The 142,204-nt window shown below is 30.9% G+C and overlaps 13 protein-coding genes, 1 long non-coding RNA gene and 6 pseudogenes across 43 annotated transcripts in view; 13 read left to right on the top strand and 7 right to left on the bottom strand.

Moving 5' to 3' along the window:
* The window catches only part of LOC111307716 (uncharacterized), a 4,663-nt gene extending 1,384 nt beyond the window's left edge, over positions 1-3,279 (bottom strand). The window contains exons 1-4 of one of the 9 annotated variants that reach the window (XR_016331927.1): positions 2,684-3,279; positions 558-757; positions 321-470; positions 1-61 (exon numbers count right to left, since the gene is read on the bottom strand). The exon at positions 1-61 is cut by the window's left edge and continues 1,384 nt beyond it. Coding sequence is in view for 3 of the 9 variants with exons in the window: in XM_022905833.2 (XP_022761568.2) it covers positions 514-557; positions 2,684-3,206 (567 nt within the window). In the remaining 6 variants the exon portion in view is untranslated. Of the gene's footprint in view, positions 68-204; positions 853-2,579 lie in introns of those variants that run through there. The other 8 variants (XR_016331926.1, XR_016331931.1, XR_016331933.1 and 5 more) reach the window with 8 other exon arrangements.
* LOC149512479 (uncharacterized) lies at positions 859-2,165 on the top strand. Its single transcript, XM_089751522.1, has 4 exons — positions 859-1,022; positions 1,169-1,300; positions 1,381-1,941; positions 2,027-2,165. The coding sequence occupies exons 1-3, from the start codon at positions 870-872 to the stop codon at positions 1,639-1,641; spliced, it is 546 nt and encodes a 181-aa protein (XP_089607648.1). The 5' UTR covers positions 859-869; the 3' UTR covers positions 1,642-1,941; positions 2,027-2,165.
* An 8,723-nt stretch (positions 3,280-12,002) lies between the features above and the next one.
* Positions 12,003-20,701, top strand: LOC111307718 (uncharacterized). The gene is made up of 12 exons (XM_089751452.1): positions 12,003-13,634; positions 14,281-14,339; positions 15,545-16,270; positions 16,365-16,523; positions 17,010-18,924; positions 19,057-19,091; positions 19,181-19,262; positions 19,348-19,444; positions 19,640-19,757; positions 19,868-19,951; positions 20,065-20,288; positions 20,373-20,701. The coding sequence occupies exons 1-12, from the start codon at positions 12,572-12,574 to the stop codon at positions 20,518-20,520; spliced, it is 4,710 nt and encodes a 1,569-aa protein (XP_089607578.1). The 5' UTR covers positions 12,003-12,571; the 3' UTR covers positions 20,521-20,701.
* Positions 20,702-20,840: 139 nt separating this feature from the next.
* LOC111307016 (GTPase-activating protein gyp1-like) lies at positions 20,841-26,108 on the bottom strand. Its single transcript, XM_089751526.1, has 7 exons — positions 25,467-26,108; positions 25,292-25,383; positions 23,737-24,008; positions 23,237-23,322; positions 22,989-23,090; positions 21,981-22,102; positions 20,841-21,027 (listed from the first exon to the last, which is right to left on the bottom strand). Exons 1-7 carry the CDS (start codon positions 25,476-25,478, stop codon positions 21,009-21,011), a joined length of 705 nt encoding a protein of 234 aa, XP_089607652.1. The 5' UTR covers positions 25,479-26,108; the 3' UTR covers positions 20,841-21,008.
* Positions 25,811-29,779, bottom strand: LOC149512480 (putative disease resistance protein RGA3; annotated as a pseudogene).
* On the bottom strand, positions 27,631-28,430 carry LOC149512481 (putative disease resistance protein RGA4). The gene is made up of 2 exons (XM_089751453.1): positions 28,121-28,430; positions 27,631-27,908 (listed from the first exon to the last, which is right to left on the bottom strand). The coding sequence occupies exons 1-2, from the start codon at positions 28,428-28,430 to the stop codon at positions 27,631-27,633; spliced, it is 588 nt and encodes a 195-aa protein (XP_089607579.1).
* A 6,901-nt stretch (positions 29,780-36,680) lies between the features above and the next one.
* Positions 36,681-45,697, top strand: LOC111307719 (uncharacterized). Of its 10 annotated transcripts, none has more exons than XM_022905839.2 (15): positions 36,681-37,075; positions 37,475-38,728; positions 39,220-39,278; positions 39,727-40,452; positions 40,547-40,705; positions 41,196-43,116; positions 43,254-43,288; positions 43,378-43,459; positions 43,545-43,690; positions 44,039-44,121; positions 44,202-44,313; positions 44,546-44,638; positions 44,749-44,832; positions 44,950-45,176; positions 45,261-45,697. In XM_022905839.2, exons 2-15 carry the CDS (start codon positions 37,651-37,653, stop codon positions 45,406-45,408), a joined length of 4,953 nt encoding a protein of 1,650 aa, XP_022761574.2. In that variant the 5' UTR covers positions 36,681-37,075; positions 37,475-37,650; the 3' UTR covers positions 45,409-45,697. The 10 variants fall into 10 exon arrangements, 6 of the variants coding, with proteins under 6 accessions (XP_022761574.2, XP_022761575.2, XP_089607649.1 ...); XM_022905840.2 differs by having other exon boundaries at positions 37,486-38,728; XR_016331935.1 differs by having other exon boundaries at positions 36,681-38,728; positions 44,073-44,121.
* A 644-nt stretch (positions 45,698-46,341) lies between these two features.
* On the bottom strand, positions 46,342-53,209 carry LOC111307720 (GTPase-activating protein gyp1-like). The gene is made up of 10 exons (XM_089751527.1): positions 52,966-53,209; positions 51,828-51,996; positions 51,517-51,685; positions 50,713-50,783; positions 49,996-50,133; positions 49,816-49,908; positions 48,419-48,689; positions 47,905-47,992; positions 47,663-47,762; positions 46,342-46,786 (listed from the first exon to the last, which is right to left on the bottom strand). The coding sequence occupies exons 1-10, from the start codon at positions 53,052-53,054 to the stop codon at positions 46,625-46,627; spliced, it is 1,350 nt and encodes a 449-aa protein (XP_089607653.1). The 5' UTR covers positions 53,055-53,209; the 3' UTR covers positions 46,342-46,624.
* A 583-nt stretch (positions 53,210-53,792) lies between these two features.
* Positions 53,793-57,661, top strand: LOC111307722 (uncharacterized). Its single transcript, XM_089751273.1, has 6 exons — positions 53,793-54,076; positions 55,353-55,472; positions 56,089-56,174; positions 56,300-56,360; positions 57,058-57,144; positions 57,438-57,661. The coding sequence occupies exons 2-6, from the start codon at positions 55,392-55,394 to the stop codon at positions 57,528-57,530; spliced, it is 408 nt and encodes a 135-aa protein (XP_089607399.1). The 5' UTR covers positions 53,793-54,076; positions 55,353-55,391; the 3' UTR covers positions 57,531-57,661.
* Positions 57,662-58,807: 1,146 nt separating this feature from the next.
* Positions 58,808-64,461, top strand: LOC111307721 (putative GPI-anchored protein At1g61900). Of its 4 annotated transcripts, none has more exons than XM_022905851.2 (8): positions 58,820-59,108; positions 60,412-60,543; positions 61,266-62,129; positions 62,752-62,997; positions 63,127-63,141; positions 63,468-63,608; positions 63,745-63,795; positions 64,237-64,461. In XM_022905851.2, the coding sequence occupies exons 2-8, from the start codon at positions 60,477-60,479 to the stop codon at positions 64,308-64,310; spliced, it is 1,458 nt and encodes a 485-aa protein (XP_022761586.1). In that variant the 5' UTR covers positions 58,820-59,108; positions 60,412-60,476; the 3' UTR covers positions 64,311-64,461. The 4 variants fall into 4 exon arrangements, with proteins under 4 accessions (XP_022761588.1, XP_022761586.1, XP_022761587.1 ...); XM_022905852.2 differs by having other exon boundaries at positions 59,107-59,369; XM_089751272.1 differs by lacking the exon at positions 58,820-59,108 and having other exon boundaries at positions 60,462-60,543; positions 63,748-63,795.
* A 1,349-nt stretch (positions 64,462-65,810) lies between these two features.
* Positions 65,811-69,531, top strand: LOC111307723 (DNA double-strand break repair protein). The gene is given in 6 exon segments (XM_022905857.2): positions 65,811-66,077; positions 66,452-66,523; positions 66,640-66,673; positions 66,792-68,255; positions 68,257-68,445; positions 69,396-69,531. Coding segments are annotated over 5 exon segments (1,737 nt in total). The 5' UTR covers positions 65,811-65,994; the 3' UTR covers positions 68,341-68,445; positions 69,396-69,531.
* A 751-nt stretch (positions 69,532-70,282) lies between these two features.
* LOC149512482 (uncharacterized) lies at positions 70,283-71,309 on the bottom strand. Of its 2 annotated transcripts, none has more exons than XR_016331842.1 (2): positions 70,927-71,309; positions 70,283-70,715 (listed from the first exon to the last, which is right to left on the bottom strand). It is a non-coding gene; the product is annotated as an uncharacterized LOC149512482 (long non-coding RNA). The 2 variants fall into 2 exon arrangements; XR_016331843.1 differs by having other exon boundaries at positions 70,283-70,813.
* A 1,598-nt stretch (positions 71,310-72,907) lies between these two features.
* On the top strand, positions 72,908-83,709 carry LOC111307724 (rab GTPase-activating protein 22-like). Of its 5 annotated transcripts, none has more exons than XM_089751507.1 (12): positions 72,990-73,425; positions 74,266-74,364; positions 75,640-75,743; positions 76,760-77,568; positions 77,691-77,813; positions 77,959-78,047; positions 78,128-78,328; positions 79,190-79,576; positions 80,602-80,685; positions 81,601-81,642; positions 81,771-81,838; positions 83,408-83,709. In XM_089751507.1, the coding sequence occupies exons 1-10, from the start codon at positions 73,300-73,302 to the stop codon at positions 81,640-81,642; spliced, it is 2,064 nt and encodes a 687-aa protein (XP_089607633.1). In that variant the 5' UTR covers positions 72,990-73,299; the 3' UTR covers positions 81,771-81,838; positions 83,408-83,709. The 5 variants fall into 5 exon arrangements, with proteins under 5 accessions (XP_089607636.1, XP_089607635.1, XP_089607633.1 ...); XM_089751506.1 differs by having other exon boundaries at positions 73,155-73,425; positions 74,251-74,364; positions 83,408-83,628; XM_089751510.1 differs by having other exon boundaries at positions 72,908-73,438; positions 81,601-81,838.
* On the bottom strand, positions 83,704-84,442 carry LOC111307017 (putative peroxidase 26 pseudogene; annotated as a pseudogene).
* A 2,759-nt stretch (positions 84,443-87,201) lies between these two features.
* Positions 87,202-95,678, top strand: LOC111307725 (uncharacterized). 3 transcript variants are annotated; one of them, XR_002692179.2, is made up of 8 exons: positions 87,202-87,875; positions 90,848-90,947; positions 91,273-91,338; positions 92,077-92,191; positions 93,072-93,169; positions 93,273-93,353; positions 94,061-94,122; positions 95,260-95,335. XR_002692179.2 is itself a non-coding variant. In XM_089751721.1 (7 exons), the coding sequence occupies exons 1-6, from the start codon at positions 87,691-87,693 to the stop codon at positions 94,124-94,126; spliced, it is 630 nt and encodes a 209-aa protein (XP_089607847.1). In that variant the 5' UTR covers positions 87,202-87,690; the 3' UTR covers positions 94,127-94,144; positions 95,260-95,678. The 3 variants fall into 3 exon arrangements, 2 of the variants coding, with proteins under 2 accessions (XP_089607847.1, XP_022761595.2); XM_089751721.1 differs by lacking the exon at positions 93,273-93,353 and having other exon boundaries at positions 94,061-94,144; positions 95,260-95,678; XM_022905860.2 differs by lacking the exon at positions 93,273-93,353 and having other exon boundaries at positions 95,260-95,678.
* A 3,930-nt stretch (positions 95,679-99,608) lies between these two features.
* Positions 99,609-109,078, top strand: LOC111307726 (uncharacterized). 3 transcript variants are annotated; one of them, XM_022905861.2, is made up of 11 exons: positions 99,609-100,316; positions 101,356-101,474; positions 101,946-102,070; positions 102,232-102,428; positions 102,546-102,827; positions 102,941-102,999; positions 103,106-103,142; positions 103,340-103,411; positions 103,525-103,675; positions 103,992-104,135; positions 104,221-104,964. In XM_022905861.2, the coding sequence occupies exons 2-11, from the start codon at positions 101,363-101,365 to the stop codon at positions 104,644-104,646; spliced, it is 1,605 nt and encodes a 534-aa protein (XP_022761596.2). In that variant the 5' UTR covers positions 99,609-100,316; positions 101,356-101,362; the 3' UTR covers positions 104,647-104,964. The 3 variants fall into 3 exon arrangements, with proteins under 3 accessions (XP_022761596.2, XP_089607762.1, XP_022761597.2); XM_089751636.1 differs by lacking the exons at positions 103,340-103,411; positions 103,525-103,675; positions 103,992-104,135; positions 104,221-104,964 and adding exons at positions 107,454-107,525; positions 107,639-107,789; positions 108,106-108,249; positions 108,335-109,078 and having other exon boundaries at positions 99,670-100,316; XM_022905862.2 differs by lacking the exon at positions 99,609-100,316 and adding an exon at positions 100,606-100,896.
* Positions 109,079-128,998: 19,920 nt separating this feature from the next.
* Positions 128,999-130,355, top strand: LOC111307018 (coumaroyl-CoA:anthocyanidin 3-O-glucoside-6''-O-coumaroyltransferase 1 pseudogene; annotated as a pseudogene).
* Positions 130,356-131,180: 825 nt separating this feature from the next.
* Positions 131,181-132,722, top strand: LOC111307019 (coumaroyl-CoA:anthocyanidin 3-O-glucoside-6''-O-coumaroyltransferase 1-like; annotated as a pseudogene).
* A 3,500-nt stretch (positions 132,723-136,222) lies between these two features.
* LOC111307020 (coumaroyl-CoA:anthocyanidin 3-O-glucoside-6''-O-coumaroyltransferase 1 pseudogene) lies at positions 136,223-137,555 on the top strand (annotated as a pseudogene).
* An 826-nt stretch (positions 137,556-138,381) lies between these two features.
* Positions 138,382-139,966, top strand: LOC111307237 (coumaroyl-CoA:anthocyanidin 3-O-glucoside-6''-O-coumaroyltransferase 1 pseudogene; annotated as a pseudogene).
* The last annotated feature ends 2,238 nt before the right edge of the window (positions 139,967-142,204 follow it).

Raw genomic sequence — 142,204 nt, forward strand, 5'->3', positions numbered from 1 at the left:
GACATCATTTGATGATGAATAGTTGAGAAACTGAAGTGTACAGGACGCCATTTGAGCCATCCTGTCCCTAAACCATTGGTTTAGAACATTTTAAACGTCTTGAAAGGGAGAAAAAAAAAACACGCATTTTCCTTTATCACCCTGCTTGAATATGGTTAGGCAGAATCTGAACGCATAGACAAGAAATTGCCGGGAAAAAGCTTAAAAAACCAACTAAGCTTTCATTAATCTTTGAAGGGATAAAATTGAAACAAACAGACGCGGTAAGTGGGATTCACCAAAGAATTTTACACAGCTAAGTAGCAAGGAAGCAATCTCACCTTCACCGTGCTATAAATATGATCTTGTTGCTCTCCTATCAAACTGAATTCAATACTCTTCACTTCTTTCTAGTTGATATAGATTTTGATGAAATGAGCAATATAAGGGGATATGGATTCCGACCATCTGATGAAGAACTCATCGGATATCTACAAGATATAATATGTGATCTTGATTCTCTTGTCCAATATATCACTGAACTCGAAGACATCTGTGAGTTGAGCCTTGGGAATTACCTGGTAAGTACTTGGATCGTGATTAAACTTGTCTGTTAATTGACACAGTATATACCCATGTGTTTGTGAGAGTGTGTGTAAACATGTTTCCCAGGGCTTTCAGTGCTGCAGCCAGGCTGTAAGGTTTGGTATTTCATCTACACGTTGAATTACAAGTACCACAATGCTAAACTGATGAACAGAGTCACCAAGGAAGGATACTGGAAGGCAACACGCAGGCATCATAAGGTAATGGCTAGTGACACCAAGGCAGAGATTGGCGGCAAGAAGTATTTAGTTTTCCATAAAGGTCGTCCTGCTAAGGACAAAAGCATGAAAAAAAGCAAGACCAAATGCGACAACAATAAAAACAAGACCAAGCATGAAAAAAATAGAGACAAGACCAAGCATGGAAGCTACAAGAGAAACAAGGCTGCCTGGGTCATGCATGAGTACCAACTCAATACTGCTACTCCCCCTAACCAGGCATGTTTTTATATGCTTCCATATATATTATAACATTTATTTACTATTTCAAGCTCTTTCATCGGACTTCCTGAAAATTTGACAACATGGACTCTTTCACTGCACAGTGGTACAAAATAATGCTACAGCTTTGTTGTTTTGTGCAGAAGACATTGTTTCTTGGTAAATTAATGAAACAATCTGAAGAAGCTAACATTTCAAACAACAAAGGCGAATCATGTCACCATTGGCCTACTAACTTAGGAAATCAAGTTGAAAAGGAAGCTACAACTCCTGAGGTTAGATGCCTTGTAGGAAATTCTTTCATCACTTTCTATGATGCTTGTCCCAAACTAATGTCTATTTATAAATGATTCAGGACCAATTGGACTCCAATAAACCATTATCGAAGGTGGAAGTGTCTAATGACTCTGGTGGAGTACAAAATCAGTCTAGCATCATTGAACTAGTTGATGATGCTCAGAATGATGAGACCTACCCTCATGAAAGAAGCAATCAACATAATTTTGTTGATATGAATGAAGTCTCCAACCTAACCTCGAATTTGGGAAAATATGCTGCATTCGATGCAATTTCAAGAGCAAGATACCTTAAAGGAAATTTTCTAATCATTTACTAATGGAAGTGTCTAAAAAAAAAAATACCAGAAACTAAGGTTCATGTATCTATCATTCAGGACTGGGTAGACACCAGTGTGTTGCTAAGAACAGAGCTGGAATCACCAAATGGTAGTGCCGTGGTTAAAAATCAATTTAGCACCAGTGAAAATCGTAATCCCACCCAGAATTTAAATGTTTTCGACAACAACAATACCTACCTTGAAGAAAGAAGCAATCAACATAACATAGTTGCCTAGAATGAGAGCTCCAACTTGCTAGCTAGTTTCGAAAATGATGATGCAGATAATTTCTATCCAATGGTAACAGCTGCGTGAAACTTGCTGATTATTTATCCATACAGATAACAATAAACAATGGAAACTAACATATGGTTGCCTATGACAGGACCTGTCTGACTATGATCTTTGCAATGTTGATGAGCTATTAACATTGTTAGAAACACCTGATAACTGTAATGTTCTTCAAAATCAATCTAGCACCCATGAACAAGATGCTGAGACCAGGAATTCCCTACCCTAAAGAAAGAAGCAAATTATCCACTGAGATTGTGCATACCGACTTGCCTTCTTAGGCACAATTAAATCATCCAGCCCAATGGAGTCCAATAGGATACGATCACCCATTGAAAATGGGGGATTAAGCAATGACATGGAAATTGAAGCAGCACAAGTTGATTAACAGTCATAAGAGCAATTATTCCATAGAATGAGTTATTTACTATTTACTTTATGTTTTTGTCTCTGTAGTCCTCGAACCTTAAAATATCAGGTTCAAATAGTACCATATGTGAGTTTGTTAATTGATATTTTCTACTGAATGTAATATTTATGTGTCATATTATGTTAAGGTTTGTCTAAGTTGATCCTACTTGTCCATTTAATCTCATGATCTACAGCTAAACTCTACCATTATGCTTCTCTTACAAAAGAGGCCGCAATTGACAACACAGAATCTATAGCACACAATACAAAATATGGCATCAACTTTCTTCCATTTTATACAAAATAGTTAAGAGAAAAATCCCAAATGTAGGTAACTAACCAGACAAGCTAAGGTAAATTGAAGTAGCGACACCAAGGGCGTACACCCCAATTGCGGCCCCAACAACCTCCTTTCCAGACCTCGCCGCCGCTCCAATCCCCACAATACCCAGAACCCCAACCGGCACTCGTTTCAAAACTGCCTTGCCGGCGTTTCCCACCACGGCATCGGCGAATAACACCACTGCCCATTCCCTGAACTGGGTCGCGCCGAGGACCAGCTGTTCTTCATCGTTCCGGGGATTACGTTGATGGCTAGTTATGACTCGTAAGGCTGAGTCGACTTGGGAGCGAGTGGGAGGATCAGGGACCCAGCGGAGGATGAGAGGGTGGGGATGGAGGGAAGTGAGGGTTTGGTGGAGGTGGGTGGCGGCTGTAAAGAGCTGGTAAGGAAGGACTCCAGGGAAAGCTTGCTCCGTTAGGGAGAGGCAGTGGGTGTAGGCTGAGTCGCATGCTGAGTTGAACTCAGACGAGTTGGTTAACGTGGTAGCCACCCGCTTTGATGCTGATTGTGAAATCCCCATCTCTCAGTTTCAGTTTGCTTTTGTCTCTGTGACGTTCGGAATATTTCGTTAAGATGTTAATTTACCTTTATTATTTTATTAATTTATTATGTTAAAAATATCGAAATTAAGGATAAAATAAGAGTATAATAGTAGGAAAATAAAAATATTTTACAAAACATTTTGTTTTGACACCCTTTATGTTTAATCCCTTTTTCAAATTTTTTGCGTTATTTGTTTCGTGTCACCTGTTTTAAATTTTTTAAATAATAGATTTAAGGTCAAGATTTCAAGATTTTTAAAAATTCTTTATTATTTATATATGAATATATATATATATTTGTATTAAATAAATTTAAATTATAATTTTTTTAATTAAAAAATTAAATTAATATCTATTTATTTATTTTATCTATTAATATAAACACTTAAATTGATTTATAACAAATATTAATCATAATTTTTGTGAATTTAAAAAAATTCTAATTTAACTTTTTAAATTTTAGTTTGTGTAAGAAAAATTAAATTTGAAATTCCAATTAAAACATTTTTAACGTAATATGCCTAATGATGTAAAATATCAAAATTTATCTTATTTATAACAATTATGTGTTGTTTTGACCAAAAATAATAATAAAATATATTATCTCATTAATATATTGACAAATTTTATTTTAATCTTTTAGTATTTATAACAACTGGTGAGCTGAGCCAACACTTTAAGTTATAAAAATCATCAAAATAAAATTATAAAATAAGATGAAAAGTAAATTATTTTGTAAATAACGTAGTTGTTAACGTAAAAAAAAAGATTTAATTCAATTTCAATTGTTAAATATTTTATTTTTAAAAAAATGATATTGCTTATAATTTTAAATTAAATTATTTATTTTCCATATTTATTTTCTTATATTTTGTTTTGAATTAATAAATTTTAAATTTTATAACTTTGCTATTTTTTAATATATTATTTACATATATATATATTTTATATTAATAAAATATAATAATATAATTCGAACAAAAATATATATAATTTTAAATTTTTAATTAGCCCTCAAAATCAAACGTCGTTGGCAACAGATAAGGTATATCCAGCTAAGATAGAAAGAGAAGGTGTGGTTGCGTGTTCCTTGCCTCGAGGAGTTGATTATTTCGGGCTATCACGTGTCAAAAAGTGCTCCAATTCGGAGAAATCTTTCATTTCTTCAGGCACTACGAGTTTCCTATTCTTTAGAGGATAATTGTTTATTACTATGGTATTTATGAACACCTATTAAAAAAAATTTTAAAGAAAATTTTTTTTCATTAAACCCTCTAAATTTTTACCTTTTCATTAATAAAATTAATTTATTATATATAATTTATACATATATTATAAATAAACATTTTAAAAATAAATTTTAATTTGCAATTAACTATGCTTCATAAAAGTCTAAGAGAATTGTATTCTCTTATATTTTTATGGATAACATCTTATAAGAAGTTAACTCGCTTTTCAAGAGAAATCTTAGGTTGCCTCGTCAGGATGAATACATTGTATATTGCAAGAGTTCTCATATCTTAATCAATCATCTCTGTATATATCCCTCGAATATTTGAAATTATATGGATGAAAAAATCTAAAATCTCTATAATATCAGCTTCAACACTTTGCTTCCCTCAAAGGCTTTTGAAATGTGCTTTAATGGAGTAGAAGCGTTTCCGGAATAATTCGAAAATGTCACCTCTCTTCAATGACTTTAAATTTGAAATTGTAACAATTTGATGCATTTGTCATCTATGGAAGCTATACATATGCTTTCCAAATTACAGAAGCTTGAAATTAACAAGTTTTTCCAACTAAAGAAAAATTACACTAAGGCGAGTAGTGCTCAAAGGCCTAAGATTACTCACATTCTAATGTTAGATATTCCTATTTATCTTAATTTATAATACCAAAAATATTATGTTTTCCTAATATGCATGGAGACATACTATTATGAAATAATTTTATACGTACTTATGTTCCATTTTCTATCTCTAATACTCACGTTAGGCTTACAATTGATAAAAAATCAATTGAAATTCCTTTATTACAAGAACATAAGCATATTTGTGATAAAAACTTTCAACCTGCAAGATTATCAAATACTATAAAAGCAATCAATGAAACACATTGGCTTTATTAGATATTGCAAGAAAACTTCAGTGAACAACCATTGAAGCTTTGACAAAGAAGTCCAAGATATTGTGAGCTCACTCTTTACACTCTAAAAGAGATTATAAAAGTAAAGCCCATCATCTATACCAAACAGGATATAAATGAATTTGAGATTCAGATCTCAAAACTGTTGGACAAAGGCTTTATAAAACCAACTACCAGTGCACATTCTAGTATAGCATTCATGGTAAGAAACCATTTAGAGATCAAAAGAGGTAAACCCCATATGGTTATCAATTATAAAAAATTGAATCAAAATATTGTATTTGAAGGCTATTTTATTCCTCGTAAAAATGTGTTGATAAATTTAGCAAAAAATGCTAAATATTTTTCTAAATTTGATTGTAAGTCTGAAATTTGACAAATCATGCTTAAAACTAAATCTAAATTATTAACTATTTTTAGCACACCAACAGGCCATTACCAATGGACTGTTATGCCATTTGGTCTATGCAATCACTTCAAATCTTTTAGCGTTGGATGGACACCATATTCAGTAAACACAAATAGTTTTGCTATATATATTGATGATATACTTATTTTTTCAAATACATTAGAAGAGCACATGAAACACCTAAATATTATTGCTCAAGAATTTATATTGCATTGTATTATTTTGAGTCTCAAAAAGGTTGAACTCGAAAAAACTGAGATAGAATTTCTTGGTCTCAATTTATCTGCTAATGGATTAACAATGGCTGCAACAATTTTTCCTTAAACTTCCCTCACCGTGGGATGAGTTTTGTTTTCAAAACTATAATAATTATTTAGAAATAAAAATCAAATCTTCTAATGCTGCAAATCCCAACATAAAACTCTATGATACTCTTGACTGTAGAATACACTACGTAAAGAGTCAGGTTACAGAACACTGCCCTCAAGCAAAAGGTTGCTAAATGGTAAAATTTAAACTTAGTTACAAATAGTGTACTAAGATTTTAGAAAATGATTTAGAATTTGATTGTAACAAATAACCTATTCGTAGAAAAACTCATTTTAAGAAAAAACAAAAATATTTTTGGAAAAAATGGAAACCAGAAAAAATTGACAGATCTACGAAGCCTAAAAAAGGTAAATTTGTTGTCAAAAAGAAGAAAAACTTTTCTAAACAAACTTACAAATGTTTTATCTATGATCAAGAAGGTCGTTATGTAGATAGCTAAAAAGTGCTTGAAAAATTATTAAAAAACTTGAAAAATGTTATCTTCATATTTTTTTACAGATGAATTATCAGATGATGAAATATTTTATAAAGTATTTTCTGAAACTGATTATAGTTCTTCTGATGATGAATCTGAATATATTTTTATGATGAATACAGAATCTAACTAAGATAATATTTCAGTTACTTCTTTTTACAGGTACAACAACTACAGTAGGAGAATGTATGGTTAAACTAAAAAATGTGATGCAAAAAACTCATCATATTTTTGAAGAAAAATCAAAGAATTACAACTTATCAAACCAGATTAGATTTACAAAACAAGTTGGTTTAAAAAATTCTAACCCTGGTTTAAACAGCATATAGAAAACATTTACAAGGAGTGCGAAAAAGATCTATGTATAAAGGTTTACAAAGAAAATACTTAAGTTAATTTACAAAGGTTGGATGATGGTTTGAAAAGAAGAAGAAGGTCAGATAAGAGTAAGATAAGAATGACCAAAGAGCCTCTTCAAGCTAAGATTAATACATCTTATTTATAAATAAAATATAAACAGTGACTAGCTACAATTGTCGTTATAGTGTACAATAGATTTTTATCTACAGTAGCTGTTATAGTGACTTGCTATAGTACTTTCGGTAACAGGTCTCTATCTTCTAAAACGAATGTCTGCTATAGTGACTGCTATAAAACTTTTTGTCAGAAATAATGACTGCTGGTCTCGGGCTCTGAACAGCTTTGTTTTGTAGTATCAACAACTTGGATCAGCTTATTCTTAGTTGAAATGTTTACATGATATTTTGGATTAGAGTTATCCTTCTATTGCATTGGCCAGGTTATGCAATTCTTCATCTTCTGAATTAAAAGACTGAGAAGAATTAGTTCTGGATTTATTCCACATTTGTCACCCTTCTTGATACTATATAGCATTTCTATACGATGATCAATGTCTTCCATTTTTTAAAGTTTATCTAAGAGTTGGATTGCCTTTGGTTCACTTTCAATTTCTAGATCTTCATGGTGAGAATAATAGTATCTTACTACTACTCTACGTCCATGAGGTTTTGTAAATATTCTAGGAAACTCTGTAGTGGTAGCCAAATAAAATAAGTGTTTTGTTTTTTCTATTATGGAGATTTCAGTTTGGAATTGGAACTGTGAAGGGTTGGTGTATTTAGCTATGATTTTGTTTAAATCATTAGGGTGGTTTTGAGCATTAATAGGAAGGTTAAGGAATTGTCCTGCCAATACTTGTTCAATTTTTCATATTTGGTAAGGTTGATAAAATCTTTCTCTTTGAAAGACTCCAAGAAGACTAGTTATGGTAAATATATATAATAGAAATGTTTAACATATTTTACGGTTTGGTAAAATTGATGCTTAATAAAGGCTGAAAAATCTTTAATGAGGTCAAAGAAAAAGTTTTGGACCAAGATTTGGCCAACCATACTCAATTCAATACTGGTTATATCAAAAGGCTCATAGTTAAAGCATGATTTGATTTTTAGAATAGACTCGCCAATTTCTGCAATAAAGATGTAAGTAGAAAAATAATGTTCTGAGAATTTTTCAATCAACAATTTTTCTATTGTCTAAGTAATAGAAGAATTTATTTGTTGAAACAGTTTCTTGGTTAAAAAGACTGCAGCTTTTTCAAACAAAAAAATTCTCTTAAGCTTGTTTACCTGTGGAGAATTATAATTCTCAAAATATTCACAAAAATTCAAGAAATTATTTATTTCTTGAACATTATATTGGTTTTCTTCCAAAGCAAAGAAATTAATATCCCATTATTTTAACAGGTTAGTGGAAAAAAGGCTTTGGAAAGCTATTTCTTTAAATTTTTGAATTTCATCAATCTGTTTGACTAGAAATTTAGCTAATTTGGTCATCTCTTTTCGGAAACTAGATTTATTTTCTGAGAGATGGGATATCCAAATATGGTTTAGTAGATTATAGACTCGTGGTTCAAGTCCGAGGTTATACAAATCTTTTATATTTGATTTGATTTTTGTTTCTCTCGGCAATTGTTCTGCAGAAGAAACTATTTCAGAATAACTCATAGAAGTTCATTTGTTTGGAAAGCTGTTTCTTTAAATTTTTGAATTTCATCAATTTGTTTAACTAGAAATTTAGCTAATTCGATCATCTTTTTTCGAAAACTAGATTTATTTTCTGAGAGATGGGATATCCAAATATGGTTTAGTAAATCATAAACTCATGGTTCAAGTCCGAGGTTATAAAAATCTTTTATATCTGATTTGATTTTTGTTTCTCTCAGCAATTATTCTACAGAAGAAACTATTTCAAAATAACCTATAGGAGTTCATTTGTTTGGATCTTGAACAAACTGAAAGAATTCTAGTTGAATTCTTGGAATCATAAATGGATGTCTAAAGGTAGGCCTTACTGAAGGGTTTCCAGTTAGAAATAGAAATAATCCTAGGTTAGGATTATGACAATAGGCTGGTGATCTGGGAGAAAAAAGAGTAGAAAAAAAAGAAAAAATAAATGATTTTTTACCAGTTGTCTTCTTTATGGTTCTCCATTTTCTTGGATTAAGGATATGTTATTTTTCTCGATCTATATGGTCGGCTCAGGTAATCTGCAAGAAAGTTTTTGTCTCCATTGATGAATTCTACTTGAAAGTTGTATTGATAAAAAAAATTATACCACATAATTCTTTTGAGATTTTCAAAGAGTTTTCTTATTTTGAAGAAGTCTCGTATTGCTTGGTTATCTGTTCTGATAACAAAGATCTCAGGAGCTAAATAGATATGAAATCGTCGTACATAATTTTTTTTCATAGATAATATAATTTATTTCATTTGATTTAAATTTTTTTGAATTATATCCACAAATCAATTCATCTTTTCTATGAAGATTTTTTATTTTAAAAACACATCTCCAATGTTCTTCACTGACATCTGTCTCTAATATCAGTAAATCTCCCTATTTAGGCAGATAAACTTTAAGAATATATGTTAGCTCTGATTTGATTTGTTTAATAATATCAAAGTCTGTTGTTGTCTAGGTAAAATAATTATTTTTACGTAATTTACGTAAAAAAAGGCTTTTCTTTTTAGAAAAGTTTTTGAAAAATTATCTGTCATAATTAACAATACTTAGAAATTATTAAAGTTATTTGATATTATCTAGTTTTTTTGAAAATTCCTTGATTTTCGAGATGATATGATCTTGCAATGTTAATCCATTAGCAGATAAGTTGAGACCAAGAAATTCTATCTTAGTTTTTTCGAGTTCAACCTTTTTGAAACTCAAAATAATACCATGCAATATAAATTCTTGAACAATAATATTCATCTGTTTCCTGTGCTCATCTAATGTCTTTGAAAAAAATAAATATATCATAAATATATATACAGTAAAACTGTTTGTGTTTACTGAATATACCATCCAACGCTAAAAGATTTGAGGTGCATTGCATATACCAAATGGCACAATAGTCTATTGGTAATGGCCTGTTGGTGCGCTAAAAGCAGTTAATAATTTAGATTCAGGTTTAAGCATAATTTGCCAAAATCCAGACTTACAATCAAATTTAGAAAAATATTTAGCATTTTTTGTAAAATTTATCAACACATATTTACGAGGAATAAAATAGCCATCAAATACAAGATTTTGATTTAATTTTTTATAATTGATAACCATACAGGGTTTACCTCGTTTGATCTCTGAATGGTTTCTTACCATGAATGTTGGACTAAAATATGGACTGGTAGTTAGTTCTATCAAGCCTTTGTCCAATAGTTCTGATATCTGAATCTCAAATTAATCTATATCTTGTTTGGTATAGATCATGGCCTCTATCTTTTAGTTTAAAAGAAATTTGAGGTTTTGGATCTTGTTGATTTTCAGAACTAGAAGTATCATCTGATGTGGTTTCATCTGATGAAATTGGCTCATTTTTTACTACTGAGTTAGTGGCAAAAATTTCAAAATTATCATCTACTATATCATTATCTGCTGTTTCACTACTAACACTAGTTGTGTCATAGTTAAGCATGTAATAATAATTATATTTTTGAAAAAGTCATTCATAAAAGGGTTTTAATAGCTTGAAGATAATCGACCCGTTGTTTTGGATCTTCAATTTTTTCTATTTTATACTTTAAATTTTCAATTAAGTACTTATACGAATAAAAATCAAGTTTTTCTTGTTTTGCCTTTGCTAAAGAAGATGAAGGATTGTCATCAGCTATCATAATATTATTATAGTAAAGAAGTCCAAAGTCTGTAGATATATATGGAGGAACATATCTTTGGTCCATCTTTTCTGCAAGCAAATCTAATTTATCTTCTATATTATTTATTTTTATAAATAATTTAGAGAAAGAATAAGAAGAAATGTCAACCAAACCATTTACAGCTTTACTTATAGATATATTATTAGATTCAAACTTAAAATCTACATGCAAACTATGATTATAAACTTGATCTTTACAAATATAATTATTTTTTGAAGTTGATTATATGTTTATGGTGCTTAAGACCGGAGTGATTCTGTATGAGTTATCAAAATCTAGTCAACAACAAGGCATACAAAGCCAACAAATACCAACAAATAATCATAAAATTCACGGTATGAGCTTTAAAACAAGAAATAATAACAAAAAACAAAAGTAAATATAAAGACTTTGTTTATAACAATAGAAATACAAGATAGATCTTTAAGCTGAAGAGTACAATATTACAAATCTTTTTACAAATTAAGGGTCACATTCAATAATTATAGTATCAAATTTAATGTTTTTACGAGAATCAATGATAAAACCTCCATTTTTTTTTAATAAATGGCAATTTTATTATTTAGAAAAAAAAACCTATTACTAAAAAATTATATAAACATTAATTAATTATATATCAAGATGAATGGACATCGACTATATATATATATATATCTAACAAACTATAAATATTCATGTGTTGACATAAGCTTATTTTCTTAATAACATCAATTTAAGTCAAATTATATTCTCTTAAATATAATGAAATATATTTGTAGTAGTTCATCACTTCAATTCATACATATGGATGTTACTTTCAATCCATATAAAATAAATTACCTCCATTTTTTTTTGTCATTCATTCATTTACTTTGATAAAAAAATTAATTATTTGATATGAAAAATATCTTTTTTATTGTATCCATTTTTGTATCATTTCATTATACTCTATCGCGTTTCAAAAGCATCACTTGAAAGTTTTGGTGTAAATTAATGACTTTTTAGAACCTAGCCACCAATTTTTTTTCTTTTTTAGGTTCATAAATCTATAATTGATAACGTATAATCTAGGTTTGAAAGTAAATTTTAAAGTTCATTGTAGGAAAGAACATGGTTTTGACCAAAAGGGCGAAAACACTTTTCGAACAAATTCTTTCTCTGTCACTAAGTTGTACATTTGCTTTGCTTTGCTATTTTTCTTAGCCCATCAAACATCAAAAATAACACTGGCCGAAATTAAGAAAAAAAATCAAAAGTAACAGCCAAAGATGCTAAAAAGACGTGCCATGTTCTCAAAGTCTTCAAAGCCGTCTACTTTGACCCAGATACTCCCATCCTTGTCCAAAATGTGGACCAATGAGGGGATAGTGGAATCCAACTTCAGGGCACTTTCCCAGTTTGTGTACATGGCTTATTGGCTGATAGTAGCACCAAAAGTCATTTGCTCGAATTTAAGTCTGTATTTGAGTATCCTTTAAATTCTGTAGAATTGGTACATGTCCTGTCTTTTCTTTCAAGCTTCGTGGAAGCTGCGTACAATTCTTCAGAATCAACTTCAAAGATTGCTTCTTCCAGTTTTCCCCGTTTTGCTACATCTGCTGCAGCCTTAAAGCAAAAGCTTCAGCTCTAAGGACAGAATCCACTTTCTTTACCAGATGCCCCATCGCTACTTAAGACAGTGAGAGGGGGAGGAGAGGGACCAGTTCTCTGAAACAGTGTTATATTATCATTTAGTTTGCATTCAATCAAATTTCTAGTATTTGCGTTACAGTGATGGCCTCTTCCGCCTTACAGGCCTTATTAGCCTGCGCTCAAGCTATTCAAGATGGGAATCTGAAACTGGCCGATTCACACTTAGAGCTGATCTTGAATCTTGCTGCAAAGGAATCCGATGAACAACAAAGCAAAGTGGTGAAATTCTTTGCAGAAGCTCTAGTTCGCCGAGCTTACGGACTTCATCCTACCATTCCTTATAATTTGCAGTGTCTTCCAGTTTATTGTACTTACCTTATCGGCGATGCGATCAAGACTGTTGTAACGAAAAAGAAGCGATTGCATGTCATTGACTTCAAAATCCCAAGTCTACATCAATGGAGAAGCTTGTTTGGGAAACTAAACAATTGTTACGCCGATCCCCCGTCAGTCCGTGTAAGTGTCATATTACCACCATTTTTGAAAAGAAGTGTAAATATACAAGAAGAAAAGCAGTATGTCCTTTCTTGTGCTAAGGATTGTGATGTTGAGTTGGAGGATGACTTGAAAGTGGTTTACGCCAATAGCTTGGGTGAAGTGGATGCGTCCATGTTAGATTTTAGAAGATCAGAAGATGAGGCCGTGGTCGTTTTGTATAGTCATAAACTCCAAATGTTACTGGCGGATGCGGGAGCAATGGAGAGAGAGTCGTTAAAGTTGAGGCAGATAAACCCAGAGATTGTGATGATAATAGAGCAGGATGCTAATAACAATGACTCCAATTTCATCAAACGGTTGGAAGACTCTTTTCAATATTACTCTCATGCTTTACGTGTCGCACCAGATTCATTCCAGGAAATGGAGAATGATTATAGGCGACAGATAAGAAACATACTGGGATGTGAAGGCAAGGACCGAATTGTGCGACATGAGACTTTGGCTCAGTGGCGATCCCGCTTGCTAAGGTATGGCTTTCTTCCTGTTCCACTCGAGGGGGAGCCGTCGCTACTTTCCCCTGAATTCCATGAGGAAAATGGGTGTTGGGTTTCAAATAAGGATTACCTGCCAAAGTTTTTCGTATCGGCTTGGAAACTCACACATTGGGAGGACCACTTCAATCTATCCAGCTATAACATTGGCCAAGGTAACTTTAGGATTAAAGATGAAATTTATCATTATTTATGTTGTTGGTCAAAATTTGCCATCAATCTTAGAACTAGCCCTGTTGAAAGATCCAACTACTCATTTAAATCCAAAAATACATCCAATGTTTGAGAGCAGTTGAGCAAAAATATAAAACCTGAAACATAGGTTTGGACAAAAAATGTGACTTGTTTAAAAACAATATTGGATTTGACTCCAACATTCAGACTCAATCTGATCTAATTAAATTAGTTTTTTCAATTATATAATATATATTATTTTATATTTATATTTATATTTATATATTAGGTAATTTATATCATATAAAAATAAATATATATAATATTATAAATTCATATAAAAATATATATATATATAATATTACAAATTATGTTAAGTTATTCATGTTTTAAAATTTAATTAAAAAAGAAACGACACTAAAGATTTTCTTTTTCTTTAAAAAAATTGAACGTGAAGTTTATTTTCTATTTTTATTTTCTTTCTCTTTTTTTCATCACTAATATTTATCTAGCATTGTTCTAACGTCAATTGAAGAAAATGTTGTTTGAATCATAAGTCTTTCGTTACTCTATTGTTGTTTGGATTTATGATTATTTTATCTGATGATAACATTTTTATGAATATAGGTTTCAATACATTTTCTACATTAGAGGATATGGTACAACCATTACAGCCTTTACACGAGGTACTATCTTTTTTTTAATTTTAGAATAATATCTTAAATAATCCTTAAATTAAAGTGAAATGTTAAATATGATATTTAAATTTTAAAATTTTATAATATGATATTTAAATTATAAATTTATTAAGTAATATGTTACTAGAAAGATTGTTTGTCAACTATTACATTAATTAACTGATTTATAATTTAAGTATCACATTATATATTTTTTAAATTTAACTATTACATTAAATATTTATTATAATTTAAAGATTATGGATAATATTAACTTTTTAGTTTTCTTTCCCAAGACTCCTAAACATTACCTTACAAGAATTTTAAAAAATAAAAAGAAGATTTATTGAAAGTTTTCTGAATTAAGTGATAAGTAGGTTTTTATCTATTTATTTTATTCAACACTTTTTGGTTGAAAAAGTTTAGATTTTAAAAGGCATTATCAAAGGCATAGAAAAAAATTAAATGTCTATATTTTTGTTGTTCGGCAACTTTTTCATTTTTTTTTATTTTTTATTTTCGCTTTTAGTTTTATGGAAATTGAAAACAATAGGTTGTGTTTGTTTGCTGTTTTTGAAAACTAAAAACAAAATTTTGGAAAGTTTGGAAATTTGTTGAAAACAAAAAAAATGGTGTTTTCAAAATTTTAGAAATATTTTTGGTACTGTTACAGCATCGGCACTATTCACCTGCTTGGTTACAGTACTGCTACAATTTAAAAATTTTGTTTTTGGCCAAAATCGAACTTCTTCCCTCTTACAATTTAAAATTTTTAATCACTTTCACTTATATGTTTTTATTTTCATATTTCTACCACAAAAATTTCTATTCAAAAATCTTTTCAAATTCAATATATAAAAAAATAAAACGAAAATAAAACAAAAAAAATTGTCAAAAACACAAAAAATAAAACACACAACAATATTAAACGATACATCTGATTCATTGACAATATGTAAAAGTTATATATTTATAATATATCAAATATAAATTATATATTAAATTTATCTATGACTTTTAAATTTCAAAATTTTCATGGACCTTTCAAAAATATTTCAAATTTATTTATCCTGTTAATCATCATTAAAATATAATAAAATTTGCTACAAGGTCAAAAAGTGTTAATGTGAGGATGGATTATGCTTTTCTTTTTTCAAGTATTATTTTGGATTTTTTTTAATATAATTCATTATTATCTAATATTTAATTAACAGGTTTCTTCATTAAATCGGTTAGCTGCTTTTGTCGAGATATATGACATGTTAGAAGATGTATGTTTGAAATACAAACTTTCATTGGCTTTAACATGGGCTTGTGGGACTAATGTGAAGCAAAACCTAGATGGAACTATCTCAGATCCATACAAGAAAGACATTTTATACATTGAAAGTACTTATTCTTATGCGAATAATTTGAATTCTCGATGGTTCATGGAAACATATGCAAAACAAAATCATCTTCTAGAAGGGCAAGCTATTGTTGGAAAAGCACTTCAATCAAATGAGCCCTTCCTTTTTGAATCAAGTATTGTTAAGCCTGAGAAACGTGACTATCAACTTCCTTTTGTTGCACGTGAATTTGGCCCTCATGCTGCTCTTGCAATCTGTCTACAAAACCATTACAATGATGTTTATGTAGTAGAATTCTTCTTGCCTCTATCCAAGGGAAAACTTGAGAAACCAGAATCCGTGGCACTTCATATTTTCAATGACTTGAAAAATAAGAAGAAAATGTTTGTAACACTAAGAGTTCAAGGAACTGAAGTTGGTTTCCAAGAAGAAGCCACTTCAAACATTCCACAGGTGACAATGTCTATGCGAAGCCCTCCACCAGCTTCATCTATCAATGATTTTCTAAACTCAAACATAACAAGGCCTTTGAATACATTTGAACCAAGGGATGGTCATGTTGAACTGCAAAGACAAGGGTTTAATGAGCAGGTACCCATCTTAATTGTATTTACACTATCTTATTCCAAGGTCACAAATGTGCTGCGTTCACGGCAAGTCTAATTACAACAACATTTGTTTTAAGGGGGCAATGGTTTCATGTTCCGACCAAGTGGGTATGGCTACAATAGGCTTTTCATCAGTATCTATCCATGCTTCATCACTAGGTGGAATATGTCCCTTTAATGCTTCCATGCCAGTGGGTTATGATGCAGTACTGGAAACACAAGGGCCTTGGAAACAGGTAATATGTTGTTCCTTAATCACTATATTCTATGTGACAAGTGAATTGAGTACTCTTAATTTCTCCATAAGAATGTTGTTTTAAGCATATTAAGGGTCTGTTGGTAGAGTACTGAACTCTTAGATCTAGTGATCAGAGTTCAAATCCTGAGAACCTAAAGTATTAAAAAAAAAAGAAAAAGAAAAAAGCTTTAAAAGTAGGAGTTCAATTAGTTGCTCTTCGTCCTCTTCCTCTTTCTCTTAAAAGAAAAAGGGTTATAAGTTGGAGAGATGCGAACATTTGATCAATGTATGCATAACTGTAGATAATTTAGTGGTTGACGCTCAATTGTCCAAAAGATTGTAATGTGCTTTGAAGTTTTAATTTGTATGCAAATGACTTTGGATTTTAATTGGCCAAGAGTTATCTGACAGCTTTGTTATGTATTGGTAGTTCGATTTTAAGTTTTACACTTAATTTATTTTTAATTTGTCTACTGTTTGAAAGGAAATCAGAGAAAAGAATTGCATTTCTCAGATTATTTCCAATGGTGATAATAAGATTTTGAAAGTAAACAAGGTCTCTGCAATCCCACGAACCAAACAGAGAAGATCTGAAGTTTGGAAAGATTTCATTAAGTACGAAGAAAATGGAAAACAATGGGCCAAATGTAATCATTGTAAGAAGGAGTTTACAGGGTCAAGCAAGAGTGGAACCACACACTTGAAAAATCATTTGGAAAGATGTCCAGTTAAGAAAAGTGAATATCAGGAAAGGCAGTTGAAATTTCCAGCTGAAACAGGTGATTCTGCAACTCAAGATATCAATGAAAGAAACTCAACCTTTGATCAAGAAAGGAGTCGCTTGGATTTGGTAAAAATGATTATTAAGCATCAATTTCCATTGGATATGGCTGAACTAGAATTTTTCAAAAATTTTGCAAAAAATTTGCAGCCAATGTTTGAATTTCAATCGCAAGCAATTATTTTATCTGATATACATCACGTCCATGAGGAAGAGAAGGAGAAACTTCAGCAATATCTTGATCAGATTGCTTGTAACTTCAGTTTGACAATTAGGATGTGGAAGGACAATCCTAGAAAGATTGCATATTGTTGTTTGATAGCACATTTTATTGATGATGGTTGGGAATTAAAGGCGAAGATAATTGCCTTCAAAATTTTGGAGCATAGCTACGACACAGGGACTTTAATTGGAATTATTCGAAGCTCAATTTTGGAGTGGAATATGAGCAAGAAAGTATGTTCCATAACTGTGGATAATTCTTCTTTGAATGATGATCTAGTTCAACAGATAAAAGAAGCTTGTCTTAGTGACCCAGGCTCACTTCTTTCCATTCATTGTTTCATCAGTTGCACTCTTATTCAGGATGGATTGCATGAGATAGATGATATAGTTTTGAAAATGAGGAAATCAATTGAATATATTAGTGAAACAGCACATGCAAAACTGAAATTTCAAGAAGCAGTAAATCAAGTGAAGCTACAAGGTGGGAAATCAAGGGATGATCTTCCTTTAGGGCTGGATTCAGACTTTGGCATACTTGAGAGTGCTTTGGAATTAAGAGAAATATTTTGTCAAATGGAGCAAATTGATGGCAGTTTCAGAGTAAACCCGTCAATGGAGGAATGGGATAAGGCAATAGCTCTGCACAGTTGTTTGAAAGTCTTTTATGACATTTTAAGCAGTTTTGAAGGAATTCAATCCCCTACTGCAAATTTGTATTTTCCCAAGCTCTGTAACATATACAAGAAATTTCTTCAATTGGAAAAGAGCAGTTATCCATTTGTTTCATTGATGAAGAGGAAATTTGACAACTATTGGAGCTTATGTAATTTGGTTTTCACTGTTACAGTTGTTCTTGACCCGCGATTAAAATTTAAGTTTGTGGAGTTTTCATACCGTGAGATTTATGGTCCTGATAGTAAGATGCAATTGAACAAATTTCACAAAGTTCTTATGGATGTTTACCATGAATATGCCAATGAACCTAGAAATCTGACCACATCTGCATCAGACTTTGGTGATTTTGGCAGTTCAACAGGACAAAGTACACCGATTGCTAATGATTGTATTTTGGACTCCTTTGGTAAATTTGCATCTGCAAGCAACTTTAATGAATTGGCCTCATGGAAGTCAGAACTTGATTGCTATTTAGACGAACCTTTACTTCGCTTGGATGAAACATTGTTTGATATACTAGGTTGGTGGCATGTTAATTCTGAAAGATTTCCTACACTTGGAAGAATGGCTCGTGATCTCCTTGCAATGCCGGTGTCAATTGTTCCACCATGTTCGGATCTCAGTGCCGTGATCACAAATCCAGCCTACAGTAGCTTGAATCCTGAAAGCCTGGAAGCTTTGGTATGCAGCCAGAACTGGTTGGAAATGCCAAAAGGAAGTAAGCCCAATTCTTTCTTTTTTTTTTTTACATCCTCTCATCACTTTATTAGCTAGAGTTTTATCATTTCTAACACATTTTTGTTAACTTTTTATGATTAGTGGTTTTCACTAATTTCATTTACTGTCGCAGGTGGCAGAGCAAATCATGTACCACAGCAAAATATGGTAGGTACATATGATATAAGCGATCAAAACAATGTTATAACCATGAATTCAGGAAAACAATTTTACTTTTATGCATTTTCATATGATAGGCAAAAAGGAAGATGGAAGAGAAAGAGACTCATGCGTTAAAGAACTTTCAGCGAGAAGGGATGGCACCATTAAAATCATCAGGTATTCCAACAAAACAAGCTACTTGATTTTGGTTTCATTAATGTTCACAATATTATTAAGCAAAGTTAAACCCCATTGAGTACAGAGCCTAATCATGGAAGAAACATTAGTGGCTTAACTGAAATTCCAAATGGTGGTCCATCCTTTGACAATAAGTCAGAATTTCAGTGCTCCTCTTCTGAGTCATAACTTAACAAAACTAAAACACATAATACGTATAATTGATTAATAGTCATATGGTCTATCGGTAGAAGATTGGATTGTTAATTTTAGTGGTCATCGATCAAATTTGAACCACTTCAACTACAAAAAAAAAAAAGTGTAATTGACATTTGGCTCAACTACTTTATGATATGTGACACTCTTTCTGCTATTAGACTAATCCTTTCTGTTGTTATGAAGGTTGTTAACACCTTTTTTAAATTGCTTAAGAAGAGATCTGATAGATTTCCAAAGGCATACATCAACCACTTTTCATTTGACTCTCAAATAGCTGTAAGAATTAATTACTTTTATCTTGCAAAGAAATTGAAATTGATCATATATTTCATACAATGGTGATATATATTCAGTAACATGTTACATATTAATTACACAATTATCAGACTTACTTGATTAAAAGAACCAGATCAGAACATGAAGTACTAGCATGGTTTAAAGATGATCAAAAGCTAACAGGTGTAGAAAAGGCAAGCTTGATGCATATTCGATATATTGTTCAATTTTTTTTTATAGTTTTTAAAAATTTCTTTGTAATAACTAACAATCGACGCATGTATATCGTGATTTTTTGTGATTGCAGTTATTTCTACCATTGTGTTTATCTCAACATTGGATTCTATTCTATGTTGATATCAAGAAGCAGAAATTTTCATGGTTGGATTCGATCACATCTTCACGAATGTTACATGTTGAAAAAGAAGCAATCTTAGGATGGTTCAAAAGATTTCTACTGCCAACGTTAGGCTATAAAAATGCAAACAGATGGCCATTTGAATTGCGTTACGATATTCCTGTGCAAGAGAAGTAAGAACTCCTTCCAAATCTACAGCTCTTCCACCTTTACATTTGCCTATCATCTTACCATTCTTGTTTCTTGCACCTCAACAGCCTGGTTGATTGTGGCCTATTCGTGATGAAGTATGCTGATTGCCTTACGCATGGTGATGTCTTCCCTTTTACACAACAAGACATGCCACACTTTCGACATCGTACCTTTCTTGATATATACAAAGGAAGATTGCATTGCCAAAAGTAAGCAAGACAGTTAATTGCATGGAGTTCATCAAAGGAAGTGTTAGAAAAAAATCTGACTCTGAAGGAAAATTATTTTCATCCTAATTATTATTTTTATATAAATTAACATTGAAAATCATGAAGAACAAATTATAAACAACTCAATTACCATTTATTTTTATTTTCTTTCTCTAGCTAGCAAAGATGTGGCATTAAAACACAGTTACTGATAAAATGACATTTCTACTTGGTTACTCAAGAATAACCCATAGGCATCCGTCATTGATGTTTACTTGGAGTAAAAAACAGGTATTATTTACAAAGAACCTGTTCGAAAAGATAGACTATCATCTATACAATATACTTGAATAGTTTGATACTAGAAAATGTCCAATTATCTCTCTTCTTGCCATGGTTTGATCCTGTGATAACCTTTAATATCAGAACCTCGTTTCAAGTAGGCAGTAAAATATAACGAATCCCTTATTCCTGCACTAGTGTCCTGCGTTTTCAACCCCTAGAAGTTAACCTGACATACAAAAGAAGAAACAGCTTAAATGGGAACTGACCGTATCCTGCTATTTTGAGAAGAAACAGGTTAAATGGAGGCTAATTGTTTCAGATTCCAAGTATACATGTTTGAAATCAGAAAGTTCATGTAAACGAGACCTAATGGTTTAATCTTTGGTTATAATCTTACTTTATTTTACAAAGAAAATCGTAACTTAAGATTAAAAAAAAGAATTATAAATGTTAAAATTTGAATTCTAAAACTATGAATTCTACCTCTTAAAGGTAACTGCAAAAACCAACTAAATTAAACTTGAGGTCTGATTATGGTTTCACTCTTTGTTACTTCATTTATCCTCTCTTCCATATTTTGAAACAATATAGATTTTAATGGCCTTCTCCTTTCATTCTCCACTTTCAAGTTTCACGCCGACAGTCACTTCAGCTTTTGGCCTTTAGGATTCAGTTTCAGTACTCAGTATGTCATTCTCAAGATTGTTACCTGGTTGACTAAGATTAACTCATATGGCACAAGAATAACAATGCCAAGATTCTTTCATCAAACATTAAGTAACAACTGGGATCTCAAATAAGATCTCTGGGTAGGATACCATTTCTAAAAAATGTGTGATCAAAATAAAAAAAAAAAAAAATTAAACACCACTCTCTCTCAGCTCTGTTAATGGAAATCAAAATTTGTTATACAAGGAAAATATTCTTTCTTATGCTCAAGGAAGATGAAAAAAGGAATGCTAGCTTGGTATTACAAATATGTGAAATAACATGCTACAATACAAGAAGAAACATTTCTTAGCCTCTACTTGAAAAGAAAAACATGCACATTGCTCTTTGAACCACTTTGATCAACAAACAAATAGAAGTTAAGGGGAGAAAAAGAGAACTGGTCAATATATAGTAAACATTAAATTTCTGTTTAGCTAGCTAAGTGGCTGGGAGAGCTGTTAAACATACTGTGCCACGTATGCCCTGGAAAGTACCATTTCAAGCTCTTGATATGTCCAGTTGTGAGTTGGAAGGTGTTGAAGGAACATCACCAACTCTTGGAAATTAAGCTTCCGAAGTTTATCCGACCACTGAGGATATAGACAAACCATTTATCCGTTTAGCTTAGCAAGATTCATCAGGATTATGAACAATCATAAAGGACAAAATTATTTCCAGAGGCATCCAATATCGAAGCATCATTAATTATGGGACAAAAAGAATTGCAGTTGAATGTTTACAAATCACAGCAGTAAAGATCATCAGCGGGGTCTGTAAGGAATCAGATAAATTTTCTAAAGTATTATTGGAAAATAATGGAGATGATGAAAAGAAAATTTAAAGGAAAGAATAAAGAGAAGCAAAAAGGAGGTGGATGTTCCTTAGGAATCATGCAGAAGTGAAGTTTAAAGTAGGACATTACGCAAAACAGAAACGATATAACAGGCTGTTGCAGCAATGCAGGAAAACAAGCATCATTCTATTTAAATAGAGTAAATCTGAGAGAACACAAGCTCTTATACCTATGAAGTAAGCAGTAAGAGATGCTCACTTTAAGTTTGGATGTCATCCATCCAACAGCTTCACCCATGGTAATAATTATGTTTTTTTTGGTGTAAAAAGGTTTAGGGTGAGGGGAGGCTTCCCCTTTCAGGGCCAAAACAGACTGCAAGCCTCATAGAGGACTTACATTACATTTACAGATCACCCACCAAAAAGGACTGCTGGTAGTGGGATTAAAAACTGTGCTTTTCAAGTGAAATATTTGAACCTTACCAACTCAACCAACCCATTGGCGTAATAATTAATGTTTTAGACCAAAGAAATAGTCATAAGAAAAAGAAGCAAGAAAAAAACACACACAGACACGCATCTTTTTATTTGAAGAATTATCATAGCTGTATCTCCTTAAGGTTGCAGTCATAGATGAATGCTTGTAAATTACATCAGCACAAAGGAAGTTAAAGAACTTCTCACCGTTAAAAGAAAACTGGCAAATATGTACACAAGGAAATCAGGCAATGCATCTCCTTCAGCAAGATAGGTGTCCCATAGCCGGGATACCAGATGGAAAGGGATCTGTTAAACATATAAAAAAAAGAATAAACAAATAAATCTAATAGAGCCACAGGAAAAATTGAAAGTAGGACCAGTTTGTCAATCAGACAAAATTTGAAAGGCAGGATAATTAAACAAATGCATGTGATAGTGGGATTAAACCTTACCTCACGCATCAGCAGACAGTTAAGCCAGCGAAAAGCAAATTGAAGAAATTCAAGTCCCTGGTCCTCCATATGTCTAGAAACTGGTTCTGGTACAAGTTAACAGAAGAGTTAATAAGACAAAGAGATGAAATTAGAACATATAAAAAATAAACAAAGCTTTAAGTGAATAAAGAAAATCAAGTGCACATTATATACAGGGGCATGCTTACACATTGTCCACAAAGACAGACACATGCAAACCTCTTTCTTTTCTCTGTAACCTTAAAAATAAAATGCTTGTGGATACACATATACACACAAAAATCATTCCTTTTTTCTATAACATTAAGATGGTTGTGTCTGCATATGCATGCACAACCTCTTGCTTTCTTTAGAACCATTACAAGAAAAAATTCTGCACAATCAATGAAGGCTTAAATTCCCTTCACAAAGCAAATGGTGGTTGAGTTCATGAATAAAAAAAATACAGGGAGAGGATTGAAGGCCCCTAAAGAGTTTACCATCAATGCGCCTAACCGATTCCTCCAGCTTCAAAACAAGCCTCCGGATTCCTGGTTGAGCAAATGTGTAATGGTCTTGCATGCCATCAAACAACTTTGACAAGCACCAATAGCAATCAGCTTCTATGTTGGAGATTTTCTCTGAAGATATATCAGAGATTGACAACCTATCTATGCTCCCTTCTAAGCATTCTGATAAGAAGACAACTAGAAAGGGTGTGAAATGATCATTTATCCCATGCACATATCCACTTGCAGGATGCCGAATGGCCCTGTACACGAAGTTGAAGAAAAACATCAATTATCATCAAAACAGGGATCTCTTAGCATCTTAAGCTGCATAAGTTATAGCTCCATTTGAAAATAATAATTTACCGTCATCAACTATCACTTAAAATATGGAATTCAAACACATTATTAAGAAAAAAGAAGTGATCAGGGCACCAAAGTAGAGATTTACATTAAAACTGGAGCAGCAAAAATTCAGATAGTAGACTTCAAAGCTCTGTGTAATCATAATATCATGATATAAAATGACCTCCAAGCTCTCCAAAATAACAGCAATCATGAAGTCATTATAGTGTGGTAGACAGTTCAGAAAGAATCAAAGGATAAATCATACCAACATTTGAGAGAACTTTTTTTATGTTTACCGTTCAGAGGCCTATTAAACATTGAAGATTTACCAGAAGTTAGAAACCTTTACAAGTAAAGGCAAAAGTAACAATAGTAGTATAGGACATCTTTGTAAAGTATTTACCCACTAGAATCTGAACTACAGCTTACAAATTATTAGGATAGAGCTTAAACAAGTATCTATATAGGACATCTTAGTAAAGTATTTAGCCACTAGAATCCGAACTACAGCATACAAATTATTAGGATAGAACTTAAACAAGTATCTATCTGAGTGAGAGGTATATGTCCAACCACAGTAGTTAAACATCTCCAGTTAAGACCATTTGGGGTTCCATGCGAATGGATACTAAAATTAGACTGTAAACTTGTATATGATCATATCAACTACTAAAAAATTTCAATTTTATAAAAAAAGCATAAAAAATCTGGAAACTGTATCCTAACACAGAAGAAGAAAATACTCAAATTTATAAAGCAAAAAAATGAAGCTAGTAGGAGGAATTTTCTTGGTTAATCAAAGAAAACAAAGCAGGGATTAAATAAATATAGTACAATCTAAAATACCTCCCAAAATATAATTATTAACAACTGAATGTGAATGTACAATTAACACTCTATTAGGTTGTTGTTTTATTACTTGCTTTCTACAATTTGTATTTTGCTTCCTCAAATGTTTCTTTGAAGCAGTCACAAATAGTGAAACAAGAAATCGGCATACCATATGATATGTATAATTAAAAAAGAGTAACAGTTAAAAAACACTAATTCAAACATAATTGTTACACATAGAAGAATCAAGCCTTCTATTATCCATAAAACCAGAAGTTTTAGTTATCAATTCTTAAAAAATATTGTCTTACATGTTATAAGAAAGTCATCAACAAATTTGAATTCACCAATCCAAATAGTATCTTACCATGCATAAAGAATGAGCTCCAAGGATTTTTGAGCTTGTGCTTGCTGAAAGAAAGCAACATCAGGTACAGTTCTAGGACAATCAACAGCAATCTAACAAACAGAATAAACGCATTTGTTAATGGGTATAGAAGGCGCACAATCGAGTTTGGTAATTAAGTAAGGGCTGAAGGTACCTGGCGAATCATATTAATCAAATCATCTAACCGTTCAGTGTCTGGAATGTCATAAAATTGAGCAACACAATCAAGATACTCAAGGGGTTACCTCCTCAGAACTCCTTCCCTTCTATCTGAATTAGGTGGTGCATATCCCTGTTGTCAGTTCATACTTTAATTTCAAACAACCTAGTCATTCCCCTGGCCCATGAAAAGGTAAAATTTAGAGGCAGTTTAACGCCACTGCCGATTCCCTGAACTGGGTCGAGCCGAGGACCAGCTGTTCTTCATTGTTCCGGGGATTATGTTGATGGCGAGTTACGACTCGGAAGGCTGAGTCGACTTGGGAGCGAGTGGGGGGGTCAGGACCCGGCGGAGAATGAGAGGGTGAGGGTGGAGGGAAGTGAGGCTTTGGTGGAGGTGGGTGGCGGCTGTAAGAGCTGGTAAGGGAGGACACCGGGGAAGGCGTGTTCGGTTAGGGAGAAGTAGTGGGTGTAGGCTGAGTCGCATGATGAGTTGAACTCGGACGAGTTGGTTGACGCTGTGGTCACTCGCTTAGATGCTGATTGTAAAGTCCCCATCTCTCAGTTTCAGTTTGGTTCTGTCTCTGTGACGTTCGGAATATTTGGATAAGATGTAAATTTACTTTATTGTCCCCAAGCCTTTGGCCCGCGTTCGAAAGGAAATTAGGGGTTTGATTTTGAGTCAAAAAAAATATATTTATATTAGGACTTTGTTTTTTTGATGTGATAAAAAAATTTATTTTTGTTATTTTATTTTGTTAAAAATATCGAAATTAAGGATAAAATAAAAGTATATTTGTAAGAAAAAAAACTTTTTCTTTACAACAAATCATTTGTGTAGCGTTTCCTTTTGTCTTTGCTTGAATGTTAGCCCTACTGGCTTCTGCATTGTCTTTTACATCTTCAAGGTTGCATATTTCAATTTTCCTCCCAGTTGGCTTAAGCATCCCTGTTCTTCTACTCGGCATCCCTTTTCTGTGCCCACGAAAAAGAAGGACAACGTTTGAAGACAAGTTAAGCGTCCAATACCAACTGGCATTAACATTTCAAGATCGAAATATATATGTCTCAAGCTTCCCAAGAGAACTCTTTACAACTCTCAAGGTTTGCAGATTATAGAGCGAGTAGAGGACTTTGGTAGCTCTGTGACATTTGTTCTTTGGATGTCAAAGAATCTTAAACGCTTTAATTTGCCCAGAGAATCTTACAACTTTTTTATTTAGGCTCCAGATAAATTTCAAGTCCGTAAGCTTTTGAGATCCCTGAAAAAAATACATCAACCTTGGAAAACAAAGAGTGCAACTTTGGTGCAGTATGTCCTAAAATGGCTGGCACCAGGTCCCCATTGAAGATGACACTCATATGTCGAATATGAGAAGTATCACGCATGGAGTCGGTATCCAAAACCATGGTTTGTTCTTTTGAAACAAACACTGCAAGATCATGCACTAAATCATGCATCTTACAAACTTCAATGTTCCCATAGGCATCCCTTTCCACATCTTGGAACAAGGAATTTGATAAGAGTACTTCAAGTGTGCATTACCAGTATCCTCCATAGTCATATAATGACCTTCTTGAGATGGATGAAGAAATCCTTCAGCCATCCAAAACTGAATTAATTGCTCCTGGTCAATGCGAAAATCCTTGGGAAATTTTGAAAAATATGCAAAGCGCTGCTTCAAAGATGGTGAGGGCAAGCGATCAAAACTTAAACTTTAGCACATGCAAAATACCATCGTTCCTTTCAAGAGAATCCCAAATGATACAATGTTTAATCAACAACCACTCCTCTTTGTCTCTTTTATTGCTCATAGTCACTCCTATAACCCTTGCAACCAGTGGCACACCTCTGCACTTTTTAGCAATATCCTTTCCAATAACCTCCATTTCTGGTGGTATTGAAGCGCTTCCAAATCTTCTTTGATTATGGACCAGCAGTCATCATCCGCCGATTTCTTAGGATAGTGCCTATGTTCAGGAACTGTTCTCATCACCAATGCTACATAATCACTGCGAGTTGTCACAATAATTTTACTCCCTATATTTCTACTTCTTCCTAACAGACAACCTTTTAAATCTTCCCATTTTTCATTGTTTTCATTCCAAACATCATCAAGTATGAGAAGATATCTTTCCTCTTCTAATTCTTTTTGTATTCATCGAAGCACTGTATCTTTGTTTTTAATTGCACAAGGGTTTTTGCTAAGAGATTCTAGCATCTCTACGAAAATCCTTTCCACATCAAAATCATCAGACACACAAACCCACATGATTTTCCCAAAATGATCTGGTATTGGCTCATTGTTGCATACTACTTTTGCCAAAGTAGTCTTCCCAAATCCAGCCATACCTACAATAGGTACAACAGAGAGAGTTTGCTGAGTATTGGAGTTAATCAACAAGTTAATAATTTTTGAGACATCATCGCCCCTTCCTACAACATGAGATGAATCACCAATTAAAGAGAGGGTCTCTTGGTTTCCTCTAGGTACAAGAACTATTTCCCCAACTTTCCTTTGGAGTTCAAATTAGCTGGCCTGATCATTAATGTTTCTGAGGGATATATTGATGTTTTTAATCTTATTACCCATCTTGAGACGATGTGACACGGGATGGAAGGTGAAATGAAATTGCAGACCTTTCTACCGATTTGGTTCTGAATTTTTACCTTCATCTGGAGATTTTGATAAGCAAACTCGTCTAGAACGTCATGAACCTCATAAGCAACATCTCTAAGCTCCTGCAGCCACAGCCTGACAGCCCCATCTCTAACATGCTTTTCCTGTGCATCTTGTAACATTGCCTGAATTATGGTTACCAAGACTCTAAGCTTTTCCAGGTCCTTCTTGAAACCCCAGGCTAGGCCAACTTGTTCAGTAGCAGCAAGTGAAATCACATTGGATAGCGTCAACTTCGCAGCACCACCAAGGACAGCTTCAACTACCTTCTGTTCCATATTAACTTCGGAGAAATTTTGCAGGTGATCTCTGAATCAGATTTCTCAATTATGGTAAAGCTTTTGCTTTTCCTCTGATGTAAAAGGTTTTAACCACGCTTGTAAAATTGACTTTGAATGTTATTCCAAGTCAACCGAGCTACATGCGTAATCAACTTCCATGTCCCTGGACTACTTAACACTATATACCGAAAATACCCTTTTTTAATGGAATTTTTTTTTCTTGCTGTCTCCAAGGCTTCCCGGGTTGCTCAAAGCTGACCTTTTGGACACTTTGTCTGAGTTGCAAAGACCAAATGAATTCCACTTAGCCCTCAAGGTAATTTTTTTAAATATATGTTTTCTTTTGTTGGAAACTTTTCTTGGGTTGCTCTGGTGAATTGTAAGGAACCCTTTAAAGCTTTATGTATTATGATTTGCTTTTCAGTTATGGGTTTTTAGCCGAAATGATGTCGGGGTTTAGGTCTTTGAATTTGTGAGGAAGGAAGTATGGTACAAACCAGACATGTCTTTGTACTGTGACATGATTCAGCTGTTGGGAAAGAATAGAATGACTGAAATGGCTGAACAACATTTTAATGAACCAGAAAAAGTTGGATAGAAAGCTGATACGAGGGCATTCAATGATTGGAGCATATTTACAAGTGGGTATGATTGAGAAGGCGATGGAGACACATGAGAGAATCAAGGCATCAGGCTGTTCTCCAGATAAGTTGACCTTTACAAATTTGATTAGGAACCTTAAGAATGCTGGGAAAGAAGAGGTACAGCAGTTTTAAAGAAGGATTGTACTGCACATCTGGAGTACCCTGAGAGATTCCTTGAAGATGTTCAAGAAAAGCATGCAAGGAATTCTATTTTCTATGTAGTTAGTTTTATTAGTTTTTGCTCTATTTCTATGCTTCTTGTATCTCTCCATTGAAAAGTTATGAGTCCTTTTTTATGACTTTCTATGGTCACTTCCTAGAGAAAGTTGTAAGACTCTGGTTTTCTAATTACCATATAAAGAAAGGAAATTATTTTGGAGAAGCATAGAATGAAATATCTTGCCCCATTTGTTATTTTGGAGAATCATGTAAGCATAGGATGTTTTTCTATCCTCGTTGAATCTAGTTACTTGATAACAATTAATTTGTTTCTCTACCAAGTGTTTTCTGAAAAAGAATAACAAACAAACACCCTATTGCACATGGATTCTAAAGGTTGTTCAGAGGATTCACAATGCGTGGAGTATAATTGGCTTGGACAATAGTTAACAACATCACAAATGTGAAGTACCATGTCATTAGCTAATGCATTTTGCCTTTTCTGTAACAATTTGGTTTTTTTTTTTTTTTTTTTTTTTTTTTTTTATGATGTGTGGATATTTTTGCAATGGTAATAATTGCCAATTGGTTTGGATAACAGAATGATAATTTTATTTTTATATAATCTAATCATATTATAATTGTTGTTACATTATTTTTCATTTATAGTCTATAAAATTTTTCACTGACACTATTAAGAGTGATATTCTAAAGTTTTAAACCCCTTTTCATTGATATTTTTACTCTTTATTATTTGCTTTTTTTTTTCTCGTAATACAAATAACAAAAAAGTAAATAAAAAATATCAATTAAACCAAATCTTAAATTTTTTGGTGAGAAAATAATTTATTAGGACAACAAAAATTCAATTCCTACAATGCTTTAAGGTATTTTCAAAGCATTTTTTTTTTTTTTTTTTGTTATGACTTCTTTCTTGAGGAGCTAGTAGGTGAAGGTGCAACTCTTCCACCACATTATTAGAGCTTTGAAATAAGAAAGGATTAATATTTTAAATAACACTTAAAATATAGTGAAATATAATATGATATTTGAATTTTAAAAAATTTTAATGTAATACTTAAATTATAAATTTGTTAATTAATATAGTACTCACTTTTAATGTGATTAATTTAAAATGATGATACGTGATAGATAAAAAAAATATTTCAAGTATTATATTACTTATCAAATTTATAATTTAATTACCATATTAAAAATTTTTTAAATTTGAATATTATATTAAACATTTCACTATAATTAATAGATTATTCATAACATTAATCCAATAAAAAAGCCAGCTTCTTCCCTCAGCATTCCAGGAAAATTGAGAGAGAAAGAGAAAGCAATGAAAGGAGATGGAATTGTCTAAAAAGAAAGAGGAAAGAAATAGATACTACTATACATGAAGAAGGCTTAGTCAAAATATACATGTAAATTCCCCACACATGACATAGTCAATCCTTGAAAACCCCTACAACTTCAAACCGGCTCAACCCCTCACTCTATAACTCTCTTCAGCACAAAAATGTACTGAAAACCAAAAATGAAAAAATGGGTACCAAGATTTCCAACGTACAATCATGGCAGCCTGCATCAAGAAATTGTTCATATAAAAATACAAGAAGCTATGATTTGAATACAAATCACTTAAATTAACCCTCATCTTAGTCGCATTTTGGTGTGCAAAAACAATGCATGTCAAAATTAAGATATCACTATTCTTGATTCTGACTACTAAAAGATCCTTTTACCATGTCAAACACCGATATCCATAAATCATTGCCTGTGGTAATAGATTGTTTTATTTGTTATTTTTAAAATTTCAGTACAGGAATGTTAGTCTTTGTTTCAATCGTTTTATTTATTGTTATTAAACTCTTGGCAAGGCGCGACCAGAATTTCTATGACAAGCTATAGTGTCATTTACTACATATACTCTATTAAACAGCCCCTTATCTGCTATCTTCAGCCTTTTATTTGCCATAAGCTTTCATGTAGTTAACCAAATAGAAAGGCAATACAAATAATAAATGTTACACACCAGGATTTTTCAGCGTCTCCTATGTTGGTAGGGCAGGCAATGACATTTCTGCAATAGTAGGCAGCAGCCTTTAGGACAATAAGATGAAGAAACAAGGCAAACATACTCCTTATTGAATTCCCACTTTTTAACTGTGTTGATCCCTTCAAAATAAAAGTAAACATACAAAAGTTATTCTTTCTCAAACAATTACCAGCTGGAGCACAAAGAGACAAGGATGACATTGAAGATGACGAAGGCCATGGAGCTGCAATATTGTCAATCAGGTCACATGTAATCTGTAGCCTGTTGAATTGTCAAATTCCACATCTCATGGCAAGCTTCGTAGTAGGCATCCTAGATACGTTGAAAATACCAAAATTTTCGGTCCTTATGGTTTATGAATTTCTTTCAAACTTTAGGAAATAATCATCTACCTAATTAATGCATATATCAAACTAGGAAAAAGTACAAAAAATATGTTAAGAGTAAAAATTTTCTAGTACGTAAAAAGAGGTCAATTGATGACTCTTAAGTGTTCAGCCTGCACATGCACGTACAAACACAGACACCATTTTTATTGTTAACCATACGTGAGAAGATTATGTTAGAAAAAATAAATAAGGGAAGAGATAAAATAGAAAAGAATTTTGATTTTGAGGCATAAAGAATATTATCTTAAAAATAATTATGTTTTTAAAATATAATAAAGTTTTAAACTCTTTAATCAGAAGTAGTAAAAATGGTTATTCTAAAAAAATTTTTATAATGAATGAGCAGACATAAACTTCTATTTAAATAGTTATAATTTTTTGTATAGTCATGACCTTTATGAATAATAATCTATTTATATTTAAATAGTTCTGATCATTTTTCATATGATAATTATTTTTGTTCAAACATAATTATCTAAAATATAAGTAATATTAATACAAAAATTGATTTTACTCATCAATAATTAAATCTTTCTATCCAATGTGGATACATCACATTCTAAACTATCAACAATCTTTCACTAGTTTGGAATGTTGGTGTTTAATTTTTACCTTTCACACAAATAAATACTATAAATACAAGAATGTATCTCTCGATTTAAACATTTAATCAACGTATATATCTTAGAATTTTAACCAAGTTGATGGTGTTCCCAAATTAAACCTCAACTCCTAGTGTTAAAATTGAAGATATGACATATATAATACTTATTTATTCTTCTATCAAAAGTTTATAACCGCTTTTAGTGCTATTATAATTATGTGCTTATTTTATTTATAAATATTTACAAAAGAAAACCTAATTCTTCTTGTTGAACCGGCACCATTTCTATGTTTATATAGGTTGAGTTTTCATTATGTCTCTATTACTTTAAACATTTAAAACTCCATTAAAAGTATAAAAACTCATCATTCCCACATAATGGATCACAGTAATTTTTAAAATTTGAACGGATTTTACTAGGACTTAACAAATACATAATAATAACTTATTTTTACCTATTAAACTTTGTAATTAGATGTTACTAATTCAAAGTTGGGTTTTCATTATTGGTGTCTAACAATAGGGGTTTAAATCCATTCTACTTGTAGTATTACTAACTAAATATTTTGGAATTCAATTTTCTTTTATGGTAATTATCCCTACTTGAAATTGAATCTCTAATATAATCACTTCAAGCTAATATGTCTAAACTTTTTATTTTGTATATCATTTATATGCTTAAGAAATTATTGCCTCATTCTTATCATTTTAAGACATAATTGGTTTTGGTTGTGACCACAACTCTATACTCATAAATTTTAACCATTCTATTTTTATACTTTTATATATTTTTAATACAATTATACTTCTAGTACAATTTGATAAACTCAATGAATAAACCAAATCATTATAGTCATTTTAAAATTTTTAAGGACCTTTTTATGATTTTACTTTAATAAGTGTTTAAACTTATTAGCTTATATAATTTGCTCGTAAAATTATACCAAAATCTTACAACAATATGGTGGAATTTTTATTTTTTTATTCTTATCACCCCCACCAAGTGCAAGTATGCATTCTTTTATTAAAGAATATCCCATTCAATTGTTAATATATCATATATACTTAATTAAGTTACTATTTTATTTATCTTTTCACTATTTGGAGGTTTTTTTTTTTTTTAAGTAGAAGGCCTTCAAATCCACCCTCAATGAAAGATAACTCAATATAATAATTTAGATCAATAAGCAGATTTCAAATATAATCATGCTTCTATAATCTCCTTTTAAGACTTTTTATGTCAATTCATAAATATTTATATGAATCTATTTCATCGTGGATACTATTAATAATTTTTTTACCATGAACAAGATAATTTTCATCACCCAAATGGATCAAATAGCATTCATTTTGCTATTATAAAAGCTTTCATATTCGCAAGATCTTTGAATCACTCAAAGCTTTCAAAGTAAATATGCTTTGAAATTTTCACTATATAAAACCATATATGATAAATTATTTGTGCGATATATGATTAGATCATATATATAAAAAAATTACCACAACATTATCAAGATTGTGGCATCAATTTTAGCTTACGGCTATTCTAAGTCAACCATGTTAATCCAGATCATACCTACAAATTATGTAGATTTGACTTTTGAAATTATCTCATTTGTAGTGATGGGTTTTAGTGAAAACCAACTATCTCAAATGTTATCATGAGTTTCTAATGCATATATTAATTGCCCAATGGTCAATTCAAAGTTCATGACTATTGAAACATCTAAACTTGATTTTAAAATTTTATGAAAACTTTATTTCTCCTCCATTGTGCAACTTATATATATCTATTATTTATCACTTTAATTGGTCATACCATTTTTGGATATATAATAAATTCAAACTTTATTCATGGCAACAATATGTATATGTACAATAAAAGTCCATAGTATATATATTTAATTCCAATTTCAAATACTTTCACAATCATTTTATGATCAATATGTTCATATCTAGATCACTATATCAATGTAAGTCATGAAACATGAATCCAAATAATCATTTTCATAAAATAGCATAAACAATAATTATAATATGAATTCTACTCATATTTCATGCAAATACTTGTGATGAATTTGCATTGGTTAAATCATTGATTGGCTAACTCCAAGGCTTATGGCTTTCATAAACCAATATTATTATCTAATCTCATATGTTCATATGGTGTATAACCCAGCCACATCCTTACCATTGTCATGAAATTATTGAAAATCTCGAAAACTTGTGCACTTTTCATTTTAATAGCCTTCAAAAGGCCATTTTTTTAGGTACAAGAAGTAAAAATATCTTCATTATTTTTAACCAATAATGTATTAATTGGATGATGGCATTCTATCTCTATAGTCTATATTTTTTTTATATGTATAAGAAAGAAAATTTCATCACATTCAATACATTTTCGTTATATATGACAAACTATACCAATATTCTCCATGCCATCACAAAATGGAATTAAACACATACATGTATTGGTGCCTTTGGAATATTGAATTTGCATGATCTTTTCTAATTTATAAATATGGCTAATTAGACATTGATGAGCATCATTCAAAATGCTTCAATATTTTTAATGACGTGCATTTTCTTTTAATCAATATCCTATATGCGAAAACCAATAATGCTTTTATGTAATCATTGATTAATTATTTGATGGCTATTTATGATTTTCACTTTGTGATTATTTACAATAAAATTTTATTTTGTAAAATTACTTTCAATATAATACACCTAGTAGGCAAAATATATAGCACACTGCCAATATTTCTGATAATAACAATTGTTTGGTTTACCATCCACCAATTAATCCATGAAACACTACATCTTAATAATAATTATTCACATACATCAATTTAATTTTAATTGGTGAAAATTGAACATTAGTCAAAATTTGAACCAATAATAAATTAAAAAAATATATAAACTTTTGACTTATAGATGACCAACAAAGATAAAACCATACAAATAACTTGACTTAACTTATTATCTCAATTTTAGTGCCACGATTTAAAAATAAAACTAACCTTACAGCTACATTTTATTCTTTTTGCATATATTCTTCACTTATATCTAACTTTTCATAATAAATTCTTTTACTCATTTTCGATTGTTTTCATATAAACCATGGAACAATTTCTGTTCTATGTATAACGAAGACATGACAATTAAACAATCGACTATTCCATTATAACCTAATTTAATTCGCTACTTGATAACAAGTAATAATTTTTTTGATCGTAGATCAATTCATGTCTTTCTCTTTTATGTTTTTAAGTTATTTTTCATCCTAGTCTTTATAAGCATTGATTTTTCAAATATATATAATACAATTTATTAAATCTAATTGTAGAGTCAATTTCAGTATATGCATAAATTTATGCAAAGTAATCAATATTTTACATATTGTATTTTAACTTTACACATTAATGAAATTAATTATTAACGTGTTTATCTTATTTAGTTAATATTTTTACCAGCAATTATATAAAAAATAAGATACATACCTCCAATGAAGATCTTTATAAAAGTTAACATTTTGGTCTATAGAAACATTAATCATTTAACACCTTGAGCCTCCTCTAATATTGATCTCCAAATTATACCAATTTCTTTTCCTTGTATCTTTCTCATGCGAAATATTAATCTCATAATTGCCTTTAAATTGTTAGAAAAAATAAATAAGGGAAGAAAAAAAATAAAAAAAATTTTAGTTTTGAGGCGTAAAAAATACTTTCCTAAAGGTAATTATACATTTAGGATACAACAAAGCATCAAACTCTTTAATAAGAAGTAGAAAAAAATAATTATATTAAAAGATTTATTTATAATAAATGAATAAATATAAATTTTTATTTTAATGATTATAATCTTTTTTATTATCATTATTTTTATGAATAATAATTTATTTATATTCAAATAGTTATGATTATTTATCATATGATAATTATTTTTATTTAAATATAATTATCTAAAATATGAATAAAATTAATACAAAAATTAACTTTTTGCTGTCAATAAACAAATCTTTTTATCTAATATGGAAGTACCATATTCTAAACTATTTTAGACCATATGTTGTAGCAACCGCACAGAAGAATTCAGCAGGCAGAAAGAAAATAAGAAAACCTCAATATTAGATAAAACAATAGAGCAAAATGGGCAAAGTGTTAGAAGATTAGAAGAAGAACATCAAACAGAATACTATACCTTGGATGCTAAAATCTTTGAAGTCAACGTCACAAAGCTCATAAACAGTTGTCATAACTCAACCTTTTCTTAATATTGACCCAAACATGGTTGCACAAATTATGGCTTGCTTGTAATTAACATTTGCTTCTGTATCCCCGCGATGAAAGTATTTAACGAAGGACTGGGAGCAGCTACGTTACGGCATGCCTTAATTTCACAGTTTTTTCACTTTCATAGTTTACTCCTCCTTTTTTACCCCTCAAGCCTTCCACAGCAACAACCTGCATCGTTTTTCACTCTTCCTCTACCTCTCTTCCCTCGTCGCTACTCTCTTCTCTGTGTTGTTGTCTCTTTCATCTCTTCTCAAACCCAAACAAATAAAACCTCCTAACCCACTAATTCAAGTTGACTCAAGCTTGAAGCTTCTCAACCTCCCCTGAACAACAGTTCGACTCCCAGGCCCAGGCACCCAACGACCAGCAAACCAAGCAGCCCACCAGCCTTGCCCTTTAGCTGCAGAGTTATGAAATGATGGTCAGACAGTCGATTCAAGAACCAAATGTTCAAGAGAAACATAACCAGCAAAAAAATTGGTAATTTTAAGTTGCTTACCTTCAAAATTCAAATCAATTACTTTGTTGTGTTGCTTCATATTGATGATTGAGGCTGAAATTTTGAATTTGGGTTTGTGAATTTGAGCGATGGGAATCAAAAAATTTTCCTTACATATTTGGATTGAAAACGGAATAGCGGGACTGCTATTCTCGGTTATGCCGTTTTCAACGGCCGTTATGCGCCGCTACGGTTGAGATTGAAATTTTCCCATGGTTGCGGACGGTGGCGTTACCGCAAAATATCCGCTTTCATACCGCTACAGCACCGCTATTTGAAACCATCCAGTATCTTTTCTTTCATGCATTCGTTACGGCTGCATGCAATTCTTCAGAATCAACTTCAAAGATTGCTTCTTACACTTTTCCCCGTATTGCTAGATCTGCTGCAGCCCTTAAAGCCAAAACTTCAGCTTTCAGGACAGAATCCACTTTTTTACCAAATGCCTCATCGCTGCTTAAGACAGTGAGAGGGTGAGGAGAGGTACCAGTGCTCTGAAACAGTGTTATATTAGCGTACGGTTTGCATTCATTCAAATTTCTAGTATTTCACAGTGATGGGCTCTTCCGCCTTAAAGGCCTTAGTAGTCTGCGCTCAAGCTATTCAAGATGGGAATCTGAAACTGGCCGATTCACTCTTGGAGCTGATCTGGAATCTCGCTGCAGAGGAATCGGATGAACAACAAAGCAAAGTTGTGAAATACTTTGCAGAAGCTCTAGTTCGCCGAGTTTGCGGACTCCATCCTTCCATTCGTTATAATTTGCAGTGGCTTCCATATGCTTTTACTTGCCTTACCGGCGATGCCGTCAACACTGTTGTAACGAGAAAGAAGCGATTGCACCTCATTGACTTCAACATCCCTCATCTATATGGATGGCAACACTGGGAATACTTGTTTGGGGCACTAAATAGTCGTTACGCCGATCCCCTGTCAGTCCGTGTAAGTGTCATATTACCACCATTTTTGAAAGAAAGTGTAAATATACAACAAGAAAAACCGCGTCTCCTTGAATGGGCTAGGGACAGTAAAGTTGAGTTGGAGGACGACTTGAAAGTGGTTTACGCAAATAGTTTGGGTGAAATGGATGCGTCCATGTTAGATTTTAGAAGATCAGAGGATGAGGCCGTGGTCGTTTTCTATATTTTTAAACTCCAAATGTTGCTGGTGGATGCTGGAGCAATGGAGAGAGAATTGTTGAAGTTGAGGCAGATAAACCCAGAGATTGTGATGATAATGGAGCAGGATGCTAATAACAATGACTTCAATTTCATCAAACGGTTGGAAGACTCTTTTCAATATTACTCTCATGCTTTCCGTTTCGATGGAGATTCGCACCAGGAAATGGAGAATGATTATAGGCGACAGATAATAAACATAGTGGGATGTGAGGGCAAGGACCGAATTGTGCGACATGAGACTTTGGGTCAGTGGCGATCCCGCTTGCTAACGTATGGCTTTCTTCCTGTTCCACTCGAGGAGACGTCGATGCTAGTATCTGTACACGACGAAATCCATGAGGAAAATGGGTGTTGGGTTTTTTGTGAGGGGAACCTGCCAATGTTTTTCATATCGGCTTGGAAAGTCAGACAATGGGAGGACCACTTCAATCTAATCAGCGATAACTTTGTCCAAGGTAACTTTAGGATTAAAGATTAAAAATTAAATAAAAGAATGATATTTTTTTATATTTAAAAATAAATAAATGGGTTTGCACAAAATTTGAGACTTCAATTTTTGAGTTCGATCAAACTTTAATAAACATGTATAATGATGATATTATGCTTAGATGTAATCGGGTCAATAGACTCATCTACTTTAAGTAATTGTAATTTTAATTCATTTAAATCAATCAAATGCGAACGAAATATATATATATATATATATGTTGTGGATTATTTCTTTTATATAACAAATTTAGAGTTTTGAAAAAAAAAATTCTGATGTGAAGTTGATTTTATTTTTCATTTTGTCTTTCTCTTTTTTACATCACTAACACTTATCTAGCTTGGTTACAACGTTAATTGAAGAAAATGTTATTTGAATCATAAACCTTTTTTTTTTTTACTTTGTTGATGTTTGGATTTACGATTATTTTGGCTAATGATAACATGTTTATGAATATAGGTTTCAATCCTATTCCTACATTAGAGGATAAAATACAACCATTACAACTTTTACGAGAGGTATTAACTTTCTTGCTTTTAGTTTTGGGATAATATGATCAATAACCCTTAAAATATACCAAAATATTAAATGTGATACTTGAATTTAAAAATTTTTTAATGTAATATTTGAATCATGAATTTATTAAGTGATGTGGTACTTGAAAGGTTATATGTTAGTCACATGTCATTTTTTAGTTAACAGATTTATACAATCACTATATACCAAATATAAATCCTATTTTAAATTCATCTGTGACTTTTAAAGTTCAATTTTTTCATGAACCTTTTGAAAATATTTTAAATTTGTCTATACCTATAATCGTCATTAAAATATAACAAAATGTGCTACAAGATCAAAGAGTGTTAACTTAAAGATGGATTATGCTTTTCTTTTTCCAAGTGCTATTTTGGATTTTCTTTTTTTATTTTATTATAATTCATTATTACCTCATATTTTAATTAACAGAGTTTCTCATTGAATCGGTTAGTAGCTTTTGCCGAGATATATGACATGTTAGATGATGTGTGTTTTAAATACAAGCTTCCTTTGGCTTTAACATGGGCTTGTGGGGTTAATGTTAAGCAAAACCTGGATGGGATTACGTCAGATCCATACAAGAAAGATATTTTATGCATTGAAAGTACTTATTCTTATGTGAATGATGAGGAGTCTCAACAGTTCATGAAAAGATGTGCAAAACAAAATCATCTTCTAGGAGGGCAAGCTATTGTTGGAAAAGCACTTCAATCAAATGAGCCCTTCCTTTTTGAATCAAGTATTGCTAAGCCTGAGAAATGTGACAATCAATTTGCTATTGTTGCACGTGAATTTGGCCCTCATGCTGCTCTTGCAATCTGTCTACAAAACCATTGCAATGATGTTTATGTAGTAGAATTCTTTTTGCCTCTAACTGAGGGAAAACTTGAGAAACCAGAATCCATGGCACTCGATATTTTCAATGACTTGAAAAATATGAAGAAAATGTTTGTAACACTAAGAGTTCATGGAACTGAAGTTGGTTTCCAGGAAGAAGCCACTTCAAACATTCGACAGGTGACAATGTCTATGCAAAACCCTTCACCAGCTTCATCTACCAATGATTTTCTAAACTCAAACACAACAAGGCCTTTGAATACATTTGAAGCAAGGGATGGTCATGTTGAACTGGAAAGACAAGGGTTTAACGAGCAGGTACCCATCTTAATTGTATTTTCATTATCTTACTCCAGGGTCATAAATTTGCTGCATTCACCGCAGGTCTACTGACAACAACATTTGTTTTTAGGGGGCGATGGCTTCTTGTTCCAACCAAGTGGGTATGGCTACAATTGGCTTTTCATCAGTATCTATCCATGCTTCATCAGTAGGTGGAATATGTCCCTTTAATGCTCCCAAGCCAGTGGGTTATGATGGAGTACTGGAAACACAAGGGCCTCGGAAACAGGTAATAAGTTGTCCCTTAATCACTATATTCTAGGAGACAATTGAGTTGCGTACTCTTAATTTCTCCATAACAATGTTGTTTTAAGTATATAAGGGCCTTTTGGTAGAGTACTGAACTCTTAGTTCTAGTGATCAAAGTTCAAATCCTGATAACCTAAAGAATTTAAAAAAAAAAGAAAAGAAAAGAAAAATGCTTAAGAAGTAGGAGTTCAATTAGTTGCACTTTGTCCTCTTCCTCTTTCTCTTAAAAGAAAAAGGGTTATAAGTTGGAGAGATGCGAACATTTGATCAATGCATGCACAAATGTGGATAATTTAGTGGTTGATGCTTAATTGTCTAAAAGATTGTAATGTGCTTTCAAGTTTTAATTTGTATTCAAATGAATTTGGATTTTAATTGGCCCAGAGTTCTCTGACAGCTTTGTTTTGCATTGGTAGTTTGATTTTAATTTTTGCACATAATTTATTTTCAATTTGTCTACATTTTGAAAGGAAATCAAGAAAAAGAATTGCGTTTCTCAGACTATTTCCAATGGTAACAATAATATTGTGAAAGTAAATAAGGTCTGTACAATCCCACGAACCAAACAGAGAAAGTTGGTATCTGATGTTTGGAAGGATTTCATTAAGTTCGAAGTAGATGGAAAACAATGGGCCAAATGTAATCATTGTCATAAGAAGTTTACAGGGTCAAGCAAGAGTGGAACCACACACTTGAAAAATCATTTGGAAAGATGTCCAATTAAGAAAAGTGAATGTCAGGAAAGGCAGTTGAAATTTCCAGCTGAAACAGGTGATTCTACAACTGGAGATACCAATGAAAGAAACTCAACCTTTGATCAAGAAAGGAGTCGCTTGGATTTGGTGAAAATGATTATTAAGCATCAATTTCCATTGGATACTGCTGAACTAGAATTTTTCAAAAATTTTGTGAAAAATTTGCAGCCAATGTTTGAATTTCAATCGCAAGCAATTATTTTATCTGATATACATCGCGTCTATGAGGTAGAGAAGGAGAAACTTAAGCAATATCTTGATCAGCTTGCTTGTAACTTCAGTTTGACAATTAGTATGTGGAAGGACAATCCTAGAAAGATTGCATATTGTTGTTTGAAAGCACACTTTATTGATGATGGTTGGGAATTAAAGGCGAAGATAATTGCCTTCAAAATTTTGGAGCATAGCTATGACACAGGGACTTTAATTGGAATCATTCGAAGCTCAATTTTAGAATGGAATATGGGCAAGAAAGTATGTTCCATAACTGTGGATAATTCTTCTTTGAATGATGATCTAGTTCAACAGATAAAAGAAGCGTGTCTTAGTGACCAAGGCTCACTTCTTTCCAGTCATTGTTTCATCAGTTGCAGTCTTATTCAGGATGGATTGCATGAGATAGATGATATAGTTTCAAAAATGAGGAAATCAATTGAATATATTAGTGAAACAGCCCATGGAAAGCTGAAATTTCAAGAAGCAGTAAATCAAGTGAAGCTAAAAGTTGGGAAATCAAGGGATGATCTTCCTTTAAGGCTGGATTCAGACTTTGGCATACTTGATTGTGCTTTGGAATTAAGAGAGATATTTTGTCAGATGGAGCAAATTGATGGCAGTTTCAGAGTAAACCCGTCAATGGAGGAATGGGATAAGGCAATAGCACTGCACAGTTGTTTGAAAGGCTTTTATGACATTTTAAGCAGTTTTGAAGGAATTCAATCCCTTACTGCAAATTTGTATTTTCCCAAGCTCTGTAACATATACAAGAAATTTCTTCAATTGGAAAAGAGCAGTTATCCATTTGTTTCATCGATGAAGAGGAAATTTGACAACTATTGGAGCTTATGTAATTTGGTTTTCACTGTTGCAGTTGTTCTTGACCCGCGATTAAAATTTAAGTTTGTGGAATTTTCATACGGTGAGATTTATGGTCGTGATAGTAAGATGCAATTGAACAAATTTCACAAAGTTCTTATGGAAGTTTACCATGAATATGCCAATGAACCTAGAATTCTGACCACATCTGCATCAGACTTTGGTGATTTTGGCTGTTCAACAGGACAAAGTACACAGATTGCTAATGATTGTATTTTGGACTCCTTCAGTAAATTTGCATCTGCAGGCAACTTTAACGAGTTGGCCTCATGGAAGTCAGAACTTGATTGCTACTTAGAGGAGCCTTTACTTCGCTTGGATGAAACATTGTTTGATATACTAGGTTGGTGGCATGTTAATTCTGAAAGATTTCCTACACTTGGAAGAATGGCTCGTGATCTCCTTGCAATGCCAGTGTCAATTGTTCCACCATGTTCGGATCTCAGTGCCGTGATCACAAATCCAGCCTACAGTAGCTTGAATCCTGAAAGCCTGGAAGCTTTGGCATGCAGCCAGAACTGGTTGGAAATGTCAAAAGGAAGTAAGCCCAATTCTTTTTTTTTTTTTTTTTACATCCTCTCATGATTTTATTAGCTAGAGTTTTTTCTTTTCTAACACATTTTTGTTAACTTTTTATGATTAGTGGTTTTCACTAATTTCATTTACTGACTGTCACAGGTGGCAGAGCAAATCATGTACCACAGCAAAATATGGTAGGTACATATGATATAAGTGATCAAAGCAATGTTATAACCTTGAATTTAGCAAAACAATGTTACTTTTATGCATTTTCATTTGATAGGCAAAAAGGAAGATGGAGGAGAAAGAGACTCGTGTGTTAAAGAACTTTCAGCGAGAAGGGATGGCACCATTAAAATCATCAGGTACTCCAAGAAAACAAGCTATTTAATTTTGGTTTCATTAATGTTCACAATATTATTAAGCAAAGTTAAACCCCATTGAGTACAGAGCCTAATCATGGAAGAAACATTAGTGGCTTAATTGAAATTCCAAATGGTGGCCCATCCTCTGACAATGAGTCAGAGTTTCAGTGCTTCTCTTCTGAGTCTGATGGTGAAGTAGCCTGGAGGGAGCATGGTGAATGGCATGAAGAGGTTCATACACTATTTCATTTTTCATACCTTCGAGTTTATACGTTAAAAAAAATATATTTTGAAGTATATATATATATCTATAAATATACAATATATATATACATATATATATATATATATTGTAATAGATCATCATCCTATATAATTTATATTAACCATACATATCATTCTCGAACCCACAACTTTTGTAAATCTAATTAATACTTAATACTTAATTAATATACATGTCATTTGAATTAATACTTAATTAATTGGCTGTTATATAGTTTTTAAACTATAACAACAGGGTATAGAATTGTAATCTACATATATATTATTGCTTTTACTCCATGTTTTTTGTTTTTAAAGGATATTCGAGTATATTTAATCTCGGACTTCACAGAAAAGGAGAGCAAAAGACTAAAAAGATGGCAAAGTCATGAGATGAGTGGGTATATTGCTAGCCTTGATATATATGACATTTATATAGAGTGATTAGTTTTACTTGATTGTCAAAGTTTGTGTTTCACAGAAAATTGATTGGACGAGATAAGGAGTTTGGTGTGCTGGATTACAAATTAGCTTGTTTACTCATTGTTCCCCATGGCAATGAAACTCGAACAGACTACTATATCGATGATTTGGTAAGTGATTTTTTATAACTTAACGAAACTAAAACACATAATGTGTATAATTGGTTAACACCTGTATGGTCTATTGATAGAATATTGGATTCTTAGTTTTGGTGGTCATAGATCAAATTCAGGCCACTTTAACTACCATAAAAAATAATGTGTAATTGACACTTGGCTCAACCACTTTATGATATGTGACACTCTTTCTGCTATTGGACTAATCCTTTTTGTTGTGATGAAGGTTGTTAATACTTTTTTCAAATTGCTTAAGAAGAGGTCTGATAGATTTCCAAAGGCATATATCAACCACTTTTCATTTGACTCTCAAATAACTGTAAGAATTAATGATTTTTATCTTGCAAAGAAATTGAAATTGTTCATATATTTCATATAATGGTGATATATATTCAGTAACATGTTACATATGAATTACACAATTATCAGACTTATTTGATTGAAGGAACCAGATCAAAACATGAAGTAGTAGCTTGGTTTAAATTTGATCAGAAGCTAACAGGTGTAGAAAAGGCAAGCTTGATGCATTTTCGATATATTGTTCAAATTTTTTTTTTACATATTTTTTAAAAATTGTTTTGTAAAAACTAACAATCGATGCATGCATGTCGTGATTTTTTGTGATTGCAGTTATTTCTACCATTGTGTTTATCTCAACATTGGATTCTATTCTATGTTGATGTCAAGAAGCAGAGATTTTCATGGTTGGATTCAATCGAATCTTCACGAATGTTACATGTTGTTGAAAAAGAAGCAATCTTAGGGTGGTTCAAAAGATTTCTACTGCCAACGTTAGGCTATAATAATGCAAACAAATGGCCATTTGAATTGCGTTACGATATTCCTGTGCAAGAGAAGTAAGAACTCCTTCCAAATCTACAGCTCTTCTACCTTTACATTTGCCTATCATCTTACCATTCTTGCTTCTGGCACCTCAACAGTCTAGTTGATTGTGGCCTATTCGTGATGAAGTATGCTGATTGCCTTACGCATGGTGATGTCTTCCCTTTTACACAACAAGACATGGCACACTTTCGACGTCGCACCTTTCTTGATATATACAAGGGAAGATTGCATTGCCAAAAGTAAGCAAGATTGTTAATTGCCTGGAGTTCATCAAAGGAAGTGTTAGAAAAAAGTCTCAACTCCGAAGGAAAATTATTTTCATCCTATGCTCACTATTATTTTTATAAAATCAACATTGAATATCATGAAGAATAAATTATAAATAACTCAATTACCATTTATTTTTATTTTGTTTCTCTAGCTAGCGAAGATGTGGCATTAAGACACAGTTACTAGTAAAATAACATTTTAACTCAGTTACGAAGAAACTGTTTATGATTCATAAACAGTTTTAACCTTCAGCATTTGCTCATGACTATAACCCTTGATGATCCCTTAAACTTAGTATTTATAAATTGTTGTTTGAACCCAAAAAAGGGACGAAGAAAACAAAGGTTGGCGGTTAAGCATTAACTGTGAATCTGTCACTTGGAGTAGAAAATAGGTATGGTTCTTGTTTGGTACAAAGAACCCGTTCGAGAAAATACTAGACTATCATCTATATGATATACTTGAACAGTTTGATACCAAAAAATGTCCATTAATTATCTCTCTTCATGTCATGGTTTGATCCTGTGAGAATCTTTAATATCAGAACCTGATTTCAAGTAGGCAGTCAAATGTAAGGAAGCACTTATTCCTGCACTAGCGTCTTGCGTTTTTAACCCCTAAAAATTAACCTAATATGCAAGAGAAGAAACAACTTAAATAGGGACTGATTGTCTCACGCCATTCGTGTCGACATTCACTTTAGCCTTTTGCTTTTAGGATTCAGTACTTAGTATGTCATTCTCAGGATTGTTACCTGATTGATTATAACATCAACTCATATGGCACAAGAACAAGAATGTCAAGATTCTTTCATCAAACATGAAGTAACAAACAGGATCTCAAATAATATGTCTGTAGGATATCGATATGGATTGGCTAAAACATTTGTGATCAAAATAAAAAAAAAAATCAAACACCAGTCTCTCCCAGCTCTGTTGATAGAAATAAAAATTTGTTATACAAGGAAAATGTTCTTCCTTAAGCTCAAGGAAGATGTACAAACGAATGCTAGCTTGGTATTACAGATATGTGAAATTATATGCCACAATACAAGGAACATTTCTTGGCCTCTAATTGCAAAGAAAAACATGGACATTGGTACTTGAACCATTTTGATCAACAAAGAAATAGAATTTAAGGGGAGACAGAGAGGTAACTGGTCAATAAATAGTAAACATAAAATTTCTATTTAGCTAGCCAAGTGGTTGGGAGAGCTGTTAAACAAACTGTGCCACAAATATGCCCTGGAAAGTACCATTTCAAGCTCTTGATATGTCCGGTTGTGAGTTGGAAGGTGTTGAAGGAACATCACCAACTCTTGGAAATCAAGCTTCTGAAGTTTATCTGACCACTAAAGATATAGAACAAACCATATATCCATTAGCTTAGCAAGATTCATCAGGATTATGAACAATCATAAAGGAAAAAATTATTTCCATAGGCATTTATGTGACAAAAAGAATTGCAGTTGAATGTTTACAAATCACAGCAGTCAAGATCATCAGCAGAGTCCATGAGGAATCAGATAAATTTTCTGAAGTGTTATCGGAAAATAATGGAAATGATGAAAAGAAAATTCAAGGAAAGAAATAAGAAAAGCAAAAAAGGAGGTGGATGTTCCTTAGGAACCATGCAGAAGTGAAGTTTAAAGTAGGATATTACACATAACAGAAACAACATAACAGGCCATCGCAGCAATCCAGGAAAACAAGCATCATTCAATTTAAATAGAGTAAATCTGAGAGAACACAAGCTCTTATACCTATGAAGTAAGCAGAAAGAGATACTTGCCTTTGGTTTGGATGTCATCCATCCAATCGCTTAACCCATGGTAATAATTATGTTTTTTTTTTTTTGGTGAAAAAGGAGTTTAGGTGAGGGGAGGCTTCCCCTTCCAGGGCCAAAACAGACTGCAAGCCTCATAGAGGACTTACATTGGATTTACAGATCACCCACAAAAGATTAAGAGGACTGCTGGGAGCGGGATCCAAACCTATGCTTTACAAGCAAACTATTCGAACCTTACCAACTCAACCAACCACATTGATGTAATAATTATGTTTTTTGACCAAAGAAATAGTTATAAGAAAAAGAAGCAAGAAAAACCACACACAGACACACGTCTTTTTACTTGAAGAATTATCATAGTTGTATCTCCTTAAGGTTGCGGTCAAAGATGAATGCTTGTAAATTACATCAACACAAAGGAAGTTAAAGCACTCTTCACCGTTAAAAGAAAACTGGCAAACATGTACACAAGGAAATCAGGCAGTGCATCTCCTTCAGCAAGATAGGTGTCCCATAGATGGGTTACCAGATGGAAGGGATCTATTAAACAAAAAAAAGAACAAATAAATAAATCTAACAGAGCCACCAGAAAAATTGAAGGTAGGACCAGTTTGTCAATCAGACAAAAATTTGAAAGGCAGGATATTTAAACAAATGCATGTGATAGTGGGATTAAACCTTACCTCACGTATCAGTAGACAGCTGAACCAGCGAAAAGCAAATTGAACAAATTCAAGTCCTTGTTCCTCCATATGCCTAGAAACAGGTTCTGGTACAAGTTAACAGAACAAAGTGTTAACAAGACAAAGAGATGAAATTAGAACATGCAAAAAATAAACAAAACTTTAAGTGAATAAAGAAAATCACATGCACATTATATACAGGGGCATTATTACACATTGTCCACAAAGACAGGCACATGCAAACCTCTTTCCTCTGTAGCCTTAAAAATAAAAGTGCTTGTGGATACACACACACACACACAAACAAAAAAACCTTTACTTTTTTCTATAACATTAAGATGGATGTTTCTGCACATGCATGCACAACCTCTTGCTTTCTTTAGAACCATTACAAGAAAAAAATCTGCACAATAAATGAAGGCTTATATTCCCTTCATAAAGCAAATGGTGGTTGAGTTCATGAATAAAAAAAAAAAATTAGGGAGATAATTGAAGGCCCCTAAAGATTTTACCATCAATGCGCCTAACCAATTCCTTCAGCTTAAATACAAGCCTCTGGATTCCTTGTTGAGCAAATGTGTAACGGTCTTGCATTCCATCAAGCAACTTTGATAAGCACCAATAACAATCAGCTTCTATGTTGGAGATGTTCTCTGAAGATATATCAGAAATTGACCAACTATCTATGCTCCCTTCTAAGCACTCTGATAAGAAGACAACTAGAAAGGGTGTGACAAGATCATTTAACCCCTGCACATATCCACTTGCAGGATGCCGAATGGCCATGTACATGATGTTGAAGAAAAACTTCAATTACCATCAAAACAGGGATCTCACAGCATCTTAAATTGCACAAGTTATAGCTCCATTTGAAATTAATAATTAATAGTCATCAACTATCACTTAAAATAAAGAATTTAAACACATTAATAAGAAAAAAAAAAGTGATCAGGAAACCACAGTAGAGATTTGCATTAAAACTGGAGCAGCAAAAAGTCAGATTGTAGACTTTAAAGCTCCATGTAATCATAATATCATGACATGACATGATCTAAGCTCTCCAAAATAACAGCAATCATGAGGTCATTATAGTATGGTAGACAGTTCAGGAAGAATCAAAGGATAAATCAGACCAATATTTGAGAGAACTTTTTTTATGTTTACCGTTCAGAGGCCTACTAAACATCAAAGATTTACCAGAAGTTACCCACTAGAATCTGAACTACAGCATACAAATTATTGGGATAGAGCTTAAACAAGTATCTGAGTGACAGGTACATGTCCAACCAAAGTAGTTAAACATCTCCACTTAACACCATTTGGGGTTCCATGTGGATGGGTACTAGAATTAGATTGTAAACTTGTATGATCCTATCAACTTCTAAAAAATTTCAATTTTATAAAAGAGTGTAAAAAATCTGAAAACCATATCCTAACACAGAAGAAGAAAATACTCAAATTTATAAAGCGCAAAAATGAAGCTAGAAGGATGAATTTTCTTGGTTAATCAAAGAAAACAAAGCAGGGATTAAATAAATATAGTACAATCTAAAATACCATCCAAAATATAATCTATTAACAACTGAATGTGAATGTACAATTAACACTCTATTGGATTGTTGTTTTATTGCTTGCTTTCTACCATTTGTATTTTGCTTCCTCAAATGTTGCTTTGAAGCAGTCACAAATAGTGAAACAAGAAATCGTCATACCATATGATATGTATAATTAAAATGAGTAATAGTTAAAAAAACTAATTCAAACGTAATTGTTCCACATAGAAGAATCAAACATTCTGTTATCCATAAAACCAGAAGTTTTAATTTTCAATTCTTAAAAAATATTCCGTCTTACATGTTATAAGAAAGCCATCAATAAATTTGAATTCACCAATCCTATTAGTATCTTACCATGTATAAAGAATGCGCTCCAAGGATTTTTGAACTGGTGCTTGTTGAAAGAAAGCAACATCAGGTACAGTTCTAGGACAATCAACAGCAATCTAACAAATAGAATAAACAAATTTGTTAATAATTGGGTATAGAAGGTGGACAATCGAGTTTGGGAATTAAGTAAGGGCTAAAGGTACCTGGAGAAGCATATTAATCTCATCATCTGACTGTTGAGTGTCTGGAATGTCATAAAATTGAGCAACACAATTAAGATACTCAAGGAGTTTCCTCCTTAGAACTCCCTCCTTTCTATCTGAATTAGGTGGTGCATATCCCTGTTGTCAGTTCATACTTTAATTTCAAACAAGCAAACAAATCTATTTAATAAAGACAACCTATATCCATTAGACAACACATTAGTTAAACCTGTATATCAAATATGAGACATGTAGATTCTTCCGCTCTAAAAAATGGCCTCATTGGTTCCATAATTGGAACAGACAGCCACCAAGACTATACAACAAAGAAAAAACCAACTCCCTTGAGAGAAATTGCATTTGTAACAAACTAAAACCAATACCTCCTAAAAAAGATAGATATGACACTAAAAGCAGAGCCCATGGCATCATTAAAAAGAAGCAACCAATCATACCAGGAATAAAGCAATTAACATGTTATAAAGTTTTAAAAGCACAATCCTGTGGATCATATAGGAATCGTTTATTTGGAGGATTCTACAAGATTGATAAAATTAAAGTTGACAGCAATTAACCAAAAAATCATTAATATCATTGTAATCCTAATAGGGAAAAAATTTTCAGCCTTTGCAGAAAAGAAGAGTATCAAATGGGTTCAAACAGTTCAAGTCCTCCTGATGCCTAAAACTGATAGTTTAGTTAGATCATCAAGCTTACCAGCAGAAGTCTCCATATGTTAGGATGCATGTAAGGTGGAACACCACTCCAAGCTAACTCACGTAATCTCTCTGCACAATGACATGATAATCAAATCAAACATATGTCCTATTAATAAAAAGATTGTGAAAGTAGAGCTTAGAAAAAGCGAAGGAAAGGCAAAAGTCTAGTTTCTATGTCACATCAAGAAAGAGGTACTGATTGCTAAATTAAAGTGTTTATTAATACAAATTAACACAGATAAAAGTGCGTAAAGAATGACAATATACCAGAATGAACATGATCTATATATACATCAGAGTACAGAATGAAGATGTCAAGCCCAAACAAGCAGTATTTTGATTCTTGTTAATAGAAAGGAGAATGCGCTGTAATAAACCAGTTCATTCAGTGATATGAACATTTACCTTTAGATTGCATGTAGTCCCGCAGTATTTTTAATTTATACAAAACTAAATATATCTTAATGTCATCATGCTATCCCAAACTTTACAAATAACTTAAATTAATCATGTCATCACCAATTGATGAGAAACAAGCATCCACCTTTGAAACAGCTTCTATACTAAATGAGCACAAGCTACGTGGTTTGCAACCGAAAGCTAAGAACATTTATCAACAAGTCAATTTTAAACCTCTATTTTGAGCTAGACTGAATAGCCTATAGAGTCTACTTCAATTTCACTCTATAGTACCTTTTGCATGGCTCTACTCAAGTAATACTTTTGAAAAAATTTCAATGGGGTTAAACAATCTCCAATAAATATATGAATCATTCTGCAAACAACAAAGTAGACATGGTACCTAATATGACCATTTGCCCTGAGAGCTCTCTGGTAAACTTCGTAACCCTGACAGAATCTGTAGCTCTAGCGTCCATCACAGACTTATGGACTTCTTTAGCATTATTCTCAATGTTTGAGGTTGAAGATCTTAACTTATTAGTTGTATTACTATCTGAGTTATTAGTATTCTGACCCCTCCCTACATGATAGAAAAGTTTTTTGGTTAATAATATTACTGTCTTTTAAAGAACTGTAAAAGTCATCACCGGTACTGAATAATCATTTTTGGAACCGTAGTAATAAAATAATTATTTGAGTCATGATATAAACTCTGAAAGTCACCTCCATGGACTTGTCCATGTCATAAATTGTGCCAGCATCATTCTGTGAGAAGCTTCTTTGATAACTAGGAGATCGTTCCTCCAAGCCTGAATTGTCGAGTGGATCCGGCCTTCTGGTCAATAACACTTTACCAGGAATACTGCGACCTTTAAGCAAACTTAACAACAGGCATAAAAGAAAATTATTGTTTGTGTCCAAAGTAATAATTGTGAAAGAGGCAAGTGCATAGAGCAAAGATAAAAATGGAGTGTCCACAGAAACTTTAGTGCAATAGTTACAAAATTTATTGACATGTACTCTCAGTATTTGCATTTATACTCAAAATAAAAGTAGAAACCACCACGAATTTCATAACACTCATAAAAGCCACATGGACAAGGTAATAAAGATGATACAACAAGAAAAGGAAACTTTATTGAAGAGGAAAATTTTTTAGTTTGACCTCTTTACACTCAAAGAAAAATGCATTAAGAAATTAGCACTGATCTTCAGGCAATTTGCATTAAGAAATCCAAGATATGTGATCTTTAGTCAGCACATAGAAAACATATAGTAACATTTTTGTTCCATAACTTCACATTCAATAATTGTCCTTTCTTTGATTAGGAAAAACCAAGCTAAATGAAAAGTAATAACCTTTTGTGAATCCCTCTGATTCCTATATTTCTCTGACCATAATGTCATAATAATCAAATTACAGCATACATCAAAATCGAGACATTGTCGTGGCAAAAGAAGTTAAATTCCATAACCTAAGCACAAAGAATCATCTAGCAAATGAAAGAGAAACTGGTGGTTATGCCATTAAGTATAACTTGAAAGATCTAACTTTAATTCCCAAAAGGGTCCATAAATCTAAGTGCAAACCGCAACAATTTATACCCAAAAAAAAGAAATGAAACATTTTGGGAAATTAAAGTTTCCCTATTGAAGAGGAAAATTCTACCACATGACTTGAGAATTGGAAGTGAAATTCGAAAGATTCGAAGATATTTCTAAAATGGGTATCCAAATCCAATGACAAAAACACAAGAAGAAGAATCCAGATTCAACATTGAGAAACAAAAGAGATAACAAAAATAGAGAAAGAAAAGAAATGGGGAATTGGAAAAGCAAAAGGAGGTACCCTTGGACATTTCTGAGGGTCTGGTTGAATCGGGAATCAAGGCTTTCTTTCTCACGCTGATGTTCTTCTCCATGGCTGTTGTTGTTCATGGTTTTGATATTAGGCGTTGCTGTGGAAGAGCTTGCTCAGTTTTTATTCCTTCTCACTCCTTTTCTTCTTTCAATCTCATATTCTCCCTTCGAAAAGAAGCTCAATGGAAACATGCACACTTGAGAAGTTAAGATTGCCTAACAAAACAATTTAGAATTCAGAATTTGAAGTTTCATTTTAAAATGAAAGTGAAATTATGAGAAAAGGTTAACAATTAAAAATTAATTTAATTTTTTATTAAAAGTTAGTAACTTTTTTATATTTTTACATCTCATAATTTATTAATATTCAAAATAATTAAAGATGCAATCAGTATATTAATACTCTTATATTATTTAAATTAATAGATTATTATTAAATTAAATTTTAATAATTTTAATTTATTAAATGAGATAAATTTAAATATTTAAATATTTAATTTAAATAATTTTTAAATTTAATTGAATTTTTATATTTTAATATATTTTTTATTATTTTAATTAAAAATTATTATTTTACATATATATATATATGATTAGTTTAATTTTAAATAATTTAAAATTAAATATGATAATCGAATTTTTTATTTAATTAATAAATTTAATTGAATAAATTTTAATAATTTAAATTTTATTTTAAATCGACTTTAAATTTAAAATTTAATCAAATTTAAACTAAATTTAAAACAAAAATTTTGAATTAAATTTAAATTTAAAATTTTATTATATCGACTCCGTCTATTCCATTACCCAAAAGTAATTGCCCGAGACTCATAACAGGTCAGCCATGAGGCTCTCATGGGTTGGGCTATGCCAAGCCGAGAGCAAGACCCATGTTTAATTTTCTTTTAATATTTTTAATAATTTCTTTAACTTCTCCAAACGTATTCATGTCTGGTATCTTGTCTCGGCCCGTGGTCTCACTCAGTCCGGACGAAGTTCCCATGTTTTGAGTTTCTGAATTTCTTGGCTTTGGATCGGAGTTTGACTTGTGGTTTCCTTTGCTCCTATATTTACCACTGCTGCCAAGTTCGTGATTTCTGGTTTGCATCTAATACTCAGTTGCCCATTTTCATTTTTCTTTGGCTTTTTTGCTTTTGCTTATGCGATGTTTATGCCTTAGTTAAGCTTTGGGTTGTCTAGATTTGGATTCATATTTGGATTTCTCAAGTTTCTGAATCTTGGGTTTTTCATATAACAAGGAAATCTTCTCATAGTTGCAGAGAATTATACTTGATGGATCAGAAAGCGAGAGAGAGAGAGAGAGAGAGAGAGAGAGAGAGAGAGAGAGAGAGAGAGATTTCAGGTCAAGAATCAAAATTTGGTGTCAGCCTAGATATATTGATTTATTTGTTTACAATTAAAAGTTATAGAACTTAGCAAGAAATTGTAACTGTTTGACAACTATAGACAAATTCTTGGTGTAACGATTGCACTCTTGGCCTTTTAAAGAGAAAGCTAAAACTGGAGAAATTGCTTGTTGGTGTTAACATGGCTGCCATTGTTTTATTTTTCTTCTTGACATCGAAAAGCTTAGAGATTTTTTATGTGGATCAAAGGTTTTTATGTTCTGATAGTTAAAAGGTTTTATATAAATCTAGTTGCAGCTTGTCTATTTCAAAAGCATAATAAAATATTCTGTTTATATTTCTAAACTGATGTTCTAGTTAGCTGGAAAGTGAAAAAAAAAATTAACTTACGTGGGTTTGACGTTCTTGTTTTCTCTATGAGTACAGTAAACTCTCATATGTTTCTTAATTTTCAATAATCTGACTGATCTATATCAATATTATGCACTCTTCTAAATTTTCGAAATTTCATTTAAAGACTGGATTTTGGGTACAACTATGCTTTTAGCTACAACATTTGGAACTCAGTGATGATAAAGTTATACAGATATATTGACTATAATTTAGATAATATTGATGCGAGTTGTTGTGAAGGATAATCTCTCCCTCTCTCTCTCTCTCTCTAATCATGCGTACAAACACGAATGTGTGCTCTCAGACTAATAGAGACAATAGTCTTTGTATCGATGACTTGAAGTACCTTCATTAATTGAAAATATTAATTGATACCCCAAATGCTCTATGCTGTTTAACACACTGTGTCAACTAGTCCTCTACCTTTTGAGCATATACATTATGGTTAGGAATTATTACTATTTCTCTCTTCTTTTGTTCTCCTTCCCAGGAGCTCTCTACATAGACATTTATGGTCACTAAATTTCAGTTTGTGTGTGCTTTGACACCCTTGTCTGCATGTAATACACTTTCCATATGCCCTATGACCTTAAGTTTTTCTCTCCTTTGATGTTAGGATTCTGTCGACCAGAGTTGATCTTGCCATATCACAAGGATGACAACTACAGCTTGTTTTATCATTGTAAGCCGAAATGACATCCCAATATATGAAGCTGAAGTGGGGTCTGCTGCTAAAGTATGATTTTTTTTTCACATCTTTCAGCATATTTATTCCTTGTAATAAAATTCTATTTTGTACACATCTGGAAGCCCAAAAGTAAGATGTAGCATTTGTATCTGTTTGGGCATGGTTATATTTTTCTTCACATTGCAAGATGTGCAAGTGGCCTAGAATTGTTTTGTTTTACTTGCTTGGGCATTTATACCTTTCTTGTCAAGGTTCATATTCTGTAGTTTTAACCTTCTGATTATCTAGGAGTAATACTTTTGCAATGACTCTGAAGGAAATCATGCCCATATGCTGGAGAAAGAACATTCAAAAATTAATTGAATATCATATTTGCTTAGTATTATCAGAACTTTAAGTTGATAAAAATTGTTTGGGTCAAATTAATTATCTGGATGTGTTTCTTTACATCATGATGTTATTTTTGTGTCATTAGCAATTTTTATATATTTTGTATTTGTTTTATTTTTCTTCTCCTTTTTTATATGATCAGGGATGATTGGATTCCATTAGATTAAAGTATTTTTAACTTATAAAACACTCGCAATGCTTTTATGTGTTTTGGCCTTGTGTCAGAAGCTGTTGTTACTTGTTTCTGTCTCTCTGACTGCATTGCTCAATGTAGAGAGAAGATGCTGCTCAGCTGCATCAATTCATATTACATGCAGCTCTGGATATCGTTCAAGACCTTGCATGGACCACTAGTGCGATGTGAGTTCTATTTTTCATGGTACATCCATTTTATCATATTATAAAGAACTTACCGAGTTTTTGCTGTTTCTATTTCATTTTACCGCAAAATATCTTGATGACTTGCATTTACATTTCTTTTGCAGGTTCTTGAAAGCAATTGACAGATTCAATGATTTAGTGGTATCAGTTTATGTAACAGCAGGTCATATCCTTTATATGTACTGAACTGACTTACATCATAACATATAAATATATGATTTATATGTTAAGTACACATACAATATTCAATTTTTTGACAATTATCAAGAATCAAATTAAGGGGAAACTACGTTTGCCATTTAAATGAATGGCCTCATGTACACTATGGATAATTGTAGACTGTTTGGTTTAAAGCACAGTATTTAGATCTTAAAAACACACTCTAGTTGTGTATCTGGACCATCTTATTGTTTGGCTCATGTTAGTGCTGTTAACAGTCATGGCCATAATATTATTTGCTGCTCCTATGGGTATGTTTTGTCAGCCATTAAGGGCATACTGCTCTGCCTCCATTGTAGAGCTGTGTAAACTTTGACATCTTACTATTCATAAATGAATCATTCTGGTAGAACATCCTCTACTATATGGCTGTATGGGTTCCTTTTTCAGTGTTGTGGTTTCTCTATGTGGTTGTTGGACTGGACATGCTAAGCAGTATGTTAGCATCACATAGCTACTAAATCTGTAAGTGAGAAGAGCTGTAAAGTTCTTTTCTTCTTCTATCATCTATATTACCACGTCTATTGTTGTTAGTAACTTGTTCTAGTATTTAGAAGGCTTGAGAGTGTACCATTTCCATCACATTTATATTTTGTTATTGGTGTCACTAGTTCCAATTTAATATTTCCTTGACTTTATCATACATACACGATTTATGCTACTTCATGACTCTCGTAATGATGATGGAATCAAGAGCTTTTTTCAAGAGGTCCATGAGCTTTATATAAAGGTAAGTACCTCTCCCCACATCTCCTGTTAGCTCCTTTTCTGGATAGTTATGCTTTTGTACATTCTTGATGGGTACCTCGAAAGCTTTCTTTTGCGTTATCTTTAATCATTTTACCGCATTTCAACTACTAGCCCTACTATACGAAAAATTTTCAACCAGGATATACCATTATTTGGCCTTATCAACTTTTCAGTAGTAATTTTTGTTGGAAAAATCCTCATTTCTTTCCTTTTATGTAATGACATTTGATGTTTTGCTGATGTTTCATTATCTGAAATTTTGGTAATTGGCAGATTCTTCTTAATCCTCTCTACTTGCCTGGTTCACGCATTACATCGTCACATTTTGATACAAAAGTTCGTGCCCTTGCAAGAAAATATCTATAGGCAGTCACTTGTTATGTTAAAGAACTTGAGATGTTACGCAAATGAGCTTTGCACAATTCTTCTCCCTCTAACCTCTCTCTCTTGTCACATTTGATCATATATGGTGAAAAACAAAGCTTTTTCGGATTTCAGTTTGTGTTTACATAATTACTGGCTTTGTTTTTCACTCTTTAGGCTTTTCTCTGTTTATGCATTTATCGCAAATAGTAAACGACAACATGTTTGGAAAGTGATTCATGTTAAATGGTAATCAAATGATAACATCTGATAGCATTTAGCAATTCCGAGGCATTGATCTGTTGTTCTGAGGGTTTGATCAATAATTTCTTTTACTGTTCTGAGGGAGAAACCATTTATGCAGTTCCTTTAGGACATTTCTTTCCTCATGTTTTGTACACATTCCATAAGATCATTGGTTGGTACCAGTTCTTGTCATGGTTTTTTCAACTTTCAATGAATCTTCCAAGGAAAAACCAAAGTGCCATTTTTTTTTTCTTTCAGCTGATGGACGATAGGTGTGGATGCAGCTTAGCAAACTGAATGTTTTCTTTTTGGTTAAGAATGAAGAAAAAGGACACGTCATTAACTCAAAAACGATAAATTCAAAAGCAATTGATTTGAGTTAACGCGTAATTTCGCATTAACAACATGCATATGGTGTTGTAGGCTTGTAGTGTGCCTTTGAGCTCGGATCATAATCTTGACTTTAGGTTTTATAGCTTTTGTTTTCCATAATAACAGTGTGAAACTTGGAAGATGTGGAAAGCAAAAGTTGAACGTCTCTAAGGTATCCAATGTAGATAAACAAATATTTTAATAGTAGTAGTAATAAGTTTTTCATAATGAAGGGAGTAGTTAAATAATTAAACATAAAAATTCAGAGCTTAACTTTTTTTTTTATTCGTATAAGTAATTATTTTTAAAATATGATATTTTATAAATTTAAAATTTAATTTTTGATATATGTAAATTTTTTTTATTTTTGATTGCTTTTGTAATTGTACAAAAAAATAAAACTTATAAATATATTTATAATTTTTGGTCTTTAAAACTACAATTGAATTCAAAGGAAAGCAATTCAAATTCGACACAAAGTTAAAGAATTTTACATTATTTAATACTTACAAACTCTAATTATCATTTACTTTCGTAGGTTTGTAGGAGAAATAAAAGAAAAAAAAATGATAAAACGCAGCGTTTTAACGAAAGGGAAGGTTACTTGAAATAGTAAGTCGGGTAAAGAAAAACAAAAGGAAACACGAAACCGAAGAGAAGATAAAAAAAAAAAAGGTGTAAAGTTGGCTTTGCTGCTCTCAAGTCTCTAACTTTATCTACGCTCAGCAGAGCAGCAGCGACCCCATTTCTCACTCACTCACTCATCACACAAAGAAACAAAAGCCCCCCATTTTATTTACTGTTATCATTATTATTAGTAGGGTTTTCCCCTAAATTATAAACAAAATAATAATAATAATAATAATTGGTCCTTTTTCACCCACCGATTCAACCCTCCTTATGATTTGATATTTTTTTCCCCTAAATTTTCACCAGAATATGTTATGTGTTCCACATCTTCAGGTAGCTTTTTCTTTCCCTCTTTTTGGGTTTTTTTTTTGTTGGTTTGGGTGTTTGATAGCTGAGAAAATGCTGGAAAAGGAAGGAAATTTGGGTAAAGTTTGGGTTTTTTGCTTCTTTTTTTATTGTTTTGTTATTTGGGGTTTTTAAGCTAACTCTTCTTTGTTTGGTGAGAGGAGAGTAAACTAGAAGTTTGTCCTTATGATTTGATATCTTTTTCCCCTAAATTTTCACCACTGTATGTTATGTGTTCCACTTCTTCAGGTAACTTTTTCTTTCCCTCTTTTTGGGTTTTTTTTTTTTTTTGGGTGTTTGGTAGCTGAGAAAATGCTGAAAAAGGAAGGAAATTTGGGTGAAGTTTGGGTTTTTTTTGCTTCCTTTTCCCTTTTTGTTTTTTGGGGTTTTTGAGCTAACTCTTCTTTGTTTGGTGAGAGAAGAGTAAACTAGAAGTGTGAGCTTAGATTTTTTATTTTTGTTTATGTTCCCTTTTTTGGAAGCCTAATCTGGTGGTGGTGGGTGGAGTTTAGATCAATTTTGTTTTTGTTGAGATATGTGCAACTTCTTCCTTGTGCAGCTGAGTAAGATTTGAGAAATTTGAGAGTTTGATTCTTGATTTAGTGTTTCTTTTTTTAGGGAAATTTGTTGCTTTTCTTAAGCTTGATGTGATTATCTGGTTTGGTTTTGTTATTTATGCTTAAGATATTGCTTAGTCTTGTGTTTGCTAATCTAAGAAATTGTCCGGAAAAAAAGGGCAAAATGGATTTTTTGTTTCCCTTAATTGTAACTTTCCTGAAAAAAATCCTGTTAAAAAAAGGAAAATTAAGAAAATTGAACTTTAGATGATCAACTACAGTGGTTGAACCATTGTTTTCCATTTTGCTTACATGCAATGCAAGAAAGGAAATATTGTTTCTAGTTCTGCTAAATTTAGCTTAACTAATTGCTTGGTTTTTTGGGCTAGAGTTTTTGTTATGATATGTCTAATCTTTTGTTTGTCATCAGAAAAGGAAAGAAATAAAAGAACTTGATACAAATTTACCAGTGTTGTGAGCCTACTTGAAACTTTGTATGTATTCTGACAATACCGTGTGATGCTGCAGTATTTCTGAAAAAGAAACAATTTATATGGAACTTATCATCAATGTTTAAGTACGCTACATTTTGTTGCTATTCTGTCAAAATGGATTGAAGATATTATGCTAATTTATTGTATGCAAGGATAAATATTTACATTTAGTTTTATCATTTGTTCCTGCGAATGGATTTTTCTTTTTCACACTAGCCCTAACACTTGAAGCTGATACAGGTTTTACTGCATTGCTGCATTCGTAGTTACGGTGTTTAATCAACTACAATAGGGTTTTCTGCTGCATGATTCAATGGTGCCAGAGGGCTAGAAGAGCTATGGATTGTTTTAAGACTGTTAGCCGTCTTAAAGGCAAGATGTTTTAATTTGATAATTGTAACTACTTATCTATAGTTTTAGACTAGGCATTCTGCAGTTAAAAAAGCAGAGGGCGTGCTAAAAACTTGATGTTATAAACGTTTTGGGTTGGCTTTTGTTAAGAGTGACTTATTCATTATGTGACACTGGGCTTGATTTGGTGAGAATATTGAATTATGATTGAGTGTTAATATTTCAACAGACATTTGAATTCAGTATAGTCTACTTTTTGTCGAACTTTTAGCTGTGCTTAATTTATTGGGCAAGTTCTCCTGAGTTGTCAAGTTGTACCATTTGTTTCTAAACTTGCTGGTGTGGTATATTTTTTACTTTGAAGATCCCACTTATATGGAATTCTTAGAGGAGTCATACTGAAGAAAGAAGTGACAAATGAACTTTTAAGTTGTAACCAATGGTACATTTTAGCAAGCTTTGACATTTAAAGAACAGCATTCATCCCAATTAGTGGCTAACCATCATTATATTTTATTAGAGTTACCAGTTCTGCCTATATACCTTAGTTCTTTCTCTCTATCTTTCTAGCTGAGAATGTACATGGTGCTTCAGCTTTGATCTTAATAGCCTTCTTTCTAGACCTTGTGCAGTTAGCGTATATGACAAGACAATTTAGTGCTCTCTCTCTCTCTCTCTCTCTTATATCTATCTTTTGAATAATTATCCTTTTATGACACAAATCTGGCTTGTTTCCATTGCAGGTTCCCTGTGCCAACAGTTATTACTATTCATTCTCTGGTTATCCAGTTTCCAAGATGTAGCCGCATCACAGATATTGCTCGACTCTAGTCATATTTCTTCTACATCTGAGCTAGCTAATCCACCAAATCCACCAACTACTGGATTATTTGAACCTATAGAAATATCCCCTGCTGTCATTCCTCGTTACCCGTATCCTGGTGAATCTTTGCCACCTATGTACCCAACTTTTCCCACCACATATGAACCAAATTTAACGGGAAGGTGCCCTGTAAATTTTTCTGCAATGTCGAATATCATGGAGAAGACGGCATCTGATTGTTCTCTACCATTGGCGGCAATTGTAGGAAATGTAATATGTTGTCCACAGCTTGGTAGTTTACTCCACATCTTCCAGGGTTACTACAGTATCAACTCTGATAAGTTGGTCTTGCGAAATGCTGTTGCTAATGATTGTTTTTCAGATATCATTAGTATCTTAGCTAGCAGAGGGGCCAACAGTACAATACCTACACTTTGCTCTGTAAAATCATCAAATCTGACCGGTGGGTCTTGTCTGGTGAAGGATGTTAATACCTTTGAGAAAACAGTTAATACAAGCAAGTTATTGGAGGCTTGCAGCATTGTTGATCCTCTAAAGGAGTGCTGCAGGCCAGTTTGCCAATCTGCAATTATGGAAGCTGCTCTACAGATTTCTGGAACACAAATGATGCTCAATGAGAATAAAAATGTGGTTGGGGAGACTAATCATATTGATGCCATCAATGACTGTAAAGGGGTGGTATATTCATATCTTTCAAGGAAGCTTCCACCAGATGTGGCAAACACTGCATTCCGAATACTATCTGCCTGCAAAGTCAACAAGGGTACAGCTTCTACGTATCTTGCATGATTGTTGTTCAGTATTTTTTTACCTTCTGGTCTGGTTGTTTGTGATACCCAAGTTTATGTGAACTTGCTTGAGTGTCTATTTTACCATTGGAAATTTTCTAGTTGAGATGATCTTATGTTGCATGGAACCATCATTTGGTGAAGAATTGAAAGTGGAGGATTTGGGTAGTCTGAATGGATAGTAGATTTACGTCTAAATTACCTTCTCCCTTTATGTATCTGTTTTTCTTTGATGTTGGTTCATTTTTATTTCCTTCCACTTGTTTCTACCACAATCCTTTTATATAGGGCACAATATACTCCAATATGAAGGACAAGGTAAAATTACAGCTTCAATTTCCAATATTAGACCAGTGCTATCTAGGCCAAGAAATAACTAGATTTTAAATAGGTTAATTTGAGTTTCTCAAACTTACATAACAAAATAGGGTCAAGTAATGCTTAGTTTTCTAAGGTCCTTGAGTGTAAGCTTTGTTAATCATATATTCTATCTTTTTAATTTCCTATTTAATTTCACAGAGTTATTTGCCCTTATTTCAAATGATTTATGAGATTTATATTTTATCTACAATGGGATAAATATTTTTGCATGTGCAGTTTGCCCTTTGGAATTTAACCAGCCCTCAGAAGTAATAAAGGCATGCCGTAATGTAGCTGCTCCCAGTCCTTTATGTTGTAGCTCATTAAATACTTACATTGCGGGGATACAGAAGCAAATGTTAATTACAAACAAGCAAGCCATAATCTGTGCAACTATGTTTGGGTCAATATTAAGAAAAGGTGGAGTTATGACAAATGTTTATGAGCTTTGTGATGTTGACTTAAAAGATTTTAGCATCCAAGGTATAGTATTCTGTTTGATGTAGTTCTTCTAATCTTCTAACCCTTTGTCCATTTTACTCTACTGTTTTATCTGATATTGAGGTTTTCTTTTCTCTCTGCCTATTGAATTCTGTGCGGTTGCTACAACAGTATATGGTCAACAAGGTTCGTTTTGTTTTCTGATCTCTTTCTCCCCCCCCCCCCCCCCCACAAAAAACAAAAATTGCACATGCATTGGTTAACAATAGAAATGGCGTGCGCGTGTGTGTGTGTGCGTGTGTGCGTGTGTGTATGCAGGCTCTGGCTGGACACCTAAGAGTCATCAATTGACCCCTTTTTACATACTAGAAAATTTTTACTCTTTTATCTGTTTCAGACTTTTTCCTAGTTTGATATATGCATTAATTACATAGATGACTATGCCCTAAAGTTTGAAAGAAATTCATATCTACCCTAAGGACTGAAAATTTGGGTATTTTCTACATATCTAGGATGCCTACTACGAAGCTTGCCATCAGATATGGTATTTGACAATTCAACAGGCTACAGCTTTACATGTGATTTGACTGACAATATTGCAGCTCCATGGCCTTCCTCATCTTCAATGTCGTCCTTGTCTCTTTGTGTTCCAGGTAATTGTTTGAGAAAGAATAATTTCTGTATGTTTACTTTTACTTAGAAGGGATCAACACAGTTAAAGTGGGGATTCAATAAGGAGCATGTTTGCCTTGTTTCTTCCTCTTAATGTCCTAATGGCTGCTGCTGTAGCAGAGATGTCATTGCCCGCCTTACCAACATCGGACATGCTGAAAAATACTGGTGTGTAACATTTATTATTTGTATTTCCTTTCTGTTTGGTTAACTACATAGAAGCATGTGGCAAATGAGAGGCTTAAGATAGCAGATAAGAGGCTGTTTAATAGTATGTGTAGTAAATGACACCATAGCTTGTCATAGAAATTCTGATCGTGCCTTGCCAAGAGTTTAATAACAATAAATAAAATGATAGAAGCTAAGACTAACATCCTATACCGAAATTTTAAAATAACAAATAAAACAATCGATTACCACAATAAATGATTTATGGATGCTGGTGTTTGACATGTTAAAAGGATCTTTTAGGAGTTAGAATCAAGAATTGTGATGTCTTGATTCAGACATGCATAGTCGGAATGTGGCTAAGATGAGGGTTAATTTAAGTGATTTGCATATTAAAATCACAGCTTATTGTATTTTTATATGAACAATTTCTTCATGCAGGCTGCCATGGTTGCACGTTGGAAATCTTGGTACCCATTTTTTCATTTTTTGTTTTCAGTACATTTTTGTACTGAAGAGAGTTATAGAGTGAGGGGTTGAGCCGGTTTGAAGTTGTAGGGGTTTTCAGTAATACTTTGTCATGTGTGGGGAATTTACATGTATATTTTGAGTAAGCCTTCTTCGTGTATAGTAGTATCTATTTCTTTCCTCTTTCTTTTTAGACAATTCCATCTCCTTTCACTGCTGTCTCTTTCTCTTTCTTTCTCTCTCAATTTTCCTGGAATTCTGAGGGAAGACATTGGCTTTTTGGATTAGATTAATATCACGAATGGTTCTAAATTATAATAGAATTTTCAATGTAACATGCAAATTTTAAAATTTTTAATATAGTACTTAAGTTATGAATTTATTAATTAATATGATATTTAAAAAAAAAATTATTCGTTTTGTATTATTATTTTAAATTAATTACATAAAATGAGTATCATGTTAATAAATTTATAATTTAAATATAATAAATTTATAATTTAAATATTATATTAAAAATTTTTAAAATTTAGATATAATATTAAATATTTTACTCAACTTTTAGGGATTATTTAGGACATTAATTTTTTGTTTTTTAAGCTCTAATAATGTTCTGGAAAAGTTACACCTTCACCTACTAGCTCCTCTAGAAGAAGAAAGGCATAAGAAAAAAAAAATGCTTTGAAAGTACCTTGAAGAATTGCCGGAAAATGTACATGTGATCTTTCTATTAAAAAGAAAAAAAAATGGGATTGAATTTTTGTTGTCCTAATAAATGTTTTTCTCTCCAAAAATTGAGATTTGGATTAATTGATTTTTTATTCGCTTTTTTGTCATTTTGTTTTTACAAAAAAAAAAACAAATAATAAATAATAAAAATATCAATCAAATGGGATTTAAAATTTAAGAATCTCACTCTTAGTAGTGTCAGTGAAAAATATTATAGACTAAAAATGAAAAATAATGTAACAACAATTATAATATGATTAAATTAAATAAAAATTATCAAAACCAATTATTATCATTGTAATTACCTTTGTTAGCTTTTTTTTTTATAATTTTTAAATTTATAAGTGCATTTCCTCTTTAATCCCTTTACTATTTAATTATTTAATTACAATAAAAATAATTATAAATTTTATCCTTTTAATTTTTTATAAAGGCAGTTGTGGCTAGACTAAAAGAAGATTAAATATTAAAATTTCAATTTCAATTTTAATAAATGTAACAAGTGACTATATAAATTAATTAAATTTTATCACTCAATTGCATCAAATACATATTTTATTATTAATTTTGATTTCATTACTATAATAGTCAATTTGATCTTTATAATAATTAATTTCATTTTTATTATTGTTTTGAATCTCATTAAAATTAATATCATCATTTATCCAAATAAATCATAAACTCATACTTTTATTTAATAATAAAATTTTAATTTTAATTTTATTAAATATTATTTTTTAAAAATAATTATGCAAACCTATCCAACTAAACACCAATTCATTAAAAGATTTTCCTAAACTTTCTCTCAATTTGGTAGTCCCCAAAATATAATTATTAGATAGTATTAATTTAACAAAATAAAATATTCCTAAGCCGAGCCGAAGCCAAATTAGAGTCGGAGCTTTCTTCCTACCATCTTAAACCCCCTTTCAACTAAACCCTAATTTCTCTCTGTCTTTCTCTCAGTGTTTCTAATTTTGTTTCTCACAATTACAGTAAGGAATGGAGAAGTTTCATCAAACAGATTGCACCCAGATCTTGTCGCATATCAAGGATCAAGAGAAGCTGCTTAATCTCAAAAGAAGGTTCTTTTTTTTTTCATTAAGTTTATTCTCTTTGATTTCATCCAAAATAATACGCTTTTGCATTTAATCTTCGCAATTCTTCAAATCAGCTAGCGTATATCTAATATAAAATCTTGTCCGTGGTGTTCTTTTTAGTACTAATATTTTTTTTTCATATTTTGTTATTATTATTACTATTTTGGTGAACGGAATCACTGGTAAAATCAATTTCACTGGATAGGGTTATGTTTTGCGGTCTTGAATGTTGATCTAAGTGGGATTAGGTGAACTGGGGAATGTGTTTGGTTATTGTTACGAAAATGCTTTTGGCGCAGTATGGTGGTTTATGTTTGTGTTGGAACTAGGGCAGGGTTACTTATTGAGGTTCTGTGCAGGTGGTTGATGGGACTTTCCACTTCCCGGTCGAAAAAGAAGCAACTCAAGGAACCCAAGTTTTTTAAGTACAAGTGGGAAGCCTTTATTCTACTCTCACAACAAATTTTGTGTATGCATTTTTGTTCTTGTTGTTTTGTTTGCTGTAATGGTAAATCTTACTGCATTTGTGGTTGGTTCTGTCGTCCAGGACTTTGCCTGAATCGTTTCTGAGGGAGGATGATGTAAGTTAATTCAACATTGTGATACTGGTGGATATTGTGTTCTTGTACTTCCGTAATTTGCTACAGTAGAAATATATATTTTTTTGTAAAAAAATGTTCTTGCTACTGTATTTTGCAGATATTCTATGAGACTATTAAAGCTCACGTTGAAGAAGCCTTTGGAGCACGTAATTTTGAAAGAGGAAGTCATGTTATTCAAGATGGTGTCCAATCATTTGATGCACCCAAGATAATGGGAGTCATTTTTTCATGCCTCGATGCTTTGACTAATAATGGGCTTTGCCTTATTGCTATGATACTCTCAGGATCCTTAGGACATTTTGAGAAAACTAGGTACCAAATGAAAAAAGTTATTAGAGAATCTTTGCCGAGATGTTTGGGCAGCGAAAATCATGATCATAAGCAAAAGGCGACTATCATGCAGCTATATAACGTTCTCAATGATCCTCAAAATTTTCGGAACAATACTATGAAATCGATGACTCCAGCATTTCAATTTGATCATGCTGCTGCGACCCATGTACTGGATGGATTGGAGGATTTGCCTTTCCAGACCTTGATTGCAATGGACAGGAAGCTTAGATGTCTCAAAAGAGTGCCCCAGTTACAGGCTTGTGAACGGGGTAAGAAACGCAAACGATTAATTAAGAACGTGAGTAAAACAGCTAAAACGATGCTTGTGGATCTTGATAAAGTGGGTAAACTACGAGAGCCATTAGCTAAAGCTTTGGCAGTAGCTGACTTATCACTAAAGCTAACTACGGGCTGCCGAAATTCCTCCACGACAAGCTTTCACCAATTCTCACCTGAAATTGTAAGCTTGCAGGATGATATTGTGAAGGCTATTTGGATTCTTAAAACGAAGATTAGATTTCCGGAGCTGAAAACCTTAAAGCTTTTGTTGGATCCAAATGTTGCTATATCAAATCGTTCTTTGAGAGGAGCAATTACAAATATGTTAACAGAGTTTCTCTTTGAGTGCAATGATATGGATACAATTCCCAAGTCTTTATTAGAAACTCTTTCTGTTATTAACGAGGATTCCCGATCTATGCCACATGGACGCTTCCTTAAGGATGATATTGAAGAAGAGGTAGAATCTATACTAAGTGTGAGTGCTCAGATGAAACAAATTGTTTGGGATGTGCTTCCTGATCATGAGTTAGATGAGGAATTTGCTGATGCATATGGGGAAGAATTAGAAGGAAGTGATGATGATAGTTGTATTGAGGGCGATGATAGCGGTGGCAATGATGAGAAAATGGGAAATAAGGACTTGGAGAGTTGTATGTCATATTCTGCCAATTCGGATGAGAGAGATGAGGTTATAAAGGATGTGAAAGTGGATCCAGAAAATGTATCAAGTAATGAGAAAGGTAGCAAAGATATAAACCAGGTAAAGATCAAGGGCAAATTGCACGCATCCAGTAATAGAAATTGTTTTTCCCCTTTCAATTCACCAAGTGGAGAGTTAAATTACCATTCAGTTGAGAGAGATGAGGTTGAACAGAACAATGGAGTGGATCCAGAAAATGCATCAATTTTTTCTTCTAGCATTCAGTTGGGGAATGGAACGTTTTTGCACAACGAATCAAGCACGTTTACAAATCAATATCTTACCATACAAGAAGCATGTGATGAGACAAGTTTTGTTGCCTACAATCTAATTGGTCGGCTATTGGAAAAGTTTACTAAGGAGCAGGACATGGATTTAGGTTGGAGTGATAGCTTGTATCTCAGAGGTGACTCTTCAATCCAAGAACATACTCAAGGTATCAAACTGCTTTTCTCCCGTCCTTTTTCTCTCCCTTCAACTGAGCTTTATAAACCATGCATTTTCTCTATTGGCCGAAATTTTCTGTAAACTGTTGTCATGAGCATATTTACTGTTGAGCAGTTCTTGAAACTACAATGACATCAATGTTTTAGTTTACAGTATGATGCAGGATTGTAAAGAGGAATAACATTGAGGCTACTATAGGATCAATTTAGTACAAAAGGGTTGGAAATTTTGTGGGCAACCGGGTCCTTAATGGGTTAGATTACGGGGTGATGAATGGATGAGTAAAATTAAAGTTCTATGCATTTTTGTAATTGCTCAGATGATAGTGAAGTAAACATTAACTCTAGATTTAGAGTGGAATGTTGATGGCCAGTTGCAGGTTTAAATTTGCCCTGATAGCTTCGGGGAACAAAAACAAATTTGCTGTTCATGATAGGAATGTATCAAATTTGACTTCAGTTATGTCCTAAACTATTGATAATAGGCTTTAAATTAAAGACCAGAAAATAAGACTTGCACTAGGCTAAAAATATAGAAATTTCTCAAATACGATTGAGAAATTTCAAATGAAGGTTTTTTTTTTTTGTTCTTTTTTAGGAGTTCTCCAACAGAATGACAGAAGTGCATCATGAAAAGCTGACAATTGGAAAAAAAAAAAAAAAAAAAAAAACAACAACAACAAAAGAAGTTGACATTCAAGTTGCATCTGAGCTGTTCTAGTTTATCCATGCTCCTCTAGAGCATCATGTATAAGATGCAGAAGTAAATCTCAGAGATTCTCTATTATTACTAGATCTTAATTTCTCATCGGCACTACTCTTTATGATGATTACTTGGTGAAAGCAGTAGAGTTATCCTATGTTTAATTCCTTTCTGTGCTCTTTCTTCACCTTCTACAATTCGTCATAACTAATTAGTCCATTCTTACCATTCTTGCAGAAGGGAAGCAGAGATTAACTGAGGAAGACATGGGAGATTATTTAATTGAAATACTTAAGGAGCTAATGCCTTCTCTTCCAAAGAGTTATTTTTCTTATCCACCTGGAAAGTGATGGGTTTACCATGCATTATTCTGGTATATGACTTGTTGGTTTATTGACTCTTAAATTTAAATGTTTAAACTGTTAGCCTATATTTTATCAACCAAATCATCGATGTTGAGCTTTAAACTGTCATTTGTTTGCTGCAGACTGCAGTGACACAAAAATTGAAGGAGTTGATGGGGCACATTTTTGGCACCCTTTAATTATCCAGGACGATTATAGCAGCACCGATTTTATATCAAATCTATGCTTATTGATTAAACATGAGCTATTCAAATTTCCCTGCAATCTTCAATTTTTTGAGATGTGGCTTGGTTTAGAAGGAGCAAAGATCGAAAGGATCATATGGCTTCTCTGGTTCTAATTGTACAGAAAAGTGATTGCTGGTAAGTGGTAAAGTTTGGTCATCTTGCTTGCAGATCCAGGTCACCATTTGAACCATGTGTCTAACTACTTGAAACTTTTTTAAGTGGAGAGCTGTATTATATACATCCATTCGGAAATAGTCATTTTGTTTACATGTACTATTTTTAATGTTATACCTCTCCTTAATAGAATGCTAAAGGAAAAAGGTGTGAGGAAGAGGGGTGTATTGCAATTCATTTAGTTTGTATCTGCATCTTGAAGCAATAGCTACCTCCGAAAAGTTTGTGTATGGGAATCAAAGATTTTTATGTAAGTTCTAATTAAAACTGAAAATTTATGTATCCATATTTATTTATTTCTCTATTTCGCATTTAACATATGTTAATCATGAAAATCATTGTGTCAAACCTAAACACATTTTTTTTCGTCAAAAGTAATATATTATTTTTATTAAAATTTTAAATCATACATCTTTCTTTCATGTTTTCTCGTATCATATTCATGCCGTATGATCTCATTTTCAATTACCTCTATTAGCTCCACAAGTGCACACTCCAACTCTTTAAGTACTGTAGCGTTGATTTGTCAATTCAAATACATCAAAAGTAGGAAGAAATGAAAATTTTGGAATGGTTATAGCCTTGAAGTCGAAACACAAGTCTTTGCTATGCTCTGGCTTTCATTCAATATAACAGCTCAGATTAGCCAGAATAATGTTGATCCGTTCGATTGTCCAAGAACAAACCACAAGCCAATTAGCAAATGAACAAGAAACAGGAATCAACGGAGTATTGTGAAGAACCAGAAGGAGCCCCGGATTGCTCCCAAGGTTTTGGAGGAGGAACATTACCTGCAATGTTGACCCAGAAATCAATGTTCCAAAAATAGAAAAACCCATAGTTCCAAACAGCAATTCATGCCTTTCCAGCGAAGCTGTGACATGATATTCTTTTACAGATAAACCAGAAACGTAATAAATTTATAGTTTTGAATGGAATTTCTAATAAAAATTTTAAAAATAAAATAAAATGTTGAATTAGAAATTGAGAACTTCGCCGAACCTGATGGTTTGGGATTGGATCCCATTGTCTGAACAACACAGGAGGAAACAACACAGATTATGGTTAAGACCACACGATGAAGCTGTTTCAACTAATATTGTACAAAATCTAGAAGTTTCCGGACAGTAAACCTAAGTGAATCCATACTGTCATTTAGTGACGTGTCCTGTCTAGAACTTAAGCTCACTTTCCGCCTAACTACGGCGCCGTTTTGTTTCATTTGTTTGTTTTATAAACTTTCCTTTGTCTTTTTTTTTTTTTTTTTTTTTTTTTTCACGCTTTTAAGTTTTAACTGCCATATAAAATTGTAGATAATGAACATTAATTTTATAAGAATTTATAGATGATTAATTAAGCAAAATATTTGTTCTCAAAAAATTTTTTAATTCATATATCATAATTCATCCTAAAAAGAAATGAACCAAACTTTAGTTCATTTGCAGGCAATTTATATAATTTCTGAAGATAAATAGTTTATTGAAGATTGAGCGTGTCAAATTGTCAAAAAAAAAATAAAAATAAAAAATAATAATTTGATATGCATTTTAATATTCAAATCAATCAAATTTATAAAAAAGAAAGAAACAAAAAATAAGAGAAGATAAAAAGAGAGAAAGCAAAAAATATATAAAATAAAAAATATTATACATTTGATATGATTTTTTTTTGTATCTCATTGATAATAATGTGATTAAATGAATATGATATTATTTATTTTAAAATTATGTTTGAGTATTGATGATGTTAGATATGAAGATTCGTAATATCAAAATTTATGTATTAATATTATATTTTATATAAAAATTACATATTATGATATTTATCTACATAAAAATATAAAATATAAATTTTTTATTCTGTTAAATTTATATATAATTATTATTATAATTTTAAACAATATTACTTTCCTGTTTTATTTTATATTATATTATATTTATATTATGTCATTATATCATATTTTAAATTATCATATCTAAATAATATAATAATCAAAATGTTACTAACGTGATTAATCAAACTTAAATAAAAAAAAGACTATTGAAGATACAAAATTGAAAACTTTTAGTTAATTTTAGCCGGTGAAAGTCTAAAATTTTCCCATATAATTTTAGCAATAACCTAAACACCACATTTTGAAAACTAATGAGAAGAAAAAATTACTAATCATGTCATCCAAAATATCCTTTTAACCCCAAAGACAAAGATATCCTTCAAAATTTTTGTCATTATCATAAGTTATTTTAATAATTTTTACTTTTAACTCTAAAAATCAGGACTGTTAATTTCTTATTAGTATCTGTTTGTACGCGTTAGTTTTGTACTATATGTTTTGGCTGTATATTTGTTACTATTGTTGGTACCAGATAGTACCAATGAATATGGAATGGATCAGCCTGCAAACAAAAATATATATTTTTTTATTTTTTAGGGTTTTTTTAATATTAAAAGAAAATATATATTTAAATGTAAAATTTTGGTGAATTTATTTTTAATCAAATTTTGGGTAAGAAAAACATGATCCCATGTGATTTTTTTACTTAATTTTGTCTATACATTAAACATATTTAATAAATATTTAAAAATTATTGTAATTTTTTTATATTTAAAAATATTTATATTCTTATATGACGTAAAAATTAATCCAAATAGTAAAGATATTGCACATAAAATCGCATACATAAATACATATTTATATATTTCATCGAAAATTTAAAATAATATATCAAAACAATTGATATTAATATATATTTAAAAACAAAAAAAAACATTGTGATATCATATTAATAATTTGACTAAAGATAAAATACCCTTTAAATATTTTATTATTTTAATTTGCATGTAAGTTATTGCCTGATTTTCTTAAGATTTGATTAAAATATTTGTTATTAAATAGATTTTATTAAAAATCTAAACAATTACCAAATATAATATTAAAAAAAAGGAAAAAAAAATATAAACCTGAAAGAATAAGGCAAAATTTAGGAAAGAATAAATAAAAAAAAAAAAGAAAAAGAAAAATGAAGAGAAATAAATAACTAAGAAAGAGAAGAAATGGTCTTGGTGTTTGTTAAAATGGCAATTGGAGGAGAAGCTCCTCCTTTTGTTTGACAATTGATAGATCTTTTTTCTCTTCTTCTCATATTTTCTTGTATCTTTAAAACAAATTTAAAGTGCCTTTAAATTAGATCAACAACCAAAACAACAACGATCGGATCAATCAATGAAAAACTAACAAAAACCCATAATTTATATGTGATTTTGATGTGAAATTATCCTCATTGTTTGGAAAACTGCTAATAAAGCAAGAGAGGATTGAATGGTGGTTGAGTAAGAGAAAAGGAGGCGGAGGAGGTGGGTATCGTTCTAAGTGTAATGTTTTGCGGGGAAAAGCGAAAGCAATGGAGTTGCGCCGCCGGTGCCGGAGCCGTCAATATTCAAAGAGTCGGTTCTATTGTTCGCGATATTGGAGATCCTTGCCTTTCCCAGTTTCCCATCAAGGTTGTTTTTAGCTGTAAGATTATTCCTTCACCATTCTTTATATAATGCTATGAGTTTAATGATAATCTAACGATTTAGTTTCTTATTGAATCGAAATCTAATACCTTTGTATTGTATAGTTTCTTATTGAATCAAAACTTTTTTTTTTAAGCTTTATAAGGTCTTTAGTTGCTAACATTTTGGGTCAAATGAGATCCTTGGGGGCAAGAGCTAGGGTTTTATTTGAAAATGGGATAGCATATTATTACAAAAATGAAGAATTTTAATCGGTTATATTTTTCGTTTCAATAGTTTAAGACATTGAGCAAACTTTAAATGAATAACTAGTGATTGGAAACTTTGTTGAATGGTTAACCCTTTAATAGTTGAATTATTAGTTATAAAAGAGAAAAGTTTGAATTGCAAGGGAAGGCATATATTATGCTAAAAATCAATTCAATGAAGCATTAATTATAAGGAAGGTTGGCGTGTCCGAACGTTGAACGTTGAACATTGTGCTCTGGCTAACATAACTGTGTATTTAGAATGTATTGTGTCTGAAAATGTGAGTTGAGACTATGCTATGAATTCAAACCCATTGCAGCATTATAGTCTTAGCGCTACATGACTATGAGTAATGAGTGTTGTCTGTGTATTAAAATGTTGCTTTGTTAACTCTCTTCCTTTTCCATTTTAATAATTTCAATAATGAGAAAAGTGAGTGCCATTACTTATCTTGGTTTTGGAAATTTGATTTGTGTAAAAAGTTTCCTTCATTGGCTTTCCAATTTCCAACTATGTTGTGACTGTGGTATTTTTTTTTCTTTTTTCGTATCAATGAACTAGGTACTTATGATGCAGGTAAGCAAGATGCTTAAACCAGAGAAGTGGCAGGCCACTTTTGATAACGAAGGGAAGGTTTCTGGTTTTCAGAAAGCACTCAAGTTGATTATTTTGGGGGTATGTCTTAGTTTCTCTTTTTTTTTTTTTTCTCCAAACATTGTGTTCAACTAGCCAGTATATCTGTTGTGCCTTCTTATTGCATATTTTTTTTTTTGGGAAACCTGTTGGTATTGGTATTGTACTTGTGGACCTTGAATTGCAATGATTGTCCATGGTGAGAACTACTTTACTCTAGAATTTTTTTTTCTTGTATTGAAATACGTGGTACCAAATGTCAAGAGTATGTCAACCATTATTTTTGCTTTCCTGCCAGATTGTTTATCTTGGTCATTGTCAACATTACATGTTATAGGCTAATTCGTATTTGGGTATTTTACTTATACCCGCAACGAATGGAAATATCTATACTTCATGCCTTTCTAAACAATATGGCATGATTCATTTAAGAAGGGTCTTACGATGGATGACAATGGGATAGGTTTAGAGGGTACCAACTTTTCCCAACTCTAATAAGATGTGTCAATAAATACCTTATATGATAATCAAACCCCACTATATTTTCTTAAAATTTTTTTTTTGTCTTTCAATGTTGTATATGGTAAATTGTATGCGTACTTATTATCATGTCACTAGTTTTTTAAAGTTCTCTAATTTTTTTACTGCTAAAATGTACAGATTATAATATGTTGGTAATTAATTTTTTGTTTGGTTGGATGCTTCCTTTAACCCATTCAATCTTCTGACTTGATGTTTTGGACATGGTCAAGTACTTAAATTTGTAAACACATTTGGGTTTGGCTTCGAGAAATGGCATGGTTTCCAACATGTTGTGACCTCTAGGCTTAATGACCCTTCTCATCTTGTTTTGTCTGCATTCATGATGCTTGCTGCTCATATTTCTATCTTTTGATGCGCCTTATTACCACTCTGGGTTTGTTTTGCCTCATAGCACTCTGCAACCTCACTGGTTCTTACGTAGTTGGATATAGGGCTTCATTAATTAGCCACTTATATGGCATCTCAGCTCATAATTAAGGGGTAGGAGATGAAATGTGGCTTCGATGCACAGCTTGGATGCATGACTGAATAAAAGGAGAAAATAAAAAGTCATAACTTCTATCATTTTGTTTGGTTCCATATAGTACACTTGTCTCCCTCTTGGCCTTGACTAGCTTTAAGACTTTTAGGTGATGTGCTGCTGTTTTTCAGTTGTTGTCAGTTTTGTATTCACTTTCCACATCTCTCCCTTCCCTGGCCAAATTTATACACACACACTCACATTTTTTGCAGATGGTGCAAAACTTTAACAGCAATTTATCTCATTGATATTAGGGGATTGATCCATCTATAAGACCAGAAGTTTGGGAATTTCTTCTGGGTTGCTATGCATTGGGGAGCACTGCAGACGACCGAAGGCAATTAAGGACAGCCCGGAGGTTTAGTCCTGTTCTTTTCTATTTTATATTTTACTATTTTTTCCTTTGTAAGTTTCTATTGTTTGGCTGTTCTGCTTGCACATCAAACCAACTGTTTCAGTTAAATATTCTTGTGTAACCATACTTCATTTTCAACCATGGTTAGCTTTTGATCATCATTTTTTTAATGATTATCTGCCTTGTCCATTATTTTTCCTCTTTTTATCGTCAACAGATAGACAAATCACAAATATGATCTAGTCATATGTAGGAAATAGCTATCCATGACATGCATCTTTGTGTATGTCATTGTTTTTGCTTAGCAAATGATTGATAGGTGTGATTTGTTGTTAGAAAAGTCTTTTTTTCAATGGTTTGGTTTATATCAACTAGAATACCTTTTCACAGGTTCTTTTCAGAAAGAATTATAATTTTACCAATATTAGCTTTATTTATTTAAGGATAATGAAGTTTCTAGTTTATCCTTATCCAGTTCATCTGTGATTGCAAGCTACAACTGCCTTCAAATGCCAATAACTTTACATGGAGAAACATACTATGATTTTAAGTGCAAAGAAAAGTGCTCAAAATGCAAAGCATTGAGAATGCAGCAAAGAGACAGAAGATTAAAAGACAGTGACCAGATTAGGTTTCTTTTGCGTAGATATAATTCCATTAAGGCCATACTTCTACAATTCACTATAAAATTCTTTATTTTCAAAACAAGTTTCGGACCTATCTGCGGGTTTGATTGAAATTTTTAGTTTTGTGCTTTTGTTAGGAAAATAATATACATTAGCTTATTTAAGAAATAATTTTTTTCTTTACGGGAAAAGGCTCTTTCTTGACTAAGCATGGGTAGAGATGCATGCTGTCCATATATCCAGAGTACATAACTTGTTTATTGTAATAGTTGAAAATTTTTAGAAACTTTCTATAGTGCTTGGAATGTTGTGCATTCCAATATTCTTTCTTAAGATCAAGGCTCTGTTTTGCTGATTTATGAATATTTAACAGCTTTATGGAAATGTACGCAGGGAACGTTACAATGACCTCATAAAGCAATGCCAGACAATGCATTCAAGCATAGGAACTGGTTCACTTGCCTATACTGTGGGTTCCAAAGTTATGGATATGAGGACATCCTCCAAAGATGGGGGGAAAAGGGAAGCAAAAGTTGAAAGTAGACAAGCTTCCACTGATGATACTGATAAAAGAGAGAAATATTCTGATTTGGGTAATACCTGTACAGATAAGTCATATGCTGACCAAAGAGAGAGTTCTAGTGATTCTGCTGAACTTATCAGTGTGAGGGGAAATGCTAACACTGCTGCATATGACACTTGTTTTATATCAACTTCTGGTCCATGTGGCCACTGTTCCTCAAAAATAGGGGGAGACTGTAATCGGTCAGAATTCATAACTGAGTACGAGTTTGATTTTCCTCCTTTACCAGTTACAGACTTGTTCAAGAAGAGTGAAGATGAGAAAGAATTTGATGCAGATGAGGAAGAGTATTCTGCACAATATAAATTGATGTTTGAGGATGACAATATGCATAGTTTTCAAATCAATAACAATGCTGATTTAATCATGGAATCAAATGTTTCGCCCTCACTATCTAAAAGTATCTCACATCCATATAACTGTGAAATTGAATTGCTCCATTGTGATTCCTATGAGCCAGTTCTGAGATCCAATAAGGTAGGTTATAAAACAGAAACAGTGAACAGATTAAGAATATCAGATGTCCCAGAATCACCATTGGTAAATGCAACCAGATCTCAAGAAGGGACTGCCCATGATGAAAGAGTATCTGAATGGCTTTGGACTCTGCACCGAATAGGTATCTTGGTTACCTTGTTTTATTTACAGTGCAAAACATTTTCCCCTTTCTGTATTCCATTAGATAATTAGATACTGTTTATTAGTTATTCTTCTCGGCTGACGGGATTCTTCCTTTCTCAGTTGTTGATGTGGTGAGAACGGATGGTCATCTGGAGTTCTATGAGGATACTAGAAACTTAGCTAGAATGTCTGATATACTTGCTGTTTATGCATGGGTTGATCCTGCAATTGGTTATTGTCAAGGTTTTAGCCTTTTACTTGTAACATGTTTTGCTAAACCTTTCTCTTTTGAATTGCTGTTTATCTGGTGCAAAGCTTTGAAAGATGCAACTTTAAGTTTCAAGTTTTAAATGTCTAATGCTAACTGCTTTTGTTGGTTTGATCATAGGTATGAGTGACCTGCTATCTCCTTTTGTTGTTCTCTTTGAGGATAATGCGGATGCATTTTGGTGCTTTGAGATGCTAATTAGGAGAATGGTATTTTAAACCTGGTGAATATGTTGATCTTGATCATTTATGTTTTTAATACTTATATCTGTATTTCCACATGCCTCCAGCGTGAAAATTTTCAGATGGAGGGACCAACTGGAGTGATGAAGCAGTTGCAAGCATTGTGGCATATTTTGGAATTCGCAGACAGGGAAATGTTTGCACATCTATCAAATATAGGTGCTGAAAGCCTTCATTTTGCATTTCCAATGCTGCTGGTTCTCTTTCGCCGAGAGTTATCATTCAGTGAGGCTCTTTGTATGTGGGAGGTTTGTGCTCTTAGTCTCATTTAACGCTGTCAAGCTGTTGCAATCTATGGTACTACTATATTATAATATATCTAGGAAACAATGAAGTAAGCATAATATATCTAGGAAACAATGAAATAAGCATTGTGCTAAAATTTGAATAGGCATGATAGTCACCAGATTGAGCATAAAGCTAACCGCAGTAAGGTGGAAAGCTTCTGGCTCTAATTTTGATGCGTATCTAGACCATTCCCTGTTACTAGCATCTTCTTTATTGCACACTTGGTTGGGCTCCCATATTTCCCCATTTTTTGTCTTTTTCTTCTTTGTTTTTGTTTCATCCTTGCCTTTTTCAGGGGCCTACCTGTTGTGATCAGTCATGGTTGTCTTACCTTAAATAACTCCAACTCTGGACTGATGGTATTTATAGATGCAGGTCCAGAAATCAACTTGCAGGGTTGAGGACTGCATCCATGAGGGTGCCGTTACAACATAAAGTTAAACGAATAGGGCCATAGGGAATCATTTAAAATTTCTAACAGATTTCCCTTTGCTTTGTAAAATGACAGAGATCATTGTGAAGCTATTTATATAGGAAGTAAAACGTGTTATAGGTTTGCAGTTTAATTGAATCTCAAAATCTTGACTTGCTCCACCTTATTTTATTGTCAAGTTCAAGTTTTTCAATGTATAAGGTGCAGTTAATGACCGTGATTTCTTCAAATAGAGTATTAGAGGATTAAGGATGTTAAGAAGTTGTATAAGATCTCAAGAACTCATGAAAAGCATGAACTGTATTTTACATTTCATATTCTTTTGATTTTATTTCTTTTTTTTTTTTTCTTTTTGAGATTGTTACTAACAAAATCAACCTCAATGTAGATGATGTGGGCAGCTGATTTTGATGAATCTGCCACCTGCAATTTGGAGGAGCTCTGTCTAGAAGCACTGAATGTACAACTTCCTATCGATTCTGGGGCAGAAATGAGAGAAGAAAACCGAGAAAATGGAAATGATGGTGTAAAGGGTGGCCTACAATCCAAACATTCCTTGTCTGAGAATGGTGGAATTAAATCGGCATCAACTCATCACTTTTGTGGTTTGACACGGAGTTTTTGGTCTAGAAATGATCACCTCCAAATATGCAGTGTTGTCTCATCAACTAGGATAGGAAATGATGATTTACCAGTCTTTTGTGTGGCTGCTATTCTTATCATGAACCGTCAAAAAATCATCAGGCAAACCCGTTCAATAGATGACATAATAAAGGTAAGTCCCTTGGAATTATTAAGTTATACTGTCTTCATCTCTATCTTTACACACACATGCACACCTTTAAGTGTCCATTCTACTAACAACCCCTCGTAGGTTGGACTTCTTGGCTGTTTGGATACAACCTGCATGCAATTATTCAAGCAGGCCAGCCAAGATCTTGAGACTTATTAAATTTAGCTAAAATAGAAAACATTTTTGTTAGGAGATGTATTGTTATTATTTTGCCTCTTGAAAAAGTAGAAGAGTATTATTTTCTTCGACAGGATAGAAAGAAACTTGCAAAAACATGTTTGATGATGAAAGGATGTTAGCAATTTTTATTCTTCTATGGGAGAAACTGAATTATCCCCAGTTAAGAGTTTCAATTATTGTTATAAAGATGGTTAACCATTCCCTACATGTGCATTGGTGCTTGACCAAAGTTTGATGCAGTTATGTAAATGAAACATAGGGGAGTTAACCTGGTGTTGTTAGGATCGACTCTTAAGTTGGTAAGATGATGATCAAAGTGATGCCTCACCTTTGAATGGTGGCTTAGCTTCAGTTTAATGCAGCTTTACAATTGACATTTGGGAGAGTTCACCCTGAGTGCTTGATTCATTTTCCAAGTTGATTCTGTACTAATTTTTTGTAGAAACTATTTTTTGTGCTTAAACGAAATTTAACCTACTGAAGGAGTCAGGTTTTGAGTGTAGCGAGTGCATGCATTTCCATGTTTATGGGTCCTTGTATGTCCCTGTATGACCTGTTACTTTGCAAGTCTGTTTTCTTTCTCTCTGTTATGAGTATGCCATTAAATTCTGGATGCGCGGCTAATGTTCTTGATGGTAGAGATGGAGGGGTTGATGTCCCTGTACTACTTTTCCCAAATGTAAAATGATTGCTTTCAATATTTTTGTTCTATTTCCTGTTGCAGAAAGAAATTAAAAATGAAATGGGGAAGAGTTCTTTTTTTCTCTTTCGGTAGTTAGGCATGCTTGCTTTGATTCATTAAATTTTCTTTTGCATATTTGTCGCAGATTTTCAATGATAAGCTTCTGAAAATCCATGTCAAAAGATGCATAGGTGCTGCAATCAAACTCAGAAAGAAATATTTATACAAGGTTAGTAATTATAATGTTTTCATCTTAAGGAATTATGAGTGAGATGTGACATATAAATTCAACTCTTTTATGCTACTTTGCGGTAAATCCTCAAAACTTTTGTTTCTTTCTCTTGCTTTCTCTCTCTAATAACAATGTTAGGGCATTGTCATATTGGAAACTCTAATAGTGGTGTTAGAATAAGTAGAAACGAGACCCAATTGCCCACGTGACAAGATGTGAATTAATGCATGATACATATAACCAATGCCAGAGAGGGAATAGAAGACTAGAAGGAACAGGATTGATAGGACCTCCCATTTACTTGGTTAACGAGATATTGTCTTAAATAGAGCACACTGGTTTAATATGATCCATATAACCGATCCCATATAGTGGGAAAAGACATAGTGTATTGTTCTTGGCAATGGCTTTTCTTGGCTATAGTTAGGGCCGCCTGCATTACACAGTTGTCTGACAGAATTAATATAATTGTTTTATATCTACTCTCTTTTTGAATGGATGGGATGAGAACATTATTATGACCATCCCTCATTGGTTATCCACGGATTCCATTATCAAGAAGTGTATCCATGGCTTCTTGTACCAATTTTTCCTGACACATTACTAATTCCCTGGCATAGATCTACTTGTTGTTAATAAATCGGTAAGAGTATTATTTCAATAGATAACTCTTCTATAGAGTTCATTAATATCCAAACTCATTAGTTTAACCCTATCTATCTGAATGACCGATCTTGGAGCTAACGCATGAATTGTCTTTGTTGCTAAGTTTTGGTTAAGATAGGTGGCATGTAAAATGTGCAAATCCATGGTATGTCGATCAGCATGCATGGCATCACTGTTTTCATTTCTCTATTAAATGTTTCACCTTCATAGTAACCTCTAGTAAATCTAACATTTTGTTTTAATCAGCTAATCAAGAGCAAAGGTCATTCAACTCGGAATAGTGAGTAGGTATGGAGCATTTTCTGGCAAAAAAGGCAAAAACATTTTGAGTCAGTATATATTTACTAGCTGGGATTCCTAGTTTGGACATTGAATGAGAGTTTATGGTGGTTCTTTTATGATGGATTATAAAGCAGAAGTGCTTTTGCTGTCTGAAGATTCATCGTATTCCTTCACCTCCATTATCTTCAAGTCTTTTTCCAAGGTAACTGTGGTCTGGTTATTATTCCTTTCTACAGCAGTAGTAATATCTTTTTTTTTTTTTTGGTAGTTGAGTTGTAATCTCTGATGCAAAATAACGTAAAAATTAATGTAGAATTTGAGTTCAGCTGACTCAGTATTACATACTGGCACTCCTTTTTCCCCTATTCTTTGGGTTACACCTTTTCAAGTCAAATATAGTAATTAGTATTTTTTTGGGTTATGTAAATTAATATATAGTAAATTTATGTATTACCATTTGGTGAAATCTGGACCTAGTATTAAATTTATCAGAGATTTGAACTGTTGGTAATCATATTGATAGTTTCAGGGAAAACATCATATGTTAATTTATTATGTAAAAGGATTGGTTTACAGCATGGACTGACATGCATTGCTTATTCCTATGACACTAAAATTATCAAAAGAAGATAGCTTGTTTAACGAAATCAAGATAAGCTGGTGATAAACGAAGAAATAGTCAGAATAAAGTATATAATTCAAGTAACTGTGAAATGATAATTTCATGTCACCTTGTTTTGGTCAAACCTTGGAAAAGAATTTCATGAAATAGCTTTTACCCAAAAGTTTTTATAAACATGTATAGATGTGTGTGTGTGTGCTTCTGTTCATAGGTTATTCTCAGATCATTTCCCTTGCACCTGTTTGAAGCTAAATATTAACTAGATGATCTGGTCCATGCTCTTGCATGCCCCTTTTTTCAGCAACCTTTCTTAGAAATGTACTGTATCAGGCTCTCAGCTCTAGTCCCAGCCTTAGTTCTTAATTTAACACAAAAAGACTAAATAGGTGCTGTAGAAGTTCAACAATTATCTAATACCCTTTTCTTTCTTGGTTTCAGTTAATGCTTGTGTGGTTCGACAATCATTTGAATAGGTCTTTGTGTCTTCTTAGAGTGCACTTGTCTGTTATTAAGATGTACAAGTAGGCAGTAGGCACTTTGATGTTCAATTTATGATGATTTCAGGAAAATTATCAACTTGCATTTTTCATCCAGATTCTAATCCTTTTACGATGGGAATACTTTTCTTTCTGTTAGATGACTTATCAGGATCTCTTAGTTTGGTGCTTGGGATATTTGTTGCTGTAGTACGATATAATCCCTCTTACTCTATGGAGAATCTTTTGGTTAAGAGGATTGTAAACACTAGCTTCACCTTGAGTTAATGCTTGTGTGGTTCCATAATCATTAAACGGGCTTTTGTGTCTGCTTAGAGTGCACTGAACATTTTATTGATGCAAGTTTATTTTCTTGATTTTATTGATGCAAGTTCATTTTCTTGATTATCTTTTTGAATTAGCATTGGATTCAATTTATTTGCGTCAAAATGATAACATTCATCTTGCCCCAATCCCTTCTCTCGCCTCATTACTTGTGTTGGGAGGATAAAAAAGGGGGGGGGGGGGGGTTGCAAAAACCATGATTCTTTTTAAGAATGTTTGCCTGGCAATAGTAGGGAAATCATGATTAAGATTGCTCTTATGCTTTTTTGGCATCATGTTCGTTCTGGCGGTTATACAGTTTTTGCCTTTTTGCCTGCTCATTTTGAAGGTACAAGAAAGACTGGAAAGTGATAAGAAATATTTTCAAGGTTCATACAGATGTAAGCATTTAGCTATGGTGGGGAACCTCTCCCAGGTTAGGCGAGCATGATCTGGCTTTTTTACCTTTATATAATTTAAATTATTTTGTAAATCTAAATGTTAAATTGTGCATCAACAATCTTGTTTGCTTATTTTTATGCACATAAATTTACAGAAAGAATTGTTGAATTTTTAGGTTTTGTGTAGGGCAGTTTAGGTCAGGCTTGAACAAGTTACACAATTTATGGAAAGAAAAGAGTTTTTTATCGGTATTCTGCTGTACCTTAACCCAAGACATTTGGCATTTCAATGACAATCATCTCCATAATTTTATGGTTATTAATCATTCCTCCCCTAGCAGAGTGACTCACTAGTTTTTACTGGGATTATTTTTATCTGTAAATCTGCAATTTTTTGCGTTTTTTTCCTTCCTTTCCAGTTAGAACTTTGATATTTCCCATTAGACTCGTGGAAAGAGCAAATTATTTCCTAAAATCTTCATAGCCAGCAGCAAATTCTTGGGTGATTTGCTTAGTATCATCACCAAAGAGTAGCTGCTGATCAACTCCAAGGACAGCTTCATTGGCTAACACTCTGGAGTAGTAGTATTTGGTCAAACTATATTTGGAGGCAGATGCTGGGTTTAGAAACACCAGTGGGTCGATTTCTTATTTCTGCCAAGAATGATGCCTTCATGCTGGCATCATTCTTGGGTCCTGCTCTCCTTTACTGATGAAATTGTACAGCCGATCCTCAATGAATCTACAGTTTGTTCTCCCCATGGAATGTGTTTCTGATATCAAAGAAAGGTAACCAGTCAGATAGAAAATACTGTTAAGAGTTTGTTTGTCCCTTGAAACCTATCATGCATTTTGCCGATTAGTAGTATTAGTTCAGCTCTATCCTGCGGTTTTAGCTATGGTTTAGTGACCTTACCTAAAAGTGTTACCATATCCAACACATCCAAGCCTCTTGGTCTGAAATATGCCACAGCAGCTTCCCATTACACCATTAATCAGTGATTTTATAACAACAATTTGCCCTCTAAAGATCTATTTTAAGTGGAGGGGTGGCTCTCTTGAGTATGTTATGTGAATAGGATTCATCTAATCTACAAATTATAAAACATAAATCGAATTAGCACAGTAGGTCCACATTAACTTTAAAATAACAGGCTTCGGACACAAGAAACCTTAATCGGCACCTATTAAGCTTAAACCGAATTTTTTTTTTACAAAAAATATCACATTTTAAGAATAAAAAATATAGATTTTAAGTGTTAAAATTTAAATTTCAAACTTAATAGATGTTGATAATATGAATCAAAGGAGTGAGCTAAGCTTCGAATTCTGGATTAAACAGAATTCCAGTTCTAGTACGCTCCATCAAATATAATAATCGTGATTATGTGGTGAAACGCGTGACTAGATTTATGCATTAATATCAAAAGAGAGTCGTTGAGTTATTAGAAGGAACTTGTTATACCAAACGAACAGCATCTCCAGTGGCAAGGTTGAGAATGTCGGCACAAGAGACGACACCAGGCAACAAGCTCCAATAACGGTTTTGATCCTGTCGATAAATACGATTGAAGTCCTCTCCGAATTTGGGCCATCATAACAACCCTACAAATTCCATCCATAAACGGCCTTATTTTACCTTGGATATTTATTATAATTAAGATTGTTTTTATTTGAATTTTGATTATTGAAACTAAGAGTTTAACATTATATTAATAAATCATATAACAGCTGTTGGATGTCATTAATTTAGGAAAAAATAAAACTTTTATGTTTGATAATTAAAATTAAAAAGGATCGTTTTAATTTACGAAAAGTCAAAATTCAATTATACAAATAAAAAAAATGAAATCAAAAGAAAATAGTGGTGATTAATTGACAAACACTTACAGTTATGAAACAATCCGAGTATATATAGCAACAGGAGAAGCTTAGGTGCAATAGCTTTATCCTTTTTATAGAGCAACTCTACTTGGTGCCGGATGCATCATGACAAGTATTATGCTCTTTATAGTCAAAATAAATTTTTATAAAAAATATTTTAACATTTTTAGATTATTAAATTTGCATGAAATTGGTTTTGCTTAGTGACACTACTTTTATAGATTGATGATGAAAGCATAAAAGCATTATGCATTACTGACCAAGAAATTAGTTAAAGAAGCAAAACATGTTAGCTGCAATTGACCGATCACGTTCCTTTTTTTAAAAAAAAAAAAATTTATTGGTTAGTCTAGCTGGAATAGGCCAAGTTTGATCTCAATATTTGACCACCAAAGTTTAATTTAATATTAGAAATAAAGTAAAAATAAAATGATCCAATTATTATGAAATTTAATTAAAGCTAAAGAAACTGCTTTTGATATCAAAATTTATCTTTAATTTTTTGATTTAGTGATAAAAAAATCTTAAAAAAAACATTAAGATTGAAATTCGATTTCAATCTTTTTTTTTTCTTCGTTGTAAGATTCTGTCTCTTTTAAAAATAAAAAAAATTAAAATTTGGATTAATTTTACTGTTAAAAATTTATACATCTAATTGGCTTTATATTAATAATTAAAGTTTTTTTATTTTAATTATTTATACATATTGTTTATTAAAAAAAAAAAAAAAAAAATTACTAGGTCAAATTTTGTTTTCAATTCAAACTAATTCTAAAATTCAACTCAATAGGATTTGATAGCACATTTTTCCAATCGTTTCATGGCAAAATCATTTGATAGAATATTTTGAATAAAGAAATTGATTACAAAATAGTAAAGAAAAAATCCAAAATACATCAAATCAAAAACGAAAAGATAAGGACAGTAGTTTAAAAAAATAATTTACAAAAAGCCAATAATTGGGAACTGACAAGCTTGGGGTGTCCCATGGCCATACTGAAGACATTTTTGGAATCCAATTTCAAATCAATTGAAAAAAAAAAATAATTCAACAAAATTTGTCTTTGTCATTTGATTTTTGAACTACCCACAGTATGGATTTGATGTATGTATTGTTATTCTTTTTCAACCCTATTTGTGGAGACTCGAAACTGCTCGTATGAAAATAAAAATATCACAATTTAAAAATTAAAAAATTATTAATAATAAAATTTAACATTTAAAATTATTAAATATTATTACTTAAAAATAATTATACTTTTTAAAAAATTTTGATGGCATAATTTTAAAGTTATTTTTTAAAATTAAAAAAAATCGCATTGTTAAAAATTTAATTAAGATAGATTCAATTGGTTCAATTAGTGTAAGCTTATTCTTATCAATAAAAAAATTTTGAATTCGAATTTTATCAGTAATTATTTATTAAAATCATCTCGAATATATAATTTGTAGTAATTTATTTTAAATTATCAAATACGATATATCTTATCTTAATATGAAAGATTAAATAATTTATTTATTTTAAATTTTTTTTTACAAAAAAAAATTAGATAAATTTAATTATAAAAAATATATGATTGGATTTTTTAAAATTAAAAATATTATAAATAATTAAAGTTTTTTAAAAAATTGAGTTGAACAGTTGTCATCCATCCTAAATTTATGTAGTAAAATGTCATATTTATGGGATTTTTATATTATTTATTTTTTTTATGAAATTACTATCATATTTTCATCTTTGCAATGCACTACTATAATGCAGAGTGGCAAAACAGTAATTTAAATAAATATTACTGTTCCCAAAGTCGGCTAATAGAAAAAAAATAAAAGCTGGAAAAACAAATTTAAAAAAAAAAAGAAAGAAGTTAATAAATTAATAATGAAAGAATTGTACTTTGAGCTTCCGAAGCTTCAAATCCAAAGCCATCCCATTCCCATTCTCGAAAACATGATTTTGATTTTGATTTTGATTTGATTTGATTTGATTTTCCCAGCTCCGTACACTTGTCCATCTCTATCTCTCTCTCTCTCTCTCTCTCTCTCTCTTCGGTGCCGTTTGCCCTTTCTTTCTCGTCTCTCCTATACAATTACAACTAGAGCTCCCTTCAGTCTAATACACCATGCTCTCTTTCCTTTTTTGTTTTTTTTTTTCCTTTGAACTCTCTTTTATTTTCATAATCTGTAACAAATCTCTCCATTTCTAATCTGGGTTTTGCTTCTTTTCTGGCGGGAACTTTTCAGCTGGCGGGAAAGAACCAACTTTCTCATCTCTGACAACTCTGTTTTCGTTTCAATTATATTTTCTGTAAGAGGGTGTAAAAATCTGAAATTTTTTAAGCTTAAATTGATGGCAAACCCACCGGGGAACCATCAACAAGAAGCGAATCACGCGTCATCTTCTTTCAGTGGAGCTCACTTGAACAACGGCAATCCTATACCCGAGAGTTTGGGTTCGGTTATGAGGCATAACCCTGGTATTTCCTTGGATTGGACCTTAGAAGAGCAAGCTGTACTTGAAGACGGGTTAAAAAAGTAAGTCTTCTTTTGTCTTTTGGTTGCATGGAATTTTGGTTTTTCGTGATATCTATTTTTCAAGCTTTTGAACTCTTTATTTTGGATATTGGGTACTATGAATGTGAATTTTTTTTGTTGGATTCTTGGTTGAATTGTGGTGTCTTTGGATTTCTTGGAACTGGTTGGAAATTATAAATAAGGAAATACCCTGCATATTACAGTGTTTAAGTTTATAACTGACAGGAAAAGAAAAACGAAGATATAAATTAGTAGCCAATGAGCAAATATTACAGTGTTTAAGTTTATAAATGGCAGAGATAATTCTTTTTGTCTTTTTGAATGGCAGTGATTTTGCTTTTCTGAATTCTGTTTTAGTTTTGTTATAACTATGCTGTTATGAATAACCCAATTGAAATCTTTCCGCATTTGAACGAATGAGCTCATTATTAGCCTAATTACTTTCTATTTTTTCTTCCTTTTGTTGGCACTGGGGATGCATCAATGTTGGTTATTCTAATTCTGTTTGTGTTTGCAAAAATAACATTTAATATTGCAATTTCTTCTATGGTTTCATGTGTTATATATATATATTCCCAATTTGCTTATCATATTTGCACTCTGCCTATTGATATGATTCGGATTGCAAATGAGGTGTTTCAAATGCTATTTGAAAATCTTCAGCTTGTTAATATAGCTTTCGTCAGACTATTTATTTTGGTTCTGAAGGTAAAATTAAGTGTTGTGCTTGAAAGTTGAAATAACTGACCTCGTAGATATTAAACTTATATACGGTAAATGTTTGAATTATCTCTAACTCTAACATTTGGGATAACTTTTGGCCTCAATTATATCGAAACTTATAGAATCACTTCTCTTCAAGACTTGTAATGTGTAGGTTTCATAATGGAAAATATAACAATTTTGTGTATGTTTCTTTCATATATTTCAAAACTGCAACCAAATGGTTATAGTACGTTGTTCTTCATAATGGAAAATATATTTCATATATTTGGCATATCACTGCTGCTGGATACTGGTGTTTGAACCGTTCATTCTTTCATTGTATGTTGTTGTATTTGCTCCATTTGGTTTTGTTGTGCTAATTGTTGTGGAGAAGACCTTTCTTTGGGTAAGCTTCCCCTTGATTTGTAGATACCTTATGGCTTGGCGCAATATAATATGTTGCTTTCTTTTTTGTCAAAAAAAAAAAAATAATAAAGGAAACTTAAGATGGCTTTATCTTGGTAAGTAATCTAAAACCTCTGGTGCCTAAATGTATAATAGATAATAAACAGCTCTTAATTGGTGCCATTATCTTATTTCTAATTTTCTCCATGAATGATGCTAACTTGAATGGTAACACTCACTTCTAAGCGCTGGCTCGTGCAATACAAGTTCCATATATCTATCCAAATGAACTATGACATATCAATATGGGGACCTCTCTATAGAAAGGAAATGAATGATTTTCTTTATTAAGGCTTCTTTATTTTTCAATATCCTTTTCCTTGAGAAAATTAGATAAATGATATCATAATCTTTTTGTCGGTTCAAATTGACATTAGAGAAAAAATAACTCAAGCCTAGTAATATAAAGTGATTTAATTGAGTGAAACTTATTCTTTCCTGAAAACCCCAATAACACAAGGACCATTCTTATTGACTGATGTTGCTTACTTAAACAAATATCAACTTAGATGAGATTTAGATTCATCTAAAACAAAAGGAAAATAAAATGAAGAAATCATCGAAAAAAATGTTTCTTAATAATGTGAAAGATAATTAATGAGTTGAACAAGAACAATCAAGAAGAGCAGTTCATAAATGTAAAGAAAGAAAAGGAGAGATATTTGTTGAGATATAGGTAAGGAGGTAGAGGGCAATGCTTTTGGGCCTTGTGTCATAGAACGGTAGGTTGGGAGTTGGTGGATGGCTTCATGTTTTATATAATAATCAGAGAAGTAATTGCAAAAATGGATTTTCATGTACATTTGGAAGCTTGGACACAATTACTGGATTGCTCTGAATTGAAGCTTTCTACCAACTTTAGCATTGATAAATTCTGGGCCTTGTTGCTGGAAAGAACATTTATTACTTAAGTAACTACAGAAGAAGGGTATCATGCATTGAGACCACTGCCAAAGATCTGTAATTATGTAGGTGGCAAATGTATGCTGTTCATTGCACATGTTGAGGAAAGGACTGCAAAGAACTGATTCTCTCCTACCTTTTTTTGCCTTATATAACTCTGATATTTGATATGGAAAATTGAAAACGGTTCCTTATTTATGTATTTTTAACTATTTGATTCGTGTAGTTTCTTCTATTTCATACTTAGAGTCTCAATCTTTTTGCTAATTGGTAAGTTGTCTAGGATTTGATAGAAATACAATATCTGGTTCAATTTTTTTGAGCTAATTATTAGACAGAAATCGGTGAGTGATTTAATATATTTAGATCTGAGTGATATGATTAATTTTACAATCTGTATTAATTATAATCCAAACCTTTTCCTTGTCTGTTCTTTGCCAAGAAAAAGTTGATTGTGTCCCTTGACTGTGGTTAATTATGGGATCATTATTAATTGTAAGTGCATAGTGGTATATATAAAAAAAAAAACTAATTTTACAAGTCTTTCATACAACCATTTCAGGAGGTATTACTGGTCAGATGTGGTATCTAAGTTTCTGGAGGGAGACAAACAGATAAAAGAGACCACAGTCCCTTCCCTTCATTTTTTTTTTTTTATTAACTAATACCTGATGAACCCTCTTGTGGATTCACCAGAACATACTATTTTTTCCAGCAAATAATTTTTGCTTCTGTTATTCAATTGGTCTTGTATTCTTTTTATTTTATGTCAATTAATCTAGCAACTTTGCTTTCAAGGTTCATGAATTGAATTTTTGTGTTTGCCTTTATTGAGTTCATCAATTTTAATTTTCATGGAGGTGTTTTAGTTTTGAGGTTATTTGGGTATATCCTTGCAGATTTTTATCAGAACCGAGCATAACTCGTTATGCGAAGATAGCAATGCAGTTACAAAATAAGACAGTCCGGGATGTGGCTTTGCGTTGCAGATGGATGACTGTAAGCCTTACTGTTCTCATTTGTCTCTATTTAAACGCATCAGTTATTGTAAACAATGGATTCAATTCATATTTTGATGGTTTCATTTCTGCCACTTCAGAAGATTTAGCATTTGTGCTACGTCAAACGGATATCTATTTTGTGTTTACAGAGACAAATGTTGTTTGTGTTTGTGTATAATATTTACATAACCCTGAAAGCGACACACACACATGTATGATAAGAGCGCGATCTGATTACATAACCTTGAAAGCGACACTCTCACACACACACACACGCACACACATGTATGATAAGTGCACGATCTGATTTATGCTTTATGCAGAAAAAGGAAAACAGCAAGAGAAGGAAGGAAGAACACAATTTAGCCAGGAAAAGTAAAGACAAAAAGGTATGATTTACTTGTTCTTTCTTTCTGTGTGCAAAGTAGTACTAGTATGTGTTTTATTTGCTTCTATGAGCCTGCTCATTTGGTTTCTTATTAGAATGCTTAAAATTAGACATCAGCTAAAAGCAAATTATCTCTCTCTATGATAACCTGCAGACGTTGTCTTTCTATTTATCTAGCTATCTATCTATCTCCTCTGTCACACGGGCATATCCGAAGAGATGTGAATGACCGCTTCTGTTCACACTGGAAGACTCTCTTGTGCATGTGAGGTAGTGGAGGGAAGCTCATTGATCATAGGAAAGTTATTGAGTTTAGCATAGAATTTTATATTTTTCTTGGTAGAGATGTTAGTTGGAGATTTAATTAGTACCTGCTGCTTAGCAGCTGTTTCTTTGGTGGAATTTTGATTGATTTCCTTAGGTACATGTGGTATATGCTCGAATCACGTTATGGGCGCATTATTATCCATCATTGTCTTTTCCATCATCTTTTCTTTGAGGCCTCTGTTTTGCGAAATTTGTATTGGAGCATTTCTTTGTCTGCTGATGAAAAGTTCTCTACTTTAACTGCTATTTAGACTTAGAATGTATTATATTTAACCAGAAAAATTTTCTTTCACAGTTGCTAATTCATGATAATATTTTGTTGATATGATGAGAAAAAAAGCAACATTTATATTTTATGACCACTATTTGGACCAATAGATTCTTAGGAATATCTTTTGCTTTTGTTTTTCAGGAAAGAACTGCTGATCTGTCAGCAAAGCCTACTCATTTTGCTGCTCAACCTAATCCTTCTCCATATGCACACCCAATGATTCCTATCGACTATGATGACGGTATTCCATACAGAGGTTGGATTTTATCTTTGAAGATTTTTAAGTTCCTCCTAATAGCTCAAGGTTTAGAGATGTGCTTTGTTGGTTCTTATATTCAAGTTTTACTTTCTTAAAAATACTATCTTTTAGCCTGCAATTTTTAATTAAAATTTCTGTAATCAGTCATTTTCTGTTTCATCAAGATATCTAGTATTACATTAAAAGAAGTTTAATGTACATCGTCTTGAGGCAGAGAGACTGATTCTTATTTTTTCATGTCTTATTGCCTCACCAGTTGCAATGAACTTTTGGTGTTTTCTTTAGATGTTGTTTGGGTTTGGGATTTATCGATCCCTGCCATGCATATTTGTTCTAACCTCTTATAGCTGGCACTAAAGGTTGGAAGCCTAAGCTTTCTATCAAAGCTGTTAAAACTTTTGGTTGAAAAATGTTGGACTTTTGAAGGATTTGAATAATGGCTGGTGAAGCAAATTTTCATTTTTTTTTTTACCTGTGCTGCTTTCTGTGGCATGGCGTGGTTGGTGCCTCTTTTATGTCTTCTTGTCAACTTAATAAACTAACAATTTCAAATAAATAAATAAATAAAAGAAAGTGAGAAAAGTGAAAGAAGTAAATTTGCTGTCCTTTCCATGGCTACTGCTTTGTTGGTTTATTGGAGGCATGCCAATCTTTGCAGAATGCAAGTAACAGAAAAAAGGGTCCAAGACATACCTAGAAATGGTACAAATAAGAAGTAGCTGCAATTATGTATTGAATTTCTTTTATGTTCTTGATTATTGCTTTTGCAAACCATGAAGATTTAATTTAGATTTATGGTGCCTGAAATTTGCTAAGCATGAAATTCTTTTACGTCTTTTATGCTGTTATTATTGGAAAATTTAATTGAATGCTGCAGTATGCCGTTTCACAACGATTGGCGGGGTGACGGAAGAACTTCTGGAGCAGAATGCTCAAGCTTTCAATCAAATATCTGCAAATCTTGCAGCTTTTCAGGTGAAGTACTCATGTTATGAGTGGATCATTTTTACTTTATTCTTCTATTTATTTTGTTTGCATTACAGGTTGCTGATGCTCCCATGTATTTATTTATGTGCAGAGGACTAATATCAGATCCCTTAACCCATCTTTGGAACATCTTGATTTCTCACTTCTATTAATTCTGTTGTAAAGTATTTTAGTAAGCACATTATCTTTATGAAATTATTTACCGTAGGGATATTCCCCACCCAAAATCCTCTCTCTCATACATACTCACGTGTTTGCATGAAAGCATTTAGAAAGTAGTGTGATAAAAAAAAAAAAAATTTGTTTGGATACAACCAGGTCCAGTCTTCAAGCAAGGAATTATCGAGCCACTTCTCATTGTTTTCCAACTTTTTATAAGATTGGACAAAATTGAAAGGAGTGCTTGATTTCTATATGGCCTAGAGAAACTCCTCGAACGATTCATTTTTTTATTTAAGAAGTTATGCTTCAAATGTATTTTAATAAATAATAGCATTTGTCATTCTACTGTGAAAACAGTTGCATCATTCTTTACTCTGATTATTTATTCTTGTTATAAAGCTATAGAATATATATATATATATTTTTTATATTTATATCATTATGGAATTGATTTTATTCAGAAGTTAAAGCAATAGGTAGAGCACTGTGGATTTAGATTTTTCAGTATACCTATATAATAAATATTTTAAGAGTCTCTTTATCAACTATGACTGGGACTGCAGTGTTTTGGAGTTAGCATCTTTAGAGTGTAGTGGCAATACAAACTATGTAAAGTAAATAAAATTTCTGGCTGTTCATGTGGATTGACCAAAAGTTCCGATGTGTTAAGCCTTGGGTGGGTCTCTAACGGAATTTGTCTCCTCTACCTTTTTCCAGATACAGGAAAATATTGGTCTCCTCTGCCAAACTCGTGACAACATTCTCAAAATCATGAATGAGTGAGTTCCAGTTTTTGTTAAGGTCCTTTTCTATAATAAATAGTTATTGAAAATTAAGTCTTTAAATGATGTTCAAGTTTATGCACAATGTCTTTCTTGGTGGTGATAATTTGATCATATCATTCAATAAATTGTTTTCTCAACCGTGAAGGATGTGCATGGGTGTATAGCACCTATAGGTTGGGATGCAAGTTTATATTCATGCATGTATAATTTATTTGAAATATTGATGCAGTGCTTTGTGTATTTATGATTGTCTCTCGGCTTATCAGTGGATTATACGTGCTACAAGTTGTTGTTCCTCTCATCTCTTTTCTTTGTCTTATTGCCGTACGATTGTATGCGGGTCTGCTTCTGTTTTTGCATATGCTGAATATGCTTAACAGTTGAACTGTCTTGTTGGACATAAATATTATTTGACATGTGCCTCTAGGAACTTCTATCTATTAGTTTCTGTTCTATTGAAGTGCTATATATGTGCTCTCTTATATATTCTGTTTACTGTTGGATTGGGGGAGGGGGACCTAGGACTTATTATCAATGGTTTGGAGAAATTCCTCTCAGCAACTGGTTTATCTTTCTATTAATGCTTCATTCACTACAAATCAAAAGCTATTGGATTCGTCATATTTGGGCTGCTTTGTTGTCTAGCATTGGAAGCTAAAATTTGGATAAGATGAGGGTGGTTGATAGAAAGGACTTGGAACTTTAGCAGGTGCTCTTTGTATGCATTGTTTAGGTTTGTTGCATCTATGTTGTTTGCTTTCCCCTGACATGTTTTGTAACTTAGAATTTACTTAATGATAATATAATTCAGTTCAATGAAATGTAATTCAGAAACTTCTCTTTTGCGGTTTGCTTAGTCATGGCCATTTCTCTAATTTGAGATAATTTTATCTTTGCAGCAAGCCTGTTATCATTGACATTCTAAATAATCCTCGAGCTTTTAATTAACCCAGATTTTTTTCTTACAGTAACTTGCATTATGCATTCTATTGACTTCAATTACAAATTTGACAATGAATTAAATTCCTGTTATTGTATGCTTATTTCTTGGTTAGCATTAAGGATTTCCAAACTTGATTATCACATGCACTAATATAATTCTCATATGCTCCCATTGACTTCCATTTGCAGATTGAATGACATGCCAGATATAATGAAGCAGATGCCAGAACTTCCCGTAAAAATGAACGACGAGCTAGCTAACACCATCCTTCCCCCTTCACCTCATCCTATGCAATCATGATCCTGCCTTCGCACCTGCGCTGATCGACAAAATAACTGCTGACGAGGTCGACTCTCCTTTACCATTTAGAATAAATTCTCTTCCCTCCCTTCCTTGCATGTAGAAGGCTTAGTATTTCTTGCTTCCTTTCTGCATCTGAACTCAAAATAGTTTGTTTCTTAGTTCATGATTTAGAAGGTAATTTAGGGTTTGTATAGGGGATATAGTTATGCATAAAGACAGTTAAAAATATCGATTTTAATTCTTTGTATTTGGTATAATTTTTGTCAATTTTTCTCTCTATTATCTCTGTTGGATCTTCTTCCTACTGTACTGACAGGTAAGGCTGCAGATTGAAGATGTAGAAAAATAATTTTCTGGCGGTTGGCTCAGAATTGAAATAGATTTTAACTTGTCAACATTACATGATCTATCGATATAGTATTGAATAGTATTGAATCGTAAGCGTATATATATATATATATATATATATATATATATATATATATATATATATATGAGTAGACATTTATTTTAATTAATATAAGTTTTATATATTTTTTTTCATTGGCTCAAAATTAAATCTTTCAATTAATTTTAAAATTTACATCAACACGTATGATATAATTTATTTTGACGTGTTTTTTTATAATATATTTTAAAAAATAATAACTTATATAATTATTAAATAGATACAAGATCATATGAAAACTTGTTTTTAGAGTTAAAAATTTTCTATGTTGGTGGTTTTTTTTTTTTTTTTCTTTTTTTGGCAAATTATTACTATTAGCCAAAAATCAAGGCTTCATGTATGCTGGTGGTGTCAGGAGAGATACCAGTTTTAGTTGTTTGATTTGAATAATTTTGGTGTGGAAGCAGCATTTATCGACTGTAATTAGTTATGTAATATGTTTTTATTTTCCTCCTTATTAGTAATTTCAATTCAAATTTGATTCTCTTTCTCTTTTCTTTATACGTTCTAGAATTAGACCTCTCTAGCTGTAGCCGACGGTGTTGATGTTTACAATTACGTCCCTTTATTATTGAGACAAATTCTACAAAAATTAGGGATGGCAAAAAAAAAATCAAAAATTTTGAAATGTGAATTGAAAATCAGTTATCTTCGATGGCTTTATAAAAAGAAAATTTTAATTGGGACGAAGATTTGAATTTTAAAAAATTTTCAAACTATCATTTCAACTCTATGGGAATACAAAATAAATCCAATAAATAAAGAAAAGAAATTTATTTTTTTCAAACTCGATATATTATTATATGTTTATATTTTATTATAAATTACGTACCATAAAATTTCATTTCAAAATTATATATTAATAGTATAGACTATTAATATTTTAAACAAATTGACTAGAAAATTGGTTTTATACTTGAAACCATAACAACTTTCAAATATGATTTTTCAAATTTTTTATTATATTTTTCTTAATTTAGAAGCAAAAAAAAATATTAAAATGTTTCCCATAGTGGTTTTTATCTATATAATAATTTTCCTCTTAAATTTTGTTTTAAAAATAATTATACGTAAAGATAAGTTCATCATTTTCGTAATTAAATTAAATACTGAATGATACATATATTTTTTTATTGTGTATAAGCAACTGAAATAGAAAACAAGAAGAGAAAGGGAAACGTGGATTAAAGGAGGATGTTACTAATTTAACAATATTAGCCTAAATTGGGGGCATGACTTGCGGGTGATGAAGGGTGTGATTGTGACCCTAAATGTGTACCATAGGACAGACAAACCGTTCACGCAATTTGTTGAGTTACCTGTAGGAAGATATGATGTGTCATTTTCATTATTAAAAACTAGGATTAGGACCATCTATTTTTTTTGCTAAAATATTAAAAGAGCTTTTGAATTATTTTATTATTTAAAATAAATTTTTATATTTTTATTATTTCCAAATAAGTTCATATTTTTTTATAATATTTAAATAAAAAATTGATTTATGTTAAAGACTTATTTAAGTTCAAATTAAAGATTAAAAATTTATTATGATATCAATTAAAGTTTATAAGTTTATTTTGAGTGCAAATTAAAAATAAAAAATTTATTTAGATGCAATAAAAGTATAAAAATTTATATAAATAAAAAAATAAAATTTAAATTTTTTTTGTTATTTCAACCTTCTTTTTATTTATTTAAAAAAATAATACGCGTTTAAATCTTTTCAAATTTGCAATCTCTAGTAGTTTGACCAAAATGTATGTCATCCAAGTAATATAACTTTGAGAAGTTTAGGTATGATATTTAATTGGAGTATTAGTTTAAATTACACCCATAATTCTTAAATGATTAACAATGTCATATTCATTTTATAGTTTCACGCGTTTTGTTTTTCATTTCATCAATCTAACTTTAAAAATTATTAACATACTAAAAAAACCATATTATTTAAGAAAATTAATGAAAAAAATCAACAATTAAATTAATCATAAAAAAATTCAAGTCAAACTTTAATAACAAAGGCTGCAAAAAATTTTTAAAAATGTGTTGTACAAAAAAATTTGTACATGAATGTGGTCCACTTATCATTAATCAAATAGCATGTGATGGATTTTATTGATTTACTTTTCAACTTTAGTTAATAGATATAAAAAAAAAAAAAAAACGTATAAAATGAGGGTTTACACTAACTGTGTCCCACAATGGAGTTTGAATTGAATCTTTCTTCCAAGTTTCTATCAATGAAAGTTGCAATGTTAGGCATATGTCTTTTGTCCCTTACCCACATAAATTTATTTACTTTTTTTGTACCAAAATCCATAACTTCAGCCATGTTCACCGTCCACAGAACCCAAATGTTGCTGGGTTTCTTTTGTTGTATCTTTTTGACTGTGCTTTCTTATAAAAAAATAGAAAAAAAAAAGGGTATTTATTAAATGCAAAAATAAAAAGGAAACCGTGCGCCAATCTATGTTTCTTCTAATTTTCTTCAATCATTTTGATTTTTTTTTTCACGAGCTTAATTAATCTGATTCGAAGATATTATTATATGATTGTATTTAATTTTAATTTTAAAATTATATTTAAAAATATTTTTATTTTTAATAATAAAAAATATAAATTAATTGGATAGGAACGAGCTCGGATTTAAACATAAATTTTTATCATGTTAGTAATTGAATTTTGTCTTGATTGATTTATGGATAACTCTGTTTTCTCTCAATTTTATTAGATACTTTTAAAATTTATGTGTATATTAGACAAAATAGAGTTAGTTTTATTGAGTGAGGCAATATCAAAATAAATTTATGAAATTAAGGAAAGAGGGATAAAAATTAAAATAAAAAATAGAATTGATCTCTCCTTGTTTGTAGCCTACCATTTTAGCTTTATAAAAGATTAGGCTATGTTTGGATTGAGGAGAGATGAAAGGAAGGAAGAGAAAGGAAAGAAAAGCTAGAAAAATACTAAATTTTTTTTTTTTGGTTTATCATTTATTTTTTAATAAAGAAAAAGAAAGAAATTTGAGCATCCCTCCTTTCTCCTCAAAAATCATAATTTTTAATTACCCCAAATTGGATAAACAAAAAAAAAAGGAAATGATTAAAAATTTTTAACTATAAAATAATTTTTATATTTTTATTATATTTTATCATTTTTAAAAAATATTATTATAATATTTAAGTTTAGCCATTGATGTTAACCATTGATTCTGTCTTTAAATATTTAGTAACTCATTTCTCTAATTATTTTTTTGTCAAAATTTTGAATTTGATATATTTTTAATTTATGCTTGATCTTAATTTTTTTTTTCATTTTGTTATTACTTCATAAATTTTAAATAATGAAAATAAAAAATGATAAAACATGTATAACTATAAAAAAAATATTAGTACTTAAACAAATTTATGGTTTATTTTATCTTAATAATAAATATTTAAATTTTCATTTATGGATTAATTTTGAAAAAAAATTATGGTAGTATAAAAATAATTTCAAATATGCATTTTTATGAATTAATTATTATTATTAATTTTTTAATTAAAATTATTTTTATTAACTTTCAAAATTATTTAAAATAGTTTGTATCAAAATTATTCACATGACAATAAAAACATTTTATTTTAAAATAATATAATTAAAGTAATACAATATAATATTTCTTTTTTTCATAATTTAACCATAATTAATTCATTCCTTTCTTTTACTCAATTTGGCAATCCAAACAAGGAAATAAAGTACATTTCCATTATTGTAAAAACCTTTCTATTTTTTTTTTCCTGCCCTTTACTAACTTCAATCTAGGCTAAGATTATTTTAGCCACCATTTTAGATTCACGCTTGACTTTCTTGGAGCCACATTTTTTGTAAGAAAAATACATACAAAGGACCATACTCTTGACGGAAAGGCAACCCTATTGACCAGGAAAAAGACATGGTTGTTTCTCGACTTTTTGGGCAACATAGACAAGACAATCGAAAGTGTTTTGGTTAGAATTGGATGCATTTCAGACAACCCCACTTTAATCGAATGAACACATCATATATTTGGAAAAGCTGAGGAGTTGTTGTAGTTTTCAGATGTGGGTTCAGTACAGAAACTCCAAACTTCCCTCCTCTTTCTCTCTTATAAAACATAGCCTTGGGCACATGCTTTTTTGGTGCTTTGGGGTTTGAAAACTTATAGTTATGGAGATCTGTTGGGGTTTCTTGACTTTGGGTTTCTGGTTTTGAATACAACCTCCAGAAACATGACTTCATTTTGGAAGAGTCTAAGCTTCTAGACTTGTTTCAGTCTTGAATTTTTATTTATAACCCTTGTTCAGTTATCGGAATTAGCAGTCAGGGAAAAACTTGGAATTTCGAGTTGATGTATCAAATCAAAAGATTGAAGATATTAGTATTAGCTGTAAAGAGAGCCAGCCATTGAACAGAAAGCTTTCTTTAACAGCTTTAATTGGAGGTTCGAAGATTGATACATCTATCTAAAGTACTGTAAGTTCATTGTTTCACCATTTCCTTCCATGCTTAATTAGCTTCTTCTATTTCCTTTGTTAATTCTGTCTCTTCTCTCTTATTGTTAATGCAATCATCAAGCCAAACCATATTAGAGCATTAATGTTGGCTTTCAAACTGCAAGTTGCAGTTTCAATTATCGCATCATGCATTTTATGATTAAATTATTAATAATTCATAGGAATTCAACCATAAAACGTAACTTCGAGTTCTCAAATGAAACCTTGATTCTTGAAACAAAAGGAAAACTTTTATATATATTTTTTGGTTTCTTGGATGTGTAGAGAGAACTGTAGATCATGTCGGCCAAAATTGTTCTTTGCTTGCCGAGAAGTCATTCCTTTCAAGCCACCCTGCTTTTAGAAAAGTTTTTCAAAGCCTTTGATAGTATATAATAATATAGGAAAAAAAAATATCTTTCTCCATTCACACTTAAGCTAGATACGCTATTGCTTTTCTTTTGCATACGTGCTTCGAGTTCCCTGTTGTTTCCCACTGAATTTACAAAGAAAAATCTCGGCAGTCCCCAAAGTCTAAAGAAAGCTCAATGCTCTTGCCTGTAAGTCTTTGATATTATTACCTTCTTTCTGGTTTCCATTTTTTTTTTCTTTTTTATGAAATGGGAGATAATTTTCTCACATCTTTCATATGTAAATCTCGAAATCTTCATGTCCTTTTGAAGATTTTTTGTTGGTTTCGATGATTACAATGTTTTTCCCGACCCCTTTTTCCTTATCAAAAAAATAGAAAAGTTTTATTTTTAATAATAATTAAGTTTTTTTTTTTCAGAAAATAAATGTATAGTTATAACTAATTATAATTATTTAATCTCAATGGTGCATGAATTAATGCATTTGATACTTTCAAAAATATATAGGATTTAGGGATAGTGTATGTGTGTGTGTTGGCATTGCATTGGTGTATAGCAATAATTTTCAAAGCATTTTTTTTCTAATTTTTTGGTCAAATTTCTAAGCATTTTTTTTGTGAACTCATAAATGTTTACCTTGTTTGGCAGGTTAGAAATGGAACGCACAACGAGATTGCTTGTGCCATTGTTGTTAATGGTGACGATTTTAGCCATAAATGTCATAGAAACTACAGGGCAATTTGATTCACCTAGTGCTTCTCTACCAGGTCGGGCCGAATTACTTTTGACTTTTCTATTTCTTCTTTTTCCATCATTTAGAAGTCAATACTTTTATAATGCAACCTCAAATAAAAAAAAAATGTAAGTTGATACAAATTCAAATGAAAAATTTTGCTTTGAATTTGAGTCAAATCGTGAAAAATGGTCAAGAAGTTGGGATAATAAGTCAAAAGTCAACATATATGCTTTTCTGATCAATTTAATTAATAAGATGGGGCCAAGTCTTGTCATATGAGTTATTAGTTGGGCTGAAACACAAGCTCCATTTGGTCTATGTAATGATTCATTATAGGGCAAATCTGTGCGTTTGCATTATCTTATTTTGTTATCATTTCGTTTATAGAATTTAAAAATTTCAATGACAGCGGATGAAGAAATTTTTCATTGTTTTTAATAAAAAATAGGAAAAAAATCTTATATATATATAATTTTTAATTTTTATGTTTTTTTATTATTAGATACAAATTCAAGCAATGAGTCACAGCCCAGGAGACAATCAGATGATACAGTGAGGGTGGATCCATTGGACAATTTCAAGAAATATAGAGGAGGATATGACATCACTAACAAGCATTATTGGAGTGTAATTCTCTAAACTCTCTCAGTTACAGTGTGATTTTTTTTTTTCATTATCAATTTTTTTAAAATTTTGATCTTAATTATTTTAGATATAAACTTTAAAACTATATTATTCAAAGTTTTGAAAGAATATTTTTTCAAATTTTCCTCCTTGTTTTTGTGCAGTCAGTTGCATTTACAGGCGTCTATGGGTATGCAATTGGACTCCTATGGCTTTTGTGTGGAATTCTGTATGGAGGCTATCTCCTGGCAACTGCTTACTGTTGTAAAAGAAATGGAAAGCATAAGACAAAATCAATCTGTCACAATCAATGTTACTTATGGCCAATTCTCATAGCTATAATCTTCACAATCCTGGCAATGTAAGTTCTTCACATCACTTCTAAATTTGATTGAATCTCATTTTTTTTCAAATAGGTACTAAAAGTTATGCTCCATACCGATCAAATACTGATCTGTAATCCTAATTTTACTGGCAGAGCTGCATCAGGTTTAGCTCTTGCGGGAACAGCAAGATTCCATTCTGAAGCAAAAACTGTGGTCGACATCATTATCCACACAGCAAATGAGGCATCAGAAACTATATATAACACTACAGGGGCAATGAAAGAAATGAGAGATGACTTGGGAGAAACTAATGGAACTGCTGAGGCATCTAGTTTTCTTACCTCCACATCTGAGCAACTGGATGTTGCAGCTGCTGATATAGCGAGACAGGCTAGAAAAAACAGACGATTGATTGATAGGGGTCTCAAGATAGTGTAAATCTCTATATCTTCATCCCCAACATATCCATTGCTTCTTTAGCCATGTTCAATTACATTTGCATATCAATTAGAAGGATATTGACCGTTATATCTATTTGTTCTCACAGGTTTATAGTAACCACGGTGACCATTTCCTTGAACCTGGTAGCAGTTATAGCTTTGTCAGGTATATTCAAAAGTTCTGCTGAAAATTTTCCTTATGAAAGTTGAAAATTTTCATGTTCTTACTCGTGCTATGGTTCTTATGAAAGTTGAAAATTTTCCCTCTGCAGTGACTGGAGTACTGAAAATAAGACGAGCACTTTACTGGTAAGGAACTTCAGCATTTATGAATCTAACTCATTATGTCATCAAACACTTATTGAATGTTCCTAGATAAGCCTGTTTGGACCAGTCCGAGGAGGAGATGTACTGCACAAAACCCAAGAACCCTTTGCCCGTTTAAAAAAAAAACACTTATTAAAGGTGAGAAAATTGACCTGAAGATTTTTTTCTTACTCTTTCAGGCTAATTGCATTATGTTGGATCTTGACAATCCTATGCTGGTCGTTCTTTGGGATTTATTTCTTCTTGGAAAAGTAAGTACAAGTTTATCTGTTTTCCTCTTTACTTAATAATTCTCAAGATTTTCCTAGGTTGCTTGAAATGTTTGCACTCATAAGTGATGACTCAAACAAATGTTCAATTCCAGGTTCTCAGGTGATACATGTACAGCTCTTGAAAACTTCCAAGAAAATCCCTACAACAACAGTTTGAGCTCAATCCTCCCTTGTGATGAATTGCTCTCTGCAAGACCAATCCTGTTTGATGTTACTGTCGGAATCTACAACCTTGTTGATGAGGTAAATTGTAGTTTTAGTTCATATGTTACAATCTTCAGAACTAGTTTGAGTCTAGCATTTCATGACAGAAAACGTATCTCTTCATGGCATTGAATGGTTCATTCGAATTCAACTTCCGAAACTGATCCAATGCATAAAATTTCATTAAACTTCAAGGTTCCTTAGAATGTTAAAGTCCTCAGAGTGCAATGGCAAACATCAAATAGTTTCATTTACATTTTGTCCTTTGAATTTCTATTTTGTAATGGAAACAAGTACTTCAACATTTGCACAATTTGCTTATGATTCAATTCGCCTTCTGTTTACTGTTCTTCAGGTGAATTCGAACATATCACAGCTGCAAGCAACAACATATCCAAATCTTGCTTACGTTTGCAATCCTTTCTCTGCGCCGCCAGAATATATATACCAGCCGGATAACTGTCCTGCTAATACGATTAAGATTGGCGACATACCAAAGGTATGCAGAAGGAAATCAAATATCAAATATGTTCATGCATTGTTGCTAGCATTTATCCATGACTAATTGACTGATCTCTTTGTAGATATTGATTCTGTTTACTTGTTCTGATGCCAATAATGGAACCTGTCAAGAGGGACAATTCATATCTGCTAGTGCTTACAAAACAGTGGAGGCTTACACAATTTCAATTCAAAACCTGCTAAATGTTTATCCTGACATGGAAAGCCTAGTAGAATGCCAGTCAGTGAAGGACGTGTTTTCTGAGATCCTTCGCGACCACTGCAAACCAGTGAAGAGATCCGTGCGCATGGCATGGGCTGCAATGGTGTTTCTGTCAATCACCATGGTAGTTTTGGTTCTGATATGGACAGCACAAGCTCGTCATGATCAAGAACTTCATTCTTTAGATGGTTCTGTCAAACCTCAATCTTCAACAACAAATTCATTGGAATCCCAAGCAAATAATGAAGTGATCAAAGATCACTCATCAAATCCTAATTCAGTCTAGAAAATTGCAAATTTCATAATTGTTACTCGGGAAGACAATGCCACAAGCAGCTTCCAAGAACACCGGCTATAGCATCAACACAATAGTTTGTACAGGTAGAGATACAAAAATTGCGATAAGGATAGCCATAGACTATGAAGGCAGACAAAGAAATAGAAAGCCTAGTAGAAACAAGATTAAAGTTTATATTTTTTACTATCATAGCATTACAGATTTTGCTTCTATAATATCATATAGGGTCAAATCTGGGGATCAACCCCATAACACAGATGTAATGTTGCTTGTTCAGCAATAAAAAAGAAAAATTCCTTTTATCTAGATTTTAGTTGCAGGAAGAAATTTACTTTTACTTTTTTTTTAAAAATCTTTTCGAAAGTTGCTATAAAGTAAAGGATAAAAAGTAAAATCATAATCAGTTAGAAAAGAACAAATAGTGAAAATGCTTTACTAATTATCATATAATTAATCTATATAAAAATATAAAAATAAATTATTTATTTTCTTATCGAAAAAAATACATATTTTATCTATATTCTTTAAAAATATGTTTACTTTTGTACATAAACAAGTTCTTCTATTTTTTATTTAAAAAATTAAAAGTAAATTAATAAAAATATCAACTAAATAAAATTATTAAAAAAAACTTAATAAAACCAATCAAGTTCAGATAAAATTTTTCTTCGAATCGCAATACTCTAGTTACAATACATTTACTCTTGATTTTGGTTATAAAACGAGTCAATCTTTGAATTTAAAAAGCACGCATGCTTATAATAAGGATATCAAAATTTATCCATATCTTATGGAGATTTCAACTTTTTAATTAAATGGAAATGAGTTTTACTGATATGAAAACAAATATAATTTTAAATTTTTTATTAGATATAAGGATACAAACGAATAATATAGCATTTTTATCCATTCATTATATATATAATAAATAAATTTTTTATTAAATAATAAAATTATTATTATGATTAGTTTAAATTAATATATTTTATTTTAAAAAAATATATTAATATATATTTATAAAAAAAATATAAATATGCAAGATAAAAATAAAAAAATTAAAAAATATATTTAAAATTTAGTTTTTTTTAAAAGGTTATTGGTACGAAAATTATCCTATTCATTAATTATCAACGAAGATTAAGATGAAAATAGATTTAAAATACTTATTGGACATTGGTGCAAAAATAAATATAATATAACAATCAAGGATAGATATGGACATAGGTGAATCTGTATTTTTCAAAGGGTATCCTCAAACACCTCACAAATAATGAAAAATAAGAAAAATTGAAGGAAAATTTTTCTTAGAGATCCCTTAAAATTTCTTCTCGATACCCCCAAACATTGAAAAATGAAAAATTTTGAAGAAAAAACACCCATTTCATTGACAAGATTGATAAATTTATCAAAAATTTTTATATATACCATAAGTGGACACTCTAAAAATAAATTCTTAAATCCATAGTTAAAGATAAAAAGTATACTATTCATCTCATATCCCATCTATTGATATTAAAGGAGTTAAATGAGTCATGTTGAGTTGGCATAGCTCATTTAAATATTAGTCTATGTGTTAATAGATCGTGTCAACTTAACATTATTATTTTAACGTGTCATGCTGTCACAACTCATGAAAATTAAGGATATGGCTCAACATGGCACATGGCCTAAAATCTTCATGGGTTGTGCCATGCTAGGCACAATACTATTTTTCATGCATAATCCATTAATACTTTTTCAAATTTTAATTATTTTAAAAAAATTTCCAACTATTATTATTAAAAATAACATGTGAAAAATAAATAAACAAAAATGAAATAAAAAGAACACATAATTTACGTGATTCGACAAAATGTCTATATCCACATAGATGAATAATAAAATTCATTAAACAAAAATATTGAAATTATAATCATAATATCTTAAAAAACATACACACAATTTTTCAATACCAAGTACTACGCATGTAACTATAGTTTTGCAATTAGTCTATAAATAAAATTTTATAGGAAATTTTTTATAGACTAGATATTAAATTTTCTTTATAAGAAAAAAATTTTAAAAGCATCTAATCTAACATTATTTCTTGAACCTATTTTATAATAAGGTAGTATACCATTACTAATTAAATCATTAAAATGTTTATCATCAGCAAAAAATAAATGGTTGCTCATATTATATTATAAATTTAGCTGATTAATTATGTCAATTATCTTATAAAAAATAAAATGCATCTAAAAACTCATTAAGATGTTGACTAAGTGTAATTTGTGTAAAATTATTAGAAGCGGCATATGTAATCTTGTTTTTTTATGCCATTTTAGATTATTAGTCCTTCCTTTTATTTTACAATTAAAATCTTATATATATATATATATGTTTTAAGTTTGAAAATTTTGATTATATAACTTTGAAAAAAATATTAATTTATTTTTATACACGTAAATTTAAATAAATAAAAATAATCCGTGCATCAAATGATTCGTAAACTAGTTAAATATAATTTATTTATTACTAATTTAAATATTTGGTAGTAAATTTATTCAATATAATCTTATTTTATAAATTATCAAAAAATAAATGTAATTTCATTAGAATATAATAAATAATATGAATACACTCCTAAGTCAAAAGCCCATTTATAATAATTACATACAAATACGACATGACACAATTGAACTTGTATATAGGAGATGTACTGCACAAAACGCAGGAACCCTTTGCCCGTTTACAAAAAAAAAACACTTACTAAAGGTGAGAAAATTGACCTGAAGATTTTTTTCTTACTCTTTCAGGCTAATTGCATTATGTTGGATCTTGACAATCCTATGCTGGTTGTTCTTTGGGATTTATTTCTTCTTGGAAAAGTAAGTACAAGTTTATCTGTTTTCCTCTTTACTTAATAAATTTCAAGATTTTCCTAGGTTGCTTGAAATGTTTGCACTCATAAGTGATGACTCAAACAAATGTTCAATTCCAGGTTCTCAGGTGATACATGTACAAGTCTTGAAAACTTCCAGGAAAATCCCTACAACAACACTTTGAGCTCAATCCTCCCTTGTGATGAATTGCTCTCTGCGAGACCAATCCTGTTTGATGTTACTACCGGAATCTACAACCTTGTTAATGAGGTAAATTGTAGTTTTAGTTCATATGTTACAATCTTTAGAACTAGTTTGAGTCTAGCATTTCATGACAGAAAACGTATCTCTTCATGGCATTGAATGGTTCATTCGAATTCAACTTCCGAAACTGATCCAATGCATAAAATTTCATTAAACTTAAAGGTTCCTTAGAATGTTAAAGTCCTCAGAGTGCAATGGCAAACATCAAATAGTTTCATTTACATTTTGTCCTTTGAATTTCTATTTTGTAATGGAAACAAGTACTTCAACATTTGCACAATTTGCTTATGATTCAATTCGCCTTCTGTTTACTGTTCTTCAGGTGAATTCGAACATATCACAATTGCAAGCAACAACATATCCAAATCTTGCTTACGTTTGCAATCCTTTCTCTGCGCCGCCAGAATATATATACCAGCCAGATAACTGTCCTGCTAATACGATTAAGATTGGCGACATACCAAAGGTATGCAGAAGGAAATCAAATATCAAATATGTTCATGCATTGTTGCTAGCATTTATCCATGACTAATTGACTGATCTCTTTGTAGATATTGATTCTGTTTACTTGTTCTGATGCCAATAGTGGAACCTGTCAAGAGGGACAATTCATATCTGCTAGTGATTACAAAACAGTGGAGGCTTACACAATTTCAATTCAAAACCTGCTAAATGTTTATCCTGACATGGAAAACCTAGTAGAATGCCAGTCAGTGAAGGACGTGTTTTCTGAGATCCTTCGCGACCACTGCAAACCAGTGAAGAGATCCGTGCGCATGGCATGGGCTGCAATGGTGTTTCTGTCAATCACCATGGTAGTTTTGGTTCTGATATGGACAGCACAAGCTCGTCATGATCAAGAACTTCATTCTTTAGATGGTTCTGTCAAACCTCAATCTTCAACAACAAATTCATTGGAATCCCAAGCAAATAATGAAGTGATCAAAGATCACTCATCAAATCCTAATTCAGTCTAGAAAATTGCAAATTTCATGATTGTTACTCGGGAAGACAATGCCCCAAGCAGCTTCCAAGAACACCGGCTATAGCATCAACACAATAGTTTGTACAGGTAGAGATACAAAAATTGCGATAAGGATAGCCATAGACTATGAAGGCAGACAAAGAAATAGAAAGCCTAGTAGAAACAAGATTAAAGTTTATATTTTTTACTATCATAGCATTACAGATTTTGCTTCTATAATATCATATAGGGTCAAATCTGGGGATCAACCCCATAACACAGATGTAATGTTGCTTGTTCAGCAATAAAAAAGAAAAATTCCTTTTATCTAGATTTTAGTTGTAGGAAGAAATTTACTTTTACTTTTTTTTTTTGAAATCTTTTCGAAAGTTGCTATAAAGTAAAGGATAAAAAGTAAAATCATAATCAGTCAGAAAAGAACAAATAGTGAAAATGCTTTACTAATTATCATAAAATTAATCTATATAAAACTATAAAAATAAATTATTTATTTTCTTATCTAAAAAATACATATTTTATCTATATTCTTTAAAAATATGTTTACTTTTGTACATAAACAAATTCTTCAATTTTTTATTTAAAAAATTTAAAATTTTTTATCAGATATAAGGATACAAACGAATAATATAGCATTTGTATCCATTCATTACATATATATAATAAATAAATTTTTTATTAAATAATAAAATTATTATTCTGATTAGTTTAAATTAATATATTTTATTTTAAAAATATATATATTAATATATATATTTATAAAAAAATATATATAAATATGCAAGATAAAAATAAAAAAGTTAAAAAATATATTTAAATTTTAGTTTTTTTAAAGGGTTATTGGTACGAAAATTATCCTATTCATTAATTATCAACGAAGATTAAGATGAAAATAGATTTAAAATATTTATTGGACATTGGTGCGAAAATAAATATAATATAGCAATCAAGGATAGAGATGGACATAGGTGAATCTGTATTTTTTCGAAGGGTATCCTTAGACACCTCACAAATATTGAAAATTAAGAAAAATTGAAGGAAAATTTTTCTTAGACATCCCTTAAAATTTCTTCTCGATACCCCCAAACATTGAAAAATGAAAAATTTTGAAGAAAAAACACCCATTTCATTGACAAGATTGATAAATTTATCAAAAATTTATATATATACCATAAGTGGACACTCTAAAAATAAATTCTTAAATCCATAATTAAAGATGAAAAGTACACTATTCATCTCATATCCCATCTATTGATATTAGAAGAGTTAAATGAGTCATGTTGAGTTGATATAGCTCATTTAAATATTAGTCTATGTGTTAATAGATCGTGTCAACTTAACATTATTTTTTTAACGTGTCATGCTGTCACAACTCGTGAAGGTTAAGGGTATGGCTCAGCATGGCACATGACTTAAAATCTTCATGGGTTGTGCCATGCTAGGCACAATACTATTTTTCATGCACAATCCATTAATACTTTTTCAAATTTTAATTATTTTAAAAAAAATTTCAACTATTATTATTAAAAATAACATGTGAAAAATAAATAAACACAAAATGAAATAAAAAGAACACATAATTTAAGTAATTCGACAAAATGTCTATATCCACGGAGATGAATAATAAAATTCATTAAACAAAAATATTGAAATTATAATCATAATATCTTAAAAAACATACACACACAATTTATTCAATACCAAGTACTACGCATATAATTATAGTTTTGCAATTAGTCTATAAATAAAATTTTAGAGGAAATTTTTTATAGACTAGATATTAAATTTTCTTTATAAGAAAAAAATTTTAAAAGCACCTAATCTAACATTATTTCTTGAACCTATTTTATAATAAGGTAGTATATCATTACTAATAATTCATTAAAATGTTTATCATCAACAAAAAATAAATGGTTGCTCAGACTATATTATAAATTTAGCTGATTAATTATGTCAATTATCTTATAAAAAATAAAATGCATCTAAAAACAAATTAAGATGTTGACTAAGTGTAATTTGTGTAAAATTATTAGAAGCGGCATATGTAATCTTGTTTTTTTTATGCCATTTTAGATTATTAGTCCTTCCTTTTATTTTACAACTAAAATCTTACATATATATGTTTTAAGTTTGAAAATTTTGATTATATAACTTTAAAAAGAATATTAATTTATTTTTATACATATAAATTTAAATAAATAAAAATAATTCGTGCATCAAATGATTTGCAAACTAGTTAAATATAATTTATTTATTAATAATTTAAATATTTGGTAGTAAATTGATTTAATATAATCTTATTTTAAAAATTACCAAAAAATAAATGTAATTTCATTAGAATATAATAAATAACATGAATATACTCCTAGGTCAAAAGCCCATTTATAATAATTACATACAAATACGACATGACACAATTGAACTTATGTATCGTGCCGTACTTACTCATATGCTACGCATTAATAATGACCTTTAACGGACTGTGCTATTCCAACTCATAAACTTAATAACTTCTAGCGCAATATGGGATATATATATATGTATGTACGAATCGTACTTTGCCCATCTTGATTATTTTAACTGGATTATACCAATTACAATCCATATCATATTAAATCATATTGTATCATAGATCGCTAAACCCATTTGACTCCTTTAAATGATATCTCTAGTCTAGAACTCGGGTTTCCAAGGAAAAGGCTCTTTGAAAAAATATTGTACTTATATTCTTGAACCCAGGAACTTGGACATGTGCCACGTTTGGGACATAAGTGTTACTCTAGGATGGGCCAATTAAACAATTGACTTATTTTCTTGGACCCAATTACCGAATGCCTTGGTTTTTCATATCTGGATGCAAAGCTTTCCATTATTATTTTTTATGAAGAAAAGGCCAAAAGTGATTATAAATTTATAATAAAAGGTAAAGGTAAAGGTAAAAGACAACAATCAAATTTAGAAATTATCATGATATATATAGGTGACAAATATATTAATAACAACATTTAAATGGAAATTACGACCTAATTTTTGAAAAAAAAAATGAATGTAATTCAAACATGTATGAAACTTTGGAGTATAAAATATTTATTTGGCCATTATTTTTATTTTTAAAAAAAATTCATTTCAAAGTAACACTTCATATAGCATGAAAATAAAATTCTCAATTATCTTTTTACTATATGCTTAAATAATTAAAAAATCATTATCAATATATAAATTTCACACACAATATTAATTTTTTTTATTATTTATGGTAATCAAAATTCAAATTTTGATAATTTTAATTAAAAAAATAAAATATGGGATTCCCAATCTTATTTTATAGAAAATGCAAATCACATAGTATAATTTTTGTCATTATATACATAAGATCATTTGATTTGGCTTTACGTTTGAGTTCATATAAATAATCTGATAAATCATCTAAAAAAAAAACTAGTCAAGTTGTTTGGTAATTAAGCTGCCTTTTCATTTTCATTTTTTCAACTTAATCATCATCTAATTCCATCACCCAACCAACAATGCAAAAACCAATCACAATTCACCACCATGAACTCTATATTTGGAATTTCAGTCAATCTTGATATTATATGAACTTAATTTTCAATTTCTTACATGATTCTGGAATCACGGCCTGCACCCTTTTTTCCATTCTTTTTTCAAATATCTAACATCATTTTCTGCTGACTTCAGGCATCAAAATTTTCAGTCAATTTTTTGTAACCACACCAACCAATGTCCAAAAACTATTTGATGAAATCCGATATATTATTTATAATTAAGATGACGTTAGGCTCACTCAAATTTGGATTACTTAAAATGAATAATTAATATTGAGTATTTAATAATTGTTTAAAAAGTATTGTCTTTTTTTTTTTTTAAAATTTAATGGTGATGGCATGTATAAAGTGCTTCAATCCCAAATTCTTTTAGGATTTCCCCCTTTTTTTTTAATAAATTTTTTGTATATAAAAATATTTAAATCAATGATAATTGTATGTATCTCTTGAAAGGGAATTGAATTATAATATTTTTTTTATAAATAGAAAAGAATAAATCTGTTCCCTTTCATACTTTTCTATCTTAAGCCTTAATCTTTATAACGATTTTTGTTCGATTGTTAAATGTGAAAAATGGAATCATCATTAATCATAACAACAAATACCCTAAGGAAATGGGTATTAATATTAATTTTTAATTGGAGATTGAAAATTATCAATTTAAAATAAAATTAGTGTCAGTCATCATATATTAGTATTTTTTTAGAAAATTATATATATTAGTATCTAATCTTATAAATTAAACTCCACATAAATCCCTTCTATTTTCTCTCATTATTCTAGTGGTAATAATGAAAGAAGATTAGATTTAGCTTTTCTGATTTTTTTATTTTAAATTTTCAACAGAAATAGCACATGATTTTATTGAAAAATCTAAGCAAGTTCATGCAAAAGCTCTACCTGATTAAATCTTACTCTTAAAACTATAAAATGGTGTTGGATTAGTACTGTACACATTTAATTTGGATTCAATCATCATGGTAAATATATATATATATATATATATATATATATATATATAAACCTGCTTCTTTTCATAAAAAAACAATAGACTTTTGATACTTAATTGAAGATTTAGAACCTAATAAAGAAACTAGAAAGTTAATGAGTTTTTTTTTTTGAAGTTTATATGAGTGTAACTTAATATTTATAACAAATATATTATTTTTAAAGGTTTATGAATATAATAAATAAATCAATAATAATGTAATTAATTCATTTAAATTACAATGCACAAAATCAAGTGAAAAATAAAAAAAATAACAAATAACAATTTAATGTAACCTAATTTAATACACATATATATATATGAAATTATTAGTGTATAAAATATATTAAGGGGATTTCAGAACTTTGGCCTCATCATGCTCCTATGGCGGTCCGTCCCAGCTTATATGCATCTACAATCATGGCCTACAATCATGAAAATGTTAATCTAAACCATCTATGAAAATATACCATTAAAAATCTCTTCGTACACAATGTTTTTTGTATGATATTTAAATCTATCATTGTCTTCTAAAATCACAATTCTTAATTCTAATGGTAAAGTCACATGAGAAGAGGCCACATACAATTTAACATAACTAAAAAGTGGTTTTGGCAAATATAGACCAACATATTTCAATATTACCCTTGACTTTTACTAATTGTCATTGCATAGCTTGGCTTCAACTGATATACCTTTACACTACAAAAAATTTAATATATATTGACGCTCAAAAAAGTATCGGTAAAATTTCAAAATTTATTAGTAAAGCATCATAAATCCTATATTGATTGTCAAAATATATATTCCAATAAATTTGTAACCGTTGGTACATATCTTGTTTGTATAGACCTATAATGACAGTTTTTAAGGTATCAGAATAGCTTACATAGATATACTTACAGTTTAACACCGTCAATAAATGTATATATGTTGGTATAGCATCTATTGTGTGTTCCCTCATTATACTTTTTATCGACGGTTAACACTCATCAGTATAGGTTTATATGTTTTAATTTTTCTTGCCTACACCGATGATTAATGCTCGTCAATATCGACTTATAATTTTTTTACCTATACTGATACTTAAAGCCCGTCAGTATAAATTTGTATGTTTTAATTTTTTCACCTATACCGACGGCTAGAGTCCGTTAGTATAGACTTATATGTTTTAATTTTTCTTATACTGATGGTTAACGCCTATCAATATAGAGTATAGACTTGTGATTTTTCTTACCTATACCAACATTTAGCATTCGTCAATATAGACTTATATTTTTTAATTTTCTTACCTATATCGATGGTTAGACACTATCAGTACAGAATTGTATGAATTGTATGCTTCAATTTTTTTACCTATACCGATGGTTAGAGATTGTCAGTATAGACTTATATGTTTTAATTTTTATTATATTTTTATTGACAATTGATAACTGTTAGTATCGCCTGAAATATTTCAATAATCAAGTGCGTCATATAAATGTTAAGACGTTGGTAAATTTTTTTAAAAATTATATTTTTAATTATTAATATTAATTTATTTATAATCATAATATGATATGTTTTTATATAAACAAAAAAAAAATACAATAAAGTAAAAGATATTTAATAACATTAAAATTAAAAGTAAATTATTTATAATCCACAAACTTAATATAAGTGAAAAACTAAAGTCATTGTACCAAGTTTGATAAAACAAACATCGATAAAACAAACATAGATAAAGAGTTACATCTCACCATAAAAAACACAATCATAAGTTTGCACCATAAGACTCCTAAAGATGTTTTGATCACCTTAAAACTTCAATAGAACTCTGAACAAGATAATTTTCAAAAATCTATAAACGAACAAACAATTGCAAAACCATCTCAATAAGAAAAAACATTGATGCACCTATTACAAGCCTTTTCCAAAACCAAAATATTTTAATTCATACAAAATATTACAAATCTTGAAAAAGTCAACAAGTGTAGCTACATGTGACTAAAAATGCCTTGAATAATCCTTAAATTTTTTTTTATAGGAGATTATTAAAGGCGTTTTCTACAAAAAACGTCTTCAATAATCTCCTTCATTTTTTATGAGGGAATTAATCAAGGCGTTTTAGCCTAGAAAATGCCTTGAATAATCATTTTTATGAGGTCATTAGTCAAGACATTTTTGCCTAAAAAATGCCTTGAATCATTCTTCACAAAAAATTGAATAGGGTTATTAAAGGCATTTCTAGCTAGAAATACCTTTAATAATCCCCTTAAAATTGTTATAAGTGAATTATTTAAGGCTTTTTTGGTCAAAAACGCTTTGAATAATCTTTTTTAATTTTTTAGAGGGGATTATTCGAGGCGTTTCCTAGCAAAAACACATTCAATAATCCCCTTTCATTTTTTTTAGGATCATTCAAGGCGTTTTTGTGAGAAAATGCCTTGAATAATCCTTTAGGGTTAGTCAAGGCATTTATGACCAAAAACACCTTAAATAATTTTCTTTAATTTTTATGAGGAGATTATTGAAGGTATTTTTACCTAGAAAATGCCTTAAATAATCCCTAATAAAATATTGAATGGAGTTATTGAAGACATTTCTTACAAAAAATGCATTGAATAATTCATGGATTATTAAAGGTATTTTTGGCTAAAAACACCTTCAATAATCTCTTCCAATTTTTTAAAGAGGATTATTGAAGGCATTTTTTATTTAAGCATTTTCTATAAAAAAATGCCTTCAATAATCCATGATTTTTTTATTGAGATTATTTAAAGCATTTTTGCCCAGAAAACACCTTGAATATTCTTTTACACAAAATTGAAGGCTTTTTTTTGGTAAAACGTCTTTAGTGATCATTTTAAAAATTCATTCCCCTATCTTGAACTTTGGAATCTCAAACTGCTAATACAGTGAATAATTAAAAGTTGTATTTAACCAACCTAAACCTCTAAACCCATTTAGTTTGCCTTTTGGTTTCTTCATCTCTCTCGTTGTCGTCGACCTTCAACAACTCAATGCCGTCACACCTCTTTTTTTACTGGTATGCCTTTATTTTATTTATTTTTATATTATTTATATTTTTCGATATAGGTATTTTTTTTCGTTCCTTACAATATATATTTTTTATTTATTTCACCGTCACGTTAGTCGTCCAATCTCTTTTTATTGCATGTATGGTGTTTCTTTGTAGTTTGGTTTAAATATTATGGTTTGCTAAATGGTATTGTGGAAATTGTATGTATTTTTTTTTACTCATTATTTGTTTTGCATGGAACTCTTATTTAAGGTGGGAATCACAGTATGGCTTGTACTCATAAAATATTATTAGTTTGAAGATGTTTAACGTATATTGGTGTAGTAACTATAGTATCATATTGGTTGTATTTTATTACTGTGTGAAATTTAGAGAGACAATTTGGTGTATTTCATATAATTATGATCAAAATCGTAGATATTATGAAATCCAAAGAACATATTTCTCTTGCAATTGAACATAAAGATAGCACACCTGTAGTGAAAAAAAGGAAAAGCAAGGAGACAAAATAAACAATTCAAGTGACTAACACAAAAATTCATGTTGGCTTCAATCAAAATGGGTAGCCTATGTCTGATAGAGCTACCAAGTTGGCTAGTTATATTGGAGTGATCGTTCATAGTAGCATTTCTATTACATATCATAATTAACGACAAGTTCCTGATGATCTAAAGAATCGTATATGAGAGTCGACTGTAGTATGTTTATTAAATTATTTTATAAAATTTGTTAAATGATCATTTAATTGAAATTCAATGTGTTCATACTAATTGTGTTAAATTTATTAGGAACGATTCGATGTCCTAATTGAATGTAAAAATCTTGTGTTGTAATCGACTAAAAAAGTATTCAGAGACTTTAAAAGTAGATTGGCAACTCAATATATTTTATCGTTTGCTGATAATAGTGATATGTTGGTTGATCCACTTTCGTCTTATACAGATGTTATAAGTTATTAAGATTGGATGAATTTTGTTCGAAATCAGCTATCAGAAGAATTCTTGGTACCATACCCATTACAAAAAATTATTTATAAGATTTTATGTAATATATTTGATATCTTAATATGTGATTTACGTATTTTTTTTTTTAGAAAATCAAAGAATAATAAAAGAACATTTGAGCCAAACAAGTATATCATCATTGGACATCAAGAAAAGGGTTATGCAAATGTCAAGAATGAGCTTATAAGTATTCACACACTTGTTTTATACTCATAAATGAATATTTATGAACATTCGTTTAATATATTCTTATTCTTGTATAACGTTACGTTATTAGGAATCATCTAGCTCTGGCATCAAAATTTTTTGATGAGATGTATGAAAATAAGAACATATGTAAAAGAATGGATCGTTTGCAGATGAAGCAACCTAAGAAATGGCTAAAAAGATTGTATGAATAACTGCTCATTATATCACGTATGATTAGCTTTGTGCTTGTGTGCTTAACTCTATATTTGTATAGATTTGTTGTTACAGCCCATCTTATTATTGTCTTTCAGGATGATTTTGCTACTAAATTTAAATTTGGTGAACTGGCAACCCACTATGGCAAAGATCCATTGTCTTTAGCATTAAGAGCAAAAGAAAGACATGGTTAAGTTTATGGGATTGGTAGATTTGTGTTGTCATCAAAGTTCTTCAGTAATCAACCTAAAATCCCTTAAATAATGAATGCACAATATGAAACAATCATTGAGCAAAAATAGTAAAAACATAATGACCAAAAGTAGCCCTTGGATGATCAATAGCAATGACTCACAGCTTTAGAGGCAATGTTGGCATCAATGTAGCCTAGCATACCTATAGGCCAGTCGGTTAGCATCATCCAGCTAGGACAAGCTTTTGTTGTAAGTCAGGCAGCAAACCCAACCGTCGGTATCAACCATAAAGTATGATTTTATTTATTCACTTAATATTTATTTATTTATTATATTTATTGATTTGATTTTAATACTTATATTTCATTATATATTGTAGTAGGATATTGGGACTCAGAGGATGACCATTGCTTAGGTTGTCATTAATGTGTTATCTAATTATTTACTTGATCATTTATTTGGAGAAAACATCATTACTATTGAGTTTGAGGATGGTTATTTGATCATCCATAAGTTTTTTACATTGGGGGGCATAAGATTAAGGTATTTTGTACCCTAGATGAAAATCAACTTATGATATTGTTGCTTATATGAGGTTAGCTTATAAATTTAAATATGCAAAGTCAATATTACGGTGTATTACTAACTAGTATTATTATTTGTTATCGTGCAACTTTCTATATAGAGAGATCAAGGCGAGACAAATGACCTATAGATTTAGATTCGTTGACCTGAATTTTATTAGTGAGCAAAGTGGTACTATCATTTTTTGTGATCGTCATGTGGGTCAATGCATGTAAAAATAAGTCGATTAATTTTTAGTCTTGTATAATGCTACGTAAGTTATATTCATACAAATAATTATTCTAACCTTACCGAATTTGATATGATGCCTAATCTGAGTATATCATTCTTATTATTTTACAGTTGTCATTGGCAGCTTATTGTGATTGATACCAATTTTTTTATGCCATACTTATTAAATTTTGCTTAACCAATGATAATGCCTAACCCTGATATTCATAATTTTATAAAAAGGTATTATATGTTATTATATTATCTTGTGTTTCTTCATAATTATTTTTAATTTTGTATTAAGTACTTTTTTTCTGTTCAATTTAGGGGAATGTCTGCAGTTGATAAAAAAATAAAGATAAATTAAGTGTCATTATTGATAAATATAAAATTTATTCTTTTATGCTGAGTTTATTTAGATAAATGTTTCCTAAACCCACAAAATTTATTTTTTAAGTACCTCATCAACCAAGATATACTAACTATGGATATTATATCTTTCGTTTTATGAGAGAGATAGTTTATATGATTTTATGACCACACCATTCAATGTTAGTATTAATTTCATACAATTGTAATAACTTAAAAAAAAAACTAAATTATGTTATCGTTTATTAACATTTACTTTTGACTTTTTTTTATAGTGGGAGAATCAATGAAGCTTCATGAAAGACAAACTTGATGAAGTTCGTAAAGAGTAGTCTGAGTATGTATTATCGTTCACTACACCTTGGGGTTGGAAATTGTTGGTTGGGTGTAAAAATATTCATTTCATTTTTTATAATGTTTTTAACATGCCATGTTGAATGGAAAATTTAAGTTTCTAGATTAGGGTATTGGTTTAATATTATTGGTATATATTTGTTTTATATCAAGTGGTAGCTTATTGCATACACATATATTGAATACGATTATTTGAAAAAAGTATATTTATATGGTAATGTTATCAGTTATAAATTTGGATATGTGATAAATTATTGAAATACTATAATGTTCATAATGTAAATTTCAAATTGTAATTCGTAGTATCACATATATGTATTTGATTCACATAAGTATGAATTTGAAATAAATAAACCCACGTTTTTATGAGAAAACACTTTGAATAATCCTTTAGAAAAAATTAAATAAGGTTAGTCAAAACATTTATGGCAAAAAATGCATTGAATAATCCATTTTAATTTTTATAAAGAGATTATTGAAGACGTTTTCAATCAAAAAACATATTGAATAATCCCTTACAAAATATTGAATGGGATTATTGAAGGAGTTTTTGACTAAAAATACATTGAATAATTTGTAGATTATTTAAGGTATTTTTGACCAAAAATTCCTTCAATAATCCACGAATTATTCATTTAGAGGGATTATTTAAGGTATTTTCTGTAAAAAAATGTTTTCAATAATCCCAATATTTTTTTTTTTGGAATATTCAAGGCTTTTTTACCAAAAAAATCATTGAATATTCCTTTATACAAAATTGAGGGCATTTTTTTTAGTAAAATGCCTTGTGATCATTTTTAAAATTTATTCCCCCTTCTTAAACTTTAGAATCCCAAACTGCTAATACAGTGAACGATAAATATTATTTTATAAAAAAACTTTTGCAAATAACATAGAAAAATATTTATATGAATATAAATACTACTATATATGTAGATTATTTATAATTTGACTTTCAATCTAGAATGATTTTAAAATTTTATGAAACCATATTAAAACTAAAGTATTAATTGAAACCAAATTAATATACTATTTAAATTTAAAAAATTTTAGTCTAATATTTAATTATAAATTTATTAATTAATACAATATTTACAAATTTTATTTAAAACTTATTATCGCTTAAAATTAATTAAGTTAAAAATTTTATTTATTAATAATTATAGCTTTTATCAAATTATAGTTTTTGAAAATTTTTATTAGAAGGGAATATTATGAATTAATATTTAGAAAAAAAATTTGGAATAAATATTTTTTAAGCTTATATTGACGGCTATTATAACTACCAGTATATAATATATTTATACTGACGAATATTTATATACCGTTAGAAAAAGTTTACCTATATCGACAGATTTACAAAGTGTTGGTATAGGCACTTTCTATACTGACAATAACAAAAATCCGTTAGTATAGGTTCTTTTTATTTATATAAGTTGATCGTCAGTATAGAAAAGTGTTAGTATATAGCATACTTATACTGATGGATAATTGTATACCATCAGAAAAAGTTTATCTATATCGACGATTATATAAAGTGTTGGTAAAGATATGGTATATTATGACAATATTAAAAAACCATTAGTAAAAGCCTGTTTTACTGATGCAATTTGACCGTCAGTACAATCAAGCATCAGTAAATGAAAATTTTTTTGTAATGTTATTTTAGAACAAATGATCATCTTGTTTGTTGAGAAGTTATCAATATCTTCAGAATCAATGCTTTGGATCCTATATTGATACCAAACATTAATTTATCTTTAGCTACCCAATCACCCAGTTGAATAATAATTAAGCATGAACTGTTACACATTCCCAAGCTCGGATTCACATTCCTTAACAGCATAACAAGCATAACAATCTTCAACTTTAACAAATGACAAGGCATACCAGGAAAATCCAAACTTCTAAAAAACTTTATTGGATATATATCATTTAATTCTTCATTTTTTGTAGAACTTTTACATATCTCATCACTACTTCTGTAAATTCTCATTTTACCTTCCAATAAATTTATCGCAGGTTCATTAATCTCATGTGCAATTTTATTAAGAGAAGTAAGAACCATCCTTTCAAAAATGTAGTTTCTATCATTTTGTCTTTCATAAAAATTTGGATAAGTAGCATCAATTATTACATCTATTGGTCTTCTGTTTATGTTGAAAATAAATTCTTTTGGAATTTCAATCCAACGTGGATTAAGTTCTTTATGTTTATAAATTGCTTGTACTTTGCTCTCCTCAATGTTTAATAACCAACGATTGAATCTAACATTCTCTTCATCCATATTGCCATTATCATCATAATCTGATACTCACATACTAGTTTTTAAAGTGAACGTAGTACAAATTTTTCATAAGTATGATCTAGTAATACAAGACTCTATTATTTCTTTATGCTTACCTTTTGGGATAACATGTAATATTTGCCTAAAGTGACTTTCAAGAAGCACTATCTTTCCACCAAAGGATTTGTTTTTTTTTTTTTACACTTTAATCCTTAAATCCAATAATATCTCTAAGTGTTCTATCAAAGGCTTCAAAAATAAATCTTTACAGCATCAAGGCCCACATTAAAGAATAAGACATGTTTTAGACAATAAATTAGCAATGTTAGTATTTTGCTTTATTCCACATGTATTTTTTTAAAAATATCCAATGGAATATCAAATTAACTATGTACTGTTCTATCACCTGGTAACAATAAATAAGCAATTCCTATAAAAAAAAAAGAGATTTAACATTTAAGAAAACAAATATAAACATGTAAAACAATAATTTAGTACTAAATTGCATCAAGATTATTGAATTTTTAATAAAAAGGTATCTGAAAAAGCTACGACTAATGCAATTTTTTTGTGGGATCTTAACTTTACCAATATTGTTTTATAGAAAAATGTTTTTCCTGTGCATCCATAACCATATACAAAGAAAAAACATCTTGTGTTATTCATTATAGCATGAATAATATAATCATTAACCTTTCGTTGATCCACATTCAAAGATTACCAATCTCTGTTATGCTATTGCACTAATTCTTGTACATTTAACTAAGTTCTTCTACAATCAATTTATTCCCTATAATAGATAATAGACTTTCATTTGGTTTTAGAAAACTAGCATAATTAAACATAGATTTACCATTTCTATTCAGGAATCTCTAAATTTCAATCAAACAATAATTTTTCAATTGACCATCTGAAAAAATAAGTTCTAGATGATTGAAAGGTCTTCTTTTTGTATACAAAACCCATCAGGAAGTAATTGCCAATTTGTTTCTCAAAAAGGCAAAATATTAGTAACCTTACAAAATATCAAAATTGTAATGAATAATTCACGTAATTTGCCTCCAATAGCCCAAAAACTTACATCTTTAATTATGTCATTCCACTTCTTGTCGTCACTTATTAAACCTATCACATAACAAGCATGTTTTAAACTACTATAGACTTGATTATTAACATTCTTATTTCTATGAAACTCGTTGGTCCATGCACTACATTTAGTAAAATTCTTAAATAATACATTTCACTAAAAGCTGGGTGGACATAGATAATTCTTCCAATTATTTCTCCATGTTTTCTAGGAACCCATTTTTTGTCATGCTTAACCCAAACAAATCTTGTTGAAAATCAACATAAGTCAATCCACAAGCAACTTCACTATTGGAATTTGCCAACATCCATTTTGTGAACATAGTTTTATCAATTCTAGGATAGTGTAAAACATTTGGTAAGTTATCAAAATCTTTTAATGTAATGAAATGTTCCTCAAGCAAGTGCAAAATAGGTGTATAACTAAAGGAGATCAATAATGTATGTCAAATTTAAATATTCTCCAATATGCTTTACAAGCATACACAGAGCAACAATCCAAAAAACATCTTTATTTCATTAACGTTAGTATCTTCTTTACTTGAAGACTGGTTGAAAATGATGTTCTCTTTAACAACTGTAATCGTTCTATTAGGGCCCTTAGTTAAGTATTTAAATAAATACTTTATAGCTTTTGACCTATTACACCATTCTACATTGATATGTGATTGAAATTTTAGCAAAAGGTCTCGATTATATAGAACTAAAGACCTTTTTTTTCTTAAGATAAATAAGAAATAGAAGACAATGATACAAGAAGAATTTAAATAATCTATAAACATGCCAAGTAAATTTCAATTATACATATATTAATTGTTGTCCAATACCACACGTCCCTTGATTATAGTTTTTTTATCATTTTGACTTCTATATATTGGATAGCCATCATCATCAATGCTGGTTTCTTAATGAAATTTTTTTATACCTTTTGCTACACTTTCCTTTAAACATACATGGGTAATTTTTGTTTGCACTTTTGCAAAAACCATGCATCATGACTTGTAAAACAATATTATAACAAGTTGGATCCTCTTCTTTTGAAGGAATCCCAACTATTATAAACTTGTTGATATCTTCAATTGATGGAGTTTTAATCCTTGTTTTTAACCATAATAGTATATGAGCATGTGGTTGCCTTTTTTTTTAAAACTTAATTATATATACAACTACTAGGAAAAAAAAAACAAAAATTAGAATAAAAGTCATATCAATATTTAAAAAATTATAAAATTAGAAATAACATTACCAAAAAACAAATATACCTCTTAAAACACATTTAAAATGTTTCTCTTTTACCAATACATTCATTATTTGATTCAATTTTAATTTAAAAACCCTAGAAACTATATCTGGACAATTTTATGGACATTGTTTGCTGATCGTGCTCAACATATAATTTATCTCTGGCCAATTTGAATTAGTTGTAAAGGTTATAAAAAGATCTGGATTGCCCAACTGCCTACAAACTACCATTGCATCTTGATAATTTTGTATCATGTATCTAGGACCACCAGTAAATGTTGTTGGCAAAATAATTCTCTTTTTAATTGAGCTAGTTAAAGTGTCACTTCAAACAAGAGCATAAAAAAGATTTCTATAAATCTTCGATCAAAGTTATGATTGATTATTGCGAACTCATCTTAGTCATTCCTCTTTAATGGGTGTATATGCATCCACTAAAAACTATTGAAATAATCGTCTACCTAAAAATAGAGTCTATTCATCAAATCTTATAAATTGTATAAATATGAGAAAAAAACTTTCTCATTGTAAGGAAAATCATTTTAGTCTTTTTTCTTCCTTCATTATGATAATAAGGAATTTCTGGATGGTATCCATCTTCACCAAAAGGAAACAAATTTGGATATTGAATTGCCACAAAAAAGGGATAGTGTTTATGGATTCTTTTCAATCTTTCATATCTATGTTTTATAATGACATCTCTCCCGCTATCTCTATGTCCAAAATCTCCCACCACAAGTGTTACGATTTTCGAAGATAATGGAACTTTATAAGATCTCATTTCATTAACTCTTGATCCAATTAAATGAATAGAAAATTTTGTACTATTAGATTCAGTAATATGTTCTCTAGCCATACGAAAAACATGAACAATAGGATTATTAACATCAAACATTCGTAACAATGACTCAACTATGGAAAAATCCAAATCCTTCATATTTTTTCCATCCTTTAATGTACACATTCTATTAATAATTTTATTCTTGGTATCATAAACATACAATTGTAAGAATTTTGGCATTTGACCATCTAACGGCACCAAAAATCCCAATTTATGAGAATTGTGTCCATTTATTTTAAATGTGTATGGATTAGGTCTGTTGTTTATTGAATTGTCTATACTTGCTCCCATAAATGTGAATGAAAAGAAACTATTGTAACCTTTGATATTGTCTCTAAATTTTGTTGATTGAGGTCTACCATTTGGATGTAATAAACTTTTCAAAGGTTTAGGAGCCTCTTTCTTCGATGACAACTTTATTTTTCCCTCCTGACAACAAATCAAGAACATTATATTGTTTATTTTATTATCCAGATTTACCCTATTTTCATACCAATTAATTGCCTTATAGAATGAATATTCAAAAGTAGGTATACCAAGATCTTAGTATTATGATAGGACATCTATTCATAAAAAAAATTGTTAATCCATTATAATTGAACAACAACTCAAATTACATGTTTGTGTTTGACAAGTACAACATTTTCCTTTGTATAGGTCTTTTACATGAAAATTATAATTCAAACTATATTCAATGCTACTCACTAAAACATGGTTTTGAGTTAACAAGTCATCAATATCTAAAAGTAATGAAAATTATAAATGTTGAATATAACAATATAATTAAATATTTTTCATTATTTGAAAATAAAAAAATTTGATAAAATTTTTTAAAAATTGGTTATCAAATTTAAACAAATAAAAAGCAAAAATAAAAGAACATTATACTTCTTATAATTTCATAAATTATTAGAGAATAAAATTAGAATACATTAAAAATAATAAAAAAATTTGAATATATATCCAATTATTTTCAAATTAATGTTGTTGAAAATTAACTCACTTAAAAGAGTACTTCACAATTTTACAACGCAATTAACTATTTGAATTTTTTATTTAGAAAAAAAAAAGGTCGATGGTAATATGCTAGTTTTGAACTTCAATTAGACAAAACTAACAATCAATTATAATCTTTCAAAAAAATTAGTCCAAATTAACCTTTAAGAACATAGGCAGTCCAATGATTTCTTCTACCATTCTACTTGTTAAATTTCCTAAAACAAAAGCTGGTCTTGCTTGTAAGAAGTAAGGGATCAATATTATTGAATTTCATATTTTTTATTAAATAAAAATTTCTTATGTTGTGCTACACATTTTGAGAACTATATTATATGTTCAAGTTGTGTTGTATAGCTAGAACTCTATAGGGTTGTAAATCACAATATTTAAGTAGCAACCATATTGGTAATCTTATTATTTATCACAAGAAATTATGATAATTTGTATCATCTATTTTAACAAAAAATAAATATTTACTCTTTTTAACATATCATCAATTAATCATTAAACTTGATAGTTGTATATGACATATTCACAAGAGAAAGCGAAAGAGAAAATGCTGCTAAGATTGAAGTAGCATTTGATGGTTCTTTCAATACGCAAGAAATGAAAAATCGAATATTCATAAAAGTTACTGGAAAAGAAAGGCATTGACGGGTTCGAGGCCTTGGATTGGGTCAAACACCATCTGCCTACTATGGACATAGCTATCCATAATTTACATTTTCAGCAAGTTAGTCTTCGTGAGACATTTCAATATTGAGAGAGGAGTTGCAAACTATGCAACAACATTTTCAGCAAATGAAAGCAAAAAAGAACAGGAGCGTACTAAAATTGAGGAAGAACGTGCTAGAATGGAGTAAGAGCATGCTAAATTTCAGTAGTTGCATGATTGATTCGGTCATTTTATGAATTTTATGAAACAATAATTTTCAGGAAATGATTTTGGTGCTCCACCAACTCAGATATTATATTTAGTAAATATTTAAATTTTTAAATATATAAAAAGCTTACAATGAAGTGTTAAAAATTGTATGGTATTATTCAGTAGGTTTTTGAGCACGCTAGTGACCAAGGTGAAAATTTTTCTTCATCAATTAGCAGCCAGCAAAATGTATGCAGTCATCCATTTCATACATTTTAATTTTTTATTTTGTTAATGTATACAAAATATTTGAACGTTATTATACTAATTATTAAACTTTGCATTAATTAGATGTATATTTAAACGCGAATGAAGTTAATATAAATTTCAGTTTCTTAATTCAAGCTCTTTAATGAAAATAAAATTTATTAAAAGAATTTAGAAAAAAAAAATATTTTTTTATAATGACGGCATTTGCGTTCATCGTAGATCGTTAAATGAATAATTTAATGGTATTTTTAGCATAAAACGTCACTACAAGTAGCGACATTCTTACCAACAAATGCCACTTGTTAAGTAGCATTTTTCTCATAAAAACACCATTAAAGCAATGACGTTTTTCCCATAAAAATGCCATTGAATTAGCGACAACTAAAAGATACAAACGTCGCTAATATAGAGGCATTTTCATATTCAAACGCCTCTAAAGTAGTGGCGTTTTCAGTTACAAACATCACTAAAGCAACGATGTTTTTCCTTATAAAAATGCCTCTAATTTAGCGGCGTCTCAAAGATAGAAACGCCGTTAAAATATCGACGTTTTAGATATAAATGCATATAATATTAAAGCATTTTTTTTGGAAATATCGCTATTTACCGCGATGCGTGAATAGATGACACTCTGCGTGACATTTTTCACAAAATACCGCAATATTTTTGTGGCATTTATAAACGTTGTTAAACGTAAAAAAAAACGTCACTAAAAACCAAAACCTCTGTAGTGAAATCATAAATCACAAAAAAATCAATAGTAAAAAATATTAAAAGTTTCAGTAAGTTTTAACAAATAATGATTTTAAAGAATATAAATAGAAGAAAATCAAAAGTCAAAAATCCATAAAAAAATTTAGGCAATCAAAAGTCTATTGTGATGAAAAATCATAAATCACAAGAAAATCAATATATAGTCAAAAACACTAATATTAGAAAACTAAAAGTTTTAATAAATTTTAACTAATAATGGTTTTAAAGAATATAAATATATGAAAATCAAAAGTTAGAAATCCATAAAAAAATTAGGTAACCAAAAGTCTATTGTGTTTAATATAATAAAATTAGGAGATATAAGTTTAAAATTTATGTAATGATTTTAAAGAATATAAATAAAAATATCAAAAGTTAGAAATTCATAAAAAAGTTGGGCAACTAAAATTCTATTGTAATAAAAAATCATAAATCACGAGAAAATCAATAGTCTAAAACACTAATATTAGAAAGCTAAAAATGTCAATAAATTTTAACAAATAACGATTTTAAAAAACATAAATAGAAGAAAATCAAATGTCAAAAATCCATAAAAAAATTAGGTAACCAATATATTTAATATAATAAAATTAAGAGATATAGGTTTAAAATTTGCATAAAAAGACTTGGCATTTATTACAAATCGTAAATCACAAGAAAATCAATAATCAAAAACACTAAAAGCTTTTTAAAATAATCTTAACAAATAATGATTTTAAAGAATCTAAATGGAAAAAAAACTTAAAGTCATAAATCCATAAAAAATTTAGATAATAAAAAATCTATTGTGTTAATATAATAAAATTATAAGATATAGGTTTAAAATTTATATAAAAAATTTGATATTTATTACAAAATATTTAAATTATATATATATGATATTGTATAAACAGTTGGTCAATTAGCACAGTGCGAATACGGGCATTCTACATGTTTGAATTTGATCAAATGTAGAGACATTGAATCTCTCTGACATTAATATAAATTAATACCCGAGAATATATAATTAATAAATTGTTACAGGCGAAGAAATAAGTTTCAACTCTTTGCCTAACAGATTGACTAAACTTCTGCCTAGATGCTTCAAGAAGCAAAGACGAGTGCTTAATATTACTTAATTCATAATCTCTCACCTCTTTATTTATAAATGCTGATTTTCATTTATTAGTTCCTAGAAATTTAACATAGATCAGAAAATGAAAACTCTTGAAGATAGCCGTGTATTTCCTTCACCAGGGTCAGTTCCTACAACTTCTCTTCCTCTCACCTTCTTTGATATACACTGGCTTGGTTCTTTTCCCATGCAACGCCTGTTTTTCTATGATTTCCAATACCCTTCCCCGTATTTCATGCAAATCACTCTCCCCAATCTCAAATCATCTCTCTCACTCACTCTACAAAACTTCTTTCCTCTTGCAGGCAATCTTGTGCTCCCTCCACCTCCTCAAAAGCCTTATATTCACTTCAAAGAGGCTGATTCTGTTCCGTTTATTGCCAAAGAGTCGACAGCAGATTTCAATCATCTCATAGGCGATCGTGCACGACAGATTGAAGAGTTTCAAGCTCTTCTACCGAAATTGCAACCGGCTAGTACGTGCTCAAATGGCATGCAGAAGCCTCTTATGGCCATTCAGGTTACTGTATTTCCAAGGGCAGGCATTTCGATTGGTGTTACGTTTAACCATGCTGCAGCTGATGGTCGGGCGTTTATTCATTTTATGAAATCATGGGCATCTGCTAATCTATCTCAAGGGGATCATTTGAGTTTTCTTAACAAGTCTCTACCTGATTACAACAGGGGCTTGATCAAAGATCCACGGGGCCTAGCATCGATATTCATGAAGGATAAGTGGAATTGGGAGGATGTGGACAACATTCCACCTGACAAGTTTCGGGTTACTTTTGTCATCAAACGATCCCAGGTTGAGTTATTGAAAACATGGGTTACAAAAAAGTTCATGGAAGAAAATGGATCGGAGTCGACATTAAGGTTGTCAACATTTGTGGTAACATGTGCTTACATGTGGGTTTGTTTGGTCAAATTAAAAGAAAATGGAACACACTATCTTTCATCAGGCGATAGTGATTGCCATTTCATTTTCGTAGCAGACTGTAGAGACCGCCTCAAATTGCCTGCAACATACTTCGGGAACTGCCTTGAGCCACGTTTCGCAGCAGCTAAGAAGAGTGACCTGCTTGACGAGAATGGGATTCATGTGGCTGCAACGGCCATTGGAAAAGAAATCATGGAATTGGATAAAGAAGCATTGAGAGAGGCAGAGAAATGGCTATCAAAGTCAATGGAAATATTCAAATATGGAGGCCATGGTATAACCATAGCTGCATCGCCAAAATTGGGTGTGTATGGGATAGATTTTGGGTGGGGAAGACCAAGAAAAACTGAGGTGGCTCACATTGGTTCTTTTGGATCTATTGCCATGGCTGAGAGTAGAGAAGAGGAAGGTGGGGTTGAATTTGGCTTAGCACTATCACAACATGAATTGGATAGTTTCAATGCTGTTTTTGAGCGAGGCTTGTTTGAGTTATAATAGAATTAATAAAAAATTTGGCAAAATAAAATTATAGTTCCATAGTTTTGTTTGAAGGAAAAACAAAGTAAATAGAATGTCATTATATTATCAAATTAAAATATGTATGCAAAAGAACAAGATTAATCCCATTGATCATGGAATCTTGGATTTTGCTTTTTTTTTTTTTGAATGATTTTAAGAGTACCCTCATATATGTCTTCACGATCCATTCAGGATTGACATATTTGACACCAATACAAATTAGGTGAGTTAATGTTTTGATTTATTTTATTAAGGTGGATGAGCAATTGTCTCGACAGTACAAGTCAATTACCTTCCATCCATTTTTTTTCATATTTATTTTTGAGGTGTTTTAAAATTATATCATTTTTTAATATCTAAATTTTTTTTTTACATTATAGAATTATATATTTTTCATGATTTATTTTATTTTGAACTTAAAAATAATGAAACATCAATTTTTTATAAATATATTAGATTTTAATATTAATTTTTTTATATTAAAGTTTTTTAAATTGATCTTTCAAATTTTTAATGTTAAAAGATAAAAATCATTAAAAATGCTTTTCTAATATAAAAAGTTATGAATAACTCTTTTATAATTTTAAGATATTTTAAAAAATAAACAAATAAATTTAAACAAAACAAAGTTTGATGCTTCCAAATTTCTCGAGCGGTGGGCAGTGGATTGGCAGTGGCACAAAGCCCAATACGACGTTTCGTGCACCGTTTCTTCGATAAACGTGAGTACGCATATATAATTGTTTTATTTTAGCTTGTCTGAACAAATATTGATCTGGATCACTGCCTGTCCCCAAACACAACAATGGCTCGGAATTGCTTGATCAATGTTCTTGAAGATAGCCATGTTTCTCCACCACCAGGCTCCGTTTCCACAACCTCAATCCCTCTTACTTTCTTTGACACCATGTGGGTTTCTTTTTGCCATATCCAACGCCTTTTCTTCTATGAATTCCCATACCCAACTTCCCATTTCATGCAAAACTCGCTCCCCAACCTCAAAAACTCACTCTCCCTTGCTCTGCAACATTTCTTCCCTTTTGCAGGTAATCTCAAGTGGCCCCTGCCTCCTCAAAGGCCTTATATTCAGTATGCCGATGGTGATTCCGTCCCCTTTGTTGTCACTGAAGCCACAGCAGAGTTTAAGCATCTGACAGGCAGCGGTCAGCTTCCACGACGTGGTCAGGAATTAGAAGATCTCGTCCTCAAATTGGCACCGCCAAGTATGTGCTCTGATGGCGACAGGTTTTGCAAGCAACAGGCTCTCATGGCTATCCAAGTCACTATCTTTCCCGATGTTGGGATTTCGATTGGTGTCACCTTTTGTCATGTTGCAGCTGATGGGAAGGCTTTTGGTCATTTCACCAAGTCATGGGCATCTATTTGTTGGTCAGAAGGGGACTTAACTTTTGTTAACAGTTACCTGATTACAGCAGGGATTTGATCCAAGATCCTACAGATATTTGGTCGATTTTTCTTAAGGAAATATCTGATGCAAAGATCATGACAACAATAAATCTAAAAGACAATGTTCGAATCTCGCCTGTAATCAGCAAACCCAAGTTGTGATGTTGAAAAAATGGATTGCAAGAAAGTTTGTGGAAGAAAAAGAGAAGCAGGATACACCAAGATTGTCAACATTTGTGGTAACCACTGCTTTCATGTGGGTTTGTTTGATCAAATTACATCAAAGTAAAAGAACTCCTGATAATGGGATTTGCCTGTTCATTTTTCAAGCTGATTGTAGAGACCGCCAAAGATTACCAAAAAATTATTTTGGAAACTGCCTAAAACCATGTATTGCAAAAGCCAGAAGAAGTGAACTAATTGGAGAAAATGGGATTTTTGTGGCTGCAAACGCCTTTGGAAGAGAAATTCAGGAATTCGAGAAAGAACCATTGACAGGGGTAGAGAATTGGATTTCAAGTACAAAGGAGGTGCTCAAAGAATGCGACCACTATGTATCACTTACTGGATCACCAAAACTGAGAGTATACGAAACAGATTTTGGGTCTGGAGACCAACAAAAAGTGAGGTCGTTCACATTGGTTCCCATGGATTGATCTCTATCGCTGAGAGTCGGGGTGACGAAGGTGCTGTCGAATTTGGCTTATCACTTGCTCCCTATGAATTTAACAAATTCAATGCCATTTTTGAGCAAAAATATTTTTTTTAACCGAGACTGGTAGAGCTTGTCCCTAATGACAAGACTTGAAATTAAGAATCTAATATCAACAGACCACACGCCTGTCCACGTAGCTGTCGACGAGATTTATTGAACCTGTGACAAGTTCTTCCTACGATGTAATTGTTTTGACCACGTGTTTCATTTCAATGTTTGTGCGTGCGTGTGCTTTTTTTTTTTTTAATTATTAATTGTGATGAATTATTGCATATTGATTGCATTTTCAATTTAACGTATATATAACAATATGCTATAAAACAGTAAACTATTTTGGTACCCTAACGAAAGGAGCAAAATTTTTGTTCAGAGTATGAAGACATTGTTTTTCCTTATATAATATAAATTCGCTTTAAAAAAATAATTAAAAGCTTTTATATTTATATGTATCTCACTTTTATCTTGATTTTTTTTAATTAGAACAGATTTTATTAATACAATTAACTTTGGATATTCCTTAAAAAAGGAAGAGCTATAGAAGCTCAACATTAATAAATTAAGGCTTCGTCCCATATTCCATGCAAATGTTTAGTATTAGTCTCCTAGCACCAAAGAAACCATCAAAACATCCCACTTCCCATGACTAAACAATAACATCACGAGGCATTTTGATGAACATATTTTGTGCACAAATACATAACTAATAAACTTATCAATTCCATCCTAAAATCATAGAAACATCTTCAACAAAGACAACTAAACAGCTGCAAAGTTAAAACAACAATAAAAAAAAATACCTATATTTGGAATTCACGAAACAAAAACATATATGAAAGAATTTAAAAGCCAATTTCGTAAATGCCACCGCATCTTAAATTGATTACCAACCTTTGCTTACACAAACTAATGAAGGCCAATAAAGAATTAAGTAAGATCACTTTACTCCTTACAGTTTAAGTTGCAACAATAGTGACTAACAAAAGCTATTCCATCTCCAACAAATCCTCTCACCACTACTCCACCACAAGCATGTGTCTCACTTGACTTCCATTATAAAAAGGCAATATAAATAAGTTTCTATACGTATATTTTAAACGAACATATTACAAAACAGATCCCTTTAGCCTTTTATCATTGGTCGGATTAAGTTTTTAATCGTTCAAAGCCATGCTACCAAGTTAATAAATCTATTACCTTATGTTGTCATAATTGATTATATAAAAATGACTTTTATACATCAATGTGTTAACAACTTTTTGATTTGAATAAAATTCAGTATATATGAATAAAGGTATAGTTTATCTAAATAAGACATCTCAAGCCTAAATTCCGCACTTAATTATAATTTTCAAACTACGTAAAAGCACTTGTAAAGGCAACATACCATTATTAGTTGAAAAGCATTTTGAAACCTTAGTACACGTTACTGAATCAAAATGAATTCTAAAAGCCAGTAAACTGAAACTTATCTAACTTAAGTGCAAATTAAAACTCACTCGGATTAAGAAAAACAAACATACAAAACTCAATATCCTAATTTTTTTTTATCATTTCCACTGCATGGCAAAATTTGTTTCTGATGATTAGCACATTTCAAAGCCCCGAATCTAATTCCTTTCAAAGTTTCTTTTTCTTGCGATAACTAAGCAAAACAAAAGAAAAAGAATGATGTATTCCACCACCCACCACCATAGCACCATGTGATAAGAAATGAAAGAAAAATAGAATAAAAAAAATATGTACGTAACTCAACTATCCATCACCCACCAACACATCAATTATCTAATGCCTCTTTCAAGTATACGAAGTTAAATTCATAAGTTAATTTAATTAAAAATAATGGATGAAAATTAAACCCATAAATTAGTTTATATAATATAAGTTTATAATTTAAATCAATAATTAGCAATCAAACTTTAATCAAACACCCAAAAAATAATTAACAATAACATTAGTTAAATTTTAATTATTCACAATTAATTATTTTTAAAGCATACTAAAAGTCACAAGGAAATCAATATTAAGTTTCAATAAATTTTAACAAATATTGATTTTAAAGAACATAAATAGAAAAAAATTTAAAAGTCAGAAATCCATAAAAAATTAAGCAATCAAAAGTCTATTGTAATAAAAAATTATAAATTACAAGAAAATCATTAGTAAAAAACATTAAAAGTTTTAATAAAATTTAACAAATAATGATTTTAAAAAACAAAAATAGAAAAAAATCAAATGTCAAAAATTCATAAAAAAAGTTAGGCAACTAAAAGTTTATTGTGATGAAAAATCATAAATCCCAAGAAAATCAATGGTCAAAGACACTAATATTAGAAAACTAAAAGTTTCAATAAATTTTAACAAACAACGATTTTAAAGAACATAAATAAAAAAAAATCAAAAGTTAGAAATCTAAAAATCCATAAAAAAAAATTAAGTAACCAAAAATTTATTGTGTTTCATAAAATAAAATTAGGAGATATAGGTTTAAAATTTATGTAAAAAGACTTGGCATTTATTACAGCTCGTAAATTACAAGAAAATAAATAGTAAGAAACACTAAAAGTTTCAACAAGTTTTAACAAATTATGATTTTAAAGAACATAAATAGAAGAAAATTAAAAGTTAGAAATCCATAAAATGTTAGGCAACCAAAAATTTATTTTGATGAAAAATCATAAATCACAAAAAAATCAAAAAAATTAATAATAGAAAACTAAAAGTTCAATAAAATTTAACGAATAACATTTTTAAAGAATATAAATAGAAGAGAATCAGAAGTTTGGAATCTATAAAAAAATTAAGTAATCAAAAGTTTATTGTGTTTAATATAATAAAATTAGGAGATATAGGTTTAAAATTTATGTACTGATTTTAAAGAACATAAATAGAAAAAAAAATCAAAAGTCATAAATTTATAAAATAAGTTAGGCAACCAAAAGTCTATTGCGATAAAAAATCATAAATCACAAGAAAATCAATAGTCAAAAACACTAATATTAGAAAAATAAAAGTTTCAATAAATTTTAAATAACAATTATGAAGAACGTAAATAAAATTAAAAATTAAAAATCAGAAATCCATAAAAAAATTAGGTAACCAATATGTTTAATATGAAAAAGTTAGGAGATATAGGTTTAAAATTTACATAAAAAGATTTGGCATTTATTACAAATCATAAATCACAAGAAAATCAATAGTCAAAAAAACTAAAAATTTTAATAAATTTTAACAAATAATAATTTTAAAGAACCTAAATAGAGAAAAACCAAAAGTCAGAAATTCATAAAAGAAATTAGATAACTAAAATTCTATTGTGTTTAATATAATAAAATTAGGATTATAGGTTTAAAATTTATATAAAAAATTTGGCATTTATTATAAAATATTTAAATAATATATATATATATATGATTGTACAAACAGCTGGTCAATTAGAACAGTCGGAATACAGGCATTCTACATGTTTGAATTTGATCAAATGCAGAGACATTGAATCTCTCTGACATTAATATAAATTAATGCCAGAGAATATATAATTAATAAATTATTACAGACAAAGAAATAATTTTCAACTCTTTGCCTAACAGATTGATTAAACTTCTGCCTAGATGATTCAAGAAGCAAGACGAGTGCTTAATATCACATAATTCACAATCTCTCACCTCTTTATTTATAAATGCTGATTTTCATTTATTAGTTCCTAGAAATTTAACATAGATCAGAGAATGAAAACTCTTGAAGATAGTCGTGTATTTCCTTCACCAGGTTCAGTTCCTACAACTTCTCTTCCTCTAACCTTCTTTGATATACACTGGTTTGGTTCTTCTCCCATGCAACGCCTGCTTTTCTATGATTTCCCATACCCTTCCCTGTATTTCATGCAAATCACTCTCCCCAATCTCAAATCATCTCTCTCACTCACTCTGCAACACTTCTATCCTCTTGCATGCAATCTTGTGCTCCCTCCACCCCCCCAAAGGCCTTATATTCACTTCAAAGAGGCTGATTCTGTTCCGTTTATCGCCAAAGAATCAACAGAAGATTTCAGTTATCTCATAGGAGATCATGCACGATAGATTGAAGAGTTGCAAGCTCTTCTCCCGAAATTGCAACCGGCTAGTACGTGCTCAAATGGCATGCAGAAGCCTCTCATGGCCATTCAGGTTAGTGTATTTCCAAAGGCAGGCATTTCCATAGGTGTTACGTTTAACCATGCTGCAGCTGATGGTCGGGCGTTTATTCATTTTATGAAATCATGGGCATCTGCTAATCTATCTCAAGGGGATCATTTGAATTTTCTTAACAAGTCTCTACCCGATTACAACAGGGGCTTGATCAAAGATCCACTGGGGCTAGCATCCATATTCATGAAGGATATGTGGAATTGAGAGGATGTGGACAACATTCCATCTGACAAGTATCGGGTTACTTTTGTCATCAAACGATCCAAGGTTGGGTTATTGAAGAAATGGGTTACAAAAAAGTTCATGGAAGAAAATGGATCGGAGTCGACATTAAGGGTGTCAACATTTGTCGTAACATGTTCTTACATGTGGGTTTGTTTGGTCAAATTAAAAGAAAATGGAACACATGATCTTTCATCAGACGATAGTGATTGCTATTTCATTTTCGTAGCAGATTGTAGAGACCGCCTCAAATTGCCTGCAACATACTTCGGGAACTGCCTTGAGCCACGTTTCGCAGCAGCTAAGAAGGGTGACCTGCTTAACGTGAATGGGATTCTTGTGGCTGCGAAGGCCATTGAAAAAGAAATCATGGAATTGGATAAAGAAGCATTGAGAGGCAGAGAAATGGCTATCAAAGTCAAAGGAAATATTCAAATATGGCGGCCATGGTATAACCATAGCTGCATCACCAAAATTGGGAGTGTATGGGATAGATTTTGGGTGGGGAAGACCAAGAAAAACTGGGGTGGCTCACATTGGTTCTTTTGGATCTATTGCCATGGCTGAGAGTAGAGAAGAGGCAGCTGGTATTGAATTTGGCTTAGCACTTTCACAACATGAATTGGATAGCTTCAAAGCTGTTTTTGAGTGAGGCTTGTTTGACTTGTAATAGAATTAATAAAAAATTTGGCAATATAAAACTATAGTTCCCTAGTTTTGTTTGAAGGAAAAACAAAATAAACAGAATGTCATTATATTATCAAATTAAAATATGTATGCAGAAGAACAAGATTAATCCCATTGATCATGGAATCTTGGATTTTGCTTTTTTTTTTAATGATTTTAAGAGTACCCTTGTATATGTCTTCATGATACATTTTGGATTGACATCTTTGACACCAATGCAACTTAGTTAAGTTAATATTTTTATTTATTTTATTAAGGTTGATGAGCAATTGTCTTGTCAGTACAAGTAAATTACCTTCCATCCAAATTTTTTCATATTTATTTTTTAGGCGTTTTAAAATCATATCATTTTTTAATATCTATTTTTTTTTTACATTTTAAAATTATATCTTTCATGATTTTTTTTTTATTTTGAACTTTAAAAATAATGAAACATCAATTTTCTATAAATATATTAGATTTTAATACAAATGTTTTTATATTAAAATTTTTTAAATTGATCTTTCAAATTTTTAATGTCAAAATATAAAAATCATTAAAAATATTTTTCTAATATAAAAAGTTATGAATAACTCTTTTATAATTTTAAGATATTTTAAAAAATAAACAAATAAATTTAAACAAAAAGGACTACAAAATATAAACAAAACAAAGTTTGATGCTTCTAAATTTCTCGAGCGGTGGGCAGTGGACTAGCAGTGGCACAAAACCCAATACCCCGTTTCATGCACCGTTTCTTCGATAAACGTGACTCCCATTTTTAATTGTTTTATTTTAGCTTGTCTGAACAAATATTGATCTGGATCACTGCCTATCTCCAAACACAAACATGGCTCAGAATTGCTTAATCAATGTTCTTGAAGATAGCCATGTTTCTCCACCACCAGGCTCTGTTCCTACAACCTCAATCCCTCTTACTTTCTTTGACACCATGTGGGTTTCTTGTTGCCATATGCAACGCCTTTTCTTCTATGAATTCCCATATCCAACTTCCCATTTCATGCAAAACTCGCTCCCCAACCTCAAAAACTCACTATCCCTTGCTCTGCAACATTTCTTCCCTTTTGCAGGTAATCTCAAGTGGCCCCCCCGTCCTCAAAGGCCTTATATTCAGTATACAGACGGTGATTCTGTCCTCTTTGTTGTCACTGAATCCACAGCAGAGTTTAAGCATCTCACAGGCAACGGTCAGATTCCACGACGTGGTCACGAATTAGAAGATCTCGTCCCGAAGTTGGCACCGCCAAGTATGTGCTCTGATGGCGACAGTTTTTGCAAGCAGCAGCCTCTGATGGCTATCCAAGTCAGTATCTTTCCTTATGTTGGAATTTCAATCGGTGTTACCTTTTGTCATGTTGCAGCTGATGGGAAGGCTTTTGGTCATTTCACCAAGTCATGGGCATCTATTTGTAGGTCAGAAGGGGACTTAACTTTTGTTGACAATTACCCACCTGATTACAGCAGGGATTTGATTCAAGATCCTAGAGGTATTTGGTCCATTTTTCTCAAGGAAATGTCTAATGCAGAGACTTCGACAAGAATGAATCGAAATGACAATGTTCGAATCACGCCTGTAATCAGCAAAACCCAAGTTGAGATGTTGAAAAAATGGATTGCAAGAAAGTTTGTGGAAGAAAATGAGAAGCAGGATCCACCAAGATTGTCAACATTTGTGGTAACCACTGCTGTCATGTGGGTTTGTTTGATCAAATTGCATCTAAGTAAAAAAACTCCTGATAATGGGATTTGCCGATTCCTTTTTCCAGCTGATTGTAGAGACCGGCTGAGATTACCCAAAACTTATTTTGGAAACTGCCTAACGCCATGTATTGCAACAGCCAGAAGAAATGAACTAACTGGAGAAAATGGGATTTTTGTGGCTGCAAACGCCATTGGAAGAGAAATTCAGGAATTCGAGAAAGAACCATTGAAAGGGATAGAGAATTGGACTTCAAGTGCAAAGGAAGTGCTCAAAGAATGCGAGCACCTTGTATCACTTGCCGGATCACCAAAACTGAGAGTTTACGAAACAGAATTTGGTTTCGGGCGACCAACAAAGAGTGAAGTCGTTCATATTGGTTCCCGTGGATCGATTTCAATTTCTGAGAGTAGGGATGGCGAAGGTGCTGTCGAATTTGGCTTATCACTTGCTCCCTATGAATTTCACAAATTCAATGCTATTTTTGAGCAATTTCCTTTTAATTGAGATTGTTCGAGCATGATCCTTAATCATTAGACTTTAAATTAAGAATCTAATACCAACCAACTACATAGCTGCCGGCAATATGTATTGAACCTGTGACAAGTTGTTCCGACGATGGAGCAGTTGTTTTGTACATTTGCTTCATTTCAATGTATTTGTTTTTTCAATTGCTTATTGATTTTGAGTATTTTTTGCATATTGATTGCGCTTAGACAGTTGTTGGAGCGGTTGAAGTTTATATTAATGTACGCGTTTTACAAGAGGGATAAAATTTATATAAAATTTTTAAAGTGAAGTTTATAAAAAAGTTTTTTAAATAATTTAATAAAAAATTCAAATTGATTAATAGAGTAAAATATAAAAATTAATAATATGTAAAAAAATTATTAAAATTAGTATTTATAATTTAAATTTGATTGATATTATTTAATAATAAAATTTTTTCAATATTTTTACTAACAATATTTATCTAAAATTATATATCAAAATTTATTATTATTTTTTTAAATTTACATCTATATAATAAGATTTTTCAATTTATGAATTTTTATTTTTAATTTTAAGTTTTATTTAATATTTTTTATAAATAATTTTATGAATTTCACCTAAAAAAATTTATCTAAAATTTTCCATTTACAAAAATTGAGTGAAGATTAGTTTTTTTTATTTCATTGTATCATTTTATATTATCTATTGAGTTAGAATTATTTTTAGTTATAAAATATAAAATAAAAATGCTTTTATAATTAGTTAGCTAGAAATAAATCAACCTTTAAAATGAAGTTTAGAATTTTTATTAAAGGAGTTTGATATGTGAGTTTGCCAAAAAAAATGTAGAATTGGATTTTCAATGGATTTTATGATGTAAAATTTCATATTATCCATTTTTATTAATGTATTTGCAAATAGTTTTGAATTAAAATATTATTTTATTTACAATATAAGATGTTAATAGTACAACTTAATAATTCTCCTGCTCTTTAACCTTTTTTTTTTTTTATATTTCTCAAACTATTTTATTAATTGTCATGCTTTATGTACATGATTTTATTTATTTATACTACTTTTTTTTTTCATTTATCACTTAATCCTCCATCATCATTAGGAAATTTTCATTTATCCAAAGGGAAAAATGAGTATAAATACTAGAAAATCTACATGATCTACATGGTTTTCTCTTAAAATATGTCTAATTTCTTTAATAAGATTTTTTTTTTTTGGAAATAAATGACAATTTTTATTTTATCCGAGCAACCAAATATAATAACCTACTACAAAAATATTGTAAAAAAAAAAAAAACCTATACAGCCAATACATCAGTGTCAATTATGAAAATAAATTATTTACAAATCAGTATCATTAATTCTCCAACAACCATCAAGAAGAAAGATATCATGTATAATTATTATAATATAATTATTCAATCATAATTTAAAATTATAAGAGATTTATATAAATTTTATATGAAATTAATATTTATAAGTAGTGGTCTTATACATAATTATTTATTATAATTAAATAATTATATGATTGTAGTAAAAAAATTAAGTGAAATACATCCGATAGAGAAAGTTTGTTTATCCTTAATTTAACGGTTGTGAAAGCTCGAGTATTTTTTTCAACGGTTGTGAGAAAGCTTGCGAGCAAGTTTTCTTATCCACAAATGGCACAACCTTGTTCCGTCATGGTTATTCAACAGAGAAAATTTTAAACGAAATTTGTAAAATATTTTATTAGAAATAATTAAATAAAAATTAAAAAACTCTGTATTATCCCATGCACCGCCTTTTATTTTATGAATTCCCACACCCAACTTTCCATTCCATCCAAACCGCTCTCCTCAAAAAATCACCCTGCAACAATTCGCCCTTTTTGCTTGGCAAAATCAAGTTGCCTCCTTCTCCTCAAAGGCCTTATATTTAACTTCGAATATAATTTTTTAAGTTTGGAGTAATTTAGTCCTACCCGAAATATTATTATTGTCATAATGTCTAGATTCGAAGATTTATCGTTTGACATTAACTTTAAAGAGTTACTGTCAATTTTTTTTGTTTAGGTACGATTATCCTTTCAAAAAACACTTAAGCTTAAGGGTTTAAAAAGAACAGATCCGGGTCTACTAAACAGAATAGGATTCAAGAATACGGTTATGTGTGAAGAAGATTATAGCACCCTCACAACGCTCATCGAAAAATAGTACCAGCTTAATTTCATGTTATCCAAAAGACCTTAAAAATTTTACCAAGTAATTATTCTTTTGAAAATTATTCTTAATTGACTCTAATACTTTTGATAAAAAATTAAGAAAATTTCCTCACCTCAAGAATATACAAAAAAATTATTGTTTCACTTACAAATACTCCATTATCGGATTATTTAATATAAAAATTTTAAGAAAGAAAAGGAAAAG

Source organism: Durio zibethinus, chromosome 22 (assembly GCF_047325235.1).
Source record: "Durio zibethinus cultivar Kanyao isolate XHJ-2024 chromosome 22, ASM4732523v1, whole genome shotgun sequence".
Lineage (NCBI taxonomy): Eukaryota > Viridiplantae > Streptophyta > Magnoliopsida > Malvales > Malvaceae > Durio > Durio zibethinus.

Excerpts from the sequence above, each read along its gene's own strand:
- LOC111307721 (XM_022905851.2), top strand. The coding sequence starts at position 60,477 with ATGATTCAATGGTGCCAGAGGGCTAGAAGAGCTATGGATTGTTTTAAG. Across the intron at positions 60,544-61,265 it reads GACTGTTAGCCGTCTTAAAG|GTTCCCTGTGCCAACAGTTA; the intron begins GCAAGATGTTTT and ends TTTCCATTGCAG. Across the intron at positions 62,130-62,751 it reads TGCCTGCAAAGTCAACAAGG|TTTGCCCTTTGGAATTTAAC; the intron begins GTACAGCTTCTA and ends TTGCATGTGCAG.
- LOC149512479 (XM_089751522.1), top strand. The coding sequence starts at position 870 with ATGAAAAAAAGCAAGACCAAATGCGACAACAATAAAAACAAGACCAAG. Across the intron at positions 1,023-1,168 it reads CTGCTACTCCCCCTAACCAG|AAGACATTGTTTCTTGGTAA; the intron begins GCATGTTTTTAT and ends TGTTTTGTGCAG. Across the intron at positions 1,301-1,380 it reads AGGAAGCTACAACTCCTGAG|GACCAATTGGACTCCAATAA; the intron begins GTTAGATGCCTT and ends TAAATGATTCAG.
- LOC111307726 (XM_022905861.2), top strand. The coding sequence starts at position 101,363 with ATGGAACGCACAACGAGATTGCTTGTGCCATTGTTGTTAATGGTGACG. Across the intron at positions 101,475-101,945 it reads ACCTAGTGCTTCTCTACCAG|ATACAAATTCAAGCAATGAG; the intron begins GTCGGGCCGAAT and ends TTTTATTATTAG. Across the intron at positions 102,429-102,545 it reads ATCTTCACAATCCTGGCAAT|AGCTGCATCAGGTTTAGCTC; the intron begins GTAAGTTCTTCA and ends TTTTACTGGCAG.
- LOC111307724 (XM_089751506.1), top strand. The coding sequence starts at position 73,300 with ATGTTTTGCGGGGAAAAGCGAAAGCAATGGAGTTGCGCCGCCGGTGCC. Across the intron at positions 77,569-77,690 it reads TTGGACTCTGCACCGAATAG|TTGTTGATGTGGTGAGAACG; the intron begins GTATCTTGGTTA and ends TTCCTTTCTCAG. Across the intron at positions 77,814-77,958 it reads TGCAATTGGTTATTGTCAAG|GTATGAGTGACCTGCTATCT; the intron begins GTTTTAGCCTTT and ends GTTTGATCATAG.
- LOC111307725 (XM_022905860.2), top strand. The coding sequence starts at position 87,691 with ATGGCAAACCCACCGGGGAACCATCAACAAGAAGCGAATCACGCGTCA. Across the intron at positions 93,170-94,060 it reads CAAATCTTGCAGCTTTTCAG|ATACAGGAAAATATTGGTCT; the intron begins GTGAAGTACTCA and ends ACCTTTTTCCAG. Across the intron at positions 94,123-95,259 it reads ATTCTCAAAATCATGAATGA|ATTGAATGACATGCCAGATA; the intron begins GTGAGTTCCAGT and ends TTCCATTTGCAG.
- LOC149512481 (XM_089751453.1), bottom strand. The coding sequence starts at position 28,430 with ATGGAACAGAAGGTAGTTGAAGCTGTCCTTGGTGGTGCTGCGAAGTTG. Across the intron at positions 27,909-28,120 it reads AAAAATTCAGAACCAAATCG|GAAGGGGCGATGATGTCTCA; the intron begins GTAGAAAGGTCT and ends CTCATGTTGTAG.
- LOC111307719 (XM_089751523.1), top strand. The coding sequence starts at position 37,651 with ATGGGCTCTTCCGCCTTAAAGGCCTTAGTAGTCTGCGCTCAAGCTATT. Across the intron at positions 44,833-44,949 it reads AGCTAACAGGTGTAGAAAAG|TTATTTCTACCATTGTGTTT; the intron begins GCAAGCTTGATG and ends TTGTGATTGCAG. Across the intron at positions 45,177-45,260 it reads GATATTCCTGTGCAAGAGAA|TCTAGTTGATTGTGGCCTAT; the intron begins GTAAGAACTCCT and ends GCACCTCAACAG.
- LOC111307720 (XM_089751527.1), bottom strand. The coding sequence starts at position 53,054 with ATGAACAACAACAGCCATGGAGAAGAACATCAGCGTGAGAAAGAAAGC. Across the intron at positions 49,909-49,995 it reads AGATTAATATGCTTCTCCAG|ATTGCTGTTGATTGTCCTAG; the intron begins GTACCTTTAGCC and ends TCTATTTGTTAG. Across the intron at positions 46,787-47,662 it reads TTGCCAGTTTTCTTTTAACG|TGGTCAGATAAACTTCAGAA; the intron begins GTGAAGAGTGCT and ends CTATATCTTTAG.
- LOC111307016 (XM_089751526.1), bottom strand. Across the intron at positions 23,323-23,736 it reads ATCGGTTAGGCGCATTGATG|AACCAGTTTCTAGACATATG; the intron begins GTAAACTCTTTA and ends AACTTGTACCAG. Across the intron at positions 23,091-23,236 it reads ACTGTCTGCTGATGCGTGAG|ATCCCTTTCCATCTGGTATC; the intron begins GTAAGGTTTAAT and ends TATGTTTAACAG.
- LOC111307722 (XM_089751273.1), top strand. The coding sequence starts at position 55,392 with ATGACAACTACAGCTTGTTTTATCATTGTAAGCCGAAATGACATCCCA. Across the intron at positions 56,361-57,057 it reads CAGTTTATGTAACAGCAGGT|CATACACGATTTATGCTACT; the intron begins CATATCCTTTAT and ends GACTTTATCATA. Across the intron at positions 57,145-57,437 it reads TCCATGAGCTTTATATAAAG|ATTCTTCTTAATCCTCTCTA; the intron begins GTAAGTACCTCT and ends GGTAATTGGCAG.
- LOC111307718 (XM_089751452.1), top strand. The coding sequence starts at position 12,572 with ATGGCCTCTTCCGCCTTACAGGCCTTATTAGCCTGCGCTCAAGCTATT. Across the intron at positions 14,340-15,544 it reads CATTACAGCCTTTACACGAG|GTTTCTTCATTAAATCGGTT; the intron begins GTACTATCTTTT and ends TTTAATTAACAG. Across the intron at positions 19,952-20,064 it reads AGCTAACAGGTGTAGAAAAG|TTATTTCTACCATTGTGTTT; the intron begins GCAAGCTTGATG and ends TTGTGATTGCAG.